This window comes from Peromyscus californicus, unplaced genomic scaffold (genome assembly GCF_007827085.1).
Source record: "Peromyscus californicus insignis strain IS unplaced genomic scaffold, ASM782708v3 Scaffold_4__1_contigs__length_199733344, whole genome shotgun sequence".
Lineage (NCBI taxonomy): Eukaryota > Metazoa > Chordata > Mammalia > Rodentia > Cricetidae > Peromyscus > Peromyscus californicus.
In genome coordinates this window covers 35895414-36039592 of record NW_026294562.1, presented here as the reverse complement: position 1 = coordinate 36039592, position 144179 = coordinate 35895414, and the positions used below count along the sequence as shown (strand labels likewise).

General features: G+C 42.2%; 1 long non-coding RNA gene across 5 annotated transcripts; it reads right to left on the bottom strand.

Moving 5' to 3' along the window:
- Positions 1 to 77600: 77600 nt before the first annotated feature.
- Positions 77601 to 139614, bottom strand: LOC128094486 (uncharacterized). Of its 5 annotated transcripts, none has more exons than XR_008212972.1 (7): positions 139408 to 139614; positions 132224 to 132290; positions 130573 to 131776; positions 123684 to 123843; positions 119576 to 119684; positions 78765 to 78935; positions 77601 to 78152 (listed from the first exon to the last, which is right to left on the bottom strand). It is a non-coding gene; the product is annotated as an uncharacterized LOC128094486 (long non-coding RNA). The 5 variants fall into 5 exon arrangements; XR_008212973.1 differs by lacking the exon at positions 123684 to 123843 and having other exon boundaries at positions 130573 to 130744; positions 131567 to 131776; positions 139408 to 139606; XR_008212971.1 differs by lacking the exon at positions 123684 to 123843.
- Between the last annotated feature and the right edge of the window lie 4565 nt (positions 139615 to 144179).

Here is a 144179-nt window from a genome sequence, read left to right as displayed (position 1 = left end):
AGATCCTTTCATCTGAAGTCATGTGACCAGAGAATTTGAGTGTCAAAGCCAGTTGGTCAAGGGTTGTCACTGCTGCTCAGTGACCATGTGACTTTTACTAGATGCTTAACCTTCTTCATCTGTGAAGTGAGGTTAGAGTTCTCATAACAGTTTTTGAGGATTAAATTGTATATAAAACCATCAGAAAAGTGTGTGGGACACTGTAACAAACAGACGTGCATGTATTCCCATCAGTCTCTTTATCTGGAGCATTTCTGTTTATGCTTTAAGTGATTACCATGCCAGGCCCTTCACCAGCACTGGGACATACACCTGAGATAAGTTAATTTAGAAACTTGTTTGGGCCCCTGTTCTCAGTAATTGCCTGAAGGAAGATGGTGGTGAAAAGAGATTGAGCAAACTAGCAAAACCATTCTTTCTTGCTTAGCAATCCCCCCACCCCACCCTCATCCCCAATCCCTTCTCTGGTAATAGAGAAAGGGAGAGGAAAAAAAACATTAAAGACATCTAACTCTTTCTAATCTATAATTGGCTGTAGAATTTCCAAATTTTAAAAATCACCCAAATCAGTTGCCTGGAATCTTTTACTATTAACCTTCCCAAATGTGTAGAATGATGTGAGCTATAGAAAAGTTGGCTCAATGTTAGACTTCTCGAAAACATGGCATGGAATCTGTGTTTATGAAATGAGCCAAGTATATGATCTGCATGTGCACATAATTCCTTTCAGCTAAATGTGCACAACTTTAAAGTATCATTTTTCACTCATATCTATCAGGCTAAGTGTCCAAAGAAATGAGTGTATTGGATGCCCTTGATATTTTTCTTGTTCTATCAAAGCAGTTGGCTTACCACTGCCCCATGCACTGAAGTATTAGGACACTCAAAGAAGAGAATAAAGTAACTGGGAATAATCAATGGGGTTTTCTGAACCTAGAAAGGCTGGCTGACTAGAAGACAGCCACATCATGTGGATCGTCTTTATCACAACTTTTCTCAGCAGTCCTTTTCTTGGCACATTTCCTAAAAACCACATCATTATCCTGTATCACACCCTGGATAAAGAATGAAGACAACAGTGGTGTTTCTGCAGTAACGCACTAGAACTTTCTTCTTGTTGCCCTCCTGTCCTCAGCTTCTGTCCCCCAGGCTTATCTTCTTTGTCACCCCACCCCTGAGTCCCTGGTGCTGTTTGGTCTTCCCACCTTGCTGTTCTGCTGTTAGAACCCTGTCGGAAGTCTGGCACAGATCTTCCCTGAGACTTGCCTTGCAAGGAGGTACCTAACCTCTCCTTGAATTCCCCCCACTCTCTTCCATATAGAGCCCTACATAACCTTGTACCATCCACAGAAGGGGAGCATTGGACCCTTCTTTTGAAATTAATAACATCACAAAATAACCCCTTTTTACAAAATATCCATGGTCATAAATGTCTACATTAGTGTTTTCCTGGTGTTTCTGATAAGGGGACAATTTGGCAGCACGGTTCATTCATCTAGCTTTGAACAATCAACATAAATAGGAAATAAAAATAAACAGCAAATACACAAGCAAAACTCTCAAACAAAAGGACAGGTCCTGATGTGACAAGGAAGTAATTCCGGTGAATAAAATTATTTCCTGGTAGGTTAGAGCCTGAGCCAAGGGGAGCAAATCAAATGTGTGCTTGACTCTGTTTTAGCTTGTGTGTTATCTATGGCTGTGAAATGAATTGACTCCAAATTTAATAGCTTAATATAGTACACATTGCCCCACAGCATCTAAAATTTGAGCATCTAGGGGCAGCTAAGCTAGATGGCTGTGGGTAAACTACCCATTGGACTTGCAGCCATCTCTCAGCTCAATTTCAGTTCATGTAGATGCTGGTCAGTTTTCCATCCCTTACTGGATGCCTCCCATCTCTCTAGGTTGGCCTCTCTCACGGACCACCTGATTGTCCCTGCAGCAGGACAGTGGCTCCCTTCAAAACAAGACCCAAGAAAGACAGCAAAGCAGTAACTAGTACCTCTTATGATCCAGCCTCTGGTCACATCTGATCACTTCTTTATGCGAGGCAAACAGACCAGAGCTGGGATAGTGTAGAAGTGGATTATGCAACACTGTGAATGCTGTTGGCCAAGGGACATCTGAAACAATCTTGAAGACCAGACACTACAGCTTTAGAAACATCAAAATGACTCAAATTTTGGCTCTACAACTGTGATACAGGAAAATGAACCACAAATCCTGGTGCCTTCACCCCTCCAGCTCGACTCTTTTGCAATTTGTATTCTTTTGCAAACTCTGTGATTACCTGTCTGACCCCCAGGAAAGCACCTACCTTCCTGTTCAGTATTCTCTTCAGGCTGGGAACTCACTTGCAAGTTCCTATGCTTCTGCCTCTTAGATCCTGGTAAGCAAATTGCTTATGTGTTTGACTCTGAGATGCAGCTGGTAAGTTGAGTACCGTATGTTAGGGGTCTGAGAGGCAGAGTTGAAATTAGAATTAGCAGTCTGCAGGTAACTGTGACTCAGATTCTAAGAGTCTGTTCAGCAAACATAAGGGACAGGTTATGTAACAGATTCTATGGATCTGATGATTTAGAAATAATTTAACACCACGAGAAATAAGGAACCAACAACTTCAATAGTTACATTGAAGGGTGGAGAATCAGACAGGAAGTATAGCATTGCATAGGAACATTGAAAAGCCACTAGAGAAGTCCAGTGAACACTCCTCTGTAGTGATAAAGAGGAGAATGTAGAAAGTAGAGAGTTGAGATATAGCATTAATACTAAAGAATGTTCCCTGACTGTCCATGTTGGCTTTCTCTAGGAAGTTCTGCCAGTCCCTCGTTGTCACTGGTTCTAAGTGGAAAGGGGAGTAAGGTAGGAGCTTCAGTTGAGTTCATGTGATAATTGACAACTGCAGGTGAGAACGGGCACTAGGGATTCAATCTCACTCTCGGGCATTGTTTTCTGGAGATAAAAAGTTTGTATCCAGAGTTCTCAAACCCAACTACAGCAATTTTGGGGACCAAGGGTCCAAGAAACACATGCTCCAAGGCTACTTGAAGAATATAAGTCAGGATATTTGAGGAATAATTGGAAAAAAAAAAGTGTTCTTAAATGGACTGTACCAAGCTATATATTCTGATTTTACAGACCATCAAACTTTATGCTAGCCTTCTGAGACTAGGAGGGTTTGGGTATATGAAATGGTGGCTCCTATAAATGCAAGAACTCTTGGATTCACTATTATGTAAAGGGCAGTGACAGCTGGTAATTGCCTCTGATCAGTACTGTCAGAATCATTGTTGGGTACTGCCTCCATCCTTTCTAGTTCACTGCTTCTATTTGTTCCTTGGGAATGTGGATGACCCAGAGTCTAAGAACCCAAGAATTCATCTTATGGATGAAGTGCATTTGACATGAACTTCACTCTGTCTACTTAGGTTATTTTCAGGAGTCTTCCCTTACTCATAAACAGTTTCTATGTCCAGGTTGGTGACTGTATCCTTCTGGGCATGGAGATAGGAAGAGAATAGCTACAAGGAGATAGAGGCTTGAACAGGGATTGGAACAGCTAGGGAGGACAAATCAGAAAGTCCCTTCAGGGGAGATCAGGGAGTTTAACGGTCACAGGGAAGTGCCATTGGTGACATCAACACCATCAACCAGAATCAGTTCTGTTGATCTCAGATGACGGACACACTCTGGGGAGAGTCTCAGACGACTCTCGGGAACCTATGGAAATCAATGGCCTTACCTTTCCTGTTTTCACATTTTTCACCTTGCTTCCAACCTACACTGTATCCCAGAACCATATAATGAAAGGAGTGCTGAAAAACACAATGCCAGACTTTATCTCGGCGGTGCCCAGGGCAGTAAAAACAGGATTAAGAGTGCTCACTAGTTGACAATAAAATGCTTGCCAGTCCTACCCTTTGTCTACCTGGTGACCATACACACCCCTTTGCCCATACTTAACTTTTCAAATAGCCCGTCATGTTGATGTCTAAAACTCTCAATTGTGGCTTGCATAACAAAATATATGCTTACTCTATTTCCTAAATGGAAAATAAAGTCTTAAATCTTGATAATTTACTAAGGTCCAGGCAAGAAAGCTATAGACTACCATGTATATAAGGCCAAATTAGAGTTTGTTATTAACTGATGATCAAAATCAGGCTCTTATTCCAAAGAGCACTGGGTGCCAAAGCTCATGGGTACAGTGTTTACAAAGGAACGCAATCATAAAGACATCATTTTCAGGTATAGGGAACATATTTTCTTGGGGGTATACATTCAGCAGATAGTTTGGCTAGGCATCTAGGCCATAGTTAGATTCATGGAAAGCCAGAATGTGTTGCTGAAGTCGACATGACTGTTTGAGGGCTTGGGGCTGGAAAGTGCCTGAGGAGACACAAGTGGAGTGGAGGTCAGATCAGGACAAGATGGCAGTACCTCAGGCACATCTAGTTACTTTGTTTCCTTGGAGTAATTTTCAATCCCTTCTCTGTAAGTACGCTTTTAACATTCTGTAACTTAACCAAAGAGGAATAAAGTATTTATTAATATATGAAAACGTACATAACGAAGGTGTGAACCAAAGCATATCTAGGACAGTCAGCTGGTCATGAAGTCATGTTGGCGATTTTCTTCTTCAGTGCATTGTTCCGTGTTCAGTTTATCTCGGTTCAGATCGTGATATTCTTGACCAATTCATCTCAGTCTGTTAAAGCTGCTATAATAAAATACTCTAGACTGGACCATTACAAATAAAAATTTATGGAAATTTATTTCACAATTCTAGAAGCTGGAAAGCCCAAGGCCAAAGGGCACTCTATTGAGTATTTGGTGAAGGCCCCTCCCACACTCGGTGTCCAATATGATATGTTGGTGTCAGAAAGGCAGAGGAAGACAAAGGGGCCCAGATTCCTGTAAGACCTTTAAGAAAGGCAGTAAACTAATCCATGATGCGTAATCCTCATGACCTAGTTGCCTCTTTGAGGCCTAACCTCTCAGTACAATTGCATTAAGTTTCAACGTAATTTGGATTATGTCTCTATATAAAATTTGGGAACAAGCACTCAGATATCAGCACAGACTTGTGTGTCTAAAGCCCAGCTTCTTGAACTGTAGGTTATGACCTGACATGACATATAACTGAATGCAGCAATTGTGGAAAAGTTGGCAGCAGTACAAAGTTTCTAATTACACACAACAGCCTAAGCTTAATTTGAAATCAAAATGGAGGCACATGCCGATAATACTAGCTAACACCAGGGAGGTGGGAGCAGCAAAGGCTTGGGGTCATCCTCAGCTTCATAATTTCAGGCCAGCCTGGGCTAAATGAGACTCTTTCTTGAAAATTCAGATCAGAACAAAAATCAAATGCACGGTGAATCTGAGGCACTTCTGGTAGCACTCAGCCGTCTTGTATCCTGTGCCTTCACTGTGTATTGTACAAGCCATCACATTACACAACACCCAGGAAGGCTGCCTGAAACAACGCAGCTGAGATAGGCCCTCCTCTATATTATGGATATAGATCTGGTATATGGATATAATATCTGATATTATATTATCACAGGGTTTTATCTATACCTACAGAGTGCTCTCCTCTTAGAAAGCATATGGTATAGTCATGAATAACAAGGACTTTTAATCTTTACCTTCGTTCCTCGGCATGTAAATATCATATTTGTACTTCTTTGGACTATACTGTACTGTGGTTTGATTTTTGAGTGACTGGGAGAGATGACTCAGTCAGTAAAGTGCTTGTCCACAAGCACACAGACGTGAGCTTGACCCACGGTACCCACATAAGAGCCGGCATGATGGGGTGCACCTGCAAATCCAGTGCAGGAGACGGGGAGTCAGGAGTGTGCTGGGGGATCGCTGGCCAATCGAGCTAACCAATTTGGCAAGCTCCACGTTCAGTAAGAGATCCTGTCTAAAATAACAACAATGATAAACAGGCATGGTGGCTCATGTCTCCAATTCCAGTTTTCCCCAACACACACACACACACACACACACACACACACACACACACACACACACACACACACACGGAACAAAGAAATGTGAAAGATACCTGATATCAACCCCTGACTTCCACATCCAGGTATACACACATCTGTACATGAACACACATGCCCAAATTGCTCTTAAACAATTTTCTTCATGGATACAGCCCCTGGGAGACTGGTTGCATGTGCTCCAGCACATTGTCCTACACCTATGCACATACAGGAAGCAATAAATAGAATTGAGTTTTAAAAGAAGAACTCATGAAAAGAAAAGGCCAGGCAGTGGTGACACATGCCTTTAACCCCACTACTTGGGAGGCAGAGGCAGGTGGATCTCTTGAGTTCAAGGCCAGCCTGGTCTATAAATGTGTTCCAGGACAGCCAGGTCTACACAGAGAATCCCTGTCTTGAAAAACAAAACAAAAAGAGCTTATGAACTTAGGAGGGGAGGGGAGAAGTTAGAGGGGAGGAAGTGGGGGTGGATTTGATAATAATACATTATATGTACATATGAACTCCTAACAATTGAATGAATAATAAAGGGAGAAAATCATTAACTGAGGACCACTGAGATGGATCAGCATATAAAGGCACTTTGTCACCAAGCCTGTTGGCCTGAGTTCCATCCCAGAGCTCATGTTGAAGAAGGGGAGAACCCACAAGTTGTCCTCTAACCAATACATGCACACAGAGAGAGAGAGAGAGAGAGAGAGAGAGAGAGAGAGAGAGAGGCTCAATAAATAAATAAAGTTAAAAATCATTGACTATTATATATATATTTTATAATATATATATATATATATATATATATAATTTCTAACAATTTCTGAAATGGCCCCAAAACATACTTCTGCTATTTTGTACTACATTATTATTCAAAGCAGTATTCTCAGCATTGATGGTTATAAAATTAAAATATCAATTGTCTCTGGAAAACATTGAAGTCCTGCAGTATCAAATATTCAGCCAAGATTGAATTCTTTTTTTTAATTTTTTTGTTCATTTTACATACCAACCCCCGATCCCCCTCTCATTCCTCCTCCCACTCCCCCCCACCTCCTTCCCTCCCCTGCTTCTGCCTCCTACCCCCACCCTTCCTCCCATCCTCCAACAGGGTAAAATCTCCCATGGGGGGACAACTAAGCCTGGTACACACAGTTGAGGCAGGACCAAGCCCCTCCCCACTTTATCAGGGGTGAGCAAGGTGTCAGACCATAGGTAATGGGATCCAGAAAGCCAGCTCATGCACCAGGGATAGATCCTGATTCCACTGCCAGGGGCCCCTCAAACAGACCCAGCTACACAACTATTTCCCGTATGCAGAGGGTCTAGTCCGGTCCCTTGCAGGTTCCACGGCTGTCTGTCTAAAATTTGTGAGTTACTACGAGCTTCGTTCAGTTGTCTCTGTAGATTTCCCCATCATGTTCTTGACCACCCCACCCACCCCACCCCCACCTCACCTCCTGCTCATATAATCCCTTTTCCCTGTCTTCAACTGGACTCTCAGAGCTCGGTCTGGTGCGTGGTTGTGGATCTCTGCATCTGCTTCCATCAGTTTCTGGATGAAGGCTCTATGATGACAGTTAGGGTATTCACCAATCTGATTACCAGGGTAGGCCAGTTTAGGCACCCTCACCACTGTTGCTAGTAGTCTAATCTGAGGTCATCCTTGTGGATTCCTGGGAATTTCCCTAGCACCCACTTTCTCCCTTACCCCATAATGAACTCTTTATAGAAAGATGAGCAAACATATCTATCTCATCACTATGAATTTTAGTCATAGCCAATAAATGACAAAATTATATAGGGTACAGAATTATTTTGAAATAAATCTCTTTATGATTTGCTATCAGTAAATATTTGATTTGCACACCTATTTTATATGGAGTCAATAAAAATTTATCAGGTGAAAAATGGTCCCAAGTGGAAAAAGTTGATGTGCTGCTCCAGCGCTCTTGGAGAGTCTCTTAGCCCTGCACCACTGCAGTCTTCAAGTAATTTTATTGCACACACATGTGCCCTAACAGTCTCACAAGAGAATACTCTAGTTTTCTGCATACTTCTTTCAGCCCAGTTATTTAGCATTATTTATTTGCCCCCTTTGTATTTATTTGCCCCTCTTGACCCCAGGTAATGTTGTCATCAAGAACGACATTTCCAGCTGGGCTTTTTGGAAATCTGGCTGGTGCCTAAGCCACACCAACACCCAGTGGATTGCAAGCATTATTATGCCCAGACCAGAAGCACCTTTTCCTTGAAAATCAATATTTTTAGGCCAGAGACTCTTGGGTTGTATGAACAGAAGGTACAAGATTTGGGATAGATGATCAGAGGACAACTGGAAAACATTTCCTCTATGTCTTCACACCTAGAAGTGGATAAAATTAGAATGAGATAAAGTGTCAATATTGGTAGGCAGTCAGAAAACACACAAAGCCATATTACACCTTTTCAAATCCACAGCCAGAGCTGAATCTTCATCAGGCTGTTTCACCATTCTGGTAAGCCAATTACTTTGGCACCACGCAGGAAACACCAGCAACTACTGCAGTTGTGTTTACACTTAGTTATAAAGTGAATTTCTTGGTTAAAGCAATGCTGATTATAATGTCTTGCTAGCACAGGAGGGATAAAGTGATTTTCCAGGTGAAGTTGGGGGCAGGGTGAGCAAATGCTATGAAGATTGCAGACACCTTCAGGAGAGTATTCCACGGTGATGATTTTTCAGCAAAGGCTAACTAGTCTTCCATATTAAGTATTCATGCTGTCTCTACTATTGGTAGGCTAGGTGCTAAACAGTGATTGTTACCCTCCTTGTTAAATCTACACAACAGTGATTATTACCCTTCTTGTTAAATCTACACAACAGTGATTGTTACCCTTCTTGTTAAATCTACACAACAGTGATTGTTACCCTTCTTGTTAAATCTACACAACAGTGATTGTTACCCTTCTTGTTAAATCTACACATTAGCTTTCCTTCCTATGTCCTCCTGTCATAGCTGCTGGGTTCATAAACAAAGGCTGACTGAAATCCATTGCAGTACTTTATCTACCTGATAAACAATCCCCACCCCCCAGCCCCGTGTGTGTGTGTGTGTGTGTGTGTGTGTGTGTGTGTGTGTGTGTGTGTGTGTGTGTGTAGAAACAAACCCAGGACCTTGTGCATGCTTAACAAGCTCTTGACTACTTATACTAATGAACTTCCTGTTTGTACTAATGAGATTCCTATTTACACTCATGAGTGTACTCATGAACTTTCTGCTTGTACTCAAGAGTTTCTTACTCTACACCCTGATTAAGGGGATTACAGATGTGGACCACCACACCCATTGAGAGATCCCTTTTTAAATTTTTATTTATTTATTTATTTATTTATTTATTTATTTATTTATTTATTTATTTATTTATTTATTTAAATTCTGTGTGGATGGGTTCTTTGTTTACATGTATGTCTGTGCATCACATATATGCCTGGTGACCACAGAGACCAAAAGAGGGCATCAGATCCCCTGGGGCTGGAGTTAGAGAAGTAGAAAGCCACCATGTGGATGCAGAGAATTGGGCTCAGTTCCCCTAGAAGAGCAGCCAACGCAGTGCTCTTAACTTCCGAGCCATCTCTTCAGCCATGGAAGAGACTCATTTTAATGGAAATATTTTTTATTACAAATATGCTCATTCCCATTCTAAGCTCGATTAAATCATAAACTTCTTTGTCATTCTTGTAATGGTTCTTCAAATCTTTTCTCACAGGAGGGACCAGGAGCGTCAACTACTGGCACATAAGCTTTGGTCATGCCTGTCAGTCATGTGGTGTGTCTATTTGGTGGTAGAGTTCTGTTCCACATTCTGGAATTCATGTCTTGGTAGAGCACACAAAACTTAATCCATTAACTCAAAAGGCATAGACACTTGGTATTTTATGTTTGATTACAGTCTGTGCTAGAGCCAAGCAATGAGCCAGGCACTGTTTTCAAAGTGAGAATATTTCTCATCCCAAACAAGGCATGTCTTTGTACACAAACTCTGTGGTCACATTCCTTAATTCTATTATTAGGACTGCCAAAGATGGTATGTTAAGACCATGTGAATTACAGCTGATTATACTACAATTGTTTCTATGGCTGACATTGAAAATAAGCTTTACATGGCAGGCTGGACCTGCTGTAAAATTCTTTCTTGCTCTGGGGTTAGTCACAGCTGCCAGAACTAGTGCTCTGGGAGTACTCAGTAAGTGAGGCCAATAGCACCTTTCCAAGTTGTCTGTGTGCCCTGTCAAAGCAAAGTTCTTCACCAAATGGTTGAGACTCCATTATAGTAGTAAATGGTACAGGGTACATGAATATTTTTTCCTTCTTCAGTAGTACTGGGAATTGAACCTAGAGACTCACATATGCTAACAAAGTGCTCTACCACTGAGTTACATGCACCCCATCTTTCTTCCTCTTCAAATAGTTTTTCTCAATGTCCTTCAGATCAGGCATCTAAAAATATTACTGAGGTAGCAGGTACCAGAATATTCATAGACTTAGTTTCCGCTGTTGAAATCATGTATTTCATAATTTTACTTTGAGTATTTATGATTTCCAGGTCCAACCACCTCTGTTGTCTATACAGTGAACTAGTGTGATCCTGTGAGACAGGCATTGTGATCTAAGTTGTTCTAGACAAGATCAGTTCCTTTCAAAGTCTTAATGTGCATGCCAATCACCTGAGGGTCTACTGTAAATCTTGTTCAGTGGCAGGTTTTGATTCCAGTAGATCTAGAATGGGAGCTCAGTTTTTTTCATTCTTCCCTCTCGCAGGAGATGGTAACATTGCCACTCTGCAGTTCAGACTCTGGGCAGAGAGACAAACATGGTATGTACTCACTCATAAGTGGATACTAGATGCTGTGGGATGGTCTGTATGTCAAGTGTGTTGCTGATTGGTCGATAAATAAATCACTGATTGGCCAGTGGCTAGGCAGGAAGTATAGGCGGGACAAGGAGGAGAATAAAGCTGGGAAGTGGAAGGCTGAGTCAGAGAGACACTGCCAGCTGCCACGATGAGAAACAGCATGTGAAGATGCCGGTAAGCCACGAGCCATGTGGCAAGGTATAGATTAATGGAAATAGATTAATTTAAGCTATAAGAACAGTTAGCAAGAAGCCTGCCACGGCCATACAGTTTGTAAGCAATATAAGTCTCTGTGTTTACTTGGTCAGGTCTGAGAGGCTGTGGGACTGGCAGGTGACAGAGATTTGTCCTGACTGTGGGCTAGGCAGGAAAACTCTAGCTACAACTAGAAGTAAAGGAAAGGATAACCAGACTACAACCCACAGCTCCAGAGAAGCTAGCTAACAAGGAGGACCCCAAGAAGGACATATGGAATGCCCTGGAAAGGGGAAATAGATGAGATCTCCTGAGTAAACTAGGAGTCGGGGGGCAATGGAGGGTAGGAGATGGGGGATGGGAGCATGGGGGAATGGGATGGCTGAGCTGGAACAGGGGCGGAGTGCAAGAGCAATGAGGGAGATATCTTGATAGAGGAAGACATCATGGGGATAGGGAGACACCTGATGCAAGGGAAGTTCCCAGGAATCCACAGGGAGGACCCCAGCTTAGACTACTAGTAGTGGTGGAGAGGGTGCCTGAGCTGGCCTACCCCAGTGATCAGATTGGTAAATACCCTTCACTGTTCTTTAAGCAAGAAAAGGCTAACAGTCTCTGTGACTTCTTGGTTGTGAGGGCAAAAATCACAAATGCATTCATGGAAGAGGGAGAGGGTCAATCAGTGTGATTCATCCTGGGGCCTCAGGCAAACAAGCCTTAGTTTCCTACAAAAATGACATTGAGTTTAGCTGCAGTACAGCTAAGATTTACACACTTTAAAAAGAGTATTTAAATACTGTATCTCCATTTAGTTCTAAGTATTAGTAACATTGGTCATTGAATTCACTAGTAATCTTTAATTATTAATATCTAATAGTTGTGTATCCTAAAGCAAAGAGAAATCTGTACTAATCACTTACTTGGATTTATTTTGCTCTTAAATTTGTTTCACTTAATAGCTAGCATTATAGTCATATTGGTGGGATTTTTATTTAAATGGTACATATCCTTTCAAAGAAATTACTCTAAAAAGGATGTGATATTGTTTTCTTACTCTAATTCCAGGTCTTGGCTCAGTTGTAGAGAACAGACCTGGTTTGCTTCTAACCTACATCAGAAGCTAAGCTTCATGTATCTTGACCAACTAGTGAAGAAATGCTGTAATGTATATGGTGTGTGTGTGTGTGTGTGTGTGTGTGTGTGTGTGTGTGTGTGTGTGTGTGTGTTATTTGTTCTGCAACAGTTGCCACAGTGTACATGTGAAAACCAGAAGGCAACATTGGGTGTCAGTCTTGGCTATCTGCCTTGTTTGAGACAAGACAAGATTGTTTACTATGGCATACTCCAAGCTCCTTGGCTTCTAAGTCCCAGGAAATTGTCTTGTGTCCTATTTTGCCATAGCTGGGATTACAGATGTGTACTACTGAGTCCAACTTTATGTAGGTTCTAGGGGTCTGAACTATGGTCCTCACACACTTGCACAGCAAGCTCTTTATCCATCAAGCCATCTCTTCAGTCCCTGTAGTTCATTCTTAAATATTCTAACAAATTATTTTAAATAGTTTATTGTGGGAGCCCACAGAAGCTCCCTAGTAAGACCTTACTCAAGGTCAGAGAATCTGAGCTTGCTTTACCCAGGAGGGATACATGGGTATGATTTGGCCAAAGGTGTGGGTACCAGGTGTTTTGAAGGGTTTACACTTGTGCTTTGATCTTGGAAGGGGAGGTCTTTTGCCTCTCCCCTTAGCAGTGTATTAAAAAGCCCATTGGAGTAAACCTCCTGGCCGCTGGGTATTGACCCATGGCCCTCCAGAAGCTATCCGTGTCTCTGTCTTTCTTATCGTCTCCTTCTATCTTTCTATCTAGTACTTCCTCATTCTTCTCTCCTCCCCCCAAGAACCCTTCGATGGGTCAGAGCTGGACTCCGACAGACTCCGACAGTTTATTAAGAAATAATAAATCATGCCAGCATCTTTGAGGTTATGTCACCACATGGAGTCATACTTTGACCAGGATCTTTCTGAGGAGATGCAAAGAGTCATCATTTAACCCTCCATGTAAATTGCTTTAAGATTAACTTCTAAACAGAACAACATTAAAATGCATACTCCTCACCTGCATAATATTGCTTTGGTAATCGATGTTTCCATTTAAGAAGTACTTCTATTTAGCCAAGATAAAACACATGCCAGTGTTTAATTCTCCAGACAAGCACCATCCAATCTAGATACATATCCCAAATAAGATGGCAACTTCATTGAAGCCAGTGGTTTGGTTTGTACAGAGTTTATAATGGAATGATAATTCTCTTGACATTAATGCATGTTTATTTATAAGCAACCAGAAATGATTGAAAATAAGAAGTGTCAAGTAATAAATTACATGAAATAGACATATTGAAAAAATGAAGTGATATAAAACTGCATACAAAAAAATAATCACAGCATTTTTTTCTAAATGGATGCCTGATTGCTTTTCTATCCCCCCTGAAGGCTTCCTTCGGCTTCAAAAGATAAATTACACAAAAAGGACAAGTTTCCATTAATCTGCAGGTTGACATTCTTATAATAAAAAGAGAAGAATGTTTAAATAATGCTAAGGGTTGGTCTGAGTATCAAAAGCAGGAAGCCAGGCAGAGAAGGTGAATGTGCTGTCCTTAATTTGTGCAGGCAGGGACTTGGAAATTTAACATTAAAACCTACATCCAGCTAGTGAGCAGTTGTTTGTCGAAAAAATAATCAGTCCTTTAGGACAAATTTATTCTTTCTGAAAACCATGTACATTGAGTTGATTAATTAACTGCTTGATTTATTAATAACCTCTGTGCATAAACTTCAGCTTGAGATTCAGAAATTTGGGGAAGGGCATTAGCCTGTGTGCAGGTCTAGCTCTTTGTAGACATCAATTATGATTCAATGACTGGAGGAATTGATATCTAAATCACACAGAGTGTGAAAATGCGTGTGTGATAGCCACTCAGGTGTCTGAACCCCTGCTTGTGAGCAGGAGTCCTATGTACCCATAAATACAATAAATCAGCAAAGCCCACTCTGCCACTCCATGCATCTCCCATGTCAGCTCCATCCTCCAAGTTGCACAGGACAAAGGCTTTAGAAACATCCTTGATTCTGTTCCTTCTGTCACATCTGCAGCTCCAATCTGTCAGGACATTCTGTCAACTACATGTTCAGAATAGTTTCTGACTCCAATCACTTCTCACCTACTTAACACTAATGTCTTGAGCTATTCAAAAGCCTTAATGGTTTCCCTGGTTCCACCTTTGCTTCTTGGTTCTCCATAAAGTAATCAGTGTGCCAGATAAGAGCTTCATTTGCACAGAATTCCGCAGTGATTACTGCTATGGACAGGATATTGGTTTGATTTTTTTTGTCTCCTAGAGATTCTTGAGTGGAAAGCTTGTTCCCCAAAATGTTATTGATGTAGTGGAACATAATGGGTGGGCAGTTAGATCACTGAAAAGATTAAGGTAGGTTGAGCAGGATCCTAGTCAATTCCTATGAGAGTAGATGGTTTTATATATGTATAAAAGTGACCCTAGCTCTTGAATTGCCCTGTCTTACCACGTGACCTTTCCCTTTCCCTCTCAGTACCGCTCCAGGGATATCTGCTATGTTTTGACGTAGCTAGAACAATTTCACTAGAGCCACACAGATGTCAGTACCACACTCTTAGACCTCCAATGCAGGAGCTAAGGAAACTGCTCCATACATTCTGCAGCATCAGGTGTTTCGGCATGGCAGCAAAGACTGCTCTTGTCTTAGAAACAGAACTTAAGAGGAAGGCTTTCGGTCAAAAGTTGATTAAGGAGCTAAGGAGGCAGGGAGAATGGGACAGGGGTAGGTGTGCAAACAGTCAAGTAGGGGTGTAGCCTTAGACCGTGTGCCCCCCTTAGCCCTATCTTAATGATACTTCAAGAGCTAGAGTATAAAATCATTGACTTCGTCTTCTGTAAAGTATGGAGCCAGTACCTGTGTGTTCCTATGCCAGGTGTTTATTTTTGTCCACTCTCTTTGCCCTTCCTCTAACAAAGCAAGCAAGTTACTTAATTATTTCACTCTCCCTCTTTCTAGATAGTTCTATGTACTACCATGTTCTCTCTTATTGCCTGCTTGTCTCCATAGAATAGTCTATGAGAAAGGTAGGGGTTTCCCTGGCTTACTTCACGCCCCCTTCTAATTTTACCTATCGTATGATATAAACACATCTTGTTGACTTTCCCTATTCAAATGTAAGCTACTCCAAGATAGGAGCTCTGCACCACTCACTACAATACCTCAGAAGCTTTTGCAGTGCTTAGAACTGTTACATGAATAAGCATGAATGAAGGTACCACATAGCATCAGGGGAAGATTAGTCTTTAGGAGTACCTGGAATCTCTCCTGTTTTTATCTATATTACCAAAAGTAAAATATGGTACCGGCAGACCTATGAATTAGCTTACTCAGTGGGTTGGTGAAAGTTTCCTTGCCCCTTGGCATTTGGGAGTGGGATGCTCTTTCCTTCATGTGTCCCTTTAAACTACAGATCCTGTCACTTCAAAACTTAATCTATGGAGTCAGCTATGGTGTCTGTCAATAAATAACTGCATAAAGAAAACATGGTGTATATAAAAAACGGAATTGTATTTAGTCATAGAGAAGAACAAATTTATGGCATTTGTAAGAAAATGGGAAAAACCGGGGCTTTCAAGTTAAATGAAATTTCAGACTGAGAAAGATGATTCTCACACCTTTTCTCTCACTCGTGGATTTTATAGAGAGACAAAGTCATTCATATATACACATACATGTATGACATGAATGTACAAGTGAGACTGTCTGCAGAAATGAATGGAAGTGAGAGAGAGAGAAAGAGAAAGAGGACAGTGGGAAAATATGGAAAAAGTACATGAAATACTCATATGCAAATGTCTTCATGAATCCAACCACAAATACAATAAATATATCACAACAAAAATTTATAATAGGCTTCCTTCACTGTGCACCAGCTCTGCAGAAACCAGACAATATCAGTACCAGACCCAGAACCATACCCATGATACTGAATTACCAGGACATCTGTGGGGTATGCCATGCCATTTGCCTACTCCTGGAATGCAGAGATTCAAGCAAGAAAGAGAAGATATACTAAATGGGGAATGCTCCCAGCTATGACAGGAGCCAGTGACTAAATTCAACCTGGGCCTGGACTGTCCCAGTCTCTTACTTAATTGACATATCACACAAGATCACAAGATGGCTGCCATCCTGAACTACATTGCCTACAAGTATAACCTATGTGGAAAGACAGAGTAGGAGATGATTCATGTGGGCATTTTGGAAAAGCAGGTTATGAATTCATAGATGAGTGTTATCATGGTCTACTACAAAGCTGAGTTGGAGAAGCCACCAGAGAACCTAGAGGACCTCCCTGAGAAGACGAAGTCCTATTTCAAGTTCCTGGAAAAGCAGCCACCATGGTTTGCAAGGGATGAGACAAAATTTGTGGATTTCCTCAATTATGATAGTTTTGACCAGTAACACATGGTTGAACTCAAGTGCCTGGACATGTTCCCATCCCTGAAGTACTTAATGGCCTGCTTTGAGGGTGTATAGAAGATCTCTACCCACATGAAATCTAACTGCTTCCTTTCAGGATTTCTGTACTCGAAGACAATCCTATGGGGTAAGCAGTAGGACCTTGTAGCCAACCAAGAGGAGAGCTCCATGGTGATGCTTACGAGCTCTTGACTAGGGCACAGTTGGGTCCCTGCATCCCTGTGTCAGCCTTCTTATTCCTTTCTCCCTTCCATCCCTTTCTCTGAAAGATCCCCTTTCTGCTCAAACTCTCCAGCCCAGCTTCTGTTCACATCAGGACCCCATTCTTTCAGCAAAGTTCCCTTCTCTTCTTCCTTTTCCCCATCCTGATTCCAGACAACCTAGGCTTTGGAGGGGAACTCTAAGGAAAAGGATGCTCATGGCTATATGATGAGTTTACATCCTGTTAAGTCTACTGCAAGTCTATCCAGTACATGCAGTCTCCCAGATACCCTAATTTAGGAACAGTGTCCTCAGGGTCATATGGCTGGCAGGGAGCTGCAGTTCACTGGTATTGGAACAGCCACCAATACCAGTGCTGAATTACAGTACTCCAAGAGATTCTCACACTGTGTGTCACTAGTCCAGGAAAAAAGTAAGACTTCAAAAATTTGAGGTTTAGGTTCTACTGAATATTTTTCACTTTACATCATCTTAAGTCAAAAAGTCCTAAGTTGAACTGTTATAAATCAGACATATTCTGAATTAGTTTCGTAAGACTGCTATTAAAAAAATATTAGTCGGGCAGCAGTGGCACATGCCTTTAATCCCAGCATTTGGGAGGCAGAGCCAGGTGAATCTCTGTGAGTTCGAGGCCAGCCTGGTCTACAGAGCGAGATCCAGGACAGGCACCAAAACAACATATGGAAACCCTGTCTCAAAAAAAAACCCAAAATATTAGACATTATGTGACTTCAACAATAATATATTTTAGGAATTCTGCCAGCTTCTAAGTATATCTACCCCAATCGTATATTCTAAAACTGGGGGATAACTAAAGGATGAGTTTGGGGACCCACTGGACCTACTGTAAATCTGACTTCAGCCAAAACTCCATTAATCACATGACCTCCACAAACTCCTTCTGGTGGATCACAGTACATCTTGGGGTCTCCCAGAATCAGTGTCAATTCTGAACCAGTACTGATGAATTTTTCCTTTCTCCCAGTGTACAGTTGCCCTTGTAAAAGGCTTTAGGTCCCTCTGGGGAAGGACCCTCTGGCTAACATTATAGCTCATAGGTGTTTCATCAAGGTCCTTCCTCAGGGGAACCTGCTGTCCCTTCATTCAAGGGGTTCTGAATTTGCAAGCTAGTTCAAGTCTGGTTCATGGGCCAAGACTCTTTTGCCACAATCCAGTGTAGCTTTTCTTTCATTTGTTTGAGAAGTTTTCTACTTATTCAAATCAAACAAAAATTCAGTAGGCTTCTTATCTATTTCATGCCTGGAAACATCATGATTAATTAGCTAGTACCAAAGGTCCAAAAAGTCATGCCACCATAAAAATCACTTTGCCTTGCTGCCCATTATGGGCCAGGCCATCATGGACATTGCTTTGCCTAAGCTGCCCATTATGATAACTGTGCTCACCATGCCTTTGACATTCAGTGCTTCCTTCCACCTGGCCCCTGCTACTTAGGGACCCAGTTAAACCCACAGCATTTAATCCATCCAAGTGAGAAGCAGCATCTCCAACCCTAGGTCTGGCACAGGAAAAAGGGAGAGAACAAAGCTCTTCAAATGTGCTGGTGCCCTCTCACCATTTTGTGTCTTATAGGATCAGTGAAGGACATGTCTTCTGGGCCTTCCCATTGTGAAGGATTCAGTTTTACATGTAATACCCACTCTATCCTTGCAATTGCCTTAAAATCCCTTCATTAACACTAAACCAAGGGATATCTGGCATCTCCAACTCTTTTTCAGTAGACCATCTTTTGACAAATGCTTCAGCCAACCATTCAAACAAACTTTTAATACTTTTTTTTAACTGTGTGAGCTTCTACATTAAACCTAGAATCACCACTCAGTGGGTCCATATCAATAAATTCAACCTGATCCAGTCTATGTTCTTTCCACCATTATCCTCCCCCTTAAAATCCATTCCCACACATATTCCCAGACTTCTGCTTGAATGAATTAGCAAACTCATTAAGCTCTTTATAGTGTAGTGTACCTCCTCGTGGACTACACTGTTTACCTCCCCTCTAGGAACCTGCTTAGCTGTATGCCTAGTTATGGGACTATAGGCAACTACTGGTGGGCTCTGAGTGGCATCAATATTGTCTTGCCGGGCATCTCCTTCTGAGAAACTTACTGCTGGTTTAGCAGATAATGAAGTATTAATTTCCTCAGTCAAGAGCAGAAAAGGCAGTATTTCGTGGAGTAGTGGTAGGAGCAAATCTTCTACTGAGGGTGGAGAGACTACTTCCTCAGGTGAGATAAACCCTTGAGAATCTGAGGGTTCAAAGTTCTCAGTCTCAATGGGGTCCTCCCACACAACCCCATCCCAAGTTACAGGATCCCATTCTTACCAATGAATGCCCTCACTCTAACCACCAACACCCTCTGAGGCTGGGATTGAATTTTCACTGTAACTCAGTCAGCCTTATAACGAGGGCTTTGGGCTGATCTTCTGAAACTTGAGCTCTGTGGCTGAAGCAGAGAGATGATTCTTTTCCAGGGCACACTTAAAAACATTCAGCAGTTGATGCACATCTGGAGCCTGCCAATTTTATCCCTGAGTTCATTATTGTCCTTCACCGTATTCTGAGAAGCTAGATGTTGGTTAATTTTATCACCGAGTTCATTCTTTTCCCTTGTCGCTTAATCCAGAGATGCTAGGAGCAACCAACTAACACCATAATTTTCCTTATTTTTTCATAAATTGTCAAAAGTTTTATATATGGGGTCACCAAATCTGTTGTCTCTCACAATTGGTGGAATAATCAAATGTATTTGTCTCCATAAGTTTGTAAAGTAGTTCACACCATGGGTTTTCAGTATATTCGAGCTTCTAGGAGAGGTCTCGGGAGCTGGAAAGGCTTCAGTAACTGTAGGTGTCAGCACATTGGAAAGCCTATTCCTGGTACTTAAAAAAAAAAAAGTCATCCTTATATTTCTGTTGCTCCACTCCAGAACCATTTCTGGTACAAAAAAAATCTGTATTAGTCAGAGTTCTCTAGGGGAACTGAGCTGGTGGGGTGAAAAAGAAAGGGGATTTATTAAAATGGCTTACAGGCTTTGGTCCAGCTAGTCCAACAATCTTGTCTACCAGCAGAAAGTCTGAGGACCCAGCAGTTGTTCAGTCTACAAGGCTGAAGATTTTGGATGGTCTTCGGTATATGTTGGCAACCTAAAAAAGTAGACTCTAATACCAATGATGGAATGGACTTGCCAGCGGAGATCAAGCTTCCTTCTTCCATGTCCTTATATAGGCTGCCATGAGAAGGTGTGGCCCAGATTAAAGGTGGATTTTCCCACCTTACACGATCTAGACTAAAGGTGCATCTTCCCACCTCAAAGATCTAGATTAAAAGTGAGTCATCCCACTTCAAATGATTTAAGAAAAAAAAATCTTCCCAGGTGTGTTTTTAGTTAATTTCAGATGTAGTCAAGTTTACAACCAAGAATAGCCATCACATATTAATATGTGGGAGGGGCACACACTTATGTGCACAAAACCCTACCCACACATAGTTTTCTCTCTATATTTTCTCTGCCTCTGGATCCAAATTCCCCACTTATAAGGAAACTATCAGACTGGGTCATGGCCCGATTGAGATTGAATGAGTTCCTTGTACATGATCATGAGTAAAAGACTGCATTTTCAAACAAGGTCCCATTCCCAAGGAACACATCGCATCATAAATGACTCCAGGATCCTTGGAAAGGTATGAAAAATTGACCTGGGAACTTCCCTCATCCTGCTGCCCTTTACCACAATCTCCTATCTCAGCTTCATCTAGATGGCTATGAAGTTACGGAGGATAGGGGGTTATTCCACTCAAAGACCTTTTGGTGGGCTCTGAAAGTGGAACATTCCAACTGACCTGGATGAAATGTGAAGGGCTGATACACAGAATCTATTCAACTTCATAGAAAATCTAGGAAATAGGAACAGAAACAGTAAGGCATGCTGAAAGACCTTCAAACAGGGATCGGCATGGCCTGACAGCATTCTAAAGAAAAGCATCATTGTGTCAAAATTATAATAGTGTATGTAGGCAGGTATCCAGGTTTAAATAATTCAGTTTTAAGCTCTTTATAATAGACAAAAAAATCTCATGCAATTTTCAATATCTTATGTCTAAAAGTAACTTGGAATTTCCTGACACTGAGGTCTTAACAATCCCAGCTAAAGGAGTGTGTGGGCAATTGGGAAGAAACAGACAAAAACCCAACTGAGCAATGTACAGAGCTAGAGAAGTGGAGTTTTAGCATTGATTAGATTTAAAGGACACAATGATTTAAGTGAGTCCTTCTGAAATGGCCCCAGCTTGCCTGTCCTGGACAGTGAAGAGCTGTGGTCTGTAAGCATCTAGCAGGGTGCTCCCAGCCTGCTTGCATGTAGGTGTTCAGATGGAGGTGGGATCGGGGTCTAACTTTTAGTGCTTGGCCTTAAAGGAAGCCAACATCATTCCTTATGTCGGTCCTAAGCTTTACCAGCTCTGATCCCTGGACAGGCTATCTTTCCTTCCTGATTCTGTCTCCTCATCTCAGAAATGGGACTTTTGGGTGCCCCGCTTTGAGGATCCTGGCAAGGAGAAGTGAGATGATGAGCGTCCTACTATAAAAGGCCAGGACTGTGCTCAGCATCCTGAGAGCTCAGTAAATAGTATCAGTGAGAAGCACCTAGGAGCACAGCTCCTTTAGCTCCCTCAGCCGTATGTTATGAATTAACTCCTGAAGTGGCACGTCTTTTACATTGTCATTTGTGCCTCTAATGAAAGGACATGCCTTGAAAAGAAATGCCAAAAAAAAAAAAAAAATCCACAAAGGAAATCACTGAAAATCATATACTCACACCACTGTCACCACCTCCCAACCCCAAATAAAGAGGTAACAGCTATTCATTTATAACCACCAGGCATCTTAATCCAAAAAGAATCCTCATCGTATTATAGGTGGATGCCTTCTGAACAAAGCTTATTACAAATCAATACCACAGTGCATCTTGCCCAGTTTCCCAAATTTCAAAGGGCTGGATTACCCTGCTGTGCATTTCTTCTTCCATTTCAAAGCTTGTAAGAAGCCGACAAGAGAAACTGGCCCATATAGTTCAACCGACTTCAGCGAGAAACAGCATGCTCCCTGTGTAAATATAAAAATGAGACTCAGACCTCCTAAGGCCCAGGATTTCCATGCTAGTTGACCTGTCAGGAAATAAGTACCCAAATAAATAAATAATAAAACCTGCATTTTAAGAAATGTATGCAGACCATTCTTCACAGAACCCAGAGAGAACCCTGGCATCCAAAATTAAAGCGGCTCAAAGGGCAAACAATTTTAAATAAATCGTTAGGAAGCAAACATCAAAGTCCCATGTTATATGCATTTAAAGCCAGTGTGCCGTCTCTCTTTTATGCCTTGCATCTGTTCTGATTCTTCAGTTTAGTTTCAAATATAACAGCTCCATTCTGACTCTTACCAGCTCATGGATTTTCAACAGAAGGTTACCAGAAAGTCAGAACTCTTTATTGAGCTAATTTGGTTTACATTGTAACACAACACATTTCTCTATCAGCTAAATGGGAAGGTTTATGGTTCCAGCATTAGGAATGTGGTTTCTTGAGGTAGCTTTGGATTGAATGGGTTACTGGAAGAATTTTGTTTCTGAAGACTCACAAGACAGGAGCTGCCTTTTGATGAAGCAATTCATAAATACTGATATGTATATGTCCTGGGCACTGTGGTTCATGCAAGGGGTGACAGGACATACTGTTTGTTCTTAGAGAGACACTGTGAGTGGGCTGAGAGATTCTGAGAATGTACTGACAAAGGCAGTACTGGGAAGCAGTATATGTGTGTTCCAGGTAGCACACCTTCCATGTGTACAGGGGAGGGAGGACAGTATCCCAGATGGGCAAGGAGTTTTGTTGAGGGGTTGAAGGAAGACTGAAGGTTGTTAAAAGTTTAGCATTAAGAGAGTGTCTGTCATGACAAAAAGCTGTCTTGAGGAGCTGTGAACCAGATGTTCTGAACAGGAGGCGAAGTGCTAGCTTTGGCTGACTTAGACACCACTAAGGTTCAACCTCCTATGCCCCGGGCTCATGACAGTTCATCTACAGTGATGGGGGACAGTTCCTTGCACACACTCAGCTTCCCACAAGTTTCTCTTACCTGTACCCTGAGACTAAGGACAGAGCTGGGTGCTCAGAAGAAAATGATAGATGTGTCTTGTAAGACAAATTGCTAAACGGTCTTATTAATAAAAAAAAAAAAAAAAGCTCAAAGCCCGATATTGGGGTGAAAACTGAGAGATCAGAGGAACAGGACAAGCCACAGCCAACCTCACCTCACCAACTCCTCAGCCTCCAGAGAGACCTACTTCCTGTATACTCACACCTATATCCTTTTTGTGCCCTGCCATCTTACTTCCTCTCTCTGCCCAGCTACATCACTTTCCTCTTTCCACCCAGCTCTATCTCTTCCTGTCTGTCTGTACAGACCTCCAGACCTCTATGGTTAACTAGTGCTGAGATTAAACGTGTGTGCCACTACACCTGGCTCTGTTCCCAGTGTGGCCTTGAACTCACAGAGATCCAGATGAATCTCTGGCTCCAGAATGCTAGGATTAAGGGCGTGTGCTACCACTGCCTGACCTCTATGTTTAATATAGTGGCTGGTTTTTCCTCTGATCTCCATGCAAGCTTTATTTATTACAGCACAAATAAAATATCACCATATGTAAAAATATATATTTATGTGTGATAGAGAGGAAAGGCCAACTTCCTACCCCTGAGAAAGCCTTGTCTCACCCCGCCCCCCAGGAAACACAAGTTGATGCTTAAATGCCCTGTCAGCCTAGTAGCACACATCTTCCTTTCATTGACTTAGCCTCTCTTGACTTCTCTTCCTTTCCTTGTCTGTGTTCCAAACATTTCCAGACTCAAGGCTTGACCTCAGTGTTCTTGAGAGAATACTTGAACTCAGATAGGCTGGATGAGGAACGACATGAGTGACATTCCATGATCTCTCCCTTCAGACATCTCCAGGAAGAGCTCCTGTCTCATCCAATTCCACAGCAGACCCTCAGTCACTACCGAATGCTGGTATTTCCTCCACATGTGTATGCCTCAGGTCCTTTGCTTGTGCTCTGCACACAGGGATGCACAGTCCTTCCAGACACTCTCTTCCCAGTCTACAGAAAAACTGGTATTCCTCGGGGGTCAACCCAGGTGTACTTCCTCTACAAATACCTACCTCCACCTGACTTTCCCTACCTCTGGCACAACTGGATCTACCTTTCTCTTTATCCCTACCATTGACCACACGATTCAGAAAGAGTTGTTCTACCTGTCTCTCTCTGAGACTTAACAACTCATCAAGGGTACATAAGCATACATTTCCTGCCTTTCTATGAACTACTAGGAATTGGCCTGGTAAATAAACCAACAAATGTGTAGTTCCCTGACCCCAGAATAACAGTATGGTAGGGGAGGCATACACCTGTGGACTCTGGCAACCACCAACACCAGAGCCCTTTGTTGGCTCTTATTCTTGGCTAAAACTTTCCAAGGCTGTACAGTACAGAATCGGGTTAGCCTGAAAGCAAATGGGACTGATTTATTAGCTGAGACCCAAGTTCACACTCACCCTTACCCTCCCCCCATGATCCAAATGCTTTAAAAAAAAAAAACAACAAATGCAGGTTATGTTTTCATGCCCACTGTGACAGGAAATCCTGTGGGGACATATTTTCCTTCTCATACACAGTTTGTCACGACAGCCTCATTCAAGTTCCCAGCTGCTTTCCTCCATATTTTAATGCCATTCACTCTGCCTCATCTCATCAGTCTAATTCTTGTAGATTTTGTTTTTTTGCTCATCTTGCCTAATTTCCAGAGTCAGAGCTTTTGTCTGACTCAAGTTCTTGAATTGTCCACTCACTGCCTATGAAAACTAAGAAATCCAACAGCGGAGGAAGCCTCAAGTGGCAAAATCCACACAGAGCCTCTGGCTGGCTTCAGTGAGACCTGCTTCCTAGTCCAATTAAGTCTGTCCTGACTGGATTCCCCACCTTTATTTTAGAGTGGGTCTTCACCCTTCCCTCTCACTCTTTTTCTCTGTCTGCTCTTACACAGCGGAGGTCCAGCATTCCCACCCCTTCCTGGCACCTGATGTCCTTTGTTGCTTCTCCACAGCAGTTCCATCTACTCAAGGTTTTTACTAATCTTACCCAGCAGAGCCCCCTTCATCTCTGGTGCTGAGCTCGCTGGTGGAGTCTGAGTCCCATCAGAGGAGATGCCACCTAGGTGTCTATGTTATGTACCCTGCTACTCCTCCGGATTTAGTCCAGGTGTGGCCACTCAGTAAATGCCTACCTATAGAGAAGACAAGATTCCTGTGAAGTTTTAAACTCATCTTCCTTTCCCATTTCTGACTTCTTCTAGGCTTCTTGATCACCACCATCTTCCTCCTCCTCATCTTCCCCAGCTGTGATCAGTCAGATACCAGTTGTGGATATTTCACCTCCCAAAGTTCTGCTGTGCCCATCTCTGCTGCTGGAGCTTTGCTGCCACCGCAGGCTTTTGAAGCCTGCCTCATCTTTGATTTCATTATAGTCTTTCATAACTGATATTCCCACTCATGTCTCTCCTTCAGTCCTTACCTGCTCTAGTAAAGCATGAACCAAAGTGGATTATGTATTAGGAAGAACCCTTGATTAGAGGACTGGAAACCTTAACACTAAACAACTGGATAGTAACCGTCAGTCCCCAGGACCTAAGCATCATCTCTAGACTTTAAAAACATGGGCCAGTGATTTCTGTATCTCCTTCCAGTTTTCTTTCTAACACCTTTATTGGGATATAATTGGCATCATGAAATTTAACAGTCTAAAGAATGCATTTCAATATTTTTGTATGTGTTCTACGGGAATCATCATAATCTAATTTTAGAGTGTTTTTTATCACCCCCAAAAGAAATCTAACAGCAATTGCTGTTCATTTCTCATGATCTCATGCTCCATCCCTAGACAATCAGTAACAGCTACAGATTTGCCTATTTTGGAAACTTCATGTGAGTGGTTCTTGCAATATGAGAGCTTTCATGTGAAACTTCTTTCATCCTGCGCATGGTTTTCACCATTTATCCATGTTGAGATTTGTAGCCACACTTCCATTTTGATGTCTGGATAATATGCCATGCATGGGTATATCACAGTGGCTTGTCTACCCTTCAGCTGATAACCCCTCCCTTGGTTCTTCTTATAATAATGAATATTGCAGCTCTTGAGTTGCAGATGTTATTTTTTAACATCATATTCCTTACAGAAAAATTAGGTTGTTCTTTACAAGGGGACCCTCAAAAGAAGAGCTTGTTGACAAAATCCAAGGAGGCGTCCCACCAGGAAGGGCAAGCAAGAGAAAGAGAGAAGTTGAAGTTTCTGTTACTGCTTTCAACTGTGTAACCATGTCTATTAAAAGCCCCTTGTAAATAGCTAACTTCAGCTCTGGCATGCCATAGATTAGGCATATTTGTTTTCCAGGGAAGATTATAAATAGAGGGGGGAGGGAAACAGAATGTATTTTGCAAATGAGCCCAGATGGAAAACTAACAGATGGCCGTGCACTGTATTTTGTGTGTTCAGACCTACATTTAAATTAAAAATTTTCATAATTATGATTAACGTCTGTAGCAACACTAGTTTTCCTGTGGTGGCATCGTATATCACGTATCGGAGGTATTGAATAGAGCATTTCCATGAAAAGGTTTCAGATTGTATACAAATTTTGGTACTTGCCTGCCCTACACTTAGGAATGAAACAAAACAAAACCTCACTCAGCAAGGCACAGAGTGCTGAGAAAACTTCAGTACAAGTGGACTTTCTATAATAAGCCCGTCTGCCGCCATCTGGCTTCTCCCATGCTAAAACTCAAAGCCAGTCATTTCATGCAGAGGGGAAATAATGGGCCCTTATTTGCATGACGGTTTTTTTAGGTTCTGTTGAGGTTTTTTCCTCTTACACCGCACCCACTTCTTCACCGCCATGACTGTAATCAATCTATTTGTTTTATAAGGGTAGATGTCGCATCTTGCATGCGATCCTGTCTCCTTGGCTTAGCTCCCAATCCTCTCCCCTTTGTGGCGTGTTGTGCTATGTTATTTTACCAGTCTTCAGAGAGTTGGGCCAGTGTTGGTGAGAGTCTGGGAAATGACTGTTCGTCTAGAATCATGACTTGGAGATCTGAATAGAGGGTAGTACCAAATTCAATCTTCCTAGGGCCTTTGGTCAGTCTGGTGGGCTCTGTGCAGTGGACTGGACCTCCTCTGCCAACTCAGATTCTAGATGGGGACTGGCTTCTCTGCCTCACTCTGCCACGGTGCCTCCTCTGAGACACATAAGGGAGCAGCTAATTTGGGGCTGCCTTATCCATGCCTCCTGCTCCTGACATATTCTTCTCTTCAGTTTGGACTTTCACTCCATCACAACTGTGGCTGGTTTGGACTTGCCACTCTAGCTCAGCACTGGCCTTTTGCTTTCATCTTCCAACACAATTTCTGTGACTAGAATAAATTTCAAACAAAAGTCTGCAATTTGTCCTACTCAAGACATTCCTCCTGGTGACCCTTAGGACACTCCTCCCAGGGCTCCAACCAGGTTCCCCTCAACGGGAAAAGCCCTGGTGTGGAGCAACCTCAGAGTGGTGCCATAGTCCTTGATGAGCCTGACTCAGTGGAAATGCTACTTTCCTCAGATCTTAGCTGCTACTGCTTTGGGGTCAAAGTGATGAACACCGTGAACCCACATTCTGAATGCCCCCATTGGTGAGGCAGGGTCTTCTTTGGATCAATAAAAGCCATTGAGTCTAGAAAGTGGGCTGAAGAAATTTTTTTCTAGGTATTCCCCACTTTTCTAGAAGTTGGAATAAGAGAGGGTGTTCAATCACTTTAATTTTCCTTTCAGGTCTGATGTTAGAACTGTCACACACACACACACAGAGAGAGAGAGAGAGAGAGAGAGAGAGAGAGAGAGAGAGAGAGAGAGAGAGAGAGAGAGAGAGAGAGAAATGTAAAAACACCAGAGAGATGGCGGCAATGACCATGAGGATGTGAACAAAATTACAGGTTGCTTCATGATACCGAGTTCATAGAATTGGGGCTTTTCCAAAAGATTCAGACATCATTTTTTCAGGTTCTCAGATAAATGGTAAGAAGAATAAAAGTGTAGCAATGTGTTATATAAGAGAAGCCAGCAACTACGTCCTATGAGTACTGTAAAGCATCATAGTTTTCCATACACTGAAGAATGAGCAGATTTCATGCCAATGACAGAAGTCCTGGAGGACCCGCCAAGCACTTCACGACATCACTAATTATTTGTGTAACATTTGGCAAATACTCAAAACCAGAAACTTTCTCCTGGTAAACATATTTTTACACATTTGTCTTCCCTACAGAAATAACCAGTTGAGATGCATATATTTTCACTTGTACATGTTTGCATTGCCAAGGCATAAACCACTCCTTCCTTAAAGGTTTGTTTCAAAGTTATTAGCTAATTCTTAAGGCGGGCGAACCGGGATCTGCAAGCTTATGCTTTGCATTGAAACAGCAGCTTGGTAATCAAACGAGAGCAATCTAATATGAGCTTTCAAGGGAGGTGAATTTGACTGTAAATCATGGTTCTGCACATAGGTTTGTATTTTCTATTCTTAATTACATCTGTGTGAATCTCCATTTGTTTGTGGTTGCCTAATCCATTGAGTGGGCAATTTGCATTCCCAGAGGCACATTTTCATGGTGTGCACTTCTCTGAGGGAAAGAAAAAAAACTGGTTAATTCAAATATTAAGTACAAAAAGAGACCCAGGAATGAGTGTGCTTCAACCGTAAATACATTACGGAGTACCTGTGCAAAGTGCTCCAGGGGATACATGAAAAACATTTCACCTAAAGTCTTTGATCCTCAATTTCCTCATCTATAAAATGGGAGTAATAGAGAAAAAAGTAATATTCATTTGAAGTGATCTATAAATATGAACAAGCAATAATAGTTGTAAGGATAAAGTCCAATATCATACTGTTATTACTAGCATCATTTAATTTCAGATTTTTAAGAAATATTTTGCAAATGTTACTGAAACAAAAGCAAAAGATAAGTGTATTTTACTGAAATTGGCTTTTTTTAAAGTTTCCTTTTGCCTGTCCCAAACAGGTTGAATATTCCTTAACCAAAATACCTCACCTACAGGCCTACAGGTTTTAGAGACTGGCCTTTTCAGATGTTAGAATAGTTGCCTATCTGAGATATCTTGGGGAGGAGACCCAAGGAAAATCATTCCTATTTCATATACACTATTGTACATATAGCCCAGTAGTAATTTTTTGGATTGTTTTAGTGTTACCTATGTTTTCCTCAAGATGTGTCTCATGAGAACAGACATCATGCTTGCAAGTTTCAGGTTCTAGAAACATTTTCAGTTTTAGATTTTCATTTTACAAATGCTATGCCTCTGTTATTGAAGGAGAATTATGAGAGTTGGTACCATTCAAAAGTGTATGTGATGTCCAATGGCCAAGCAACATGCCTTTTATATGGGAGATGTTATTTCCTCTATGTTAGAAGAAGAAGAAGGGCTAGGATGCGCTATGTGGGTGTGAGAGGTAGAAAATAAGAGACCTTCAGATTTCTTCTACATGACTTGGTGGATCTCCTTAGATGGATAGGAAATATGAGCAGATGATTCATTTAAGGTTAAAAATGATACATCTGGCGCAAAGCTACACAGAGAAACCCTGTCTCGAAAAACCAAAAAAAAAAAAAAAAAAAATGATACATCTGGCCGGGCGGTGGTGGCGCACGCCTTTAATCCCAGCACTCGGGAGGCAGAGGCAGGCGGATCTTTGTGAGTTCGAGGCCAGCCTGGACTACAAAGCGAGTTCCAGGAAAGGCACAAAGCTACACGGAGAAACCCTGTCTCGAAAAACAAAAAAAAACCCAAAAAACAAAACAAAACAAAAAAACAAGATACATCTGACTGCGGGCCACTCCTATAGGACTATCTGTCTACAAAACAGATATCTACTTGTCCAATACAACCCTCCATGTGAGGATGCAAATCCACAGTCCATGTGAAAGCACTCTGAAATTACCAGAGACTAGGTCTTCATTATTGTCTTCTTAATCTGGCTTGAGAGGAAGAGGGAGGATTTGTTGAAGAATCTCGGTGAGTCTTTCTGGAAAGGAATAAGAATAAACAAATATACCAAAAGACACATTAGTCCTTCCCTTTGACAGTTACATCTCAACTAGATACCATGTCATTTTTCTGCAGTGACCTGAGAGGTGAGTGTTGGGCACAGTGGTGAGCTTGAAGCTGGCTTCAGCCTGGCAGCCACAGAACAAGGAGGCAAAAGGCTTATGAAAAATATCCTCCCCCTCTTCAAGTCTCCAGGTCCTCATCTATAACCTGAATGAGTCAGGCCAGATACTCTTCTTAGCTCTTTGCTGACACTGATCCCTAAGTCAAAATAAATGAGCTCTCATCCGCTCTTAGGTCAGGCTGTGAGTGATGATTGGGCAGCAGCATTGTATCATAAGGCACTAGCAACAGAAGGGTCTGCCAATACGAGAAGGCTGTGATACAACCTAAGCTGGCTTCGTCAGGTGGTCACGGAAGCCCAAAGGAATGTGTTCCAAAACAGCCAGAACCATTTCCCTCGCTGATTGTCTAAGAAACTGCCATTCACTCATGCCCTACTCATTTCTCTAGTTTCCTTCATATAGACTGCAAAGGTGTGATTTCCCCCAGGTAACCCCAGCCACAGTGTGACAGAGGATCCTGTTTTCAATGACCTTTCAAGAAAGTTTGATATTACAAGTGGCCACAATTTATAGCCTCAGAAGCCACAGGCAATTGAGCCTTTTCATTTGAGAATCTTACTTGAGGAGAGTTAGGGAATGCTGAAGCTTTTACTGTCTTTTGTGCCTTCCCTCAGCCATCCATATCCCTCATGCCTTTGTTCCTATGCTCATTAATTTGTTAAGTAATTGCTTCTTTAATGTTCTTCCAGCAATTTGCTGTCCAAACAGTGTCCAGTTTAATAATTGCTGACTGGCTGTGTCATTTGGGGGGAATGTCCCTCAAAATGTCTTACTCTTGCCAGGATATAAAGTCTTAAGATATGAACCAGCTGAAAATAAAAATATGGGTAAGAAATCTAACAATTTTAAGAACCAAGACATCAAATAATTGATTCAAGGTCCCAGTAGGTGACCAAATTGGGATCCAAATCCCAGCCTTCTGGACGCCAAAGCCTCTATTTTTCCATGGCTTCTATACCACTGAGAGGAAAATTATCCAGAAAAGATGAGCAGGCATTTACTAAAAGCTTCTCTCCTGGCTCCAGGGTCTCCCAAAGGCACCACATACTCATGCATTTCAGCCCAGTGATGTTCTTTGTGACCCAGTCAGTCTGGCACTACTGAATTTTACATCTTAATCTGCTGGCCTCAGCATCTTTGTGTGCCTAGTTCTATAGTAATGCTATAATGTGGCCTTGGTTTGGTGGGGTTTTTTTCCTAAATTTCCTAAGAAAGCATGTCACTCTGAATATAAACTCCCTATCTATCTATCTATCTATCTATCTATCTATCTATCTATCTATCTATCTATCTATCATCTACCTACCTACCTATTTATCATCTATTATCTACCTATCCATTCTATTTTTCACAAGACTCCTAACTGATACAAGGGAATACCTCTTCTCTGCTGTGGGCCTCTTTACATCTCTCTTCTCATTACAAATCTTCCATCTGTCACATTTTTGGCCAAGACAATTGAGTATGTATTAGTGGCCTCTGTGTCCATTTCAAAGAACTACAACAAAATTCCACAAGCTGGGCATAGAAGCAATAAAATTTTCTTCTCTCTTTATATGGAAGCTTAAGGTACAAACTGAGGTTTTAGCAAAGCCAAACTCTTTCTAATAGCTTTAGGGGAAGATTTGTTCTTGCTTGGTCCCACATTTAGTGGTCTCCAAACCCCTTGGTTTTCTGACTTATAGCCTCATTTCTCCAGTTTCTGCCTTTACCTTCACATGGCTGTCTTTCCTCTCTGTGTGTCTTTATGTCTCTGGTTTCTCTTCTAAGGATACTTACTAGTCTTTGAACTTATTCAAGTATGAACTCTTCTTAGCAAGTTACATCTGCAAAAGCCTTGTTTCCCAATGAAACCACATAGTGAGGTTCTGGATTAACACTGGTTTTAGTGGGCAGACATTAATCAACTCAGTGAAGCTTTTCTTCTAGGACTCAGCTATCCATAGACAAAATCAAACAACTCTTCCTGGTCATTTCTATTCCATAACAGACCTATCATTCATACATATACACATATATGCACACAAATCACAGCACAGAAAATCAATTGTATACATGCTTGAACACAGAGGAAGAGGAACAGGATAAAATGAAGAGAAATGGTAAATGCTAATGCTTCAAACTATTTTTCAACTAATATTTGTAAGAAATTTCTACTATTAGAAACCATCACTCAATAAAGCACTTACATTGATTTGCCACAGTAAGAGTTGCCCATGGTGGAAAGGAATCACACCAGGCTACCTTTGGTCCTGAAAACACATTCCAGGCTATAGAGCAATATGAGCTAGTGTGGTGCTGTGGGATGGTCTGTATGTCAAGTGTGTTGCTGATTGGTCAATAAATAAATCACTGATTGGCCAGTGGCCAGGCAGGAAGTATAGGCGGAACAAGGAGGAGAATAAAGCTGGGAAGTGGAAGGCTGAGTCAGAGAGACACTGCCAGCCGCTACCAGGACAAGCAGCATGTGAAGATGCCGGTAAGCCACGAACCATGTGGCAAGGTATAGATTAATGGAAATGGATTAATTTAAGCTGTAAGAACAGTTAGCAAGAAGCCTGCCACGGCCATACAGTTTGTAACCAATATAAGTCTCTGTGTTTACTTGGTTGGGTCTGAGCGGCTGTGGGACTGGCAGGTGAGAGAGATTTGTCCTGACTATGGCCCAGGCAGGAAAACTCCATCTACAGTGTGGAAGTTGCAGGAAATGCCTATTAGATTGCTTCTAGCCCACCCTTCATTCAATCTGCCATAGCTCCTGTGGTTCAGACTTTGCCAATAAGAAATTCTGAGTGAGAAATGTCAACTTTCCTCAGAGGGCACAAAATACTTACTTGCCAATAAAATTCACTTCCAGTTTTTCTTCTATTCATAATTATGGTTTGTGGTGAATACCAAAAAAAAAAAATGTTTCATATGATTTTTTTACAGTCGTGTGGGTACTTTAAGGAGGTAGAGGGTTGTATCAACATGACAAGCTCACCTCTTGGTGTAGGTCTGTAGGTGAAAGATGCAGAATTATTCCCATCCTCAAACTCTATCTTCCCCAGCCATCAAAACTGAAAAAGATAAATCTAAACATAAAACAATAACCTCACTTATATGAGAAAAAGTAGTATCATGATGACACCAGTACTCTTAAGTCCTGGTATTACCCCCACACCTGCTAAGCTCATAGGATCAGACCTTCAGGCCCAGAGGGCACTTACAATATATGATAAAAGGAATCTGTAGAAGAATAGAGCAAGGAAAATCCTAAGGAAACTGTCACAGCCAAAAGAAGCCCAAGGAGTCATGGCAGATAAATAGAACACAGTAAACTGAATGGCATACTGTAATAGAAAAAGGACCTTAGGTAAAAATTAATTAATAAAATATAAATAAATTGTGACATTCAGTACTGGTGTTCCAATGCTGGTTCACCAATTGTTACAAATATACTATAATCATGTCAGATGTTAATAATAGGGGAAGCAACACCTGGGTTCCTGGGAATTCTGTTCTTCATTTGCAAGCTTCTGCTAGATCAATTACTATTGTAAAAAACATTAACTCCTTTGATGTGGACTAATGCTCTTGTACACTGTAACGATCTGTCACTCGAACTAGTTTAATAAAATGCCGATTGGCCAGTAGCCAGGCAGGAAGTATAGGTGGGGTGACCAAACTGAGAATGCTGGGAAGGAGAAGGGCAGAGTCTGGAGTCACCAGCCAAACACAGAGGAAGCAAGATGAGAATGTCATACTGAGAAAAGGTACCAAGCCACATGACTAAATATAGATAGGAATTATGGGTTAATTTAAGTGTAAGAGCTAGTTAGTAATAAGACTGAGCTACTGGCTGAGCATTTATAATTAATATAAGCCTCTATGTGGTAATTTGTGAAGTGGCTGCTGGGTATTTGGGAGTTGCTGGCAGGACAGAAACTTCCACCTACACTACTTTAATAAAACTTAGTATTTATTTTCTAAATGTGTGTGTGTGTGTGTGTGTGTGTGTGTGTGTGTGTGTGTGTGTGTGTGTGTGTATCATCTGTAGGTATGCGTTTATGTGTGAGGGTATGTGTGTATCAGAGCACACTTGTGGAGGTTGGAGTTCTTAGCTTCCATTTTGTTTTGAGGCAGAGTCTCTCTTGTTGCTTGCTGGTGTGGCATGTACTGTAAGATATCTGCCTCTTACCTTATTATAGGAATGCTGCATTACAAACATATGCCACAGCCAGCTTCTGCATGGATTCTAGGGATCCAAATTCAAGTCATTCAGCATGCACACAGCAAGCTCTCTTACCTGTGGAGCAGTATTGCCTGTCCTATACTTATGTTCTTTTTCTTTTTCTTTTCCCCTTTTATTAAACATGGATTCTTTTCTAGTACAATATATTCTAATTACAATTTCCCCTCCCTCCACTCCTCCCAGCTCCTCCCCCACCTCCCCTCCCCTCCCCTCTGGATCTACTCCCTGTCTCTTGTTAAAAAAAGTACAGGCTTCTAAGAGATAACAACCAATCATGACAAAGTAAAATATAATAAGATAAAACAAAAGCCATCTTATCGAAGTTGGACAAGACAAATCAACAGACAGAAAAAAAGAGAGAGAGAGAGAGAAGGCACAAGAATCAGAGACCCATTTGTTCACACCATGAGGAGTTCCATAAGAGGAGTAAACTGAAATCTATAGTGTATGTGCGGAGGATCTGGTGCAGACTCCTGTGGGCCCAGTACTTGCTGCTCTCTGTAAGTTCATACAAGTTTTGCTCAGTTGATTTGCAGAGCCTTGTTCTCCATCCCCTCTAGTTTCAACACTCCTTCTGCGAGGTTCCTTTAACCCTGGAGGTGGGGGTGGGGGAATTTCATGGAGACATCCCATTTAGACCTGTGTGTTAGAGTTCCCTCTCTCTCTCTCTCTCTCTCTCTCTCTCTCTCTCTCTCTCTCTCTCTCTCTCTAATGTCTGGCTGTTGGTCTCTGTATCCTATTCATAAGTATGGTTTGCAGTGAATACCAAAAAAAAAAAAAAAAGGTATTCTGCTGCAGCAGGAAGCCTCCTTGATGGCTGAATAAGGTACTGATCTATGAGTATAGCAGAATATCATTAGTGTTACTTTTGGGGTTTTTAGACCAATAGTATTTGGTTTTATCCTAGGTCACTGGCCTATCTAGTTTCTGGTTCTTGGTTACCCAAGTGTATATGGGTTTCTTCTCCTAGAGTTGGCCTTAAGTCAAATCACACATTGGTTGTCTACTCCCACAAGTTTGGTTTCATGACTGCGTTGGTGTCCACATTTCTTTTTTGGTAGCTTGCAGAATACCTTCTTGAACCAAAGAAACTGAAGTTTAGGGATGAAGGCTCCATGTAAACACCAGTTCTCCATGTTCAATGAATTGTGTGGATGTAGTCCTTGGCAATGGAGGCCAGCTGTCAGTTTATGGAGAGCAACCCTTTGACCTACTAGCAACCTGGGTTGTTTGGGAATTTCCATGGGACCCCTCAGCCAACAGTTCAATTAAGTGCAACCAAGTCCCACCACTGGAAGCCTTACCTGGCTATAAGAGATGTCCAGGTGAGACTCTACATCCCCCATTGCTAGGAGTCCTCATTAGGATCACCTTAATAGAGTCCAGGAAGTTTCCACTACACTAGGTTTCCACACCACCCTTCAACTATCCCCAATCCCAGCCATCTTTCTGCACACTCTTTCCCTCTATCCCACCCATCCCCCAGGCCTGATCCTTCTTGCTCCTGTCCCCACCTTCCCCCAGTCTACCCCTAGACTCTATTCTATTTCCTCTTTCCAGGGAGATCTTTGCATCCTCCCTAACTCCTTCCTCTATATCTAACCTCTCTGGGTCCACAGATTGTAGATTAGTAATAATTATTTAATGGCTAATATCCACATGTAAATGAATACATATTATTTTTATCATTCTGAGTCTGAGTTACCTCACTCAGAATGATTTTCTTTCTAGTTCCATCCATTTGCCTACAAATTTCATGATGTCATTTTTTTGTTATAAACAGCTGAGTAATACTCCATTGTGTAAATTTACCACATTTTTTAAAATCCATTCTTCATTTTAGGGATGTCTAGGTTATTTTCATTTTCTGGCTACTATGAATAAAGCTGCTATTAACACAGTTAAGAAACTGTCCTTATGGTATGGTAGAGTGTCCTTTGGATAATATGCCCAGGAAAGATATAGATGGGTCTTGAGGTAGATCAATTTCCAATTTTCTTAAAAACTACCTTATGGATTTCCAAAGTGGCTGTATAAGTTTTGTATTCCTACTAGCAGTGGAGGAGTATTCCCCTTGCTCCATACCCTCATCAGCATGAGCTGTCACATGTGTTTTTGATCTTACACATTCTGACAAGTGTAAAATGGAATCTCAACGCTGTTTTGATTTGCATTTCCCTGAGGCTAAGGATGTTAAACATTCCTTGAAATGTTTCTTGGCCATTTGAGATTTCTCTGTTGAAAAATCTGTTTAGAACTGTAGCCCATTTTTAATTGGATTATTTAGTTTGTTGATGTCTAGTTTCTTGAGTTCTTTATATATTTTGAATATTAGCCCTCTGTCAGATGTGGAGTTGGTGGAAATCTTTTTCTCATTCTGTGGGCTGCCTTTTTTGTCCTATTGACAATGTCCTTTGCCTTATAGAAGCTTTTCTGTTTCACAAGGTCCCATTTATTAATTGTTGACCTTAGTGCCTATGCTATTGGTGTTCTGTTCAGAAAGTTGTCTCCTTTGCCAATGTGTTCAAGGCTATTCTTCACTTTCTCTTCTATCAGGTTTAGTATATCTGGACTTTTGTTGAGGACTTGAATTTGTGCAAGGTGATAGATATGGATCTACTTGCATTCTTCTACATACCAACATCCAACTAGATTGGTACCATTTGTTAAAAATGCTTTCCTTTTCCACTCTGTATTTCTGGCTTCTTTATCAAAAATTGGTTTTGATAAGTGTGTGGATTTATGTCTGGGTCTTCAGTTCAATTCCATTGATCAACATGTCTGTTTTTATGCCAATATCATGCTGTCTTTATTACTATAGCTCTGTAGTACAACTTGAAATCAGAAATGGTGAGACCTCCTGCAGTTCTTTTACTGTTCAGGATTGTTTTATCTATCCTGTTTTTTTTTTTTTTTCATCTGAAGCTAACAACTGTCCTTTAGACATCTGTGAAGAATTGCGTTGGAATTTTAATGGGAATTGCATCTATAGATTGATTTTGGATAGACCATTTTTACTGTTAACACTTCCAATCAATAAGCATGGGAAATCTTTCCATCTTTTGATGCTTCTTCAATTTCTTTCTACAAAGACTTGAAGTTTTCATCATACAAGTTTTTTACTTGTTTGGTTATACTTACCCCAAGATAGTTTATATTATTTGAGACTATTGTGAAAGGTGTTGTTTCCCTGGTTTCTTCCTCAGTCTCTTTGTCATTTACATATAAGAGGGCTACTAATTTTTGTGACTTAATTTTTTATTCAGCTACTTTGCTCAAAGCGTTTATCAGCTGTAGGAGTCACCCAGTGGAATTTTTAGGACCACTTATATATACTACCATATAAATAAAGATACTTTGACTTCTTTCTTTCCAATTTGTATCCTCTTGATATTCATCAGTTGTCTTACTGTTCTAGCTAAAACTTCTAGTACTATATTGAATAGATGTGGAGAAAGTAGAAAACCTTGTCTTGTTCCTGATTTTAGTGGAATTGCTTTTAGTTTCTCTCCATTTAAGTTGATGTTGGCTATGGGCTTGTACCACTGCTGTGAGGACCAACCTCCAGCAGCTCAAGGTTTAAGGGACCCATCAGAGTCTATGAACTATCACTCAACTAGACATTTATATCTAAGGGAATAAAACTTAACTCTCTGGAGCCAGTTTAAAAAAAAAAAAGAGGAGGACACACACATCCTTAGGGTCTTTTTATCATCTTCTCTTTCTGTTCTTTCTTTTTTTACCTCTATCTAGATATGTCTCTTCTGTCTCTCTTGATGTCTTCCTTCTAATTTTCCTTCTATATCTTTTCAAGTTCTTTTTGTTCTCTCATGTCTATTTTTTCTTTACAGCTTATATATCCCAGAAGAATCCTTCAAACAATTTAAAAATTACAATGTGGTTACATTCTATTTTTCAATGATTACAATGAATACAAGTAAAAAACAGTATGTTTTCCATATCCCTTACATGATTAAACATTTCATGTATTACAGGTGAAAAACAAGTTGTCCAAAGAACCCACATACATTCATACCCAAACAACTTGTTATAGATTAACAGAGTGTAAGCAAGCAAGGTGTTTTTCTCAGCCAGCTCTTTTACTGGCAGACTGCATTTTCTGGTTGCAAAGGAAGGATCAATTATTTTATTATTTATCTTAAAAAGTAATCTTATAAAAAATCTTAGAAGAATCATAAATCTAAGTTTTTATATATGAAAAACAATCAGTCAGCTCTATTTTAAATCCTCAGGGTACATACCCACTCACCAACAGTTTTTATTTCAGGAAGCTGAGGGCAGAAATGGATACAAGGAATTAATCATCACCTTTGTTCACCAACTCATCCTAAAGAGAAAGGTACATCAGCCACCAATAGTCAGGCTACAATTGTTCTTGTTCTCTGACCTCAATGAGTCCCTCATTCAGCTATTACAAGTATGCCTTTCTAAACCCTAAATTGTTTTCCAAGAGTTTCTACCTCAAAGCCATCAACAAAAATATCTTAACCTAACCTCAAGTCATATATTAAAGCTTTGTTTTAGCTATGATGCACACTGAAACCTGTGAACACATCTCTCAACATTAAAATTAAAAGAACTTGAGCTCACTTACCTCCTAGGACACAATTTTTTTCACTTTACGTACCAACCACAGATCCCCCCTTCCCTCTTCCCACCCCCCAGCATTCCCCTGCAACCCATCCTCATCCCCACATTTCCCAAGTTAAGGTCTCCCATGGGGAATCAGCAGAACCTGGCACACTCAGCTGAGGCGGGTCCAAACCCCTCCCCAAAGTACCAAGGCTGCACAAGGTGTCACACCCTAGGCACTGGGCTCCAAAAAGCCCACCCATGCACCAGGATTAGATCCCGATCCCCCTGCCTGGGGCCCAAACAGTTCAAGCTAAACAACTGTCTCCCTTATCCAAAGGGCCTAGTCCAGTCTTATGGGTGTTCCACAACTATTAGTCCACAGTTCATGGGTTTCCACTACTGTGGCTGGTCATCTCTGCACATTTTCCCATCATGATCTCGATGTCTCCTGCCCACAGAATACCTCCTCTTTCTCATTGATTGGATTCCCAGAGCTCGGCCTGGTATCCGGCCGTGGATCTCTGCATCAGCTTCCATCAGTAACTGAATGAAGGCTCTATGATGACAGTTAGGGTATTTACTAATCCAATCACCAGAGTAGACAAGTCCAGGCACCCTCTCAAACATTGCCAGTAATCCAAGGTGGGGTCATCCTTGTGGATTACTGGAAACTTCCCCAGCACCCTGCCTATTCCTATTCCCATGATGTCTTCGTTTATCATGGTATCTCTTTTCTTGCTCTCCCACTCTGTCCCTGATCCAGCTCAAACCTCCCATTTCCTTATGTTCTCATCCCCCATTATTCGCCCTCCATTATCACCCCCTCATTCCCAGTTTGCTCATGTAGATTTCATCTATTTCTCCTTATTAATAAAAAAAACTCAGAGCCATGTAGACAAATTTCTAAGTGGTCTTATTAAATAGAAAACACAGAGCCAGAAATAGGGGTGAAAATCTGACAGAGATCAGAGGAATCAGAACAGCCACCAGCTAACCTTACCTCACCACGCTGCAACTTCCAAAGTACGAGCTACTTCCTGTCTTACACATGCCTTTATTACCTTGCTGTTCTGCTCTCTCATTGGCTATCTTAGCCCATCTACCTCACTTCCTTGAAATTGCCTATCTGTACAGACCTCCAGGTCTCTATGGTTGGTACTGGGATTAAAGGCATGTATCACCACACTTGGCTCTGTTCCTTAGTATGGCCTTGAACACACAGAGACCCTGCCTGCAAAGTGATCGGATTAAGGGCATGTGCTACCACTACCTGACTTTTGTGTTTACTTATTCAGCCACATGATCACCAGAGTAGGCCAGCTCAGGTAACCTCTCGACTATTGCCAGTAGTCTATGGTGGAGTCATCCTTGCGGATTCCTGGGAACCTCCCTAGCACTCTGCTTCTCTCTATTCCCATGGTTTCTTCATTAATCATGGTATCTCTTTCCTTGCTCTCCCTCTGTTCTCATTCTAGCTCAAACCTCCTGTTCCTCTAAGCTCTCCCACCCCCGCCCCATCCCTTGCCCTCCATTAACCTCCCTCACTCCCAGTTTGCTCATGTAGATCTCATCCATTTCTCCATCGCTGGGTGATCCATGCACTCTTCCTAGGGTCCTCCTTACTAACTAGCCTCCCTGGAGCTGTGGGTTGCAGTCTGGTTATCCTTTACTTTGCATCTAGTATCCACTTATGAGTGAGTACATACCATGTTTGTTATTCTGAGTCTGGGTTACCTCACTCAGGATGATATTTTCTAGTTTCATCCATTTGCCTGCAAACCTCATGATGTCATTGCTTCTCTCTGCTGAGTAGTACTCTATTGTGTATATGTACCACATTTTCTTTATCCATTCTTCAGGGGCATCTAGGTTGTTTCCAGGTTCTGGCTATTACAAATAATGCTGCTATGAACATAGTTGAGCATGTGTCCTTGTGGTATGATTGAGCATTCCTTGGTTATATGCCCAAGAGTGGTATAGCTGGGTCTTGAGGAAGATTGACTCCCAATTTTCTGAGAAACTGCCATACTGATTTCCAAAATGGCTGTACAAGTTTGCATTCCCACCAACCATGGAGGAGTGTTCCCCTTGCTCCACATCCTCTCCAACATAAGCTGTCTTCAGTGTTTTTGATCTTAGCCATTCTGATAGGTGTAAGATGGTATCTCAGAGTCATTTTGATTTGCATTTCCCTGATGACTAAGGATGTTGAGCAATTCCTTAAGTGTCTTTTGGCCATTTGAGCTTCTTCTGTTGAGAATTTTCTGTTTAACTCTATAGCCCATTTCTCAATTGGACTGTTAGGTATTTTGATGTCTAGTTTCTTGAGTTCTTTGTATATTCTGGAGATCAGCCCTCTGTCAGATGTGGGGTTAGTGAAGATATTTTCCCATTCTGTAGGCTGTTGTTTTGTCTCATTGACTGTGTCCTTTGCCCTACAAAAACTTCTCAGTTTCAAGAGGTCCCATTTATTAATTGTTTCTCTCAGTGTCTGTGCTACTGGTGTTATAGTTAGGAAGTGATCTCCAGTCCCAATGCATTCAAGACAACTTCCTACCTTCTCTTTTATCAGGTTCAGAGTAACTGGATTTATGTTGAGGTCTTTGATCCACTTGGACTTAAGTTTTGTGCATGGTGACAGATATGGATCTATTTGCAATCTTCTACATGTTGACATCCAGTTATGCCAGCATCATTTGTTGAAGATGCTTTCTTTTTTCCAATGTACAGTTTTGGCTTCTTCATCAAAAATTAGTTATTCATATGTGTGCGAATTAATGTCAGGGTCTTCAATTCAATTCCATTGGTCCACATGTCAATTTTTATGCCAATACCAAGCTGTTTTTATTACTGTAACTCTATAGTAGAGCTTGAAGTCAGGGATAGTGATGCCTCCAGAGGTTGCTTTATTGTACAGGATTCTTTTAGCTATCCTGGGTTTTTTGTTTTTCCAAATGAAGTTAAGTATTGTTCTTTCCAGGTCTGTGAAGAATTGTGTTGGGATTTTGATGGGGACTGCATTGAATCTGTAGATTACTTTTGGTAAGATTGCCATTTTTATTATGTTAATCCTACCTATCCATGAGCATGGGAGATCTTTCCATTTTCTGATATCTTCTTCAATTTCTTTCTTCAGAGACTTAAAGTTCTTGTCATACAGGTTCTTCACTTGCTTAGTTAGAATTATCTAAAGGTATTTTATATTATTTGTGGCTACTATAAAGGGTGATGTTTCTCTGATTTCTTTCTCAGTCCTTTTATCATTTGTATAGAGAAGGGCTACTGATTTTTTTGAGTTAATCTTGTATCCTGCCACATTACAGTTTATCAGCTATAAAAGTTCCCTGGTAGAATTTTTGGGGTCACTTATATACACTATCATATCAACTGCAAATAGTGAAAGTTGACTTCTTCCTTTCCAATTTCTATCCCTTTGATCTCCTTTTGTTGTCTTATTGCTCTAGCTAGAACTTCAAGTACTATATTGAATAAATACTGGGGAGAGTGGACAGCCTTGTCTTGTTCCTGATTTTAGTGGAATTGCTTTGAGTCTCTCTCCATTTATTTTGATGCTGGCTGTTGGCTTGCTGTGAATTGCCTTTATTATTTTTAGGTAAGTTCCCTGTGTTCCTGATCTCATGATAAAGACCTTTATCATGAGTGGGTGTTGGATTTTGTCAAAGGCCTTTTCAGCAGCTAATGAAACGATCATATGGTTTTTTTCTTTCAGTTTGTCTATATGGTGTATTACATTGACAGACTTTCATATGTTGAACCAACCTTGCATCTCTGGGATGAAGCCTACTTGATCATGGTGGATAATTTTTTGATATGTTCTTGGATTTGGTTTGCCAATATTTTATTGAGTATTTTTCATCAATGTTCATGAGAGAGATTGGTCTGTAATTCTCTTTCTTTGTTGCATCTTTGTGTGGATTGGGTATCAGGATAACTGTAGCCTCATAAAATGAGTTTGGTAACATTCCTTCTGTTTCTATTGTGTGGAACAATTTGAAGAGTATTGGAATTAGCTCTTTTATTAATTTCTTGTAGAATTGTGCCCTGAAACCATCTGGCCCTGGGTTTTTTTTTTTTTTTTTGGTTGGGAGACTGATATCTGGTTTAGTCTTTGTTCAGTGGGTGTTTTGTTCCTAGGTTTCTATTTTCTCTCTGGATCTTAGGAGAGTGTAATGGCTGTTTGCTGCCTGGTAGGAAATTTTCTGTGGACCCATTTCCCTGACCTGCTCAGCTGGTGTGTCCCAGGGCATGCCTGCTGGTGTTAGAGGCTCAAGAAATGGAATGAGTTGGGGTGAGGAATGTTGGAGAAGATCTTTGTGACACCTTGGGGATGGGGTCAGAGAGGAAGGAGAGATCATAGCAGGTGTTCCGTTGAGCAGTTTATCTCCACCAGCCCCAAAATATTCCAGAAAGTACTTTGTTGCCTACACCTCCCAATTAGTTTGCTCATGCATATGCTATTTTCCCACATCTGACACTGCAGCAATCAGTCCCTTCCGAATTCATTGAGCCCGTTACAATAATAGAGAACACTGACAGATTGCCTTAGTATACTCCCAAATCAAACAACAAAAATAATTTAAAATCTATTTTAATAAAGCAGTGCCTTTACATCTATGCTTCTTCCTATTAAAAATAAAAAATTTATATTGCAGAAAAGGAGGAAAAAAAATATTTTATATTAATATTGAATCTAAATCAAAGCAATAAAAGTGTTTAAACTCCTTTAAGATATTCTTGAGAATTAGGCAACAATTTATTAAGAAGCTATTAATTAAAATCTTGGAACTATTCTTCTCTGAATGACAAGGTACAATAGGAAAATAAAACCCATTATCATTTCAGCGGGGTAAGTTTTTCTAAATAACACAATAAAATTATAACTACAATTTCTCCATCATTTAATAAAAAGGAAACACTCACTGAACACTAATTATGTAAAAGTGAACACATTTCTAGTGTCATTATCGAAGGGATCTCATGTTTCTTTCTTTCTCTGTAAAGTGGATGCTCATTGTGAAAAGACCTTGTGAGAGTCAAGGGCTCAGAGGAGGAGACAGGCCTGGAGGCAGATGGAGTAGCCTTCTCCCTAGAGGTGACAATTATAGTAATGGAAGCAGGAGATTTCTTTTCCTACAACCCCTAGAAATGAAAAGGGAGAGAATGAGAAGGGACAGGAAGATGTCACAACAGTGTTACATAACAAGGCATCTCAAAAGTCAGTGGCATCTAATAATAAGGATTCATCACCATGCTTAGGTTGTCTGGGCTGACATGTGGGTTTTGTTGTGTAGCCCAAGCTGACAGAACAGAAACTACAGAGGAGACTGTCTTCTGAAGGCACCAACATACATGTAAGAACAAACCAACTACATAACCGTATTTAAGCATCACTTCAGCCTAAGTTCATTAGCATCACATGGACCCCAGCTTGAGCCTGTTGTTTAAAGAGCTGCTGGGACCACTCACGGGCAGTCTTTGTGTGGACACCTATTGTTACCTCTGTTTGATAAATACCTGGGAGTGCGATTGCAGCCTGGTGTGGATAATGTGCCTGCTTTATAAAGAAAGCCTCATTTGTTTTCCAAAGTGGCTCTAATCTTTTGCATTTTTACCCACAGTGAGAGTTCATGGCATTCTAAACATTTGCCAATGTGCCGTGTGTCATCTTTTTAGTTGTAGTCACAATGACAGGTGTGCAGAGCTACCTTACTGTGGTTTTTATTTGCACTTCCCTAATAAGTAAGTGCAAAAATACTTCCTGTGCTTATCTGCCCTCTAAGTATCTTCTTTAGTAAGATTTCTGTTCAGCTACTGTGATCATTTTGAATGGACTGTGGCTCTCCTTGATATTGAATAGCAGGTGTATATTGAGTCTGGAGACACAGTAGATAAATGTTTCTGTGGTGGTTTGGATGAAAGTGGTCTTCACAGGCTCATAGGAAGTGGCACTCTTAGGAGGTGTGGCCTTGTTGGAGTAGATGTGATGTTCTTGGAGTCACTGGGGGCAGGCTTTGAGGTTTCAGAAGCTCAAGCCAGGCCCAGTGTGGTTCTCTCTTCCTGCTGCCTGCCAAACCAGATGTAGAACTCTTGGCTCCTTCTCCAGCACCATGTCTGCCTGCATGTTGGCAAGCTTCCTGTCATGACAATAATGGACTAAACCTCTGAACTGTAAGCAAAACCCAATTAAATGTTTTTTTTATAAGAATTGGCATAGTCATGGTGTCTCTTCATAGCAATAAAAACCCAAAGTAAGAGTTTCCATATATTTTCTTCAAGATGGTGGTTTGTCTTTTAACTTTCCTTTAGAACTTACTTTTATATGTATGTGTGTGTGCACTTGTGTGGGTTTATGTGTACTACAAGTGTCCTGGATCCAAAGGAGTCCAGACTTGCTTGGACTGGAGTTACAGATAGCTATGAGCTGTCATTTGGATACTGGGAACTGAACCCAAGTCCTCTACACAAGCAGCAAGTGCTCTTAAGCCCTGAGCCATGCCTTCATCTTATCTTTTGACTTTCTTAACAATATTTCTCAAATAACAAAATGTTTTAAGTTTGAGGATAAAATCAATTCATTAAATTTTTAAAACTACAAGTTGTGTGCCCCACTTAAGAATTCTTTGTACATTAAAAGCTCAAAGATTTTGTCTGTGTTTTCAGTTTATTATCAATCTATTTCTTACATATAGGTTTATTAGTGAATTTTTATATGTGTTTAGAGGTAAGGTTGAGGTTCATATTAATAAACATATGAATTTTAATTGAAACAAACTATCCTTTGCCCTTGGTATACTTGGGGGAAAAATTGGTCCAATATGAATGGGTCTATATTGGGGTTCTTTCTTTTATTAAATTGTCCTGTGTGTCCATTCTTATGACAATAGTAACCATTGCCTTGGTTATGATGAATTTGTAGTAGACTATGGAATCAGTTGAAATCCTCCACCTTGATTATTCTATTCTGTTTTGCCTATTCCAAATACACACAAACACACACACACACACACACACACACACACACACACACACACACACACACACACTTAAGACTACAATCATTGCGGAGAGAATTAAATCTTGGCAATGCTAGTTTCCAGTTGATGGACATGGTAAATCTCTCTACTGGTCAAGGATTATCTTTTAAAAATTCTATCAGTTGCCAGGTGGTGGTGGCACATGTCTTTAATCCCAGCACTTGGGAGGCAGAGACAGGCGGATCTTTGTGAGTTTGAGGCCAGCCTGGACTACAGAGCTAGATCCAGGACAGGCACCAAAACTATGCAGAGAAACCCTGTCTTGAAAAAAAAATTCTATCAGTAATGTCATTTTTGATGTACATGTCTTATACTTATTTTATTAATTTTATTCCCCTTATTTTGTGTTCTAGATATTATTGTGTATTTTCTAAATATCCTCTCTAGATTTTTAGTTTTTATATACAGACATACAACTGAATTTTCTGTTGACTATATATTTATAGATGAATTATATTCATTCCAAAACTTACTTAGTTTTAAAAGCTTTGGGGTAGAATTCTCTAATTTTTCCCAACAGACAATCATTTTGTGTTTGCATTAGCAGAGTAAGTTTTACTTTTTTTTAATTTATATGTTTCTTCTTCCTCTCTTTTGCTGCACTAAACTATCAGAGAGTCTAGATAAGCAACATTGAACGTAAGTAGTGAGAATGAATATTCTTGCCTGGTTCTCCATTAGGGAGATGGCATTTCAGGCCCTCACCATTAAATACAATTTTAGCTATGTTTGCAGTTTCCCTGTGTCAGTTGATAAAATTATCTTAATGTTTTAGTTACTTTTCTGTTGCTGTGATGAAACACCATGACCAAGGCAACTTACAGAAGAAAGAATTTAATTGGGGGCTTGCTTACAGGTTCACAGGGTGAGTCCATGACCATCATGGTGGAGAGCATGGCAACAGACAGGTAGACATATCACTGCTGAAGTAGCTGACACCTGACATCTGATCCACAAGCATGAGGCAGTTTTAAAACATCAAAGTCCATCCTGAGTAACACACCTCTTCCAACAAGGCCACACCTCCTAATCCTTCCCAAAGTGTTGAACCAACTGGGGACCAGGCATCCAAACATAGGAGCCTATTGGGGATGGGGGGAACACATTCTCATTCAAACTACCACACTTATATTCATGGGTTTATGTACGAATAGATGATGAGATAATCAGATGGGCATATAGATGGATATTTGTTTCAGTTTGTTTCCATTTTTAAGCTTTTTTTTTTTCTTTTTTTCTGTGTATTGTGTGCATGTCTGTTATTTGTGTGTGTATGTGTATGTGCATTTACTTGTGTGGGGACACAAATGTATATGTATAAGCATGTGTGTAGATATGTATGTGGAAGTCAGGAGTTAATATCAGTATCTTCTTCAATTGCTCCAACCTTATATGTTGAGGCATTTAGCCTGCTTTTTTCTGAGGAACCTCTGTCTCCACTTCCCAGGGATGGAATTACAGCCAGGTTGCCATGCACAGCTGTTTTGTTACATGGATGCTCCAGTCTGCACACTTGTGCATCGAGCACTTGACCCACGCAGCCTTCTCCATAGGCAGATATTTTAGTAATATGATGGATTGTATTGATTGCTCTTTCATTATTACATCAAAATTGAATTACCCTTTTTATATTTCATTTGATTTGACTTTCTAAAAAACTTACTAAGGCTTTTGCATCTGTGTTCATGGAAGATATTGGTCTTAAGTTTTATTTTTCTAATTTTTATTTGAAGTAATTCTGGCATCATAAAATGAGTTGGGAAGCATTATACTCTGGAGGACTTTGTGTGCAACTGGTATTATTTCTTCATGAAATATTTAATATAATTTACTATTTAAATCATCTGTGCTTGAGTTTTCATGAAAAGATTGTTTCCCTACAAATTCAATTTCCTTAATAGATATAAGGCAGTCATATTGTCTATGTCTTCTTAAGTTTGTTTTGATGTTCTTTTTCTTTTAAGTTTTGTTGGCATACATCTTACGTAGTGATTGCTTTCATAAACACATTTTCATTTGAGTGTAACATGTACTTTGACCATCTCTAAGCCACTCCATCCCCCATCTTACCCCTCCTTCCTCCTCTTTGTCCTTCTCCTTCCCCTAGATGGTCTCACTTCTAGTTTTCAACATTGGTGTCAGATATATACACACAAGGTTTTAAGTATTCACACATAATTTGAAGTCATTTTTAATTTCATCTATAGTGTCAAATTTATTCTCTAAAATTATCTATAATATTTCATCTTTAATATGTTGACATCAATATACTTATGAAATAGCGTATACTTTTACTCATGATTCAGATAATCCCAGTGTCCTTTGTTTCTATCACTAATATGACTACAAACTTCCAATTCAGTATTTTAGAAGAACTACTGCTGACATGCAGATATGTGTCCTCTGCCTCATCACTTACATATTATAGAGTTATACTTCTATGATTCATTTTCTTCATTGCCCAAAACCTTAAAAGTTCTTTATGTAATCCTAATAGTTGTGGCTGATATATTGTGCACCCCAGTAAACTTATCTAGGGATCAGAGATAGAACAGCCACTATATTAAACATAGGTTTAGGCAGCATGCCTTTAATCCTAGCACTCAGGAGGCAGAGATCCATCTGGATCTCTGTGAGTTCAAAGCCAAACTGGAAACAGCCAGGCATGGTGACACACGCCTTTAATCCCAAGAAGTAATGGCAAGAAGCAGAAAGGTATATAAGGTGTGAGGACCATGAACTAGAGCCTTTGTTAAACTTTTAGGCTTTTAGCAGCAATTCAGCTGAGATCCATTCAGATGAGGACAGAGAGGCTTCCAGTTTGAGGAAAAAAGATCAGCTGAGGAATTGGCGAGGTGAGGTTAGCTGCAGCTTGTTCTGTTTCTTTGATCTTTCAGCGTTCACCCCAATACCTGGTTCCGGGTTCGTTTTCATTAATAAGACCTTTTAAGATTTGTGCTACAAATAGTACTGCTGGAGATTCTAACATCCTTGCCATCAGTACAGACCTTATGTTGTTACATGGTCAACAGAGCGTCTGCACAAATATGAAGGATCAGGTCCAGTGAACTACAAAAGAGGGACCCTGAGCAGTTGTAGGTTTGTAGAAGTTTTACATGGAAAATGGATTCCAGGGACTGGGGTGTGGCTTCATAGGTAGAGGGTTTGTGCTTGTAGGCAGCCTTGAATTCTGTCTCCAGTGTACGCATGCCTATAATCTCAGCACTCAGGAGGTGGAGGCAAAAGGGTTGAAAGTTCAAGTTCATTCTCAACTACATAGTGAATTTGAGGCCAGACTTGGCTACATGAGACACTATCTCAAAATAAAATAAGTACAGGAGTTTGAACCATAGTTCACTGGTATAGAATTTACTTAGAATGAATGAGCCCCTGGGTTCAATCCCCAGTACTGTCAAAAATAAAACTAAGCAATAAAAATGATCCTCTTTTCAAATAAAGTACATGTAAATACAATGCTGCTTATTTGAAAATTGATTTTCACTGGATTGGCAATCTGGTTTTTCTTAGTCTTTATTTCATTGTTCTAATTCTTCCTAAGAGGGACATGAAACTTTTAGAATTTCTTGTCACTTTTCAGTAGCACAATGTTTAAATCTCCACCATGACCATTTCCCGATGTCCTTTTGTCCGGTTCGGGCCATGTTTCCGTCGTAATGATGAAATTGTCCTTCACCCGTGTATGTGCTGCCACTCTCCTACAGCGGAGCTTATGCTGTCCAAGCCTTCCCGTGAGGCACCACGGAGTTCTCAGGAGCTGTCAGCCTCACAAATGGGAGAAGCTTGGTTTCTCAAGGGGCTGATTTTGTGTGCACTCTTTTTTTCTCTCCATCCCTCACCTAACGTTCTTGAGACTTCAACACCTTCTCCAACACCAGTCTCTTCCTTGAGAGCTTCTGCAATGCAACGGAGTTGTCCAACCTGATGTTCCCAAAGAGAACTTGGCAAAACCACTCAGATCCCTTCATCAGCCAAACCTGTCCCACTCGCAAACTGCTGCCAGGGAAGCACAGCGGCAGCCCTAATAAACCAGCTGACCTTTTCCTAGCACAAACCCAAATGGATGCCTGTCCACTACCAAAGAAAGAGATCAAATCAAATGTATTCAGAGTTAAACAAAGTGCAAAGAAGCATAATTTAAATCATTGCAAAAGAAATCTAAAACCCATCACAAAGTTAAAAGTAGTGTGGACAGCAAGAAAACAAAGTATATTGATTATCTATTGCAATGGAATAAATTACCAGACAAGCTAGCAGCTTAAGACGATGTATATTATCCCATCATTTTTATGGGTCAGGATTTAGGAGGAGCTTATCTGGCTGGATCTCCTCAGGGACTAATAAAGCTTCAGGCAATATGTCTGCCAGGGCTGTAGTCACCTGAAGGCTTGACTGGAGCTAGAAGATCTATTTCTCAGATGTCACAGGCACAAGCTGACAGAAAATCTCCCTTTTTGGCTTGCTGGAAGAACCCAGTTCCTTGACGGAAACCTGCCCATCTGTCTATTTGAGGTCCTCACAAAATGGTAGCAAGATTCTAGGCAATAAGTGATGGGCGTATGGAGAGAGCCATCAATCTTTCTATGACCTAGGCTCAGCCTCATACCATTCTTGCCCTATTGATATGTTACAAGTAAGCCACCAAATAGTGTTCCTACTCAAGGGGATGAGAATTAAAAGTGACTCTGAAGAAAACAGGTATCAAGAAATCTGTGGACATGTTTCAAAACTACTATTGGTCAAAATCTATCAAAAATATAACATCTTTACCACATTGCATAGGGTTATAATGCATTAGAAACTAACCAATATCAAATAAACAATATCATGTGTACTGTTTAACATTTGTTGAAACTCTGTGTGGTCTAAGATTGGGTGAGAATATACCATGTCATAGTTGTAGAGTGCCGAACGCTGTTCTACTTTATCATTTGCAGGTGTACAAAGGAAAGACGTCACTGTACAAAAGCAGTTTGCTCCTAAACACCTATTCCCAAAGTGCTTTGCTCAAAGAGAATGGTCATCCACATTGCTTGCTGTTTCCTCCAGTTCTTGGGGAAATGGTGATGTTTTAAATAAAACCAAATTCCAGTCTTTTCCATTGTTTTTGTTTCTTCTTGTTGTTGTTCCTTCTCCCCCTCCTCCTCCTCGTCCTCCTCCTCCTCTTCCTCCCTTCTTTCTTCTCCTTCTTCTTCTGGCAAAGGAAAGAACAGCTGTGTAAAAATGTTGCCTTCTTACATACAAGAGCTCCAGCTATGAAGTGACTCTTCCATGTGTTTTTATTCAATGATGAGTGAGAATGGAGCTAACCTATCTTATTGGAGTTGTTCAAAATCATTTCTGTGAGTGGCTTTACCAAATGCAGTTCAGATAGAAATCATAGCAGTGAGGTCTAAAGGCTCTGAAGTCAGTGGCCTGAGTCAAGCCCCATAATCTCTATGACTCAATTTCACTGTCAGCAAAACTACTATAAATAACAATTACCTCTAAGAATTGTCATTATAACATCACTGGATAATCTATAGAAAATGCCAATGCTCCAGATATTTATCAAGAAATAAGTATTCAATATTTGAACAATTATAATATCTAAATTTCAGTCTAGCATATTAATTACTGAGGAAGTGAAAACAAATCATCATGATTTGTACCAACATTGTTTTGTATCCATTCATCAACAAAAAAAACACAAAATATTTTTTAATATATATCTAAATCTATAGCCATAACACTGCCATAGAATTTGGTGAGAAAATTAACTCACCCAGATACAAGCAAATAATGAATTAATGTGGTGATATTTTATTTGTGCAACCCAATAAAGTTTATCTGAGGATCAGAGGAAAAAGCCAGCCACTATATTAAACATAGAAGTCAGGCAATGGTAGCACATGCCGTTAATCCTATCATTCGGGAGGCAGGGATCTGTCTGGATCTCTGTGAGTTCAAGGCCACACTGGGAACAGAGCCAGGCATGGTGGCTCATGCCTTAAATTCCAACACTAGTTAACCATAAAGGTCTGGAAGTCTGTACAGACAGACAGGAAGTGATGTAGCTGGACAGAGAGAGCAAATGAGATAGCAGAACAGAAAGGCATATAGGTGGAGGTATACAGGAAGTAGCTCTTTTTGGAAGGTGAGGGTCAGTAAGGTGAGGTTGGCTGTGGCTTTTCCTATTCCTCTGATCTCTCGGGTTTTAACCCCAATATCTGGATCCAGGTTTTTTACTTAATAAGACCGTCTAGCAATTCATCTACAGATTAGTAATCCTTCATCTTTCTCCCGAGGAAACTCACACAAGTTTCCCAGTTGGCAGCAGGTATTCTCAACAATTACGAGCAGCAAGGTATGCTCTGTGTCATCTTCAGTGGGAAACCCAGCCCAAAGTTTGGCTCTTGTTCAAATCTAATGTGTAACTGTCTACTCAACCATTTACTGTGAACCAGTTTCCTACTTTTGCAGAAATAGAGACTTAGAAGAATGAGTGGATAAGAAACTGACTTGTGGACTGACCTATCCATCACTGACTTGGGGGTGGGTCTTTTGATGAGCTATTGTATCACCTCTCATGGATCAAATAGCTATTGCTTCCAGTTTTTTATATATTAGGCTTTTAAATTAAACTGTAGTGAATCTACTTTGACTCCTTTTTAAATTGTTGGTTTGATGAAATGCCTAATGGATATGTTTCCACAAAGGCTGAGAGTTTTATTATCATGCAAGTTCATAAGATAGAAACAGTCTACATACAAAAAGTGTAAGACAGCAGACCACTCAAGTGATGGAAAGTTAAGAGGAGAGGGAGATGCTACACAAGCCAGAAGTCACAGCAGACGTGATAGGAGGGGGTGAGACTGAAGGGAGCCTTAGAGCGGGAGCACACATTTTTTTATTATATATATATGTAACCTGCTCAGTCTGTATAATGTTACTTGTAAGTGTGTTTTCAGGGCTGACCATTTGGTATTGGAAAACCAGTTGGTGTATCCTCCCTTATGACTGTTTCTACACTTTAGGCATTCCTTAGTTGCTTGTAGTTCTTTGTTAGGGTTGAGGCCTCATGATCTTTTCTCTGTCCACGTTGGCAAGTCCATTAGTGTCATCCTTATTCCACTCACATTTGGGCAGTTATGTCGGTGAGATTTTATGGATGTAGCTTCTGTCTTTACTAGGAGACAGTGCTCATAGAAAACTCCCTGATCCTCTGGCTCTTACAATTTTTCTATGCCCTCTTCTGTAGTTTTCTCTGAGTCTTAGGTACAGGAGTTGTTTTGTAGGTTATATCCACTGGGGCTGGGCTCTACAACTCTGCATTTTGATTGGTTGTGGTTTACTGTAATGGTCTCTGTCTATTGCAAAGAAAATTTTTCGGACAGCTTTTGAAGGAAAATCATATATCACAGCACGACACTGGGAAGGTTCAGGGCTTGCCCAAGAGACCCAAAATAGAGTTTGACTAGAAGAAGGGGTGATTTTAGAGCCACCCTATAAGGTCCACAAGATATGTGGCACCAGAGCTCATGTTTAATGTCTGCTTACAAACTGTGTTTAAAAAGCAGGTGGCAAATTGAGAGAGTGGGGGAAGGACAGTGGTCACAATGCATTGAGGACAGGGCTTGTCTCTTTGGCTTCTATGCATCATCAGATATTCTGTAGCACCAAAACACACATCTTCGCCCTTCTGAAAAACAACCTATGAAGGGTATCTTTCTCTGTCAAAAAAGAGAAAGCTTTCTTTGGATAAGAAAAGCAGTATTAGGAGATCATTACTTAGATTGTCATGGCAAAGGTTTTGCTGTGAATTGGCAGATTTACAAGTCTTCACTCCACATATTTATGACTGGTGGGGAAGACAACCAAAGTGGATATATAGTTCTGTGACTTTGAGTCAAATTCAAAAGTCATTTGCCTTAGCGTTCTACTGTGCTTTTCAAGAAACATAAACCAAGCCTTTGCTCAGTCGCCTCTTCATTAAAAGCTGTGTCCATTACTTAATGTTTTGGCTAGAGGAAAAGTGCCTAATCTTATAAAAGGCCATCCTCATGCTCTATCTTCCCATGCTCCATCTATTATGCCCAGCTACCTGGCCTTATTTTTCTTAAATGAAAAATCTCCACTTCATTGTTTCATTTCTGCAAGGAAATTCATATTTTTTTAGTTTTGATGGATTAACACCCATTGAAACAGTGATTAGAAGCCTTCTTCACACCCATCCCACACAAGGTTCAGATTCTGACTGGGAATGCTTATGCTTCCCTGTCTCCTGTGCTGTCACAAGAGGAAAATATTCTTGAGAGAAAAGTCCAATCTGATGAAAATCGTTGTTCCCCAAGTGTGTCTGCAGGTGGGTAGAAGGTGGGAGGAGGCAGGGGACACATGATGATGTAGGTGCAGCCTGAGGAAGAAGGACATTGAGTCAGAGCAGTATTAACAAAAGAGTTGATTTTTCAGACTAGATTCTCGAGGCTCCCCTAAAATTACCACAATGTTGGATAATAAGAGCAGTTAGGGGATTTCTTCAGAGTCTCTGTGACTTCCGTTTCGTGATGGCTTACTCTTGTGACTCACTCACATCCCCTCTCTTCCAGCATCACACAGAAAATAGAATGATGAATATGTTCAGATAAACACATATGTTAGAAGGAATAAGGGACCATCATCAGACAATTTATGTTGATGAATTTCTCCAAAATAAGGAACAAGTAGAAAATGTCCCCAATTTAAAGAAACAGAGAAAACTTCAACCCAAGAGTTTTACAAGGGAACAAAACATAGAGCTAAATTTTTCTTCTCAGAACAATCTCCCTAAGGCTGCAGACACAGCTGTAGGAGCTTGGGTGGGGAATAAGAAAGGACCAAGAATGCCTAAAAAAATGGCTTGACCTAAGGGCCTGAATAGCAATCAGCTCCCTCTCTTCTCCATAGACAGAACCTATAACTAACTGAGAATCTACTCTGAACAAAATCACCACAAAAATAATGTGAGAATACCTGCTTTGAAAGAAATTGAATAGACTATAGCCCAACTAGTGAAGAACTAGGAAAAGTGGTACATTTGATACAATACAAAATAAAGACAATTTAGATTCTGTGGATCCACCTTCCCTACCCCAAATTCAGTGCTTGGCTCATAATTGTAAAACAGTGACAGCAAGTGTTGCCAGTCAGGAAACCTCACTCCTACATCTAAAGAGTCACAGTCATCATTTCTCCCATAGTATAGACTGACAACAAGGTCTATCAGATATATCATCAAAACCTCCAGCATAGACGGCACCACACTTTCAATCATAGAACTTGGAGAACTCAAGCTGGTACTGATCTGAAAGCCTCCACACTGATGGTTAGTTCTTGTGGTGTCAGAAGGGTTTATGCAAGCTGCCAAGGGGGGAAAGTTATCAGTAGTCTCACCCTGATATAAATCCTACAGATCACTGCTGTGAGATGGTCTTTATGTATGCTGTGGATATGTGTTACTACTACTGGTTAATAAAGAAGTTGTTTTGGCCTATGGTAAGGCAGGATAAGAGCCAGGCAGGAAATCCAAGAGAGATAAAGGAAGAAGAGGGTGGAATCAGGGCAGACGCCATACAGCCCTTCAAGGAACAAGATGCCAGCAGACTGGTAATACCACAGTCACATGGCAAAACATAGATTAATAGAAATGGGTTAACTTAAGATGTAATAGCTAGCTAGCAATAAGCCTGAACCATAGACCAAACAGTTTGTAATTAATATTAAGCCTATGAATGATTATTTTATAAGCTGCTGTGGGCAGGGTGAGACACAGGAAAACTTCAGTCTACAAATCACAGTAACTACTAGCCTGGCAAGATATGGCTGATGGTGTGATAGTGGCATTAATATCTTGGGGGTAACTGACTGTGGTCTGATTGAACTTAAGGCTCACCAAATTGGGGGGCAGGACTCATGCTTAGTACTGTAAACCTATCCTTGAACCAGTGCTGGAAAGCTTATAGACTCCAGAGAAGAACCAACTACCACCATTTTGCTAAACTGATAGCCTTCTAAATACTTATCCTTATACCCACAGATAAATAAAGCTCTCACCGTTCATCCAAGAACCTTCTTTTTGCAGCTGTAGAGGCTATGATGGAGAACCACAACTTGTTAAAGTGCCATGTGCAAGTAGTTGACCCAGTTCCAAATGGGACATCTCTAACACAGCTCCTACAGCCAACGATCAGGAAACATTCTGGGAGAGGGAGCAGAAAGTTTGTAAGAGCCAGAAGATTGCTGTGAAAGAGTGTCATTAGGCCATGGCAGGATGCTGCACCCGAACCTCAACAGCTGTGGTTGCCTGCACAAGACCTGCAGAGAGCACACCAGTCAACATTCCAGCACTAGTCAACATTCTTGGGAAAGGACTCGCAAGGTTCGACTCGTAGGTGAAGAGCTCTGGGAAGTCCATAGCTTCTGGGGGAGTGAGAGTCAATTTTCTCCAGGGACAAGCCCCCTAATAGATTCCTCATGTCCATATGGTCAGCCCTGCACCCAAGTCCATCCAGCAACACTAACTGAACCCACATAATTAAAGAAGAGGGCATGATTTTGAGAGAGCGATGGGGGAAGCATTGGAAGGGGAAGGAAGAGGGATATGATGAAAATACATTGTACTCATGTATGAAATTCCTTCAAAAATTCAAAAGTAATGTTAAAAATCTTCAACCATGAATGAAAAGAGAAAATTAAACAAATATAAAAATGGAGAGGGGAATCAGAGATAGTATAGTAATAAAATATAACAATATTTTCCTAGGGAAGATTTGAGGAAATACTACTACCTTCATAAACAATAAACCAAAAATGATAAAAATAGCAGTCACAGAATGACAAATGGTTCTTATAAATATAAATATGTATCATTACCAAAAAATAAAAATAAGGAGCTAAAGAGGTGGCCCAGTGGTTAAGAGCACTGTCTGTTCTTCCAGAGGACCCCAGTTGGGACCCTTGCACCCACATGAGGGTCTCACAACTCTCTGTAACTCCAGTTCCAGGGGATGAAAAACCCTTTTCTGGCATCTTCAGTACCAGGCCACACATGGAACACAGATATGCATACAAGCAAAACACCTATGCAATAAAAATAAAACATTTAGAGTTTTTCAAAGAAGGGAGATAAAGACATGTCATTGGGCAATAATTAATTATAAAAAGAGAATTAGAAAGAAATTATAAGTGTTTCTAGAAGGAAAGAGGACTAAGAAAAAGAAAAAAGAGGACATGTACAGACCTAGCAAGATAAAGCATTTCAGACATGACTCTGGTCTGCTGGCATAGTTCTGAAATTACAGGGGGTTGAAACAGGAGTGTGTGTTCAAGGCCAACCCGAACCATCTAGTGAAAGCTCGCCTCAAAATATATTGTTGGTAAAAGGGCCAGGAACATAGCTCAGTGGCCTAGTAATGGCCTGGCATGTGCAAGCCCCTGCTTCAGTCTCCAGTATGAAGGAGAAACATGAGCTTTAAGTCTCTAACAAAAACAGGTTGATCTCAGTCCTCGGGGGAGGCTTTGTCCTGGAGGAGGTGGGACTGGGGGGTGGGATGGGGGGAAGGTGAGGGGGGCCGGAGGGGGGAGAACAAGGGAATCCATGGCTGATATGTAGAACTGAATTGTATTGCAAAATAAAAATTAAAAAAAAAACAGTTACACTGTCTCTCACATTCCCCCACGCTCCACCATGTAGATGATATAAATTGTGTCCTACGATAGGTGAACACTCACAAAATATCCTAAAGTGGGGAAATAATCCAGTTAAATCAGTTGTATTTCCTCTTGGAAAGGAGGTGTTTAGTGTTGTGTTGTGCTGTTTTAACTCAATGTGATTAGCTGATGGACAGGGGCTTTGCCTTCTGTTATACCACTGTGCTATTCCAGATAGCATTTTCCCTGGTTCCTTTTAATTAAGTATCATTGATTATATACTCACTAAGACATTAAAATTGCAAAGTAGTTAAAGAATAATCTATGCTCCCACAGCATCTTGTTCTCAATTCTTTCCCACAACTTCTGATGTTGACTTGTTTTCATTCCCACTTTCTGCAGGCAGGCATGCAGGGCCTCACTGTCCTCTGATGCCAAGACCCATTTAATCCTCTCACATAAGACTTTCCACAACCTTAGGGCAATAGAAAAGGAACGGGAAACCACGTTTGCTGAGCCTAAGTTAGACTACCATATTGTTGTACTTTAGATTGGAAATGCCCCTGAGGGTCCATGTACTAATGGCTAATCTCCACCTTAGTACTGTTGGGAGGAGGTGGAAATCTTGACAGGCAGGGCCTAGTGAGAGGATTTAGGTCAATGAGGGTATATCCTTGAAGGAGATGCTGAGAGACAGGTCTCTTCCCTCTCTCTTCACATCCCAGACTTGAGGTAAGCCACGTGGCTCACTGCTCTGCCATGACCGGCTGCCGTGACACAGCCTCAAAAGCAAAGGAACCCTGATTATGAATGGATACCTCCACCACTGTGACCCCCAAAGTAAATCCTTTCTCTTTATAAGCCAGTCAGCTAAGGTGTTTGGCTAACATTCATACTTATTGTTTAATTTTTCCAATACTCCTATGAGGCCCATGTTATTTTCACTTTGATGAGCTGTCATGTCAGCATTCAAACTGCCATTGTCTGTTTTGAAGACCTAGTTTATCTGGATCTCTCCTTTGTTCATTTCATTATCATGTAGTTACTTTTCCCACTAGGGAGAATATGAAAGCGTGTCGTAAGGAAATCCTATGATTTGCTGTAATGATTTGCATAGCAAGATTGAGGACCTTTCTGCTTGCCCCTGTGTCCCATGGGATTAAATCACAATGATGGGAGAACTCTAAATTCCAACATCTGGAAGACCTGCAGGCCAACAGTTCAAAAGCAGCTGGCCCTCCTGATTTCATTATAAAGTCGGTCTGTGCTCACACGCCAAAAAACTGGAGGAAAGAAGTGAAAAGGTTTGAAAAAAGCTTAACACATTGAGTACATAGACTTCAAAAAAATTGAAAATTTAGATTCAAGACTTCTGATTTTTAGCATGAAACACAGTTAAAATAAAGATGCAAAGAATGAAGGAAGAACATTGCCAAAGGTGCCTGCAATCTGAGCAGGGCCCACTTAACAAACACAGCGTCAACTGCCCTAGATACAGGGCTGGACATCTGACCCTTTGTATTCACCGTAGCTTAACTCTGGACTGCAGAATCCTAGCTTGGTTTGTTTGTTTGTTTGTTTGTTTGTTTGTTTGTTTGTTTTTGTCTTGCTTTAGCTTGTTTGTTTTACCACACTTGTTCTTTAAGAAATTCTGAGAGGAATCAGTCTGATGACCTGGAAAATTACTATTAAAATCCCCAAACATGTGGCCAGAAGAACAGTGGGAAACTTTTAACTTCTAAACCCTAAGTTTATCACCATTGATACGTGTTCCTCCTCCCTCCGGCAAAACAAACTCATCCGTAGTCAATGTTAGGAAAACATTTTTAAGATGATAAAGGTGTGAGAAAAGGCTTATCCTGTAGGTACTGAAGCTTTTGGAAGACCTGAGTCAGAATGTGGAAATCTGTCACTTGGCGGGTAAAATCAATCTGTCTGACCTGTAAACTTAGGCAATTAGGCATAAATTTAAAACCTGTCTTACCTCCCATACTTAGCCAAGAAAACTCTTGTCTACAATTTCTTATAGGCAATCCTTCTGAATTTTAATGCTTCCCAGGGCAGGAAGCTTATCACTTCATAAAAAACTTTTAGATTGAGAAGAAAGGGCCTCACTGGTAGGTGTATGTCCACAGAGTGTGCTTTTGAAGGTTGTACCCAGTCCCTTGTCCCTTCCATCCTCCTTTGCATCCTGTCCTGTGCCCACTGCCCTGATGTTTGCCTCACTAAAGTCCTAGCATCTACAGAACCAAGAACTATGGACCGAAAGGTCCAAAGCTATGAGGTAAAAAAGGAAAAAAGAAAAAAAATCAATCTTCGCTTCTTAAGTTGCTTGTTGGGTATTTGGGCACAGCCACACAAAGTCTGATTAGCACAATTAGTATGAGTATTTTTTTCCACACACCTTTTATATGTCTACTTTTGAGAAATGTCTCCAAGGCTATGTCTTCTATTTTAATTGTGATGTTATTATGAACTTTTGTTATTGAGTTGTTTAAGTTCCTCACACAGTCTAGATATTACCTCCTCGTCATAAGCATAACTGCAAATATTTTCACCCATTTTGTAGATTGCCTCCTCACCCTGTTTCCTTCACAACATAGACACTCCTTTAGCTTGATGAAGTCATAGTTCTATTTCTTTGTTTCTTGTGCATTTGAAATCTTACGCCCTCAAGCCTTGCCTCATACAATGCCATGATGATTTTGATTTCCCATGATCCTTCTCTTCTTGTAGTTTCATGGTTTCAAATATTATATTTAAACTCATGCATCTATTTTGAATTGGTTTCTATGTATGATGAGAGACAGAGGTCTGGTTTCATTTTTCTGCATGTGGATATCCAAATTCCCCAGTACCCTTGATCAAAAACACTAATTAGCCTTTCTCCACCCTTATTCTTGGGAGTGTTGCCAAAGATCAGTGTGGTTTATGTGCTACTGGTCATCGTGTCTGCGTTTATGGTTATGGTAACTGTGTGGTGTGTTTTAATATCAGGTAGTGTAATGATTTCTGATCTGTTTTTGTTTTTTGTTTTATTTTTCAATATTTCTTTAGCTACTCAAATATTTTTGTTGTTTTTTAATTTTACAATGCTTTCTTAGTTCTATAAAGAATGTAATTGGTGTTTTTCTAGGAATTATATTGAATCTAAAGATTGCTTTGAGTAGTATGAATTGATAACACTGTGAATTCTTCAAATACACAGACATATGATATTTTGTGTGTGTGTGTGTGTGTGTGTGTGTGTGTGTGTGTGTGTGTATGTGTGTGTCTGTCTGTGTCTGTTTTCTGTGTTACTGCCAATATGAAAAAGCACTCTCTCACTGGATTGTATCAACAGCTTTGTGTTTAGATGGAGTCTCACAACATTGCCCAGGCTAGACTAAAATAACCTAAGCTTATGGACACTGAATTTGCAATCCTCCTGCCTTAACTTTCTGAGTAGCTGGGATTAGAGGCATATACCACCAACCCCAGTTTTCAATTTCTTTCATAAATATTTTGTAGTTTTGATATTGTGGGTTTTCTCCCTCTTTGATGAAGCTCACACCTAAGTGTTCATGTGTAACTAGTAGAATTAGGGTTGAATTCTATTTTCGGATGATGCTTTCTCTTCAGATAGTTCATTATTGTTGTACAAAAAATGTTGTGAATCTCTATATGTTGATGTTGTATCGTAACAGTATCTAATGATCCTTTGTATTTCTGTAATGTCAGTTAAAATGTCTTTTTATTTGGTCTCTGACTTTATTTGAGTCTTTTTTTCTAGACAAAGTATTTGTCAATTATGTTCGTCTCTTTTTTTCTTGTGTGAGTGTGTGTGCATGAATACATGAGTTTATTGGTTTGAAAACCCAGCTCTTTATTTTGTGATCTTTGGTTTTTAGTATCTTTTATTTATTTCTCCTCTGAGGTTTGTTATTTCTTTCTTTCTATTTATCTTTAATTTAATTTATTATTACGTTTTTCCTCTTAAGTTCAAGCTATATTATAATTTTATAAAGCTACTATCTTCTATGTGGTTCATCCTTAGTCAAATGTAAATAAATGTATATATTTATATAGTTGAATGGGTGTGCATCCATTTGGTTTGGGGATATATATATATATATATATATATATATAGAGAGAGAGAGAGAGAGAGAGAGAGAGAGAGAGAGATAAAGAGAGAGAGAGGTGTATATGTGTATACTAAGACACAAGCATATGAGCAGCACTAACTGAACTTAGTTTCATATTTTTTTATAAAGATATAAAGTTGGGAGGGGACATTTTGAGGGAGGAAATAGGGGAGGGTAAATATGATCATATACATGTACAAAACTCTCAAATAATAAAAAAATTTAAGAGAACTCTATGATTACCTCAGGTCCTGGATAATTAAGAATATTTAACGTCAACTGGTTGCCAAACTTCATTCCACCTACAGCACCAGCCCCTTTACTGTGGGACACGGCAAGTTCACATGTGACGGGGATGAGGACAGTGGCACTTTCAGTTTCCTGTTCAGCACTGAAATCATCAGAGTCCTTCTCTGAAATCTAATGACCCTTTCTAGAACATAAGACTTGTTCCACCGTATTGCTTTGTTTGATGCTCATTCAGCCCTTTGTGCTAGAAAAGGCAGCTGTCCCTGGGTCTATTTAGAGAAGACAGAGAAAGACCCATTTGAGAGATGGGGATCTAGAACCAAGAGAGAGACTGCATCCTCTCTTTGGATAAAACTTACTAAGTGACACCCAGGTCTTTTATTCCTAGCCAAGTTCTCCAGCTGTTAATCCACCTCATTTTTATCATCTAATAGTTCCCATGTTGGCCACAAGAACATCATGAAACATATTGCCAGACACATACTTCTCTAGGTCAAGTAATCAAAAGTGGTCTTGAAGATAAATTATTCAAACATCTCCTTGGGAGAGGCATGCTGACAGATGTTTTTCTTTCCTTTTTTAAGAATCTAAAAATTACTTAAATGCTAGTCTACCTTGTGAGAGCTTAACAATCATTTTACTGGCCTGTAGATTTCTGCGACACACCTTTATGCATTTGTATAATATTCTCATCAACTTTCATCAACTCACCCTAGTTGAATCCTGCTTCCATTATCCAACACAGGAGCCAAGATGCGGCTGTTTTAGGTGGTTGAGAATGACCAAGATTCAAGTCTAACATGAGAAATCTCTTTTCTTTGAGAAATCTCTTTTCTTTGGGGTCACTGTCATGTCACTGTTTGTCACATATCAACTTGTTGATACCAACTCTATAGCCCTCTGCCTCTTGAAAACCTCCCCTTTCCTGACGTCTTTGCTATGTTAGGTCTTCTAACATATCCTAGAAATCTCCAGCCTATTTAATAGGCAGGAGCAGGTACTTAATGTGCGTTCTCACCTCATCAAGAAAAGACACCAGACTGCATTCACAGCAAGCAAAATTGTGTGCTCAGGAGCCCCAGGTAGGAAGCCACAGTTGTGACAACACAGTAGTGCTGTCATCGAGTATTGAGGGCACTGGCCTCAATACATGGTCCCCATTTTGTTGAGTTTTCCGTCATTACATCATTCACAACTCCCCGGTCCCCAGTGCTTGTCTGGTTGAACTCTCTCTGAATCTGTATTCTGTGGCTCTTTTCTTCTGTTTCTCTGTGTTCACTGCCTCTGAACATGAGCACCTCCCAAAGTCCTGCCTTTTTTCTTTGTGTGTTCTGTCTCCAAGGTCTTGTCTTTTCTCACTTCAAATCTATTTCATATGCAGATAATTCCCAATCTATGTATCACAGCCCAGCCTTCCTCCTTTGATCTGGTCCTCAGACATCAGACTCCCCAGACCTTCTCCTGTTCTGTAAATCTTCACGTACCCAAGACAGATGACTTCACTAACCCGGAATTCCTTCTCTCACAACTTAGCATCTTTGTCTCTCCCTCCTCCCCCGCCCTGTAATAATTGCTCCCTGAATGGTATGGCTGTCACTTCCTCTTTACCTCCACGGTTCCTGCTCCATTCTGTCATTTCCCCTGCTATCATCCTAGCTCAAAAACTTATTATATGCTGCACGATTGCAATAATCTAACTCAGTGATTCCCAGCCCTGGCTGCACATTAGAATCACCTGGGGGAGCTTTAAAGAAATCCTATACCTGGTCTTAACCTCAGAGATTCTGATTAAATGGAACTGAGGTGGGGCCCTGACTCTGCCATTTAAAAAGCAAAAAACAAACGAAAGAGCTCCTCTAGTGATTCTGTACACTGCTGTGCTTGAGAACTGCGAGGTGCGGTTCACTTTCAATTTTCCTCTCATCTCTAATCTGTTTTTCCAATTAGGTTATGATTTTAAAGGATTCCTTCTTCATACACTCACCCATGCAAAATTTAATTTGTTAATGCCTCTGTGGTAATTTTCAAGCTCATTAGCTTACTTCTGCCAGTCCTCATAATCTGACCCCAACCCATCCTATCAACATGAATCAGTGATCCCCTAGCATTTCACCTAGCGACTCTGCCTTGCCATCTCCTACCTAACTCCTGACGTCTTCACACTCCTTTCTGAACCCATTTCTGTGCACTTAGAGTTTGGGCAATGTGTCCATGCTCCAAGGCCCAAACTTCTCTTCATTTAGTTACCTCCTCACACCTTTCCCTCAAAGCCAGAGCATTCGGTTTGTGCCAGAGTCTGCACATAGCCCCATAAGGGATCAGAGTTTGTAGTTGCTGAACAGGTTCAAATCCTGCTTTCTCTGCTTCTTGCTGTGGTTTTGAGGAGTTGAGGGGGTCCCCCTGAGCTGTGTTTCTACAACATCTGTTCAAAGCCTGTGGTAATACCAACCTCCTAGAGCTGAGGAGACACCTGAGTAAATTTCTATGTGGAAAATGTCTAGTCCACAGGAAGTGATGGGAAAATGTTAGCTACGTGGTTACTTTTATGATCATTGCTGTACACATGTGCTGTCACCCCAAATGCATTGTGTGACATTGGAGTACATTCTTCCTAAAGTTCTTGTCTTGACAGTATCCTGAGTTGTTCCACAGAAAGTACTTAACCTAACTATTAAATGGGTAATTTGATAAGTAATTCTAAATACACCAAATAAAATGTAAGTAACTGTGATCTTAGCCTGGCTGGACCACCCATTGGGAATGAAAGAGTTTAGAGAATTTGTTGGTTACAAGCTACTGTATAGCCTCAGAAAGAGATGGAGAAAAGCACCTTGCAACCTTTTAAAATGTTTGTGATTTTCTGGATACAGTTCAAGTATTCATTTTTAAGGGTCCACAAATCTCTGGGGATTCTGCTAAATGTGTTTGTATGTCCTCTCACAAAAGAATGTTCCTAAGATCCTAACACATCCAGATCAGCCATACAATATGGAATGAATACTTTTGAGGCCCATTTCCTGGTTTTTTTGCATTCTGGAGCACAAACAATGTTGGTGAGTGGTTCCTGTCTTGTTTGAATGCATCTCTGTTTAAGCTTCATGCAGACACATCCTGGTGGGATCACATGAAGGGTGTCCAGGCTATGGCACTTCACTCATTCTGGAGATTAGCATGTCAACTTTTTCCTGGGGTTCTAGGCTAAAGATGCTCCTCTTTTCTTGCTTATTCTTTTTAAGGTTTTTTTCTTACACTTTTTTCTCCTAATCTACAAAAGAAGAGACGCTCTCATTCAATAGAATAGATATCCATATGTCTCAGTAAGGGTTACTATTGCTTCAGTGAAACACCATGACCAAAAACAAACTGGGGAGGACAGGGTTTGTTTGACTTTCACTTCCACATCACAGTTCATCATCAAAGGAGGTCAAGGACAGGAACTCAAACAGGCAGGAACCTGGAGGCAGGAGCTGATGCAGAGGCGTGCTGCTTACTGGCTTGTTCCTAGTGGTTTGCTCAGCCTGTTTTCTTATCAAACCCAAGCCCAAGCCCAGGGTGGCCCTACTCACAATGGGCTGGGCCATCCCACACCAATCACTAATTAAGAAAATGCTCTATAGGCTTGCCTACAGCCTAATCTTAAGGAGGCTTTTTCCCAGTTGAGGCTCCCTCCTCTCAGGTAACTCTAGCTTATGTCAAGTGTGCATAAAACTAGCCAGCACATCATATAAGTAAGGAGGAGGCAAGAAGTCTTTTCTTCCCTGTTCTTCTCCTCGTCACCCACTGCTATTGATGTTCTCTTGACCACCATGATGCTGTCCCTGCTAGCCTAAGACTTTACTGTTAAAACTTCCCCAGTCCCCTCTATGAAATTCCCTCTGAAACCCAGAGAGTCAGGACACAGCTATCCACCATCTGTCTGAATCATATTTCCCAGATAACTCATTCCTTACTCCTTATCATCCCTGAGGGAATTATTCATTTAAAAACTTTAAAAAATATATTTATTTTTATTATTGTGGGCGCATACTTGCCATTGTGTAAGTATGGAGGTCGGAGAATGACTTGGTAAAGCCCATTCTTGCCGCCCACCTTTACATGGCTCCTTAGGGTCAAACTCACTGCATCTGGCTTGTGGGGCAAGTGCCTTTCCCCACTAATCCATCTCATCAGAGCCACAGAAAAACTTTCCTCAAGTTGTTTTTTTTTTAATGTATGCATGTAAATGCTGTGGGTAAATGCTAATGTGAATTGTATAATTTCTTGAAAAGGAAACAATAGTACTACTTTCATGTCATCTGTATATTATCTCTTCTTCACCCTTTCAATGTTGTGTTGAGATTGAGAGGAAAGATGCATATAGAAGTTGACATTGGTATCTTAATAGTAAGTCCTCATATGGCCATTTCATAGTGTTAGTGATCGTCATAATCACTCACATACCCTGGCACACTCAATCCTCAGAAGCACATATATTAAGTAGATCCATTGTCCTGACTGCTCAAACAAGGACACTGAAATGCAGAGAAGCCCAGAGGCCTTAAAATAGGGCTGAGCTACACCCCACACATGTGGCCACCATCCCCTCTCAGACTCTGCTGAAGACTGAGCTGTGAAAGCCCAGGACCAATGCCAGCCACAGCCCTGGTTTGGTTTCTTGATAACTTCTTCGAGGTCAGTTGTTTAGGTGGCTGATTCTTTTTCATAAACACCACACAAAGCTCATGCACAGCCTGAAATTCATGGTAGAATACAGTGAGGACTCTACAAAAGTCTCGATCACATCACAAGCTCCCTACTCCCAAGTAGACACTACAGCCTCATCAATAAAGCTGTCTTCTGATTGTTTTAGGTTATGTGTATGTGTGTGTTGGTGCTGGTATGTGCACATGCGTGCAAGTGACCTCTGAGGCCAGAGATGTCAGATCTGCTGGAGCCAGAGTTACAAGAAGTTGTAAGACAGTTGTAGATGCTGGGAATAGAACACGTGTCCTCTGCAAGAGTACTTTGTATAGCCACTGAGCTGTCTCTTCAGTTCTGTCTTCTGAATGTCTACATGGACCCTTCCATCTGTCAGGACAATTCCAATCATTTTCATTAGTCACAGCCTCCCTCAGATGCTGGTCATACTGATATAGATAGGCCACCAAGAAGTCAGCTCAGAACTTGGAAATAATCAATGTGTCACAGTTAGATCTTGGTTTCTAATACCATTCTCCAATGAAAACAACTGGAGTTCTTTAGAAAAATGACAAGGCTCAGGACTGGAAATGGACAAATACAAGCTAAGCCTGGAGCATCTTGGGTACCAAAAAGCTATACTCAAATTGTTTTCTCAAAAGCCACAATGATGTAGAGACATCAAAAAGACAAAGCCAACTAAAAATAACTCCCAGAAGTTACATCTGCAATGATTGGAGCAACAAAATAAAGTTTACAAACAAAAGAACAGTTTTATGTGTGTATATGTATGTATGTATGCATGTATGTATGTATGTATGTATGTGTATATATGAGGCTATGCTAATCTAAATAAATGACAAAATTAATAAATACGCAGGAGAAAAGAAAGATTTCCTAGACATGTAAATTCCAAGTAAATCCTGTCAACACTCCACTCTGAAATAGGGAAAACCGAACTTCCCAGACTTAAATAGAGACTGTGTGTAGTGTCCTACTTCCAAAGGGTACAGTCATAGAAAAGGGAGAAAATAAAAGCAGTAACTTTACATTGAAACACCTGGCAAACACTGCTGCAGCAAGGTGGCCAATGCCAATAGTAACACTGGTAAGAGGCACTGATGGTACCCACTGTTGATATGATGTGTTGAGAATAGTTCTTGTGGTCTTCCTCCCTCCAAACACATGTCAGTTATCTGAACTTAATCATGACAGAACTATCAGACAGATCTTACTATGGGATGTTCAACAAAGCATCTGAGGAAGAATCATCACAACTGTGAAGGCCATCAGAAAAAATGAGAGCCGGGAAAACTGTTGCAGCCGAGAGGAGCCTAAGTAGACAGGATAAGAGAATATATCAATCGTGGAGGAGAAAAGTGGGTAGTGTTAAAAGCTACAGAAATCTGAAGTGTGGGTTTTGAATAATCTTTGTGTATCGCAGTAAGTTAAGCAACAAATACTCTATTTTTAATATAAGATTCCATCAAATAGAAGTTAAATTTATGCTCTCAGTGAACTCTATACTATCTGCATTTTTTTTCTACAGATCTTGGGTTATTCTCTAATTGGACTTAAGGCCACGCTCAGCAAGAGGGAAATCATGACTTGTATTGGAAATCTAGCCAATTACCTGGGGCTAATGAAGTTCTGGATCTTAGAGGATAGCCCACTACTGCTGCTTTTTCTAGACCAGCATAATTCCCAACTACATTCTAAATAGTTACCTTTATACCCCATATGAATACAGCTTTCACCCCTCATTAAAGAAACTTCTCTTTGCAACAGACAGAGACTGTTACTGAAAACCACAACTGATCACAATGCAGAGAACAAGTGACCCTGTGTTGTCCAGTCCCAAGTGATATATTTATAATGGGACCGTTGTTCCTAAAACTCAGGAAATCATGGGAGACGGGATAGAAAGACTTTAAAAGCCAGAGGACCAGGAGGTCTGCTGACAGATTATATCACCTGGAAATGTCAGGGAAGCTATATCCATGAAGTCTCAACAACATGGCTGTCTACACAAGACCTGAACGAGGATGACACCAATAGGGGAGAAACCTCAAGAGGCTTCGACCCTAGACAAAGAACTGCAGGCAGCTATAGAATAGTGAGAGTGAGAGAAATAGTACCCCGGCCCCAGAGAGAGTCAGCCAGTTGGTTAGCCAATACCAAGTGGTCAGCCCTGGAATTATAGACATACAAAGAACAGCACAACACCACCAAAGAAAAGGAGGTCATGAATTGGAGAAAGAGCAAGGGGAATACACGGAAGGGGTTGGAAGGAGGAAAGGGAAGGGGAAATTGTGTTATTATATTTTAATTTCAAAACCGTTTATTTAAAAAAGTAATTGCAGGACATTTCCTGCCCAAAGTTGTCTAGAGCTGCAGTTACGTGGTAACCTGTACCTCAGCTAGCAACTGCCTAGCTTTTGCACATTCCTCTAAGCTCATTTCAGCATGCTCTGGCCTGGGTATACCCTCCTTCAAAGTTCCTAGAAAGCTTGCTTCATCCTTTGTATGTTAATAGCTTGTTTATCTTTGATATTAATCATGACATTAGCTACTTAGACACAACAAAAATCCATATTTATTATAAACATCCCCACTGTTTTAATTAGCATTATGTCTCATTTACTAGTATGGGGGGGGGTGGTTACACAGGTGCCACAGTATAATGTAGAAGTTAGAGGAGGACTTTGGGAATCTGTACTTTCTCTCCAATGTGGAATCCAGAGGTAAAACTTACATGGTCACACTTGTGTGACAAGTGTCTTTGCCTTCTGTGCCATCTCACTGGCCCCCAGTGCATTTTTAGAGTTTTTTTCAGTTATTTGTATGTGTATGAGGCTATGTGTATGTACGAGCAAGTGCCTGAGGAGTCCAGCAGCCTTGGATCACCCGTGGAATGGAGTTACAGGTGTCTGTGAACCAACCAACATAGGTATTGGGGGTCAAATTCAGTTCCTCTGCAGGAACTCCCTTAATCCCTGGCCCTCTCTCCACCCTCACCACACATGATGTGCTTCTAATACTATGCCTTTCCTGCTCAAACAAGATAACTCACAGACGAATTCCTTCCAACTTCACTTAAACCATATGCTTGATTGCTGTATTTCTCCAAAATAGAGGGTTAAAACGGATGAAGTACCTAAGGGTTTCCTAAAGTAAAAGTAAGCATGAGGAGGTCAGAAGTTTGGTGTCCCGTCAGACCATTGCACAAATCGGACCCTGCTGAAGAAGAAAGGGAAGGCAGGATAAAAGCATCCTAGGTAATTGTTCAGTATAAGGGAGGCTGGTGTATTTGAAGATGACCTCAAAGCAAAGCTCATTGTCAAAAATATATCATCTCTCAGATTAGACCTGTCTTGGAATCCCTTCTGTGCTCACCTGCTGGCCAGAGCAACCTCTGCACACGGCAGCTGGACTCATTTATGAAGTTTGCTTTCTATAGGGGGACATTCTGGAAGCTTTTCCTTGTAACATGGGTCATGTCAGCAGGGGGCACGAAGCACATGGCTTCATCTACAGTCTCCATCAAACGGTCTTACTCTTTGACATAAGAGAATTTGGGGTAACCCCACATGGAACGTTGCACATCTGAGAGTGAAATTTAAAGTGCATGTGATCTGTATTTTCATCAAAAAAAAAAAAAAAAAAGTCTTCATTCTGAATCATGCCTTGGTTCCCAGGTAAATCCAAGAAGGTGGTAAGCTACAGTGCAATGAAGTTAGCAATGCCCTTGTTATTCACAGGAAAGTTTATGCTGTCTTCAAAAGGTATTCAAATAATCATATATTTGGGGGGTTACAATATTTTTCAACACATGTACCTATTCTATAATAAAAATCCTGCTAATTAAATTATCCATTATCTGAAACATTTATCATGACTGTACTGAAAACACTCAAAATTCTCTTTATTTTATTTTAAAGTTTGTAATGTATTAACTGTAATCACTGTATGGTATAACAGAACATTAGAACCTATTCCTCCCATCTAGTTAGAACTTAGGACCCGCTGTCCAACTTCTTCCTATCCCTCTATATATTTATTCCCCAGTCTCTAATAACCATTATTTTATTTTCTACTTTTTAAAAGATTTTCACTTTTTAAATTATTTGTGTGTGGACATGCATGTTTGTGCAGGGGTGTGTGTGTGTGTGTGTGAGTGTGTGTGTGTGTGTGTGTGAGTGTGTGTGTGTGTAAGAGAAAGAGAGAGAGGGGGAGAAAGAAAGAGAGACTGTGAACATGAGACCAGTTGCCTGAGGAGGCCAGAGAGGGTTTTTAGATCTCCCTGGAAGTGGAGTTACAGACCGTTGGGTCCTGGGAACCATATTTAGGTCTTCTGCAAGAGCAGCAAATATTCTGAATGGGTGAGCCAACTGATACTTCTTGCTTTTGTGAAAACAACATCTTTTGACTCCATATCACATGATATGTGTCTTTCTGTGCTTGTTTTTTTCACTGAATATGTTAAAGTTCTATTATTTACACTGTTTTTACAGATATCTAGTTTCCCCTTGTTATAGACACACTGTACATATCTTCTTCCACACTTGTGGCTGGATACTTAGACTGATTTTAATCCTTACCTATTATAAAAAAAATCTATAGTAAGCATGGGATGCACTTAGCACATCTACATACTGGCATCAATTCTTTCAAAAATATACCCAGTGCTAGGGTTTCTAAATCATATGACTGTTTTATTTTTTCATTATTTGAGGAACTACTATACTAATTTCCATTGTGGCTGCACTAATTTACCTTCTCTCCAACCCTGTTCAAAAGTCCCCTTTGTCCCACATGCTCAATAACATGTGTTTCCTTTGGAATCCTTCTAACTGGACCAGGGTGATTCCTGGTATTGGTTTTGATATGCATTTCTCTTATGATTAGTGGCATTCAGCCTTTCTTCTGTTCTTCCTAGGCACTCTTCTGTCCTCTTTGGAGAAACGTCTATCTATATAGAACAGACTTCCTTTCTACCACTAAGCAGTTAGAGACTCATATATTCTGGACAGTAACCCTTTGCCAGTCATATGGTTCCCAAATATGTTCACTCATTCTGTAAGTTTTCTCCTCACTTTTTGATTATTTCCTTCACCATGTAGAAATTTCTTACATTGATATAATCTCATAAAAATAAACTTTTGCTTTGGCTATGGGTAATTTGGGAGTTAGATCTTAAAATATTCGTGGTTATCCCAATGTCATGAAGCATATTTCCTACATTTTCATCTAATAATTTTATAATTTAGGTCTTTTTTTTCTTCTTTTTTTTTGAGACAGGGTTTCTCTGTGTAGCTTTGCACCTTTCCTGGAACTCGCTTTGTAGACCAGGCTGGCCTCGAACTCACTGAGATCCGCCTGCCTCTGCCTCCCGAGTGCTGGGATTAAAGGCGTATGCCACCACCACTCGGTTAATTTAGGTCTTATATTACCCATTTTAAGCTAATTTTATATATGGTGAGAGATAAACCCTCACTTAATTTCATTGCATATGTGTAGCCAGGATTGCCAGCATCTTTTATTAGAGAAACTATTTTCCCTCATGTGTGTTTTTGGCACCTTTCGGTTTCTCTAAACTGTGCAAGACTATCCACTTTCACCACTTCTATTCAACGTAGTATCCCCAGCCAGAGCAAGGCAAGAAAAAGAAATTCAGCACCTACCCATGGAAAGGAAGGAGCCAAACTGTCTCTGTTTGAAGATCAGGTGAGTATAGAGATTAAAAGTCAAACAGTAACGTGATTAGAGCTAGTCAGTAAATTCGGGACAGTTGCAAGATATTACATTTACATACAGCAGCATTCGGAATTCAGCAGCATTTCTACCTGCTGATAGTGGGCTCTCTGAAGAAGAAATTGAGAAAAGTCTCCCCAACAGTACATCAGCCTGGGACTCAAAGTTGTAAACAGTTGATAAAACCAGTGTTTATTTCAGTTAGTCCAGTAAATTTTAACTTAAAATCTATGTGTTACCTATAGTGATAAAACGTTGATTTCCCATGACTTTGATTTATATGAATTGCAAACATTTGTAGGTGTCAGAAGGGTCAATGTGTTATTATTCAATAATTAATATTATTTAATATTACATGTATTAAACTATAGGTGGCTTTAGGCAAGCTCCTTAGCTATGATGAGGTCTATCCTGATAAGCCCATCATAAGTTGAAAATATCCTAAGTCAAAAATGCATCTAATACCCTTAACCCACTGAACCTCAGAGCTTAGTACCCCAGCATGTTGCAGGATATCTGTTGCTTCCTCCTGTAATGGTTTGGCTGACTATAACTGCAGTTTACCACTGCCCAACATCCTAAGGCAGTATCATACTATACAGCACTATGCTAGGAGAAGAGAAAGAGTCAAAAGTGAAAGTACACTTGCCATGGAATACAGACCATAAAGCTACATTGTTCACACAATCATGAAATTGAAAATTTTTAAGTCAAATCACAAGTCAGAAACCATCTGTACTTGTTAGCACCTAACTAGAGCATGGAGCTGGCAGAGCCAAGTCAATCAGCGGACAACTAACTGGTCAGCAGCTCATTAATGCTGAGAAAGGCATTGCATAAAGTAAAAATTAGAATTTACTAAAATTCTAAGTTCCGTCCAACTCTCTGGTCTCCCTCTGAGATCCAAGATCAACTTTTCAAAAATTAAATAAGCGTGGTTCATTCCAAAAGCCCCGGGCCAAGAATAAGGGAGTGGGGCAAGGTCCAGAAAGCTATAAGTTGTGTTGTGTTGTGTTATGCTGTGTTGTATTGTGTTTTCCTTTCTCCTCTGAGGACCACACACTACAGAGTCAGCACTCCAATTTGGGTATGTTCACAAAGACATGTCACTCTACCATTTTCCATGGCACAGAATCCACAAAAAGCAATTTCAGTATCTGATCATTCTCTTTCCTCAGCCCTAACAGCATTCAAAGCAAATTCATCCACCTTGACCCACCCAGCTCTGAAATGTGATGCACTGAAAAAGGTAGGCACCAAGTTGTAAAATGGATCACAGGGAGTGGATCAACAAAACAACACTTGTACATATCATTTATTTTTTAAGTCAGTGGGTATATTTGAGATCACGCCTGTATAATCTAGGCTTGGGCCCATCTCACTGGAAGGTGCAATGGTAGAGTGTGTCTACAAGCAAACCCCTGTTTGCAAACAAGCACAGCCTGACCACTTTATAAAAGTCCCTGTCTCCAACTCTATATCATATCTCCACTTCATGGGGAGTTCACAGGGCTTTGTCCCTGCTCACCTTCTTGATAGGACAAGATGCTGTGTTGCATCTTGTGAGCATCCCTATGAGGCCACTGCTGCCGTAGTCATGACAGAACAAAATTTCATGGGGATAACCATGGCCCCCAAAGCACTCAGGAAATTGTTTCTCTTCTCTCTCCCCTAAACCAGAATGGATCATCAGACACTCCATTGTGCCTACCTTCACTCAAAGTGTGTGAGATGGAGGCCAGGTGCATAGTAGACCAAATGATTACATGCAGCAGAATTTCTGCATACTCAATGAGCCTCCTCTATGCTGTGTTCAACACTGTAGAACTTCATGCTGGCTTTCTGTTGCTCATGGTCATGGTAAGTGTTGTCCCCAAAAAAGAACCTTGGACATTAGCATTTCTTGGCATTTTGAGGAGGTGGGGAGTGGCAGGGTCCAGTTGCCTGGGAAAAACATCTGTCATGTGTCTCACAGAAAGCTGAAGAACTCAGCTCGAGTCCCCAATAGTGCAATGTAAACGGGCCTTCTTTACACACACTGGGAAACAGGTCTGTGATCTGAAGGGCTCCACTATTAGCCTAGAGATGCTTCACTCTTTTCTCTGTACACAACTTGTTAATCTTTTCTTCATCACTGGCTCTTGCTTCTATATGGAGAGAGAGCACTCTTTCTTCAGACTATTCTTGTCTGCATCTGACTTCAGTGCAACTTTGGCCCTCACTGACCCTATCAGTGTTGCTGCTGATTTCTTTTGCAGACATTTTCTGGCTTCACCTTTGTCCCATCTATGATTTTTACAATGCCACACAGTCAGAGCACTCCTCTGCTGTGGGATGGTCTGTATGCTGTGAATATGTAGCTCTGAATGGTTGATAAATAAAATGCTGATTGGCTAGTAGCCAGGCAGGAAGTATAGGTGGTATAAGCAGACAAGGAGAATTCTAGGAAGAGGAAGGCTGAGTCAGGAGTCACCAGCCAGACACAGAGGAAGCAAGATGTGAAGGCAGAACCAAGAAAAGGTACCAAGCCATGTGGCTAAACATAAATAAGAATTATGGGTTAATTTAAGTTTAAGAGCTAGCTAGTAATAAGCTTGAGCTAATGGTCATGCAGTTTGTAAATAATATAAGCCTCTGTGTGTTTATTTGGGTCTGAGTGGCTGTGGGACCAGTAGGTGAGAGAGATTTGTCCTGACCACAGTCCAGGTGGGACACGGGAGAAAACTTTCAGCTACACTCCTCCATTCTGAATGGTTACTTGAACCATTGGTAGTGTTCTTAGATCTCTTGTCTTTTCTGGATTTTTCATTTTTCTCCTGAAAAAAAAAATTGGTTGATTATTGTTTTTGGCCACCCAAAACATTTTCCTTTAAGATGCTTCTGTGTTTAGAGAAATTCCAAGGTTTTAGGGTTGTATTCTTCTCTTTTTTCCCATATCTGCCAATTTTCAAATTTATAAACATTATTTCAGCACTGAACACAGGCATAATATTGATATCAGAGGCAAGAGTCTGAAGTCTTCATCAGTCCCTGTCATATCTTAGAGAAGTGCAGGCTCCATCCTAAGGCAAGAGCAAAGTAGAGGGAGTAAGAGCAGGTCAGGGAAGATTTCAGAAAGGAGAAAGGCTGTAGCTAGAGTTTTCCTGCCTGGCCCACAGTCAGGACAAATCTCTCTCACCCGCCAGTCCCACAGCCGCTCAGACCCAACCAAGTAAACACAGAGACTTATATTGGTTACAAACTGTATGGCCATGACAGACTTCTTGCTAACTGTTCTTACAGCTTAAATTAATCCATTTCTATAAATCTATACCTTGCCACGTGGCTCGTGGCTTACCGGCATCTTCACATGCTGTTTGTCATTTTGGCGGTTGGAAGTGTCTCTCTGACTCAGCCTTCCACTTCCCAGCTTTATTCTCCTCCTTGTCCCGCCTACACTTCCTGCCTAGCCAATGGCCAATCAGTGTTTTATTTATTGACTAATCAGCAACACATTTGCCATACAGAACATCCCACAGCACTTCCCCCCCTTTTTTTTTTTTCAGAAAGGAAGGTTTTAACCTTAACAAAGTAAAATTACACACAATTTGGGAATTTGGGCGTAGCTTCTCTTACTACTTCTTGCTGGAGGGGGGCGCTGTATCTTATGGGGACACAAAGAAAATTTTAGAATTATGGAATAGTCCATGAGGGTGTATCGTCTGAGCCAGTTGCCTTCAAATCGTTCTGGATGTTGGATCATCTGGGCCATGGTGTCATCGGAGACCTTTCAGGGGGTCTTGGCTGGTCAAACCTGATGTATCTTAATCTGGAACAAATCCATAGCCTCTGGCTTTCTGTGGAAACAAAAGCAGAGTCTCCTTTCCAAAGCAACATATCCTTATATTCAAATTTTGAAGTCAAGGTACCTTTAAAATACACATTTTGGCATAACTCAACAGCTTTTACAATCAAATGTTTTTCTGCAGTTAAAAGTCCCAAAGACAACACAATGCAGATTCTCTGTGTAATATCCATTTTTACGTGGCTTATTTTTTATACTACCTTTACTGTCTCTTTAAAGACTTTATTTTTTAAAACTATGTATTTGTTTCTATAACTCTATATATCACCTTTTTTGTCTCTTTCAAGCCTACATATCTTTTACACACATTGTAAACTGTTACATCTGAATCTGTCTTATTGTGAATCTATTGCCTTAAACTGCAGCAGCTGTGGCTGCTGGCTCCACCCACCTCAGCTTCCCAACATGGTGGTGTTACCTTTTCCACCAGCTCTGGGAGCTATCATGGGTCTATGCTTTTAGCCAAGCAGTGTGTAGTCCAGAAACCTCTTTTTTTTTTGTTTTGTACTAGCAAAGGCTAAATCCACTACGCAGCTTATTGTGCCACTTGCAGAGGTCTCATTCCTGCCATACTGCAGGTCGAGCTCGCACGCTAGGAACCCACCTAGCTCAAACCGGCAGCTGCCGCTCATTTGAGAGAGACAATTAGGAAGCTGTTTTTAGCTCCGTTTTAGAATTTTTTTCTCAGGTTTTTAGGTGGAAACTCTTGCCACCACGTTGGACGCCATTTGTAGCTAGAGTTTTCCTGCCTGGCCCACAGTCAGGACAAATCTCTCTCACCTGCTAGTCCCACAGCCGCTCAGACCCGACCAAGTAAACACAGAGACTTATATTGGTTACAAACTGTATGGCCGTGGCAGGCTTCTTGCTAACTGTTCTTACAGCTTAAATTAATCCATCTCCATTAATCTATACCTTGCCACGTGGCTCGTGGCTTACCGGCATCTTCACATGCTGTTTGTCATTGTGGTGGTTGGAAGTGTCTCTCTGACTCAGCCTTCCACTTCCCAGCTTTATTCTCCTCCTTGTCCCGCCTACACTTCCTGCCTAGCCAATGGCCAATCAGTGTTTTATTTATTGACTAATCAGCAACACACTTGACATGCAGACCATCCCACAGCAAAAGGCAGCCATCAGTGCTCAAAAATATACTACTGAAATCAAGTTTGGGAAGTTCTTCAGAGTCATATGAAATTGACTAAGAATTATAATGACCATCTAGTTTGCAAAGTACTAATTGGCCCCAGGTCCCTCTGTGCAGAGACTACAAACACAACTCCAAAGAGCCATAACTGAAGTCCCCTGGACATAGAACAAACCACATTTTGAATAATAGATCACATTGTCTAGTAATGGCATGCCTCGAAGGCTGACCAGATCATACAGCAGGCAGGCTAAGATCAAATTCCAGGTAAGCTGTATGTCTGTTTTTCCATCTATCTCTGTATCTCCCAGGTTTCCTTTTTCATGCACTTCAGAAATGACCTCTGAACTCCCTTCATATTTTAAGAGGTGGTGATCCTAGGAGACATTTTATTAGGGATGCTTGAAAGCAAAAAGGATCATTAGTTGTTCACTAATACAAGAGTCAACATCTTGGAGTTTAACCTTTCCTCTTGGTCCCTGATCAGCTGTCCATAAAAGTGTTGAGGGATAATGAATGACCAAAAGGAAGTCCCTGGGAAGAGAAGACATAAAGCAGACATTTATCAACAGTGGGATTGTGTTTACCTGTAACATTGCAGGACCTAGGAGAGGCTGGAACGGAAATAAAACTGCATAGCTCAACCCCACTTTTCTTCCTGCCGGCTTCACTGTGGTGTGTCTGGAACTGCACACCCTCCCTTCCACCGTCTGCCCGGCCTATGTGTGTGTTGACAGCCTGCCCTGCCGAGGTCTGTCTGCCTTCACCCCCTCCACCCACGTGTCACTTCTCATACCTCGGCTTGCACTTGCCTGCAGCTTTGCCCACCCTAAGGAGGAGAACCTGGAAGAAAATTCTTACGAAGAGGCCTTCGTTCAAATTCTAGACCCACCTTGGCATGGGAGTCCAAGGTCTAGAATCTATGGGGGGTTATGGTCTAAAACCCAAGAGACATCATTTATTTCTTTTTCCCCCCTGTGGATGGTGTGGGGGTGGGCAATGTATGTATGTGGGGCCCCAGGCCCCAGTGCATGTGTAGAGGTCAGAGAACAATTCTGTGGAGTTAGTTCTCTCTTTCTACCTTTTAGTGAGTGCCAGGGAGTGAACACAGGTCTTCAGGCTTACTTACACAGCAAGAGTTTTTACCTACTGAGCCATCTTGCTGTCCCAGGAGGCTTTTCTTCTTAACCCTCACACTCTTAGCCCAGGGTGAAAAGTTCAGCTCCAGGAAGGCTGAAGAAGACTCTCCAATATACAGAGGTGGGGACAGGGTACCTTCTTGCGCAGGGCTTAGGGTGAGTTGGCTATATTCTTTCCCTAATAGAAAAATAGAAATATGATTATCCAGACATTAACCTGGTCACATTGTACATAAAGAAACATAACAAGGGTAACAAACATATAAAAATATGAAAGGTCCTAATGGTGGATATATGGAATTGTTTTTTTTCACAAAGCCAATGGGAACAACTGTAACCTTTATACATGGGCTTCCATATATCTTTAGGTGTCTCTATGTAGTTATATTTGATTGTTATGTCCAAACATGCCACCACCTTCCTTGACATTGTGTCATACAGTCAAAGAATCAAATACCACTTTGGAGGAACATGGTGGCATCACAATCTGCCACTGTATGTTCCTCAGCTGGAATTTCTTATGACTTTCAACTCTATTTCTGAGAAATAACAGACCAAAATCTCTCATAATTCCTTCCTAATGCCATGGTCCTCAGAGTCAAATCCAAATACCATTCAAGCACGATTTGTTAGGTGCATCGCTGGCTATTCATGCATGCCATTTAATACACACCCTGTCAGTTCTACCATACCTGTGACATATTGTTAGTCCCACTGAACCCTGAGGAAACCAAGACTTGGGTTTATGAGCAGACTCTGACAATTCCATAGCAGTGATCAGATGAGCTTCTTGGTCACAGACCTCAGTCTCCAGGTCAGAGTCCTCCCACCTCTGGAAAGCAGTCTCAGAGGTCACCCTTGAGAACAGGACAAGAGCAACAGGGCCTGCATACTATTGATGCCCCGAGCCACCCCTGCTTGTAGTGGTTTGAATGAGACTGCCCCCCGCATAGGCTCATATATTTAAATGCTTGGTTCCCAGTTTCGTGGACAGTTGGGAAGGATTAGGAGGTGTGACCTTGTTGGAGTAGGTATGTGTGTGGCCTGGGGTGGGATTTGAGGCTTCTAAAGCCCACACCAGGCCCAGTGTCACTTTCTGCCTGTGGATCAGGAGGTAGCTGTCAGCTACTTCTCCAGCACCATGCCTGCCTCCCTGCCTGCTCTCATGCTTCCCACCATGATGACAACAGACTAACCCTCTGAAACTGTAGGCAAGCTCCCAGTTAAATGCTTTCTTTTATAAAAGTTGCCTTGCTCATGGTGTCTCTTCATAGCAATAGAACAGTGACTAAAACACTACTTATGTGATGAATGTCTATTCTAGGAAACAATAAATATGAATGCTAGTTTGTAGAATAAGTTCTGCTTTAAGGATCTGAGGACTTTTCCATCAACGTTTTTTATTTTTATTTGTGATATTATAATATAATTACATTATTTCCACATTTCTTCCCTCCAAACTCTCCCATATACCCCTCCTTGCTCTCTTTCAAATTAATGGCCTCTATTTTCATTAATTGCTATTACATGCATATATGTTAGTATGTACATATATATTCCCTAATATAACCTGCTCAGTCTGTATAATGTTACTTGTATATATGTTTTCAGGGATGATCATTTGGTATTGGAAAACATTTGATGTGCTCTTTCCTGGAGAAGCCTGTTTCTCCAACTCCTGGCTTTCCTCAGTGGCCTGTAGTTCTCTCTGTGGACTTTTCCCCACCCACTTTGGCATGTCTACTCTTGTCCTTGTTCAGCTCATGTTTAGGCAACCATGTTGCTGAGACTTCATGGGTGTAGCTTCTGACATTCCTAGGAGATAAAATCTCATAGCAAACTCCCTGATCTGCTGGCTTTTACAATGGATCTGAATTTTAAGCTAATATTTTGTTAATGAAGTATTATTGAGGTTTTCATTGGATTGCATTAAATTCATAAGTTAATTTGGAAATGTGCATTCATACATAAAGAAAGGGGTGAGCATATACATTTCTTTCCATCTCCTCTGTCTAACTGTAGAACTTTTTCCCCTTTAAGTTAGTATTTTTAAATTGTTTTTCTCTTCTAATGTTTCTCTAGCAATATTTGATAGTCTTTTTCTTTCTTTTTGTGTGAAAGTCTCATGTAGCCCAGGATGACCTTGAACTTTCTATATAGCCAAGAATGACACTGAAGTCTTGATCATTATCATCCTTCTGCCTCCATTCAGAAGTTCTGGGGCCCTAGGTGTACACCTCCTCACCTGGCTTTGGTGATGCTTTTGATGGTCTTTTCTGAGTTAGCAGAAGCCAGCACTAATGCAGCTACCTAGCTGGTAGGGAAAGTACTACTAATCTTTTTTTTCTGCTGGAGTGCAAACCCAGAATTCATCAAAACCATCAGCTTATCTTCTGTTTCCTTTATCACTTCTTTTAAATTCTCTTCATGGTCTCATAACTATTTAAGAATCAACCAGCTTGGTGATGGTGGCACATGCCTTTAATCCCAGCACTCCAGAGGCAGAGGCAGGCAGATCTCTATGAGGTCGAGGCCAGCCTGGAGTACAGAGTGAGTTCCAGGACAGCCAAGACTACACAGAGAAAGCCTATCTCAAAAAAGAATTATCAATCAAGAAAATCGAGTCTACCTTTAGGCGACATACAAACAAAGCATATTTGTCCTTTAGTGAGCTACATGTGTGTACGCATGCGTACGCTCACGTGTGTGTGTGTGTGTGTGTGTGTGTGTGTGTGTGTGTGTATGAAACTGTAATGTTATGGATATTATTGTGTAAATCAAGATGCGGTACTCATTTACATGTAAAAGCCTTGCTAACATAAATGAATTTTAAAATATTGTGAATAATGTTAGAATAGATGATTCTTAGATATAGCAAAAATCATGAAAGGGATGACTGAAGTTTGGAAAACACATTTCTCACCCAACTGCATCATTTTGGGCTAAGGCACAGGGAGGTGAAATGACTTGCCCAGGGCCTCAGGGTTAATTAGTGAAAAAATGAGGACCAGACTCTCAGTCTCCAGGTTCCAGGCAATTTGCTCACATCAGTAATGCCCCACTTTTGGATTCCAAGCATCATTAACCTGCTCTTATATGATTCATATTACGAATAAATTTTTATCTACCTCTGACAAATGCAGAAGATTCTAACTTTTATAATTGAAGTTTCAAAGACAGAAAAGGCCTCTGGCTCCCTCTGAGTAAAAAGCATACTCAGGTATAATTACAATTTGTGTTTATAATGTGCCTTTCATTAGGGGCCTGGAATGAACTCTAGAAAATTGATCTGATGACTGGTATTGTCCTTATTTCATACACTGGGAAGCAATCACCCAGACAGGTTAAGTGAATCAGCTAGGGTCGGCTAGAATGTCAATCACTGAAAGAGACAGAATTAAATGTCTAATCCTAGCCTCGTCTCTGTGGGTTTCACTTCTTCCTGTTCAAGCTCCAATCCCTTCCCAGATTGGGAATCATGGGGACCCCTGTTCAATGAGACTTTGTCTAAGAGTTCAACTTTGTACCTTTCCAAAGAGCAAATGATTGCTGTCCAGCTTTCCCATTTTCAGGGCCTTGTTTGGTCACATTAATCAGGCATAGAACCACACTTAAATCTGTCATGCATTGCTCTCTTTAGCCTCTTTAAAACTAGTCTTGTACTTCTTGAGATCTCTATCTTGCCTGTTCCAACACTGTGGAGAAACAGTAACTAACTACCTCCAGGTAAAGCAGGATCCATGCTGAGATGTCTACACTCTACACATTCATCACCCTGGCTCCACCAACCTGAGTTGCCGCTAGATAAAAGAAAACCAGTGAGTAAATTCATTCTCTGGCGTCATCTACTTCCCACCATCTTGGCACAGTGGGGCATACAGAATGTGTGGCCTATACTTGACCACAAGAGGTCAGCACCTATTGATCTAATGTCCTTCAAATGCCCCCTAGTGGTTGAAGGCCATAGAAGAGAGAAAAACCTGTAAAGACCTTGCATCTGAACTTAGCCATCTCCTTTGCTGTAGTGACATCTCCTCCACAACAGATGGTGTAACTGGAGCCTTTTCTCTGTCCCACCTTGTCCTGCAGCTGCTTGTAAGTAATCATCCAGAGCCTTAATAATTTTTTATAAATGCTTAGCCTATTGTTCAGGCTTATTACTAACTAGCTCTTTACAACTTAAATTAACCCATTTCTATTCTATATTTTTCCACATGGCCATGGCATTACCAGTTTGCTTCTTGGGCAGCTAAATGGTGTCTGCTCTGACTCTGCCCTTTCTCATCTCCATCTTCAGTTTGAATGTACCGCCTAACCTAATTCTGTTTCACCATTGGCCAAACAGCTTTATTTTTTTGTTTTGTTTTGTTTTTGTTTTTTTTTTCGAGACAGGGTTTCTCTGTGTAGCTTTGCGCCTTTTCCTGGAACTCACTTGGTAGCCCAGGCTGGCCTCGAACTCACAGAGATCCGCCTGGCTCTGCCTCCCGAGTGCTGGGATTAAAGGCGTGCGCCACCACCACCCGGCCAGCTTTATTTATTAACCAATGAGAGCAACACATATTCACAGCATACAGAAAGACATCTCACAGCAAGATGGAGGCCTTTGAAATGGCTGCAGTAACTAACACACTGCTATAGGGTACTGTGTACATCATCTCTTTATCAGTTTCCCGGGGGTGACATACCAAAGCACTCCAGCCCAAAAAGCTTAACAACAACAAAAATATATTCTTAGAGTTTTAAAAGGTGAAAGTCACAACTCAAAATGTTGTCAAAGCCAATGCAGTTTCTCATGGCTTCAGAGAACGCTCTTTTCTTGTGTTTCTGTGGCTTCTGGCATCTTCACACAGCCTTCCTCCTTCTAGGTCAGTCTTCACATGGTTGTGTCCAAACCTCCCTCCTCCCTTAAAAATACCAGTCTAACTGGAACAGGGCCCACTCTAGTGATCCTGTCTTAACTTGATTCTATCACCAGAGACTTGATACCCAAATCAAGTCACATGTACTCTGATGGGGAGTTAGTATTTCAACCTATCTTCCATGAGGCGCAATTACTTTGGGGTATGTAGTCAGAGCTTTTCTGTGTCCCGGCCTGCCAGCAGTTGGGACAAATCTCTCCCACTCGCATCCCCCAAGTAAACACACAGAGGCTTATATTAATTATAACTGCATGGCCATGGCTCAAGCCTTTTGCTAGCTAGCTTTCATATCTTAAATTAGCCCAAAACTATTACTCTATATATCGTCACATGTTCTGTGACTTTACCTGCATCCCATCACGTGCTGCTCCTTGGGCGGCTGGCTGGTGTCTCTCTCAGCTTTCTTCCTTTCCCTCTCTTTGAATTTCCCACCTGCCTCTAAGCTGCCTTGCCATAGGCCAAACAGCTTTAGTTATCAACCAATCAGAGCAACACGTATTCGCAGCATATGGAAAGACATTCCCCACACACACACACACCAGAGGCTCTATACCCAAGTCAAGTCATGTGGACTCTGACTGGGAGTTAGTATTTCAACCCAATCACTTTGGGGTAGGCACCATTGTTCCTTTTTCACGTGCAGAAGCTGAAGCATGGGTAGGCTAACATTCCACCCCACAGTAAGAGAGCTGGAAAGTGGTATGTAGCACAGTACTGTGGTCCAAAGGCCAGATCCACTCCATCCCTTTGAAGCTAAGAATGGTTCAGAAGCCTGGGAACTACAGGTGAGGCTTGTCATTACAAGAACCTACAAAGGAAATCTCTGAGGCTAGAAGGAACATTCATGATCTATGACATAAGAAATGCTAGCTCTAACACACACTGAGTTCTCACCAAGTGTCCTGCATTGTTCCTACCTCTCTGCATGCTTGGAGTCTTTGAACTTCAGCAGTGACACTGACAAAGGTCTCATACCCATCTCAAAAATGAAAGAATTGAATCTGAGTGGCTAGGTATGCTGCCCTGGGTCACACTGCTGGAAAGTGGCTGAGCAGAGATTCAAACTCTGGATGGAGCCCTGAAGTGAGAATTTAGCCATTTATCTATATGCCTGAATTGGAGGTTTCTGGCGGTCTCCTTGGTCTGTCATCCAAAATAGCTACTTTGTTCTTTCGAAAGCATTGGCTCGTTATCCTAACATAACCATACACTTAAACCATAGCCTCAGTGGACAGCAGAACCCACACCTTATACTAACACGTATAGCTTGGGATTCACTGCTGTTTATACCTGAAGCTTCTGGAAAAATCATTTTTGGGATGCAATCATGGCCAACCCAGTAGTGCTGTGAGTATGAACAAGGCTGCTGGGGCTCTTCCCATCTCACAATCCACACAGAAACGTTCTCCACATCTTAGAAAAAGGTGCAAACCCAAGAGTGAAGACAATCTGGTCAACAGGACACATCAGCACAGGTCTTCCCGGGAGTCCCTGTCCTTGATTATCTCAAAAGAAGATCAGCTGCTCGGCTCCATGGTTTGGGTATTGAAGACACAGGAAACTCCCTTATTGAAAACCATCTCTTGCACAGATCAGTCCTAGATATGGCGTTACAACTAACTCTGACAAGGGTCCTAAAACACATGCGGCAAGGATGCCAAAGGAGGCGAGATGCTGCAGACGGCCCTTGCCTCTTCCCTGTGAACATTCTAAAATAACCTCACAAGGAATTCTGCCAGTCTCATTTGGAGGTCTTAGAAATCACACCATTCAAGTCTTCCACTGGGCTGCTTCAGGCCTTGGAAAATAGCCAGCTTCTCTCCAGGCTGGAGTATGTATGCAACTTCAACCCTGGGTTCCCGTGGAAGAGGAGAATGCCCTGCTCGGTGCTATATGTGGATGTGTAAATTACAGCAGATGATGCACTTAGCAATTATGTCCTTTGCATACATAAGCAGGAACAACAGCTCCCAAACTGCCAATATCCTTCTCAATTCTCACAGAATGACTGTGTGTCACACGGTCACGCAGCAGGGGGCCTGGAAATGAGATGAAGGAATGGCACAGTATGAAGTTTCAATTTTGGAGAAGCACCCCTCCTGCGGCCATGAACAAGCAAACAAGAAAGCCTTGGAAGGTTAGATGGCCTGGCTGAGCTCCCCCATTGTTCTCTGTAGGGACTCTGTGCAGAGGAAGTCAGATGAGGGGCCGAAGGTGTGAGGAACCCTCACACTTGGCACAGCTTTATCACTCCCTGCTGGATGACCCAAGGAATGACACTAAGTAGTTGGGAAATGGTCAGAAGGCTTTGACGAAAACAAGGAGGCAATATCCAAAGTTCAAATGCCTTGGTGAGGCAGGCAGGGAGTTTACATGAGGACTGTGGGGCTGATAGGGACACCAAGAACCTCAGAAGTTACACTTACCTCATGGCCCCAACTAAAGGGTAGCTCTATCTCTTGTTGACAAGTAGAGTAAATTGTAAGTCTTCTGGAAAATCTGAAAATGCTTGTGTGAGAAGAGGAATATATGAGTGACTGAGTGTGTATGTGTGTGTGCATAGGAGTGTGCATGTTTATGCTCTCTGTAGCTATTAGCAACAAGTTTAAGTTATTTTAAAACAGTTGAAGTTTATATCAGTTATCTATGCTGCATAACAAATGAGCCCATCTGATGTTTTTAAAACAACCATTTTTTCCTGAACTTGTGGTCCAGTGATATGAGGGTCAGTCTGAGTTCTTCACTGTTGGTACCCTCTAGCATCAGCTGGGCCAGCTGGGGATCATGGATCCCTTTCTTTCTAAAATAGGTCTTCCCTTCCTGTCTGGCACCTCTCTGTGCTCCTTTGGTTTGGTTTTGGTTTTTTTTTTTTTTTTTTTGGTTTGCTTTTTGGGTTTGGGGGGTTTGTTTGTTTGTTTGTTTGTTTCCCTCCCTTCTTGTAGCATCTCTCTAAGGCCTCTCCGTGTTTGGAGCCTTCTCATACCATTGTAGTCTTAGTAGTTGAGTTTTGTACAGCAACTGGCTGACAGAGACAGTAAGCAATAGCTCCTGAGCCCGTTCAGGACCATGCACGGACCAATCATAGCATCATTTCCCGTGGTCCATTAATCAAAGCAGTCATAGTTCATATCACGTCTCACGAAGACAGAGAAATTGACTCAAACTTTGGATTGGGAGGGGCAAGGTCATGCCCACAAGAACATGTGGGATTAGATGAGGAACCACAGGCTCAGGCACCTTTAGGAAATACATTTCCCCCCAAGATCTGCCAGAACACATGTGGAGGGACGATGACCCTGGCCCACTAGTTTGCAGGGTTTTTGTTAAAGGTATTGTCAACATACCATGGTTGAGTGTATATTCTCAGCAACAGGCCTGGTCTCAAAATCTTTCTGTCACTTACTATCTGAACCTTCTCTGGCAATTTTCTTAACTTCTGTGGATAAATAATATTATTTTACCCATCATAGGGATTTTCTCAGATGAACAGAACTAAAAATTTTAAAGTAATTAGAACAGAATGTCATACAGAATAAGCATTCTATAGCAATAGGCAGTGTGTTTCCATCAGAAAATATCATCAGCCAGGGGTCTTGAAAAGCACAAAACATTGTCTCACTGGTCTAGAGACTGGAAGACCGAAATCAAGGTACCAATAAGTTGATTCTTTCTGAAGACTGTGAGGGAAAGATCTCTCTAGGCTTCCCTGTGTCTCCTCACATCATCTTCACCCTACATGTAGGTCTGCCTATATCAAAATTTGCCTTTCTATAATAGCACCAGTATATTGGATTAAAAACAGCCATTTTTACTTGATTATCCCTATAGAGACCCCACCCACAAGTGAAGTCACTGGACATTCAGACTGCAATATATGCTTTTTGTTTGGACATAGACTAACCCATCAGAGGCATGACTGTTGTGATTCATTCATTTCAGAGACATCTCTGGTGGAGATGTCAGATATAGACAACACAAACTGTGTGCACTAGAGAGATTGTATATATCATTCTCAAAGAATTTGGACCAATCCTGCAGAATACAAAGGCATCTGATCAAATACTCTATGAACAAATCTGTGAGTAATGATGTATACTGGTAACATTTGGAATAGTCAGGATCTGAGGTCTCCTTGCTGGGATCTGTAATGGGGCACAGAAGAATACCTCTGGAGTCAGCTTCTCTTGCCCACTTGGCATGTGATCCTCTGGCTCTAACATAGCTATCCCTTGACCTAACCAGAACTTGGACTGTGCTATGCAACATCCCTCTGAGCCATCTAAATCAGCTAGAGTCATTAGTTTTGCAGCTGAACCTAGACACTGCCTTCAGGGCCACATACAAATCTTTGTGCCTAACATGCATCCCCAGATATGAGACCTGAACCTTATCTGCCAGCTTCCTCCATTCATGAACTATTTGCGGGAGAAGTGCTTGGGCAAGACTGCAGGTGCATGTTATGGAAGATTACCTCAGAAGCAGAAGATAAGAAAGAGAGCTCTAGTTTGAGGGGCATGTGAGAGAGTGCTCAGAAGTGAGGCAGTTGCACCCTTCGAGTGTGTGGAGAAACAAATCCTGAAGACCAAATTCTGATTTTTCAAATATTTCAAACTAATTACCTGTCCCCTGCCTTCTTTGTCTACGTATTCCTCACACAGACCCCCAACAAAGCTACTTTTGAGACACACATTGCGCATGAACAGCCCTTAATAAAGAACTATAGCCCAAGAGACTATGTCAGTCAGTCTAAGGCCTCAACGTTGGTTTTGCCACCAAATTCACTACTTGTAGACAGACTCCAAGTATCGAGAGATGTGGGCATTGGAGGGTGATGTTGTCATAAGTTTGGAGGCATCCCATGATGAAGAGAGCTTTCTTCCTCTCTCTGCCCTTGGCTATATCAAGATGGAACAAGGGTACAGGCAGCTGCAAGCCAGGAACTGGGTCCTCACCAGAACCTGGCCATGCCAACCTCAGACTTCCAATCCCAGAACTGAGGTATGTAAAGATACACAAATGATGTAAATAATGACAAAAGAAGGAAGTGAGAGACACAAAATTCCATCACTTAACTCACTTGTATATGATAACTTGTTTTAGAACTCAAGAAACAAAGCAACATCACTTGAAGACAAGCGCTCTACAGATGACTCACCATGGACCTCTGGGTAACCACAAGTGTAGGCCGAGTATTTCCTGTTCTCATGTTATACATTATCATATCTATATCACCAAAGACTAGGATGAGATTACCCCCGCTCCCATGGTGACTGAGCCATCAACCAGGAGGAGAGAGGGGGAAAAATGACAGCTATATCCCTGATGTTGCCTTTTCTCCAAGTCCGAAGCATCTCATTCAGTAAGTATCTGGGGGATGGCTGTATCTAGGGACCACATTGGCCTCTACTGTGGAAGATAAGACTGCAGCACACTGGCAGAGTGACTAGACCTTCAGTTCCCAAACTGGAATACCAGAGTCCAAATTCCACTTCCACATCTTCCCAGCTCTGGTACCTTGGGTGATTCACTTGCCTTTCTTCGTCTCTTTTCACACCTGTAAAGGGAAGACAATGATCACACATACCTGTGAATTAACCACTGGAAAGCACACCAACATGTAGGCACATGAAACAGCCCGGGAATGAAAGGGATATGAATTCGTGGACTACATAGTTTAGTGTAAGTCTGGAAAGCCAAAAAATCTGAGAAGCAGTCTCCAGCCAGGACTGAGAATACATGGTAACCATTCGTGTGGTCTCCTTGAAAGGATCTACTGGCAGATATCACAGAGACAGAATAGTATCTGCTCTCTTTTCCTAGAAAGAAAAGAATCTCCGCTTTGGCAAGGGCATAATCAAGATAAGGGCCATCTCGTTGAGAGCGGTAAGCTTGCAAGTGTAATCAGAACTGAAAGCTCCTCTAGTCATCACACCCCCTCCCTTCCCTCCCATCTGCTTCTGAGCCAACCCCAGTCTTTTAAAAAAAAACAGCATCACCAGGCTCATAGAAGAGGAGTTCCGGGAATGAAGCTGTGAAGACTTGTGTCACCTGAACTCTGCCTTCCTAGTGCTGTCTTTCCATCCTGAGTTAGCACATAACTATAGATATAAAGTGTTTGCATACCCATTGTCTATTCTGCTTGGACATATGAAAGTACAGTGCCACAGACGCATACATGCCCTGTGCTGGGTGTGTTCCTAATAACCCCAGTATTTGTCCAGACTACAGCAGTGATTTTTGGAAAACTTGGTGATTCTATAGAGAATTTGACATAGCCAAACTTAGATATTAAAATAAACCATGGAAAGAAGAGATTGGGGTCATATCCATTGTGATCAACACAGAACAAATAAATAAGAACTTAGCAATAATATGTTGTTTGAGAATGGGAGAGTGGGTACTTTAGAAACTGCCATCCAAACACAGGCCATCAGAACTGGTCTGGGGAGTCCAGTGACTGACACCACAGAGCTTATGGAAAGGTGATTCACTTTGGCCTCCCATCCTACTTGTGGGCACTTAGTGTCCAATTTCTTTTCAATGCTACTACAGACCTGAAAAAAATGGTGTTGGCTTAAGTTGCATGTGAAAATGAAATTTTAGGTCTCAACCCAGCTCTTGTGGCTGAATGTAGCACTGCATAATTTGACATGATTCAACTTGATTGGCAGTGGGAAGCTGACAGCAAGCCCTCACAGGTCATGACAGAAGAGGGGGGGTGGCAGAAAGGCCCAAGAGCATACTGGGTAGCCAACTGCACTCAACTATGCCCTCTCTACAGATGAAAGGAAGCAAGGCCCCAATAAGCATGTCTAAGAGGATGGGAAATGTCTACAGAGCAACCATGAGAAAAAGAGGTGTTTTATGCCTGATCAAACTTGAACACAGAGACAACTCCCCAGGGAGAGAAAAATCCCAGATTTAAGGGACCCTCACCTGCTGTCTGTTAGCAGGTGGAAACCATAAGCATTCTGACAGCCCCCAAGGTCCTGTTTGCCAAAAACCTTTTACCGCCAACCAATCTTCATTCTGATTATAGCCATCTGGGCACCACCATGTGAACTTTCTCCAGTTCTGTTATTCACCTCCAAAAGATTAATGATTCTGAGGGTACATTGAATTTATTGGCAAGAATCCTTGAGTTTGATATTTCCAAAGTCATTATTGTTTGATAGATACTGCATGCTCAAATAGCATATGTCACTGGGTACCTGTCTTCTGAATTTGGTCATACATCACCTTTCTCTCCCATGTCCATGAGCTCTGAGAGATGACCTTACCCTTAGTTAATAATAAACATAGATTTGTCTGTGGCAGCCCTTGATTAGTGATATTTCAGGGTGATACTCTGAGTATAAGTATTCTAGGGTCACAGGAAGGGGGTCTCCAGACTCAGAAATTGAGAGTCTTCTTGCTCCATTAATGTTTTCCTGCCCAGATAACTGGATGCTAAGGTAAGATTGCCCTTCTCTCAAATGAAATGTAAGGTAATACCCAGCAGCCACAGGGAGCTGAAGGTCTTTCACACACTTTCAAAGGACCTTGGGGAAATAGGGTTCCATAGCCAGGAGGTTAGGGTATACAGGGAAAGGGGATGAAGGGAATGTTTTAAGAGTTTTTCCTAGGCTGTGGGGCTTCTGCCCTCCAGAAGATGTGGAGAAGAACATCAGCTGATTCCCTTTAGCCTGCCCCCAGCCATGCTGCGATGCTGGCTTTACCATTTCCAGAGGATGTGAGAGGAGCCAGCAACTCCAGTGTAATGAGGGGCATGGTTTTGGACCAGTCTGCATGCCGGAGTTAATGGAGTGTGATATTTGATTCCTAAGTCCTAAGGTACTGTGGGATAGGCGAAGATTAGCTATCTGGGGGTCATCTTAACTTGAAACTCAGAGAGAATCAAATAGCAATACCCTAGAAGCGAACTGCAGTCTTGAAGGGTGCAGGAAAGTGCTGTCATCACTGTCCACCCCAAACAGATATGAATCAAACCCTGTTAAGAAAACTGCAGGTAAATAGCCCCATTAGCAAAACATTTCCTTTAAGCCTACAAAAGTGCCCAAGTGAGTGAGTCAGTTTCTAAAAATACCAAGAGCCAGCCATGGCAAGGCACATTTGTAGTCTCAGAATTCAGAAGGCAGGAAGATTGCCAAAAGTTCAAGACCAGCTCGGTCAACTTAGCAAGTTCCAGACTAGTCAGGGATTAAAGCAACTCTATTTCCAAAAAGCTTGGGGGTGACTAAAAAATAAAGCAACAGAAATGATCAATTACATAAATAAAAGTGATATACTTCCTATTGCCCAACCTATCTCCCGTCCTTGGTAACTTGTGTCTCAGGGCAGCAAGTTTGTAGGGTGGTGATGATATCGTTTTCTCAGTGTCTCCAGACAGGGCACAGGAGTGGGTAAAGAATCCATCACCATGGGGAAATTTCAGAGCCAGAATAGCACTGCCTGAAAGTCTGATTCCCCCCATCTCTGTGTATTGACAGTTCTGAGCAATGCCTGTGGTCAGCGACTCTTCTCATGGTCCAGACTCTTGCCACTCCTGTAAAGAGTTCCAGCTCACAGATGCCATCTGATGGGAGGAAGGGAGAAGAGCCTGACATTAAGTCCAGTGGAGACTCTTGGATACCATTTATCTTCTTTCTGCCCCACTCTACTCAGTATCTTTACTAACAGATCAAGATCATGTGTGTAGCTGGATGTGATTATAAGCGTATCTATTAACTAGGAGTAGGTAGAAGATTGTGCACCTACTGGAAGATTCATATAGAAACTGTCTAAGAATTGCACATACTGAGTAAGACACAATGGGCAGAGAGGTGAAGCAAAAGTGGTTGCACAGCATTGGGCCCTGTGAAAGTACAGAACTGTCCTGCACAAACAAGGGCCTTGGCCTAAGGATGACTTGACATGCAGGAACAGTTGAAGAGCAAGCAGTATGGCACACATTCAAGATCTCAGCACTTGGACAATTGAGGCAGGAAGACTACTAACTTGAGGGCAGCCTGGGCTACATATGAAAAGATGGAAAGAGGGAGAGAGGGAGGGAGGGAGAGGGGGAGGAAGGGAGGGGGAGAGGGAGAAAGAGAGACAGAGAGAGACAGAGAGAGACAGAGAGAGAGAGAGAGAGACAGAGAGAGAGAGAGAGAGAGAGAGAGAGAGAGAGAGAGAGAGAGAGAGAGAGAGAGAGAAATAGCACAAAGACAGAAGAACTTAAGAACTTGAGTCCTGGATAATGCTGAGCTGCCAAATATATTGATCCCCAAGCTTCCATAGTATAGGAAGCTTACTGAGATAATACATGACCCTTTTCTTTAAGCCATTTGGAGTTGTTTTTCTGTTACTTAAAGAAAAGAAAAAGAAAAACACTGATATAAATCAAATTAAGTTTTTTTGCCATAAGAAGTTTAGAATTGAATACACATAGGCAGAGGGGTTACCTGGAGTGTAACTCACACTTAAATATTGATACCAACCAATTATTTATTCATTTATTGTAAACTAAAAGAAAGGCACACTGTTTTGGAGAGGGCTTGAAAGTCTCTGCCCCATGCATAAGCATATTGTGCTTGTTTACCCTGGCTGCCTAGGAGAAACAAACAAAAACCCAAAGTTCCAAATTAATATGGTCTTCCGGGCCACATTCAGTCAGTCAAAAAACAAAACAAATGCAGAAGATGTATGGTTTAAGTGTAAACTTCCCCATAGGTTAATGCGTTTGAACACTTGGTCACCAGCCGGTGGAACTGCTGTGAGAGGCTGTGAAGCCACAGAACCAGGAGGTAAGGCTGTGGCTAGTCCCTGGAGGCAGGCCTCTGGGCGCGAGAGGCTGCCGTGGTTCTGGCCCCGACTTGCCGCTTCTTGGCTAGTGCCATGTGAGAAGCTGCTGCTGTGAGCTCCCTGCCACCATGGATCAAGCCATTTTGGTTGTCATGGCTTCCCCACTAGGATGGACTCCATTGTAGCTAGAGTTTTCCTGGTCCTGCCTGGCCCATGGTCAGGACAAATCTCTCTCACTCGCCAGTCCTGCTCAGATCCAACCAAGTAAACACACAGAGACTTCATATTATTTGTAAACTGTATGGCCGTGGCAGGCTTCTTGCTAACTGCTCTTACATCTTAAATTAACCCATTTCTACTAATCTATACCTTGCCACGTGGCTCGTGGATAACCGGTATCTTAACATCTGCTTCTCATCGTGGCAGCTGGCAGCGTCTCTCTGCCTCAGCCTTCCACTTCCCAGAATTCTCCTCTCTCCTTGTCCTGCCTATACTTCCTGCCTGGCTACTGGCCAATCAGCACTTTATCAATCAATCATCCACAGCTCTCCATTCTCTGACACTGTGAGCCAAATCAATCTCTCCTTTCTGATGCTGCTCTCGGGTTTTCTTTCACAATGACCGAGTTAACCAACACAGAGAAGCTGGCACCAAGAAGTGGAGTTGCTGCTGTTATCAACCTGACCATGTGTTTCAGAACGGGTTCGAGGCAGACCTGTGGAAGAGTTTGGCGTCCTAGGGTGCCGTCGGCAGAGTTTAACAGGCCTTTTTGGCGGAGCTGGGAAGACAAGGATGCAGGCAGAAATATGGACAGTGAAGGCCAAGCTCATGGGATTTCAGAGTAGAACAAGAGGTCTACCAGGAGCTAGGCTGGAGGCCGTTCATGCTCCATTCTGGCAGAAAAGCTGGCTGTGCTCTGAAGTGCAAAAGTAGTGGACATTTGTTTGTTGGAAGAAATTTCAAGAGAGCTTAGCATTTACACTATAGCATGACTGCTGCTCACTACATTTAGCCATAAGAACTCAGAGGAAAAGCAAAGAGAAATGATATGGAAAATGTACATTTGGGGAGGAAAGGGGAAGACTGTGTGAAGTTTCAGGGATGGCAATGGGGACAAGGCATTTAAGTCTGGATATCCCTTTACTTAAGATAGTTGATTCCCATCCCCAAAAGCCCACTGTAAGTTAAAAATAGCCTAAGTATATATAAATACATATATGTGTGTGTGTGTGTGTGTGTGTGTGTGTGTACATATATATACATATGCTTAATACACTTGACTGTATTAGCAGCTTACCTCATTACTGTGATAAAATGCCCGACAAAGGCAACTTAAGAAAGGGAGCCCTTGACGGCTGCACAGTTGGAGGTGCAGCACATCAAGTTTGGCTGCTGTAGGCACGTGAGCTAACACACTGCATCTGTCTTCAGAAAGCAGAGAGAGACTATAGCTTAGTGCACAGTCTCCTTTTCCTTCAGCCCACAACTCTCGCCCGTGAGATGGTATTGTGTATATTCCTGGTGGGTCCTCCCTCTTCAGTTAAAGGTTTCTGGAAACACCCCCATAGACACCCCCGGAGTTGAGTTCCCATGGTGATTCTGGATCTCATCAAGTTGACCGTGTGGATTAGCCATAGCACCAACTTGCCAAAAGAGGAACACAGAACACTGTAGAATTCCAGTCTCTGTCTGCATGATCCTGTGCCTGACCGGACACTGTGATTTGATGCCACTGGCCAGATGTTAGTCACCCAGGTGAAGAACAAATTAAAAAACACAAAGTATAGATGTCGCTGAATAGTTCCACTTTTCACTATTATAAAACTCAGTATCTCTAGGTTGAACCATTTTAAGTAGTGTACTGTCTGTATCTAATACAGGGTTGTCAATTACAGACACATTTTACTAATACATAGATCTCTAGGATACGCTCATCCTGCATCCTCTTTTCCTTGTCTGGGAACATCTATTCTAAGAAAAAAAAATGTCGGGACTTTGAAGTTCTTTCATTTCAATCAATCAATCAATCAATCAATCAATCAATCGATATATACATCTTAAAGAAGGCATTTTCTATTATTTAGGATACTCGTTTAAATATTTGCATGATGTATATGTTCAAGGGTTAGTTATGTTTAGAATCATCATTCCCCATTCTACTCAAAAGAAAGATCCGTGATGCCCTTCACAGAATCAAAGCCTCTTGAGTTGAGAAACAGCATAGATTTTTCTAGCCTCTAAATACATACCTAGATATATTGTACACACACACCAAAAAAAACCTGTCAATCTGTTTAAAAATTTTTACTTATTCTGTTTAAGTAATCTTTTCAGGGGTTGGGAAGGAAGAATTACTCTGATACTGTAATGAGACAGAAGGAAGTCTGTTTGCTTTGCGGTTGCTCTCTGTTTCCATGACAGAGCTTCAGACACAGCCGTGCTTTAACACCCTGGATGCCTTTAGAGAAACTTAGTCAATGTGAACATGGTAGCACAGTTATCCATGATGGTGCAGACCTAGCCAACAGTGCAGTCACCACTGTTGTATAGGAAACGTGATCATGAGCCGCAAGACTGAGCTTAATGGAATTTCTTCTCTTGAGTCTTCTCAAGATAACCATATTCCATTAGAAGACCTACCCTCTCCCTCTGCTGTGCTTCTGTTCTAGCTTGTAAAGTAGGAATGGGTTGCCTCTACATGCAGGGAAACAAGGAAAAAATGCTAACTTGTTTCTGGCCTTCAGGGGTCATTCCTCCCAAGGGTTGAGGAGCACCACATCAAATTGCTGACATCAATAAAAGAGCAAACAAACAAAAAACCTGAGTATTCACAGCCAAGCCCCTGACCCGTCACCTCTTTTGCTAACACGCTGGAGAAATGAATGTGTTCACCCAGCTAGGTGAGACTGGTGAGGGCCCAGTGTCTCCCTCTAGAGGCAGGCTAGAGAACCTTCTCTGTCCTTACAGTTGATCTGGTCAAGGCAGGCAACAGATGCTCCTTGATATGGGCCAGAACAGCATCTGTCTTATAGGTTCTATCCTTGTAAGCAGAGCTCCCCAAATCTAGATGCTGCTGTAGCATCCTCTAACCCAATTTGGCCACCAGCAGAAATTATAGTTCAGGTCTTTCTTTCTATGTCCCAAATGCTTCTTAACTTGACTGGGAAAAGACATAATGCCAAGAGGAATGGAGAACCAACTTATTGTAGCCAGAGGTTTCTCCGGTCCTGCCCAGCCCCACGGTCCCTCGGCCACTTATAAAATAATCATTCAGAGGCTTAATATTATTTACAAACTATATGGCCTATAGCAGGCCTCTTGCTAGCTAGATCTTATATCTTAAATTAACCCATTTCTATTAATCTATGTTTTGCCATGTAATCCGTGGCTTTACAGGTTTGTTGGCATTCTGCTCCTTGGGCTGCAGGCTGGTGTCTCTCCAGACTCTGCCTTTCTCTTTCCTGTCTCTCTCCTTGGATTTCCTGCCTGCCTCTAAACTGCCTTGCCATAGGCCAAGGCAGTTTATTTATTAACCAATGGGAACAAGATATTTTCACAGCGTATAGAAAGACATCCCCCCAGCAACTTATATTGCTTCAGTTTCAATATTTAGATATTCTTTAGTGTGTCAAAGTCCTGTCCAAGTGTGGTTCTTAAAATCAAGCAAAATAATGGAATATGCTCCCTGTGTTCTGGACCCTAAATCTTAGCATTGAAAAATCCGAGTTATAGACACCATCACTGCACAAAGTCCGGGCACTTCATAAAGATGCCATGCTTTACTTGATGGGAGTCTCCCACTGGTAAGTTGCTCAATGACTCCAGTCAGTGGCCCCACCCCGCCCCTACTGCCCCACCTCTTTCATCAGGACCTCTTCTCCTGGGAGCCAGATGCTGACAGGACTTTAGAAACCTACGCCCAGAAGAACCATGAGTAAGATAACTCCCAAACAAAGACAAGGCAGAAGAAGCATGCCGTGATACCCTGTCATTTCCGTTGCTCACAGCTGGCTCTGGAGCTCTTTCCAGTTCTAGAGGGAGGGGGCATTTCATTTAGTTTCCAAACTGGGGGAAGCAGATGCTTGGGGAAGGTCCTACTTTCTGTCCTGTGTTCTAGCAATCTCATCTTCCTGTCCTCTGGGCTCACAGTGCCATGAGGCAAGGGCAGACACCTATCCTCAGGAAGCTGGACTTTCTCCTCATTCACCTGATAAAAACAGCCTCCATGGAATGTCTCAGCCTCAGAATAGATTCCTTTAATAAAACCAAAAGAAAGGTGTGCGAGTCGGTCAAAGGAAAGAACTACCTCCCTTACATAAAGGAAAACTGATTCTAACATCCCCAGGGGCGAGATGGAGAGTTCTCAGGTGCACAGGGGGTTCCCTCTGACTCAGTCTTCTCTCCGAGTTTTTATATTCCTAGGTGACCTTTGATATTGAGTTTCCCCACTTCCACCACTGTCAGCTCTGGAGGTACATGTGCCCCCTTTTCCAAGATGCCCTAACTTGGTTTCACTCAAAGCAAGACCTGGGGGGTAAGACCTTGGGTGCAATTAGTTTCCTTGAGAGACAGTTCCAGAGCACACAGATAAGGGGTTAGGGAGTGAAACAGGAAAAGGGGAAAAGCAATAAAGGGTGAGTTACACTGCTGTGGTAACCCTGGTCTCAAAGTGCCCGGAGACTGTTGCTAGAGTTTTCCTTCCTGGCCCACAGTCAGGACAAATCTCTCTCACCCGCCAGTCCCAAGCCGCTCAAACCCGATCAAGTAAACACAGAGACTTATATTGGTTATAAACTGTATGGCCGTGGCAGGCTTCTTGCTAACTGTTCTTACAGCTTAAATTAATCCATTTCTATTAATCTATACCTTGCCACATGGCTTGTGGCTTACCGGGGTACTTTACATCTTCCTTGTCCTGATGGCGGCTGGCAGTCTCTCCCCCCAGTTTCCTGTTCTCTCAATTTTCCTCTCTGTTAGTCCCGCCTATACTTCCTGCCTGGCCACTGCCAATCAGTGATTTATTCATTGACCAATCAGCAACACATTTGACATACAGACCATCCCACAGTAGGAGACCTTCTAGAAAGCCATGAGACGCGGCTTCCAGATTTGGGGAGGCTGGGCCATTGTCTAAAGGTTCCCATAGGGGAACTGAATTCTTGAGTCCAGGGTTTAATTAACTGAGTGGGTAAGCTCTCCTGATTTTGTGGAAAGGACCCATGGGAGAAGAAGGAGGAGGAACAGGTATTGTGGTGACAATACAGGCACACTACAGACTACTCACATCACGTGACTCAAGTGACAGCAGCGGATGCATGAGGCACAGATAGGCGTGAACAGCATTCTTCTTGCTTGCTATTAGCCTAAATCAATATTTAAGAACTCGGTCATTCAAAACAATAAACAAATACCACAAAGAAACCTAGCAGATTAGGTCCTCAAATTCAAGTTGTTGATCTGCAGTAACTACAAACTCTTCAGGGATGGCCCCTTCTTAGAGACTGTCACCATAGTTTCTTCTCTCAAAGCAACTGTGCCTACCTCCCCTTGGCCAACATATCCTTTCTCTCTTTTTTTTTTCCAGAGCTGAGGACCGAACCCAGGGCCTTGCGCTTACTAGGCAAGTGCTCTACCACTGAGCTAAATCCCCAACCCCCATACCCTTCCTCTTAATGAACAGACTACCAGATCATTGCCAAGGTCAAAAGGAGTGGCTCAGCCTCCAAGGAAAGCTGCTTTCCTTGTCTGAAAATAACTTGTGCACATTTGCCCCTATAACAGCTTTAAATGGCATGCTCACGGGCACCACACTCCTCAGCTTGCCCGACTCTACTCTCCTGGAATCCCAGCCCTTCACATGTTGTGTGATCTTGGGCAAGTTACTGAGTCACTTGGTGACTTGGCTCCTTTGCTTCATCTCTAAAGTATTTTTAAAAAAAAAAAAAAAATCCAATCCACGTGATTTTTAGGATTTAATGAGTTCATAAAGATACAGTGCCTGGCACATGGAAGCACTGTGCAAACACTGGCTCAGTAGTAGTAACTGGGTCCACACACAAGCAATTATCTTTCTCTCTCTCAGCTGAGCATGACGAAGTGGCCTTCTGTTGTTTCAAAGTCATTCCACAATGGCACCGCTACTTGGTAGTCACAACCTGCCATAATAATCAGCCCATAATGTTGTTCTGAGATGGCCTTCTTACCCAGAAGGCAATGAGATGCTAGAGTCCCATAGCCTTCGTTAATGTATGTATAATTAGCCAAACCTAGTAGACTCATGTATGACCTTTTCTAATACCCTAAAACTGCAAGACAGATTGGTCAAGCTGGAACTAGAGTTACTCTCTCATGCAGATAGAAATTTCATCTTTAAATGTGATGTACTTCTCCAGAGTTCCAGGTAGACGAAACTAGAATTTTCTCTCGAAGCTTCCCAAAGAGTGTGCTAGCAGTATTTACTACACAGCTGTGTGGTTGGACTATATTTTCTGTTGTTCTGTCCACTAGATGAGAGTTCAGGAGTCCCCACTTCAGGAAAAGCCAGCTTCGTCAGTCTGGCTACTTGCTGTCACAGAAGTCTGCTTTGCCCTCTTTCTGACTGCTTCTGGGTTCCTCGCTGTGGCCAGCAGGATGTACAGCGTATCTATGAACAGGAAGCTATCCTGCTCTTATCCCCTCCTCTCTGGACGTCTACTTCTGAAAAATTACCACAGAGGTGGAAGGTTGCTTCTGCTCACAGTGAAAACTCAAGGCTTTGGTTGTTCTATAGGGAAGCCACCAGTATAAAAGCCACCATAGGCCAGCCTGGGCTACCAAGCGAGTCCCAGGAAAGGCGCAAAGCTACACAGAGAAACCCTGTCTCGAAAAACCAAAAAAAAAAAAAAAAAAAAAAAAAAGCCACCATAGAACACCTCAGATTTGCATTGGCCGTAGCCTTCCCTCTCCTTAATTACAAAACACAAATCACTCCACCTCCTCCTCCAGTACAGAACAAATTGACCTCTACTCCCCCCTGGTGGACCATTAGAGTATGCTGGGTGAGTCACTTCTGAAATTGCCATGGGGCCCCTCAAGACTTATTAAATCAAGCTCCTTCTTAGGAACCTACCCTGCTCTAATTCAACACGCTGATCATTTAAAGCTAGAAGATAGTTTACCCCCATATGGCCTAGTATTTTTGGTCCTTTTCTTCCAGGTTTTTTCCCCTATTATCCAAAGGTAGCATTCGTTATCATAATTGCCTGGCGGCTTGTCTGTCTCCTTAAATAGACTAGGCCCAGCCGAAACCCGGTGATGTTGAGTGATTTTCTGGAGGCCACATAATCGGGAGAGACTCCCAGTATAGAAACCAGGTTTCCCGCTATACGGTCTGTTATGCTGTTCATTAGCAGCAGCGTCCCGTGTTCTGAAATCTCTTTCCAAGCAGGAACATTGAGATGGCAAACAAGGGGTGCAGAGAATGGGGGTTCTGCTCTCAGCTCAGTCACATCTTGCCCGTGCATCTCATCTGAACAATAATGGCAGTTTCTGTAGATGAGTGCTAACATCTGGTCTAACTCTACATGTTCAAGATTCAAATTGAAAGGATGGTGATTCACTCACGAGGAGGGGGACTCAATCATTCATTCAACAACTATGTCTTCGGTTCACAGTTGTTTATTCAGCATCTACTACTATGTGGCAGATTGGCTGCCAAGCACACTGGTGAAAAGAATTACAATGACCCTGCCAACGGAGAAACCATGTGGCCATCCTTGTGGTACCACTGGGCCATATCCCACATCAATTATCCCAGTAAATAGAGTGACAAGGATTTCCTAAGTACTATTATTGGTGGATTCTCTCTAGGACAAGTATGTACGTGCTTGCTTCTATGATGCTAGAATACTGACGAAAATTGCCACACTCAAACGTAGCGTCTCTCAAGTTCTTAAAGCAAGCAAAAACAAACAAACACCAGCATGACCATGTCCAGCCCGGGTTCCCCTTCCTGTTAATGCATAACCTCCCACATCAAGCCAGTGATGCTGTCGCCTGCCAAGATGCCAACAGGAGTGTCCAATTAGTGCCAATTTGTTTCTTGTAACCTGGGCACCTGTCACCAAAGAGCCTGAGTAAAATAACCCACACAGTCACCGTGGCTCCAAACAGCACTCAAACTCATCATCCAGAGGTAAATAGGAAGAATTCAAATCCCACTGCAGAGCTTCCAAGGGACCCAGTCCCTCCACCTGTGGTCACAGTTATGCTTTATTTCCAAATGATGGCAAGACACCGACAGGCAATTGATTTTTTTTTTCTTCAAATGCGAGTTATCAGCCCTTCCTTCCAACCAGCTGCGGGCTTCCCCCTGGCAGTTCAGGACTCATAGTGATAATGGATTATCTTTCCTTTTAATAGCAAACCACTTTCCACTGAGATGGAATGAAAGTTGCGGAGGAGAACTGAATCCACCGAGAACTCTTTCAACTCTCTTCTGGAAGCTCCTCCAGTTTATGTATTTGGGGAAAAAACAAAACAAAACATAACCTTTAAAAACTAACCAGGTTTCTGCTGCGTGGTTGAGCCAGCCACCAGGCTTGTGCTGGTTACATCTGAATTAGCACTGCTTGACAATCACTTTCAGACTCTGCTCTACTTCATGCGAGCCGTTTTGCTCCCTGGGTGTGCAGGGGTAAGGGGCAGATGCCTTCGAAGGAGCTATCCGATGGAGATTAGGAACGCATAATAGACAATAAGCAAATGAGCAGGCAGGACATTTTTACAAAATCACCCAGGCAAGAAAATCAGCACGTCTTACTCTTCAATAGTGGGTCCATCTAGCCTGCTGCTTTTATGGGAGCAGAAATGCCTAGAATCTAAATCTGCCACAGGAGGGGGTTTTTTGCCTCCTCACAGTGCTGTGAGCTGAATGGTAGATTGCATCACCTCCATTGTAAGGCCGCTCTCATTATGAGAAACCAAACACAGAGTCTGGCTCCTAACTGGAGTATTAATAATGAAAATGGATTATGTGCATCCTGTTTGCTAAGCAATTATCCCAAGGCAGGGATTGAGTCCAGATTTTTTGCCTCACTGCTTGAGTGGCAGGCGTGAAGAGATAGACAGGTATTTGCATGCAGTGTCTCTGACCTGGAGAAAATGTCATCAGCTTGGGAAACGACAGGAAAGCTGCAGGTGCCTGGGTTTGGCAGCCTATTCTTGGAAAAGGCAAACAAAGGGGGAAACGTTGGGATTGGCCTTGATGGTCTAAAGACAGCTGTCAGAGGCAAGGTGTGACCGTCTTCTCCGGTGCCCACCTTCAGTTTTTTCAGTAGCTGGAAGTGAGTCCAGTTCCTGCTTTCTCAAGGAGATGAAGTGCGTTTTATGTGCTTAATGGAGAGCCGTGTGTTTGCCGGCCCTTCTGTTGGCCTGGATCTGAGCTGTTTGACCTGGGTGCTCTTCGGTACGATGAGATGTTTCTCCAAGGCCTTGGGTCTAAGTTCTTTGCTTTGTCTCCTACCCTCTGTTTTTACAAGGTGCTCACCGCCTCTACTTCCGGGTAGCCCTGCACTGTCCCAGGGCTCTACTTCCAGGCTGACATGGTGCCTGCTTAAAGTGGTTCAAGACATTCAGAATAAGTCCCTGAGTTTCTTTTCTGTTGCTGTGATAAAAAAAACATTGGCAAAAGGCAACCTGGTGAGGAAAGGGTTTATTTATTTCGTCATGCAACTTTCCCAAAATCCACCACTGAAGGAAGTCAAGGCAGGAACTGAAGCAAAGGCCACAGAGGAATGCTGCTTCCTGGCTTGCTTAGCTATCTTTCTTATACAGCCAAGGCCCACCTGCCTAGGGATGGTACTGCTCACAATGGGCTAGGCCCTGCCACATCAATAAGCAATCAAACATTTGCCCCACAGGCCAATCAGATGGAGGCAATTCATCAACTAAGACTCCCTCTTCCCAGGTGACTCTAGTTTGTGTCAAGTTGACAAAAACTACCCAGCATAGCTACCCGCAGCCAACAACTGTGTGGCCTCCAATCTCCCCCATCCGACATCCTTGTTTGTCATACACTTTCATATATGATGCCACACTAAGAGATAGCAGCAGAAGTTCATATGCACAAGGTGCGTTATCCACAGGACCAGAGAGAATGGTGTTCGAATAGAGGCAGATACCGTGCATATGAAAGTTACTCACAAGCTAATGGCACCTTCCACAATGAATAAAAATTGCCTTGGGTGATGTGGATGTGATGCTTATGTATGACGATCTCAAAATAAAGGACTAAAAATACATAAACAAAAGTTGTTAAAATGAAATTCGATTTTTTTTTCAAGTCTGCAGAGGTAATGGATAAACAGGCTGGCACACCCATGTAGGAGAATTCTACTGACCAATTCTACTTACACAACACTGTCAATGAGTCTTGTTATTCCAAATGAAAGCAATCAGACTGAAAAGCCAATATATTAATGGTTCCGTCCTGGGAAATGAGACTTTAGTAAGCACCCCAAACTGATCAGTGTGAGAGCTCACATGGGAGGCGGGCTTAAAAGGATGAGCAACCAACCACAGTGTTTGTATCATCACAGTTGTAGCCCAGGAAGTCTCCATTCCTGGAAATCTATCATTCTCAAGCAACAGGGAGACATCATCACCTGGCGATCTCCCCACAAAGGGTTAACGGGAGCTTTCACAGGCGTGGCACTGTCTTTTACTGAACCACACACTTTACTTAACATAAATTTTAACGTAAACAATTAGAAAGGCTTCCACTGGAAGGTGGGTTCTCTGTGGACAGGGATTCTCTGTGCCCCATGTCATCACCGCTGTCACTAGCTGTGGATGGCATGGCATAATTTACCAACAGGCTACACGGAGCTGTCTTCCTCAGGTGCTACCTATCATGTCACCTCCAACAGACTCATTAAACCATCCGGTTGTTGCTAGCATAGAATTTTTCTCCTTGAACATTATCAAATGACTTTTTTTTTCTCTCTATTTTTTTTTCAGGTTGCTAGTTGACAAGCATACTCTCTAACTTGTGTGTTTTAAAAACTGAACACAAGAAGTTTCTAAAGACTTAGTAGTTCCTAGAACTCTACCCAGATCAACCAAACCAGCGTTGCAAGAAGATGCCTTGTGAGTCTGTGTATTTCAGAGTGTTTTATGTACTTCTTATAAAAAACAATCAAAAGTGTCTAGAACAGCAGTTCTCAACCTGTGGGTTGTGACCCCTTTGTGGGTCGCATATCAGACATCCTGCTTATCAGGTATTCATAACAGTAGCAAAATTACAGTTATGAAGTAGCAACGAGAATAATTTTATGGTTGTTGAGGAACTGTATTAAAGGGTCAGAGCATTAGGAATGTTGAGAATTGGTCTAAAAGGGAACCCTGGTGCTGGAGAAACCACAACACCATCCTCAGGCTGGGTCAGACTTGGTTACATCCTCATTCCCACACCTCCAGTGTGGTTTGACCTAACCCATTAATCGAATCCAAGCACCCACTCTGCAGGGCTCCAGGAGGGAAAACAAACAAGTGGACAGAGGAAGTTCAGCCTCTGGCAAGTGGCATGAAGTACCCCATCCATGCGTAAGTCCAGGGACTGCCCTTCCTGGGGAATGAGGATAGGCACACAGAAAAGCTGGGAGAGGTGCTTTCAGCACTTCCATAGAGAAGCCACAGCACCCGGGAAGCTCAGCGTGTTTATTCTATAGAGCCCATCAGAGAGGCGGGTATAACATACAGATGAACAAGGAGGTGGCATTATTACAGACAAACAAGAAGGCAGCCTTTATGGGATACAGCTGGGCTAAACAGACAGGTTTAGCTAATCTTGGTAGCAGCCGTCTAGAATAGCAGTCTTCAGGCCATAAATATCCAGGGGGAGAAAGCTGTGGTGGACCTTTTCTGCACACTGTCAGCACCTATACACTGACCTCCAAGGAAGGCTTTGCCATTTCTCTGAGCCTCACCCTAGGGTGGCGAGGTAGGGCAGAGAGGCAGAGTACCATTCCTTCACAGGTCTGAGGCTCTGCCCAGACATGGGAAGTGCCCATGTCAAAAGCATGCTTGCTCAGGGCTTCCTCCAGGCCCATCGTAACGAAGGACCTACATCAAGGTGTTATGGTAGTGTTGGGCTTGCCTACATAAATAGAGCAGTCAGGAAGGACATGGTCCTCGTGGGTTTCTGGTTTTAACCTCATCTTCATTTCCCATGGGTGTTTAGTTGCAAATCCACAACTCTCTTTTCCAGGCCCAGCATTACCATCAGCAGCTGCCACAGGCTAGTGTCAATGTCTGCCTCTGGAAAGCGAAGGGGTGGCCCCAAACATTGATCTCCAAGGTCTTCTTCGATGCCTGACATTGGATGTTTCTGGAGTTTATTATTGTAATCAAATAAAACTAATCTGATACATATTTAATGATATACATAATTGTTATTGTGCTGCATGGTAATTAGCTATCAGTGGTAAGCTGCTCACATAAATGACTGTAATTAGTGTTTCTTATACACAGTCAACCCCAAGTTTGGAGGTTTCCTTTCATCTCACTGGGTGATTCGACAGTGAGCTTCGGGGTCCTTACATATCTTCCATGATAATCTATGTCCCTCTCTCACACCTCATTAAGTGCGACTGACATTTTAACAAATCAGGATCCATTATTTTCTCTTCTCGGGCTGATCAGCCCCCACAGGGCTGCATCTCTGCACTGCTAGGTCCTCCCATGCTGCCCACTCTTAGCTCCTTCATCTGTTGTCTTCGGTGGCCAGAAGGACCTACAGGGACTGCAAAGAGTGTAGAGCCCTGGAATTTTGTGTAAGCGCAGAAAAACGACAAGGGGGACAGTATGTGAGGAGAGGTGAGATGTTTAGGATTCTGACAGCAGAAGGGGGCGTGTACTCACTGGCTAGGACCAAAGTAACAAAAGGTCACAGCCTGTGTGGTTTAAACTGCAGACTTCTGTTCTTACAGCTTTGAAAATTGGACGTCCAAGCTCGGTTTGCAGGTAGTCATCTTCCGGATTCCTACAGGGATTTAGTGTGAGTGTGTGTTGGTGAGGGGATGCACAGATGGAGGTCAGGGGTCAACCTGGGGTGTTGTCTCAAGTGCTATCACCTTTCTTTCTTTTCTTTTGAGACAGGGTCTCTCACTGGTTTGAACCACCGAGCAGTCTAGGCTGCTGGCCATTGAGTCCCACGGATCTGCCCCCACCTTCCCAGCAATGGGATTACAAGCACACACCACCATGCTTAACATTTTACATGGGTTCTGGGAATTGAATTCAGGTCCTCTTGCTTACAGAGCAAGCCCCTTAGTGACTAAGTTCTCTCTCCAGCCTGCAATACCCTTAATAATCCAAATGGATCTCCCCGGTTCTGATTAGTCCTTTACACTACATGACCAACAGAGTACACTTTGTCTAGGACACTAGTTTCTATATCCTTAAATTGAAGCCATTAGAGATCAAAATCATGGCTGATGTCTTGTTCAGATATTTGCTTCTGAAAATATGTTTTGACAAAAAGAGTTGCTCCAATAGTTAGCAGGGCAGGACTTACTTCTTCAGGCCAGGTAGGTGCCTCAGCTAACTTCAATGTTGCAAAGTCTCATATTTTGCTTCTGATGAAGCCACAATTACTCATCTGCAGCTTGGAATGTGTATCCCACTGAGATGCAAATTAGAAGGTGGCTATTACATGATCACTGCTTGTTTTATGAGATCTTGCCCAGCTTGATTGGCATGCAATAATATTTGACAGCACCCAAACACACAGACCCAGACTTCTGTGAACTTAAATCTTTAGTGTCGTATTGTTGCCATGAACTGGTGAACCACAATGAGACAGACTGGCCTGAGTGGGTGTCATACAGCACTGTGCCCTGAGCCAATCTGCAGCTGTCTTTGTGAGTCCTGCAGCCCCAAATCTTTCCATCTGGGTCTGTTGACTGTTGATGATCTGCACTCAGGGTTGAGGAGGGGAGGATCACTGGCCCCCACCAGAGTATCCAGCCACTTCCTCCAGCTAGATGGAAATTCTGCCCTAATTGCCTCACGGGCTCAGGAAGGAGCCAGAATAGATAGACTAGGGAGGACTTGAAGGGAGTGGGTAGGGTTCTATCTGTACTTCATGGGAAAGGCATCATCCATGCTGGGTAAAGACCTGGCCTTGTAGCTGCTTTGGATTCACCCGTGGTCTTTTCCATGCTATGCAAATAAGCCTCCCAAAACTCACTGGTTCCCCAGAGTGAAGTTTGGTAGAATCAAACTTGGATTTCTTATTGAGACTTTAAGAATGGGCAGACATTACTTAGCCTCCTCTCCCAGGGGGTGGAAATTCTCACCACAGTGGGGCAAGAACAGCTGGCCCAGGTAATTATCAATAATACCACGTATGCAACCCTAGTAGGGAACTGGGTAGTGTGACAGTGCTGGCGACAGCAGCTATATAATTTCATTGAGGCCTCAGGCTTTACCAGTAATATTTAATCTGATGATCACAATTCTTAGAAGTGGTATTGGTAGTCCCATTGATTCAGATAAAAGAATTTGGCTCTGGGGATATAGGAATCTTAACCAAGCACTGAATGGAAGGTTCTAGATTAAAGGCACAAGCCCTTTCCTCTAAAGTCCTTATTTGCTAGTCTTCAGTGATGGACATTCCAGGAGTAAGCAGTCTTCAAAATTACAGAATTGCATTAGGGACATTTGTCAGGTGGCTTCATCTGCATTAAGGACTAATCTAGGGACAAGGCTAACATCCAGGCTGAGGTGAATGTCCCTGACAGCTTACTAAGGTGACATCTTAGGGATAGAAAGCAGGCAAGGCCAGTGAATATGGAATGGAGCACCAGGAGATCTGGAGAGAAGGCAGAAACTTTTATGTAAGAATTAAGATTGAAAGTTGGGCCTGATATCACAGGACCTGCAGCAGCAGCTACTCAGGAAGGAGAGGCAGGAAGATCCCAAGTTCAAGGCCTATCTGAGCCACACACACAAATTCAGATAAAACAGAAAGAGAAGCTTCATGTTTTCTGGCTGCCTAAGACTATTTTATCCCAGAACTTAGAAAAGGATGGAGGTCAAGTGATCCCTGACAGAAAGAGAAATGTTCTGAAATAATCCAGTCTGGTCACTGGAAGTTTAGGTGATGAGACAGCACATGCCTCCCAGAGGATTTGGAAGACCAGCTCTGTGGTTGTTTGTGGTCATCTGTCTTCTCCACAAGACACAGAAGGTTCATGCATGTGGTGGGCATCCCCCAAACAAAGACTGGCTCTCATTTCTTAAATAAAAAGGGCAGTCTAAATGGTCTTATAGAACCCTTTTTTCCTGGTACTAAATCTCACTGAAACAGATTTCTCAAAGCTCCTCTCAGCAAAGTAGCCTACAAAAAGATGAAAATTGATGTTCCAATAAACATTTAAAAGCAATTTAAATATTTACTCAAGTCTCTCTGAGGTATGGAGGAAGTATATATTATATTTTCACACACACACACACACACACACACACACACACACACACACACACACCAATTCCTACCTATTTTTCATCCTGAAGTATCTCTCATTATTTACCCTCTGTGCATTTCTGCCTTTAAGGGGTATCTCACTGGTGATGATTGGGGCAAACTCTGAAACCAGGAAACGTTGGAATATCACTCCAGACTGGAAGAGAAAGAATATACTAGAAAGGAAAGCATAGTTTTTATACAATAAAAACAATAAGACGACGGGCATCCTAGAAGCAACAGTCAAGAGCCTTCCAGATTTGTGTGCTCTCAGTAGATCCTGATCATCACTTTCTCCCCTCCTACAGTCTGGGATTCAAACCCACAGAGTAGTATCGCCCGAAGTGTGTGGGTCTTCTACCTCAGTGAACATTATCAAGACAATCCCCACAAGCCAAGCCAATCTAGGCAGGCCTTCATTGAGATTCTCTTCCCAGGAGATTCTAGGTGGGTTAAGTTGACAATAAAAACTAACTATAACAAACCGGGTGGTGGTGCCTTTAATCCCAGCAGTGGGAAGGCAGAGGAGGGTGGATCTCTCTGAGTTCAAGGACAGCCTGGTCTACAGAGTGAGATCTAGGACAGCCAGGGCTACACGACACAGTGAAACCCTGTCTTGAAAGACTCCCCCCACAAAAACTAACTATAGCACCTCATTAACTCATCTTGGAATAAATGCCAACCCACCCCAACTATGTATCTCACCATTCTTCCATAGTGGCCTGCACATTCTTTGCCTCCATCTTGCTTAGCCATTTGCAGTGTGGGTAACCCTGTGTCCCGGGCCTACCCCCTCTGTGTCTTTATTACGTTGCTCTGTTATTGTATTTTCCGGACTTACTCATCTAGTAAGCCTCATGCAAACATGAACCAGTTCTTCCATACTCATCACTGTGTTCCCCAGAGCCTGTGTCAGTGCGGGGACAATAGTAGATATTTATTGAGTGTTGCTTGAATGGGTGTAACTGAAAACAAAAGGAAATCATTGCCTTGCTTGGGTTCTGTGAAAATGTCTTCTGGGATGGAACTTTGCGGGCAACACTTTTGTGGGGAATAATGAAGTGAAAGTAGGTCAGTAAGGACAGAGCAGGAATGGCGGGACGAAGTCTAGCCTGGGAGGTTAACCCTTCAGTATTGTCCCTAACTGAGGTACAAGGCCAGACCTTTACACGACTGGATTAATTATCAAATGCTATTGTTCCTAAGAAAGAAGTGACATGTTGAGTGATTCAGCTGCCTTTGAGGAAGGGCAACTCCTTGAATAGATCAAGCTCTGAATCCTCCATATCCCACCCGACCAGCGGCCAGCAGCCAGAGGAAGGAGTGCCTGGACCAGAGAGGGATTTTAAACACTGTGATTAGTTAGTCTCTGGTCAGTTTCCCTTTGACCGGCAGCACTTAGCAGCTGGGAACCAGTTTTCTAACTCCAGAAGTATTCCTCTATTCTAAATTTCATCTGCTAGCAACCTCCTGGCCACCCTCACATTTGAATGTCTGCACCAGCACTCATTGTATGAGTACTTAAGGAGCACCCACTGTGTTCTGGGTATTAGTCTGGTCCTAGGAATGCATGAGACAGACTGAAGATCCTCTCTCCACTGAGACTTAAGTGGAGAATTCTTCAGATTTTCTAGAAAGAAAACAATTAGAAAGCTTAAAAAAAAAAAGAAAGAAAGGAAAAGGAAGGAAGGAAGGAAGGAAGGAAGGAAGGAAGGAAGGAAGGAAGGAAGGAAGAAAGGAAGGAAGAAAGAAAGAAAGAAAGAAAGAAAGAAAGAAAGAAAGAAGAAAGAAAGAAAGAAAGAAAGAAAGAAAGAAAGAGAAAAGAAAAAAGAGGGTGGGGTGGAGAGTGCTAATTAGCATGAACCAAGCGGAAAAAGATTCAGGAATGGGGACTGGCAGAATTTTGAGAAGGACAGATGCAGTAAACCAAACAGTCAGGCCTGAGATCGCCTGTACAGACGGCATTTGGACAAAGTCATTTAAATGTATGGAGTTGGCTCTTTCATAGTAGATAGGACAGTTGCAGAGGGTGGAAGCAAGCTTGAGCATTAGAAGGGAGTCTTGAGATCAATGCCTGCAAAGAAGTGAGAGAGGGAGAGCTGAGTGGAGATGAGGTCAGAAAGATGGGAGGGGAGGTTACAGACAGTACCATGACTTTATTCTGCACTCTCAATGAGCTAGAAGCCTTGAGGAATTTGAGTAGAACCTTAACAAGGTCCAGGTCTAGTTACATTCTCTATGACCTCTCTGGTTACTGTAGAAATGGGTATGTGAGCAAAGCACAGATGCAGGAAGTCTGGCTAAGACGATGTTGATATAGTCCAGGCACCAAGTGATGGATATTTGGACTAAGGTAATAGGGATTGAGCTCTTAAGAAGTGATTAGGTTTCAGAAATAGTTTCAAGTTAGAGCTGCCAGAGTTTGCTATTGGAACAGCTCTGGGTCATGAGAAGAGAGGAGTTGACTGAAAGGCTGTGGTGACCACTCTCTGATGGGAGGAAAGGCATCTCAGTGAGGTATGCAGTGTTTACAGAAGAGAGTTAGGAATACAGAAGAAAGTTAGGGCTACCTGTTGGACATTCCAATAGAAATGAATGTATGCAAAGTACAGGGTCACACCTCAGGCTGGAATATGATTGACTAGAGCTGTCTACGCAGAGATGACAAGCGAAGCCATGGAACCAAAGGAAATGACCAGGAGAGTGAGTTTGAGGGGAGAGGAGAGGCGGGTTATGGACTAAGCCCCAACACACTATACATGTGACTTCCAGTATGTCCACAACCTCCAACCGCACTCTCTGTGACCCAAGAGAACCTCAGGTAGAGGTGTCTCCTGTGCCATGTTCTACACGGCTAAAGAACTTGGTCTTGAAAATGAGATATACTAATGCTGCAATATCATCTTCATTATTCATTGTGGGAATTAGATGATTGATATCAAGTCTTTACTGACCTGTTTCATCCTCAAGTAGCTGTAACCTTTCGGTGGGTGGCATGTACTTCCCCACTCTCTCATGGCCCTGTGCCTTGACCTGTCCAACCATAACTGAGTGGCTGGAACGCAAGGAGGGACTTCAAATATGCTCTGGCATGATACATCTGCCATCAACATGGTAAGAAAGAGTTTGGGTAGCAGGCACCTCTAACCTGGGACTCAGAATGTAACACGTGGAACAAAGCCACTTCAGTCTTCTCGGGGTAAGCAAGAGAGAAACAAATGCTTACTGTTGCATGACACTGTGATTCTATAGCTGTGGGCTATGTGGAAATAGCTTACCAAGGCAAGACTGACTTATTAATTATATAGCTTTGTAGACTTCGTTACTTCATCTACCGAAAGGGGATTGAGTATGCCCTCTCTCTGGGTGTCTCTCTGTCTCTGAGTAGTAATGAAGATTAAGTAACATAATAAATGCAAAAATCCTGATGTAGCACCTGGCCCAACACAGACGCATGTTAAAAGTTAATTAACATCTTCTGATCCCTCTCTTCCGCCACTGATGGTCAATCTGGACTTTCTATACTAGCATCGGTTCTAAGTCAGCCCTGCCAAAGAGAAGGATTGGGTCCCTGTGTTGTTTGGGCAGTTGCCCTCGTAATTTAGAATTTCTACATAAGCCACAGCAATGTAATTTCTTGGATTTCTTGAAAAACAACTGGAGTCAGAAAAGCCAGCAGATCTTCTGCCATTGTTTCTCCGTGGGCCCCACTATCTTTAGAAATATAAGCCTATTTCAGCAGTGCACTCCAGGCACTCTGGGTCCCTTGAGAAATAACTGCCTTTTGTTTATGACGAGCCAGAGTGCTTGCACACGTGCGCACGGCACACCGTACATACTGCCCTTCATCATCCCAGGCTTTTGTTCATCAAAATAATAGCAAGTGGTGGCGTAAAGCCATTCACTGAGAAATAATTCATTACAAACAAAATCATCCAAATGCCAGTTCTTCAGCCCAGAATGACCTTCAAAGCAATGGCCCCCAAGACCCACCTGAAGCAGTCAGTGGCGGTAACACAGCATCAACTCCAACAATGCTCACTGCCTGACTGGGCTGTCACCGACTCTGGCGGATCCTTTTTGTGCCTTTACTTTCTTCAGCTGACCTTTAGTCCTTACAAGCAGGAGGTGGACAGTTCAACCAGTCAAGCGACTTCATTTGAGGCTCTGCTGATGGGGTAGATGACACCCTGCTAAATGCCCGCACCTCTTTAGACAAAGCAAGAAGTCTGAGCAAGGCCATGATGTGCTTTTGTATAGATCTAGGGCAACTAGTCCATGTCAACATTTAATCAAGTATTAAAAGTTTTATTACAGACTTGAATCCCTGTCTGCAGAAATAAGACAATATGTATGTCCATTTTCTTTATTTTCTTAGCTCCACACAGAACATCAAGAAATGGACTCATCTTATTTTTGGAATTTACCCAGGGGTTCTTGGTCTTTCTCCCTAAAATCTTTCATTAAGGCCAAGATACCAAGAAGACTATCCCTGGTTTGGCTCCATGTGGGATGCCACCAGAATAGCCATTGTCCTTGGTGCATTCCACAGAAGCATTTGGTCTCAGCTAGGAAATGCAGAGGACATGCTGTCCCCAGTGCCTGAAGACCAGACTGCACAGGAGTTTCATATGACTACCATCTGAGAGACAACAGCTTATACTGAGGTTGATGAACACAGAGAGGACTGGAGTCCTAGATCTTCCCATGATCCTCAATGGCTTCTGGGCTTTACCTCTACCTAGTATCTCTGCCCAAATTTACCTCTCTCCTTAATTATGTTCTCTGTTCTCAATGTCCTAAAAGGGTGCTGGATCTCCTCAAAACATTTTTAAATGAAGAACAGAAAATGAAACATCCTTATCTTCCACTTTTTGTGGAAAAGTTTGGATTGGGGCAAGGCAAGGAGAAAAATGCAAATTCATATCTCCAAATAGTGCCCTGCCACAAGTGAATTATTTTAAAGTTTCTGGAACACTCAAATCCATTAAAGGAAGGATAAAGCAGGTAACTGAGAAAAGAAAAACTGGAGACAGAACCTGCCTCTTTCATGGAGCACAAGGAATTGCCTTAGACTGTTTTCCAAAACCTGAGAGCCTGAGGTAAAAATTTGTGTGCATAATTTAGTAGGAAGTCTACTCTCAGAGAGCCAGAACAAGGGGCAAGAAAGAAGAAGCAAGGGTCTGGAGAGCCAATGTGAGACAATACTGAGCTGACTACCTCAATATTGTGGGCTGTGCTCTGAAGGCTGAATAAACTCCATCACAGGATAACACATCTTAAATGTTAGAGGGATACCTCCCCCCATTCTCCATCCCTCACTGCTCAGACTCACCTTGTAGAGTCTGAATGAATTCTCCTGAAATTTGTAAATTGAAACCCTAATCACCAGCGGGATGGAATTATGAGGTAGGGCCTTTGGTCCGGGGGTGGAGGGTGATTAAGTCGGAAGTCAAAGTCTTTCCAAATGGGATTAGTGTCTTTAAGAAAGGCCTTGGAGAGTTGCTTTTCTTTCTCCTGTGGGAACACAGCAAGGAGGTGCCATCATCAAGTCAGATATGGGCCATCACTGGATAGTGGATCCACAGGCACCTTGAGCTTGAGTTTCTCAGCCTCCAGAATTGTAAGAAATGAGTTGCTGTTGTTTCTAAGCTATCCAGTCTATGGCACTCTGCTTCAGCAGCCCACTCTAGATTACAATGGGTAGTTGCTGCTTGTGTGTGCTGGGTGCAAATTGCAGAACTGCCCTCATCTATGACTCAGTGTCAACTGAGAAGCCACGGGCTGGGACCCAGAAGCTCTTGGCATCACCTGTGTGAGGATAGTTGGAGCACACTGAACTGATCATCGCAGAAACATCTGGAATGACACACAAATGGAGCTAGAAGCAACTCAAGCCTCGCTGATATGCTGAGCAAATCTGTGTGAGGTACACTGGAAGGAACAGGCAGTGGCAGACATTCTAGGGGAGCTGGCATGTGTGCAGTGTAGGTTATGCATAAAACATATAACATACACAATAATACAGAAACATAAAATGTACCATATAAAGTAAAAACACATATAACTTACAGCTATATTGTCATCTTTAATTTTAAACTATAATGGCCTCTGTCAAAACTGCTACTTATTGAGTCATGAGGATTTACTGAGTTCCCCAATCTGGCAGTGAGCAAAACACTTGATGCCCCCATCCAAGATGATACCATCTATTATTTAATTTAAATGTAATTACATCATCTCCTCCTGTCCCTCTCCTCCCTCTAATCCCATGTCCTCCCACCCCAGTCCCTCTCAAATTAATGGCTTCTTTTTCTTTCATTGTTATTGCTACACACACACACATACACACACACACACACACACACACACACACACACACACACACACACACAGAGACATATACTCACATATACACACATATATAAAACCTACTGAGTGTTGCCTGAATGTATATGATTTTAGAGCTGATGACCAAGTAATGGATAATCAATTAGGAGCTTATCCCTGGGGAAGACTAATATTCTCTCTCTCTCTCTCTCTCTCTCTCTCTCTCTCTCTCTCTCTCTCTCTCTCCAGTTATTAATTGCCTATAGCTCTTCATCTAGCAGTGGGGTCTTGGAAGATTTCCCTCCATCCCCTTGGGATGTCAACTGCTCTTACATGTTTGGGTCTTGTTTAGGCCGCCAGCTTGATGAGATTTCTTGAGTATAGCTTCCCTGTCATATCTAGAAGAAAAACACAATCGTCACCACAGACTTCCTGATCCTCTGGCTCTCACGATCTTTCCTCCCCCTTTTCTTCAAGGTCTACCGAATCTTAGATGTAGGAATTGTGTTGTAGCTATATAAACTGGGGCTGACCACCCCACAGCTAGTATTTTTAAAATACTCATGAAGCTTGTAAAATTCTTTGAAAGTTGGTGTTGAACTTTTTAATCTTTAATCATCTCAACTCTTTATGTGGATTTAACTGTTTATATCTAAACAAAAACATTCACCTCAAAAAGAGGTAGGTAGTCAGCTCAGGCTGATTGAGTTATCAGGCCAAACAGAGCTGCCAGTATAAAAAGGAAGGAAATGGCTCTCCTTGAAAGATGCAGAAATTACTAAGTGGATGCAAACATTTTCAATGTGGAGTTTGCTGGCATTTTCTGAGTCTCCCGCTCTTTAATGAGTGAGGTGTATTCTTCTGGAATAGACAACAGGGGACCAGCCCAGCTACTCAGGCGTAATCATCACTCTTCCCCAGAAATAAACGGGATTCTCCTTGCTCAAAAAAGTATACAAGCAGCTTTGTGGTCTCTTTCTAAATGGAGATTTGCTCCCACTGGTAAGTTCAGGGGACAACTGATTGTCTTTAAGAAAGTTTAACAAAGATGACTGACAAAACTCTAAAATTTGAACTGAAAAATTGTATCAGGTTTTTAAGTTATGCTCCAATCAATCCAGTGGTTTTATTTTTGTTTCAACCAAAATCGGCATATACGTCAAACAGCATACCTGTAAAATTTAACGTTCCCATTCTATGTATGAGGAAACTGAATCTTAGCTGAGGTCACACTTAGTGAATTAGTGACTGTAGATGGTTTATAAAGCCAGGGTTTTTTCCTGTGTACAACCTTTCCCAGAAGAGACATTAAGATAATTTGAACAATTTTTGACCATTTCCTCCTTGGTTATACAGGGTAAGCTCTCTCTATATATATAGCAAACCAGTTCTGCCTTGAAGTCTACTTACACAAATTATTTCCTTGCTCACCAAGCCAAAAAGAAATTGTTCTGTCAAAAACTATTGCTCATCAATATTTATTCAGGCACCCTAATTCAGAACCCCAGCTCAGACTTGATTCCACCTCCACTCGAACAGCTGCACTGAGACTCAAGTCTGTTTGAACAGGGATTCTTTTTTCCTCTTTCATGTAGAACTCCATTCCATAGACTGGGTTACTCCTTAGTTGGAGATTAGCATTAGTCCAAGTACAGTCCTCTTTTATTTTAATAGGAAAATCAGTGCCTATAACGCTTTACGCCAATGCAGAATTATAATTCAACATTAGTGTTACAGTTGGAATTGTGCCCCCTAAATTCCATGTGTTATTGTCTTAACATCTAGTCCCTCAGTATGTGACCATACTTAAAAACCAGATCATTATGAATAAAATTAGTTAAGGTAAGATCTAATCTTTAGGGTGTGTCATAGCCTAATAATTACCTTATAGTCTACCTTGGTTGCTTTTCTATTACTATGAAGAGATACCATGACCAAGGCAAATTATAAAAGAAAGCATCTAATTGAGGGCTTGCTTACAGTTCCAGAGGGTGAGTCCATGACCATCATGACAAGGAGACCACATGGCAGCAGGTAGGCATGGTACTTGGAGTAGTAGCTGAGAGCTTACATCTGACCCACAAGCAGAAGCAGAGAAAGCTAGTGAGACTGGGCCTGCTGTGAGCTTTGGAAACATCAAAGCCCACCCCCAGCAACACACCCTCTTCAACAAGGCCACGCCTCCTAATCCTTTCCCAAACAGTTGCATCTACCAGGGGCCAAGCAATCAAACGGAGGGTGGTTTCTCATTCAAACCACCACAGGGTCTGACATAGCCTCATAGGAATAGGGTCCTGATAGCAAGGGGTAATGAACATAAAGGGAGTCAAACATAGACAGAAGATGAGGTAAAAAGACACAAGGAAAGCTGATAGCTGACCCCTTCTGATAGCCTCGGAGGAACCAATCTTGATTTAAAACTTCCAGTCTTCCAAACTGTGAGACAATAGAGCTCTGTTGTTTAAGCCACTGAGTCATGATGCTTTTTTGGCAGCCCTACAAAACTAATACCAGATGTAGACTATTTCCCAGCAGTCTCCTTCCTGGTCCATCCTCCTGACTTCCCTTCCAAAGTAACATGTCCCAAACTCTCATTTACCACTGCCCTGTTTTATCACTACTAAGAAGTATTTTGCCACACACATACACACACACACACACACACACACACACACACACACACACACACATACACACACACACACACATGACATGTTATTCAAATTTGTTTGGGTTTGAGTTGGATCAAAAGATCTATAAGGGCATTGCAGGCTATGTTGTCTTGCTTTGTAGATTCAAAATTGTTGGCTGATCCCTTTGTGTGGAGCTGTAGCTTGTTTCTTTGCCTGCTAGCTGGCATTCCATGAAATGACTGACACATTTCTCCTAGGCGGCCTCAAAGTGGTGTAGAGAGTGCAAGCCCCACTCTCACGCTCCTCCAAAACGCTGCTCCATGGCCCAGAACCCAAGGCATTCTCCTCTAATAACTGTGCCACTTTCCGCCTTTGGAGATTTGGTTCTGTGGTTTGGACACTTTATTTAAACTCATAAAGGCCAATGACAGAGCAGCGAATCCTGGGAAGGGTAGATGGGAAGGATAAAGGAAAGTGTGGTAGACACTGGAGAGGATACTAAAGTCCCTTGCCTCTCTCTGGCTTGCCTCCTCAGCAAAGTTGAACTCTGTGGAGTAGAATCCCATAGTACCACACAGCAAACCACATAACCACAACTGGAGGATGACCCCCAGCTCCGTCCAGCACTATTTGTGGACTGATCTCATCAGGACAGGAGTGTTTGCCTACGAAGGGACTTGGGAATTTGTGCTAAACAGGCAATAAACTGAGAATTATCTACCGAACTGAAAGTTAGATTGAGAGTAAGACAACAGTCTATTTCCCCCCCTTGGCCCCATTTTAAAAGATGGTTCTTGTCTGAAAAATTTCACAGAACAGTACAAAGCAATTGGAAAATATGACTTTTCTTAATCCTAAAACAAAGCAGCCTGGCCTTCTATGCAGGCATGCGGACTTCACTAATCTTCTGGACTTCACTAACAATGGTGACTAAGCTTTTCGGTGTTCCCTTTTGGATGAACCTAGGCTTGGTCACGTGACATCATTCTAACCAATGAGAGCTGAGTTTGAGTCTAATGGTGAGGTTAGGAGAGAGCTTTAGTTCATCTAAAGAAGGAGAACACAGAGCTCTGTTGCCTCAGGCTCCTCAGCCCTTTCACAGCAACCCTCCCTTATGCTTGCTCCTAGCTGTGGTGGCCGGATCTCTGACAAAATGGAGCAGATAAGAAACTGGGAGGCAACGGGCCTGATTCACCAACCCACTGAACTTCAGAAGCCTGCAGATGCCTCTCCTTAGAATTCACATTATGCAAGAATGACTGACATTTCTTTGTTTCCATCAGTTTTCCTCAAGGTTCCTGTTACTTGCAGCCAGAAACATTGTTGAGTGATGGAGCTGGACTCGACTTCCTGAGAAGTAGGTGGAAATGAGTCTGAGGACTATGTGTTGGAAGTCTGCGTGTGGAGGAGGAAGGCTCTGAATATTCAGATCTCTAAATACAAAGTGGAGCATCTTAACTCTTTAGATAGGTAAACTGAGGCACAGAGAAGCAAAGTGTTTTGTCTGTGGCTTCCTAACTCTGGTAGGAAGCAGCCTCCTGGCAAGCGTTAATCTGTGCGCGCGTTTTTAAAGAGAGAAGAGGCTGGAAAGGGTGAATAAAGCCTGCAGTCGCCAACTCCCTTCCTCCCCTCATTTCCAGCTCACCTGCCAGTCCACTGGATCTTCTGATCATGATTTGACTCTCCCTCAGGCAAAAGCATCTTCCATGCCAAAAGTTACATACTGCCTCCATGTATGGAATCCATCGCTCTTTCTGCCATGAAACAACAGTGACATTCTTAAGGAATCCTATAGAATAACTTTGAAGTAAATGCTTCTTAGGTATTGGGAGAAAACCCTAAATGTTGGTGATGGTGCAACCCAGGATGAAACATCCCTATGCCTGCTCTTTCTTTCTTTCACAAACACCCTTTACCCTACAAACAAGCTCACACTCTTTGGGAAAGTATATTCTTGGAATGTAATCTGCTGGGAAAGATGACCAAGAAATGACATATGGTACAAAATGATCTAATCACTAAGGGAACAAATATGGAGTGTTCGGCTTTATCAGCAGGAGGGGGTAGCAGCATCCCGTTCTCACTGCATAGGGTATGGATGCATGTTTTTCTAGTTCAGTGCCCATCAAGCAGTCTCAACAAAGCTTCATTCCAGTGTCTCTGTGCTTGGTTCCCAAAATGCTGGGGAAAACTTCCCACTAGTAAATTGCTATAGCAAAAGTGATAGAGATCATGAATGCTTATAAAGTCCATATTAAGTGTACATTACTGGGATATTGTTTCCCATAAATATCTATCCTGAAGCCATCAATTGTATCACAAAGAACATATTTCTACTTGTGGACCCTGTTGTTAGTAGCTGTATTTGAAGATGGAGTTCACAATAATGAGCTATGCTTCAAGAATTTGGAAGTGCTGAAATTGGAAAGGGCAGAGTACAGAGTCCACACTGATGGACTAAACCTACTACATATAAAGATACCTTAAACATAGGATGTCTGGAGCCCAGGTTTCCCAGAAGTCTTTTACAAATATCCCCCATGGTAACTATATGATCATCTTGCCTGACCATGATTAAAACATGGCATTTTGAAAGGCTCTTCCTGAGTGTGAGCCTAGGGGAGAACAGAGATGGAGGAACATGCTGCCCTTCACAGACACTCAGCATTCTACATCAGAGACCTCAAAGTATCTGATCCAAGTAATTCTTTCTACCGAAATGAGGAAATTGGCCTGTGAGGTTTTCACACAGGAACATTATCAGGTTCTCTTCAGTCCCTGATGCAGCATAGCCTTTGAAAAACTCCTTTTATCAAAGTAGTGTCTGAACATGAAAATGGCATATGAGGGTAATCTATAAATAACAAAGGTTGTTTTGATTTCAGAAAGTATTCATTGACCCCCTCACTGAGGAAATTAAGAATTTTGTTTACTTCAAATATCTATTTTCTTCATCAAATTTTCTGTTATTTTACTTCCTATATACTTTTTCTTAGGCTACTTTATTTTATTATTTTGTGAAGGGTACGGGTGTGCATGCCATGGCACACATATGGAGATCAGAGGTGACTCGCATGAGCTGGTTCTCTCTTTCCACCACGTGGGTCTCAGAGATGGAACTCAGGTCATCAGGCTTAGATGAGAATGCTCTACCCAGAGTCCACCCTGCCATCCATATCTCAACTCCTATTCTCAGCTCCATGTTTGCGTTAGGTTCTGAAATGGTCATTGGAGAGAGGTTTCCCTCACTTTTAATTAATTGGCTATCAGAGGTGAGATGAATGAGTAAAGTTGCTTCTTTGTTCATGCAGAGCCAAGTGTGCTAGGGTTACATTTGTTTTCCAGGAATGACGCAAAGAAATGACTACTCTACCATACAAAATAAAACAGGCCTAGAATCTAGGTCAAGTGTAATCTCTGACACTTCATCAAGGTCTTCACATCATGCCACAATTTAGTTTATTTCATACTTTGGCTGTTAGTCCTATATATTTTGATGTTTCCCTGGCAGTATAGACATAGTTTCTCCCTCAGAGAAGAACTGTGTGATTCCTTGTTATATTCGCTAGAGTCCTCTTCCTAATACTTAGGAATTGCTCCATTCTTCCTCTGGAAGATGTTCTTGGAACTCATTGACTTTCCATATAAAGTAGACCAATGGCTTTCAAGGCAGACTGAAACATTTCTCAGCCCTTGATTCCATTTCATCACTCAAGAAAACAGAAACCACTCTAGGTAGTTAAAGCAGAGAGGGAACCATTCAAGTCATTCATTACAAAGTATCAGAGGGACCTAATGAACACAAGATAACTAGGTGATATGACCCAGGGACAGTACATGCAGAGACACACTTCTGCTCTTGCATAACCTCCTGAACTCCAACTCCTCTTTTCTGACAAGAAGCCTTTAAGTCTCCATTCCCCCTGATGTTGTAGGAAGGGTAATTCACACAGATACGATGGGAAGTTCTGGCACTGTGACTTGTCAGTTGCGCTAAAGCCACAGAAGCCGCTGCTAGGTCAGGCCATCTACCCTCTACCTACTTCTAGTTTCATTCACAATCCTCTCGTTGTGTGAACCAAATCAGAATCCAGCTGAGTGTAAAGTCTCGGAAAGGTGATTTTAGGCTTCAAGTCCCCAAAGTAAGAGGAGTGAATACAAGGTCAGTATGAAACTGAGCCCCATCAAAAATACATCACAAGCAGAGCTGAAGAGATGGCGCCATGGTTAAAAGCAAGAATTGACTATTTGGAGCACCCAGATTTGGTTCCCAGGACCTATTTGGGGCAGTTCCCAATTGCCTGTAACTCCGGCATCAGGACATCTGGCGCCCTCTCCTGGCCTCCACAGGCACCTGTATTCATGTTCAAATACTTAAACACAGGTGCATACATATGCATGTGATTAAAAATGGAATTTTATTTTAACAATCTGAACAGATTTAGATTGTGTGATGGTTATATTTAATTGCTAATTTGACAAAAATCTAGAACTACCCAGGTAATGGGTCTCCGGGCATTCTTGGGAATTATCTTGATCACATTGGTTGTCCACCAACTGTGGTGGCACGATTCCCTAGGCAAGGGACACTGGGATGGACTGTAGAAGAGCGAGGAAAGTAAGCTGAACACTAGCAAGCATGCATTCACTTTTCTTTTCTTCTGAATGCAGAAATAATGGGACAATTTTTCACATTCCTGATGCCTTGACTTCCCCACCATGAAGGACTCTAATCTAGAAATGTGAGCCAAATACACCTTCTACCTCAAGTTGCTTTCATTGTTTGTTTGTTTGTTTTTTTTTTCATTTTTGGGGGTGAGATTTTTTTGTTTGTTTGTTTGTTTGTTGATTGGTTGGTTGGTTGGTTGGTTTTTCAAGATAGAGATTCTCTGTGTAGCCCTGGTTGTCTTGGAACTCACTCTGTAGACTAGCCTGGCCTCAAACTCAGAGATCCACCTGCCTCTGCTTGGATTAAAGGCATGTTCCATCACTGCCATGCTCATTAGCTTATTTTTTTTTTTTTTTTTTTTTTTTTTTTTTGGTTTTTCAAGACAGGGTCTCTCTGTGTAGCTTTGCGCCTTTCCTGGAACTCACTTGGTAGTCCAGGCTGGCCTCGAACTCACAGAGATCCGCCTGGCTCTGCCTCCCGAGTGCTGGGATTAAAGGCGTGCGCCACCACCGCCCGGCTTCATTAGCTTATTTTAATACAGCAACAGGTAAAGAAATTAAGACAGATTGCATCTACCATTTTTACAGCTTATTTGCTTGTTTGTTTGTTTGGTGGGGGATTGTTTAGGAACTTTTTGTTTTTCATTAATTCCTCAGAAATTGTACCTGGAAAGTAAAATATTCTGAGCCTTTCCATATTGCAAAATGTCTATATTTTCCCTTACATTCTATCATTTGTTTGGCTAAGTACATTGTTACTTTAAATTAGGAGATATCACTCTGTTGTCTTCCAGAAACAAGATAAAAATCTTGAAGAAAAAAGTTAACTAGTAAACAACCTTCTAAATGAGAACGACTGATTGCTTCTGGGCCGATTCGCTTTGCTCCATAACAAATCACCTCCACTCACTGACCTGAAGCAACTGCTTCTCATCATTTGTGCCTCAGTGGGAAGTGCTTTAGAACTGGCCAGGCTTACTGGACTGCATGGTCTAAGGTGGTCCTGGGTGTCTGGTCTCAAGAGAAGGGATGTGCCTAATTTGAAGGGGCTTGTCATTGCACGAGGTGGCATTGCATCATCTTACAGGCTAGCAGATCTTCCCAGGACAGTCTTAGGAAGAGCAAGCCTCAGTGAGCGAATTCTCTTCTGCTTGCCTGGCGACACTCTACTGTCCTGTCGGCTAAATCAAATCCACTGTAGTTTTACTGGCTGAAGAAATGCATAGCTGTGAAATGCATGGAGCCCTGAAGAATGAAATAGAAGTAGAAAGCCAATGTAATACAGTAATCTCTAGACAGACTGCCTTTACTACAAGTGTTTGTGGACAATTCTAGTGTTCCCTCTTTTCCAAAGCCCCATCATTGTCCATCTGCTGTGTGCTAAAGATACAGACCTTACTAAGACATAGTTTCTGAACGAAGGAGGTCACTGGGGTGAGGCAGTCTCACCCCAGTGACCTTTAATTAAGATAACTGCAGGAACCCACCTCAGTTGAGATTGACACGGTGAGTAAATTAAAAGAGCTCACGGCATGTCATTTGATGAGAACCAGCAAACCCAGGCCTGGGCAACTGGCAACCTTTTTGAATTCCAAATTCAAGGGAAGAAAACGCTGGAAGCGCGGGGAAAATTAAAAACAGGAATCATCAAAACAAAAGGTTATCAGGTTGACCTCGCATTGTACTACAATATTCTGTGTAAAACTCAGGGAACTAAATTCTGGTGTTTTACAGAAGGAGCAGTTTAAGAATTTTTTTTTCCCCAAAGGGTCCATTTCTTTATAGAGAAAATATTTTCAGATTACTAAGCACGCTCCATTGGAAAAAAAAAATGAGTCTGCATTCTAGTTAATGGAAAAATTAATTTATAATAGGAATTCTAGAAAGGAGATTCAAGTTATAAACAGGCTTGAAGGTCATACTTTCTCGTTTGACATACAAACCCAAGGACCCACTGTGGTGGTATTGTGTTCCCCAAAATATTGTGCAAGCTAATAAACTTATCTGGGGTCAGAGAAGAGAACAGCCACGATATTAAACATAGAGGATAGGCAGTGGTAGCACACGCCTTTAATCCCAAGAAGCGAGCCTTTAATCCCAGGGAGTGATGGCAGATAGCAGAAAGGTATATAAGGCATGAGGACCAAGAACTAGAAGCATTTGGCTGGTTAAGCTTTCAGGCTTTGGAGCAGCAGTTCAGCTGAGACCCATTCTGGAAGAGGACTCAGAGGCTTCCAGTCTGAGGAAACAGGATCAGCTGAGGAACTGGCGAGGTGAGGTAGCTGTGGCTCGTTCTGCTTCTCTGATCTTCCAGCATTCACCCTAATACCTGGCCTCAGGTTTGATTTTATTAATAAGACCTTCTAAGATTCCTGCTACAACCCACTGGACTATGTTTACCTCAGGTGAATGCTCCAGCGTGGGGCGAATGTTTGGCCCTGTATCCAGCTCTCCTCGTCTGTCTTTTCTTACTTCTGTTCCTATTCTTTCCCAGGGAACAGAAACATGTCTTGAAGTCATGCTCTTCCCTCTGCTCTGAGAGGACCTATATTTGCATATTTATGCCTGTGCTTTACTTCCTGCTGCCCAGACCCCCCAAAAAGATAGAACTGTTCACAGGTTTCAGACATTCCTGCTATGTTCGATTAAAGCTTCCTCTCCGGTTGCACTCAGGTAGATTTGTCTATTTCATTCACCCATCCATTTTTTTTTTCAGAGAACAATTTGTTCAGTGGGTGGTTCTTACACTTTTTTTGTTTGTTAAATGTCATATTACAAAGTTAGGATTAAATAATAAATAATTCCTTGCTTCACAAGATTTGTGAACATAAATAGGATTAGAAAATGATCTTAAAGTCCACTTTACTGCTAATGTTAATAGTCTCAACTAGATAGAATTTCTGTGCAGGCTTTTATTATTTTTTTAGTTGTGTGTATGAGGGGTTGTACATGTGAGTTCAGCTTCCCTGGCAGCCAGATGTGTCTGATCCCCTCTAGCTGGAGTTACAGGTGATCTATCCAACATGGATGCTGGGAACCAAAATCAGAACCTCTATATGAGTAGTACATGTAATTATCGCTAAATCATCTCTCCTGCCCCAGAATTTATACTTTTAAAATTATAAATAGATAGATTGAGAGTTAGGGATATAGCTCACTGGTTAGAGTGCTTGTCTGACATGCTTAAGGCCCTCAAGGCCCTGATTTTGATCCCAGTATGCAAGTAGGCAAACAAACAAACACAGAGACAGGCATCGTGCTGTCTACTTGGAATCCCGGGCCCCCGGAGACAGATGTGGGAAGAGCACAGAATGTGTGAGGCCAGTCTGGACTAGAGCATGAGATTCATCTTGAAAAAAAAAGGGGGCGGGGGGAATGCACTGTAAAGTACATCATGAATGACCTAAGCAATTAGAGATTTTGATTGTAAAACATTTTCTATCACCAAACTCTCTTCCTATTATCATCATTGCATGGCCTGTGATGCTCTTATGCAAAAATAAGTGGGAGTGAAAAAAGAACCGCTACAATAGTAAGAGCTGTTATCTCCGGGCAGTGGAAAAACAGTTTCCCCCTTCACTTCCCTTTCAGAATTTATCAAATCATCTACAATCAGCACATATTTTATATAATACAATAGCATATCAAGGGAGGCAACTACAGCCCCTGGTGCCTTATCATGGCAGACATTGTTCTTGCTTCTGTCAGTTTGCACAGATTGTCCCTGATTGGTACCCTTCCTTCAGGTATAATTCCGGAACCCAAGCCCTCTCTGTTTCATGATTGTGTGGCTCTCCACAAATGACCCCCGAGTTTCTCTCAGATCCTGTGTCTCTTCCTTAATTCTGGATTAAAATGGCGTCCTGTGGAAGGAATGTGTGAGACCTGCCTGGAAGTCACATCACCACTTTGTCTATGTCTCCACTGGCCAAATCTCAATCTCTTAGCCACTGTTAGCTTTATGGAAAGCTGAGAAATGTAGTCTACCTGTGTGCCCCGGGAATAAAATCAAGCACTGCTGAGCACACCATAACATACTCTTCCGATCACTAAACAGTCCTTTATCCATGTTGCCATATGTAAAACACATTTGCCCTTTTCCAAGTTTCCAGAAAACTTGGAGAACATTCCTCAGTCTTTTATTCTCTTCACCTAGGTCAATTATGCATCTCTGCATTAACTACTACATATACTCTACTGCAATTAGAAGCTTCTCTGATAAGAATTTAGAGATGCATTTATCTATGGGTATAACAACTCATTAGGAGTTGTTTTTTTTTTGTTTTTTTGTTGTTTTTTTTTTTTTTTCGAGACAGGGTTTCTCTGTGTAGCTTTGCGCCTCTCCTGGAACTCACTTGGTAGCCCAGGCTGGCCTCGAACTCACAGAGATCCGCCTGGATCTGCCTCCCGAGTGCTGGGATTAAAGGCGTGCACCACCACCGCCCGGCTAGGAGTTGTTTTAAAACTACCTCTTAACTACATAATAGTAGTAGGTTCTCTCCTGCCTATCCATAGGTTCTTAGCCCAATAATGAGTTTTTAGCTTGTGTAACAGAGCTTAAATATAATCAGAAAGTAGTTGGTTACTCCCATGATGTCCATGCCATTACTGTACCAGTGGGCATTCCTTGCCAGACTAGTTATTATTATAGTTCACAGGGTCCACAGCCAGGTGAGATCAACGATTACATTTCTCCTCTGGTATTGTGCATATAGTACCTTTTAGAGCTATGAAATCAGCCAGTAGTACTGAGGTTCAGGTCAGTTCCAGTCTGAGTGCCTCATGTTGTATGATTCAAGTATGTGGTGTCTTCAGGAACAGGGTATTAGTGTCAGGTTCTAGAGGGTAGCCAAGAATATGGGCAATAGCCTGTAACGTTTGTAGAGGTCTATGGAACCTCACTGACCAACAGCTCAAAAAGAACTAACCCATTCTGTGGGATTCTCATCCATAAACGGAACATCTGTAATACAACCACTCCTCTCAAAGCTCACGGATCATGGTGGAAGAAGAGGCAGAAAGAATGTAAAAGCCAGAGGCAGTGAATGACTACAGGAGCACAGTGTCTTAGATACAACAGAGCAGGTGTGTGCATGAATTCACAGTGGTTGTAATAGAGACACAAAGCCTGTGTAAACTGAAGCCAGACCAACTCCCCGCACGGAAGAGAAGTTATGCATGAAGTTCCATGCATAACCAGGCAGCTATTGGCAATTGATAGCTACTAGGAGAGTGGAAGTCCGTTTTCTTCAAGAGTGTAGTCCCTGGTAGTGGAAAGCAAAACATCCAAGAATATTTGGGAAGCACAAACTGAACTAGCCTAGGATTTTGTTGTTGTTTTTATGAGGGAGAAGTTGAATGAGTGGTGAGCACATACAAAACTCTCAGAACTAATAAAAATATCTGTAAAAGGGAAAATTTGGAGAGATTTTCACATCCCTCCCCACAAACACTGTGCCCAGTTCAAAGTCCAGAAGATGTACAATCTTTCCACACTCCAAATGTGGCTTCTGTGATCTAGTGTCTTTCTTAAAGATTTATTTTATTTTTATTGTATGTATGGTCTGTGTATGTGCACACATGTGCATATTTGCGGGTGCCCACAGAGGCCAAAAGAAGGTGCTGGATCCCATGGACCTGGACTTACAGGCAGCTGTGAGGCAACCGATATCGGTGCCAGAAACCAAACTCAGGTCCTCCGCAGAAGAAGTAAGTGCTCTTTACTACCGGCCGTCTCTCCAGCCCCACATCCAGCATCTTTTGACTTAGGAAGTCCAGTCTTATTCCTCTACCTGTCATTCATCCCAGCTCATCCACTCAAAAAGCCAAAGAGCTGGAACTAGAACAAATATTCCCATGTAGAACATGGGTAAATGGAGACTGTGCAAACAGCATCACATCACCATCATCCATAGAACTCTTCCAAAGCCCAAACTAAAACCCCATGCTTACTAAATACTAACTTCCCATCTGCCCTACCTCCAGGACCCTACCAAGCTCCACCATATTTCCTGTGTCTGTGGTTTTGATCACTGTCGGTAATACGGAATCCATATTACCAACAGTGATTTAGTAATTATTTCATGGTTTATTTCATTTTGCATAATTTCTTCAAGATTCAGTGGGCAAAGGTGCTTGTCACAAAACCACAGTGACTTTGGCCATCATCATCATGGGGTCTATTCTGAGTGCCATAGGGTAGAAGAAACAATTTTGGTGGACATAAAGTAGTTCCCACCACAGATGTTAAGATTTAAAAAAAAAAAAAACATATTTTTTACATTTCAGGAGTGAAAGGCACGTGTCACACAACTCAGAGTGAAACTCAGAGCATGGCCTGAAGGAGTCAGTTCTCTCCATATGGGTCCACCATATGGGTCACAGGGTTCACTATCAGGTCTACAGTAAGTGCCTTTACTCACTGAGCCTTCTTCCCAGCCCCCAAAATTAAACATTTTAAGCTTGTTCACACCCTTTGACCAAAAACTGCTACTTCTAGAAGTTCTTCCCTTGGGGTATCCCTCAGATACGGTGTCCACCCTTTCTTCTCCCTGCATCCTGGGCTTCTTGGGTTCCTGACCTCTTAGATTGGACCAGAAGAACTAGAATTAATGCACCCTGGCTCCCTCGGGAGGACACACATTTGAAGCACCTGAATTACTCCAGCATACACAGGGCTTCTATCTGGAGGCAGGTCCTGTAGCCACCACGGCTTCCCTTCTGAGTCCCCTGAGTTCCAGCTACCTTATCATTTGGTTCACTGTCTCATTTAATGCAGCCCACACTTCTAAAATCATTTGTGTTACTCCATTTGAGTGTGCCCTCTGTTTCCTACTATACCTTCCTAGAGAAATAGATAGAGATCTGAAAAACATACAAAGATGTTCAGGATGTGAAGAGCTAGCTCTGAGGTTAAGAGTACCGACTCCTCTCTCAGGAGTCTGTGATGTCAATTCCCAGCAACCACACAGCTAACTATCTTCTGTAACTCCCTTTCCAAGGGGATCCAACACTCTCTTCTGGCCTCTGGGCCACTGCATGTACATGGTGAGTCAATGTACATGCAGGCAAAACACCCATACACATACCCAAAAAATTAAAAAATATCTAAATGAAATCTAAAAAACAGTATGTTCAAGATATCAAGATTCACACTGAAGCAGCTCTGGAACCAGTGATCTAATAATTAGAAGCCAGGAAATATGTTTCTGTGGGTCAAGACCTTAGAGAATGCACACGGTAGTATTGGGGGACTTCTTCTCTGACACTTTTCTAGATAATCTCGATTCTGGAAAACTCTGGGCAAGCTGCTCCCTTGACTTTCCCATGCCCTATCCCATCTTCAAATGTTTCCCTCAGGAAAAAATGAACTGACTAGGGATGAGATGTTTGTGTCTAAAGGAGCAGAAGACCTAGATTGCCTTACATTGAACAAAGGTAAGAGCACCTGGAAAATAAAAGCACACAGCAACAAGGGCAACCTGGAGACTAAAATGAAGTGGGGCAGATGTGAGGAGATGAGCCAAGAGCTTTTCCAGAGAGGTGCCTTTTTCCACACATGAACCCTTAGCACCTCCTTTGAGAATGCTTCACTCTTCCGGCCATTACTCACTGGGATATCTTTGAAGTTTCTCCATCTTTAGGAAAGCCGAGCTGGCCCACCACCCCAAATGCACGTTCCCATGGTAAAGTGTTATACAGAATATAAAAACCGTGTGTGGTGATACATGCTTGCAATCCCAGCACTCAAGAAGAGAGGGGACTCAGGCAGGAAGACTCCAAGCTTGAGGCCAGCCTGGGCTATGGCGTGAGAGCCCAGCTTCAAAACACCAAACAACAATAACAGAATTGTAAAAGTCTGAGGACTTGGCAGTTTGTGTCTTTATTGAAACCTTCTTAAATTGCATTTATTTACTGTGTGAATAGGGGTGTCACATGCCACAGCGCACGTGAGGTGGTCAAAGGACAACTTACAGAAGCTGACTCTCTCCTTCCACCGTGTGCGTCCTAGGGGAATCAAACTCGGGTCATAGGGCTTGGTGGCGGGTGCCTCTACCCACCGAGCCATCTATCTCCCCAGCTTAGTTTTCATCTGTTAAAGTTACATTTTATTTTCTTCTTATAACATTACAATATCTTTGAAAATCTAAAAGCCCGTGTGGAGGAAAGAAAAAAGAAAAAAGAATTAAAAGGGATAAAAGGAATAGTTACAGCATTTATTCAACACATGTTGATTGCGCTAGGGATATATAGCAGTAAATGAAACAAAATCCTTGCACTTGTACATCCAACATTCCAATGGGAGAAGGCTGCAGCAGGCCATGAGTGACATTGTAAATTAGCAATAGCGTGGCATCCCTGAAGTGCAGAGCCAGTGGGTGAAGGGCACTGTTTGGGTGGACGCTCGGGGGTGGCATCTCTGTGGAGCAACATTTGAATCGAACAAAAGCCACAGCTGAGAGATGAATGTGGCAAGGAAGCCAGCCACGAGGTTGTTCTGGGAAACAGCAAGTCATCGTGAAAACAGCAAGTACGTGACCCAAAGACAAGAGCGTGTGGGACAGACTTGATTAGCAGCAGGGGGTGCAGGAGGAGACCCCTGTGAGTGGGAGAAAGAGCAGCACCCTGTGGGCAAGGGGAAGCACCTTAGCCTGGGAGGCCACAGCAAGAATTTTAGCTGATATTCCAAATGAGACAAGACATCATTGGATGGTTGAATAAGGGAGTAACATAGTCTGCTTGACATTTCAAATAGCTTACTCCACTGATTCTGTGGGAAATATTACTAAACTCCTGTTCACAGATTTTGAGGTAGTTTTTTTCTTTGTTTTTCTGTCTTAACAATAGGCATATTTTAGTTTTACAAGCGGAAAATAAAACATAAAGTGACAGAGGGCAACAGTATTAATTCTTTACTGCTCTGTCACAAACTCTCAAAACTCAGTGACTGAAAACAAGTATCTGTTACCTTGTAGCTGGGGTTAGAGATCCAAGGGAAGACTGGCTAGGTGGCCCCAGCTCACCTGCAAACACGTGCCAGGCAGGCGGCAGGCATCTCGGGACTCAACAGGGGAAAGATCTGCTGCCAGAGCTCTCTCGGGTGACTATGGGCCAACCTCAGGGGCAAGAAACCCTGCGTCCTTTGCCAGATGGGCAGCTTCACCCCGAGTGAGGGTATCTGAGAGGGAGAAGAGTGTCTTTTTAAATCACCCAATTTCAGAGGCAACATATACAGATGATCACATTCTACATACACAGGGCAGTTCATCAGAACCAGCAGGCCGGGGACCTCGGGTCCATCTTGGAGGATCCAGCCACAGCAGCCATTTCCTCCCGACAACTCGACTCACTGAAGCAGGAGTGTGTCTGACTGCAAACCCGCTTTCTAACACATGCCTCTGACAGAATTTCAAGCACTGCCCAGCACAGCCAACTGTTGGCTTTTCTCCTCTCATTGACTCATTCCCTTGGCATCCATGCCAGATCCACATTATGTTCTTCTTCACTCCCCACATTAATTATTTTTTATACATTGGTTAGACGTGTGATCTCTTCCCTCACCCCCCCTCCCTCCCTTCTTCCCTCCCTCTCGTCAAAATCTTATATAATCAGAATAGAAACCTACAGTGAGGAGGAAGCACAGTCTTCAAGATTCAGGATGAACTTTCTAGCTGCTTCCTTCCGAAGAGGTCCTGATGACAGGATCGCAGAACACCCGCAAACCCAGCAGCCACAAGGTCAAGCAGGCATATGTGAGGGGAGGACAAGGACCAGAAGGGAGGAGCAAGTTACACGAGTTTGCTACTGCCTTGTGTAGTTACCCAAGTTTGATGGTAAAATGATGGAGGCAGACATCAGATGATTCTCTGCACTCTGTACTCAGACTCCACTACTAAGTAATCCTCTCTATAAGGTGCTCCTGTACCTTGCTTTTAAGCAACTTGGATTTTTAAAAATAGTAGCAATAGGGGCTAGAGAGACGACTCAGGAGCTAAATGCACATACTGACCCTGCAAAGGAGCCTGATTTGTTTCTGAGTACTCCCTACACACATTGATCAGCTCATCTATAACTCTCCAGCTCTGGGTGATCTGGCACCCTCTTCTGGCCTCCAGAGACACTGCACTCATATGCACATACCTACACACAGAATTAAAGATAAAAAATTTTAAATATTAAAATAGCAGCAAGAAAAAGGACCTGAAGTTCAATCTTGTTTAAATGCTATCATTCTTCTCAACACAAAAATATATCGTTAGAACATGGCCTCTCTTTTGGGATGTACACACCTTTGCTCAGCAGTTTTCTCAACCTTCATTCTTCCCTTTGTATCCCTGGTTGCCCTTTCTAGACCCTCTTCCCACCCCCAAGTGACTCCGTCTCTAGCGTACAAGTTGCATATGCCTTATCCTAAAAGGTTGGGATGAGTGTTTCTGACTTGGAGCCGTGTGTGTACACATAAGGAGCTATCTTAGAGGAATAGGACCCAAGTCTAAACACGGAGTTCCTTTTAGTTCCGTAAGCACCTTATTCACATAGCCTGAAAGCGATTTTACAAAACGCTTCAGGAGCCCGTGGTTTGACTGCACCCTGTCATGTAATACTAACTACAGAATTCCCACTTGGGGCATCATGTCTGTGCTCAAAACACTGACTTAGGGTCGGATTTCTGATTTTGAATTTTCACATTGGGGATGCTCAGCTTATGTCACTCTGCTCTGATTTTAGGCTTTACCTGATCTCCCTCAGAACAGAAATTCACCCAGACCCTTCATACTACCTTAGCCAAGCAGGTTTACAGATAATGTTTCTCCGCAAACCAAATTGTGGTCTAGAAGATTTGTTCTCCACTTGGACGAATTCTTAGATAGCCAGCAGGTGGCCATTGGGAGTGTAGAAGATTAGGGAGTCCCAAAAATCTCAGTAGGTACGTTTATAAGAATCTAAAATTAAGCAAGAATCAGTTTCTTTAGGGTAGATGAATTAAAAGAGAAGTGTCAGAATGGACTGCCCATTATCTGAATCACTTATGAATACATTAGCATTAATTAATACATGCATGCGTCTGTTTTACATTCATTTGTGCTGTTGAAATATATGTGGGCCGACCATCTGCCTAAGGGCATGGGAGAAGTGTTCCCAGAATTTGCTCAGCAGCCATGAACGAAAAGGTTCACCTTTGTGTTCTCTGTCCATGTTTGGACAAGAGATGCTTCAGCTACTCAAACAATTAGGAAAAGACTTGTTTACAGGGGAAAGCGCTAAGACAAGAAAACGATGGTGTCAGCAGCTCTTCTATGCAAAGCACATTAGAATGATGTTGTGTTTAATGTCCAGGGCCTATTCTGCACCAGGCACTTTACAACTCTATCTGCATGTGTCGAAGCTGGAAGGGAAAAGAGGCTCTAGCACATCTGTCCAGGTGGCCCCAGGCACGTGGCACAGGTGACGAACGCAGTCCACCTCAGTGACCCTGAAGGTCACTATGCAATTACGTAAATGAATGTAACTCCATGGAGGCGGAAAGCAACACAGAAGGATTAGTGTGTCCAAAGTCACGGAACCAGGATACGTGCTCACCCCAGCGTCCCTTAGAAACAACTGCTTTTTGAGAACATGCGTCAGCTGTCACAAGACAGGAACCCTGGGACTGAAAAGCTCCAGTCCTTCCAAGTCCTTTCTAAAAACCAAGAGGGAAACACAGGAATAGAAGACAGCTGGAGGAGAAACCAGAAACGGCAAACAGAGTTCTGGAAAAGTGTGTGAAGGTAGGGAGCCAAAAGAAAGGAGAAAAAAGGAAGCTATGGAAAGGAGTGAGGAAAAGACGCGACCGGCGAGTCCTGGAGAAATACGGTGCCCTCTAAGAGGAAAGTCATCAAAATTAATAACATGCTTGAAAGCTTCTGTCACCAAACAACCAAAAAATAGTGTATTTTAATCTTTTGAGCACCCCAAGAATCATAATTCTAGGAGAACTTGCTTGTGCTTTCTATCAGGGTCTGGGGTGGTGTGGTACTCAGTCCTCTTCACTACCTCAGCTGGAGAATGACCCTGAGATGGATGTGCTGCTGGGTAGCAGGGACTTAACCAACATGGTTACATTGTGATTACACAATTAGGACAGTTAGTCCACTGAACTAACGACCCGGGAGGGAGCAGAATGGGCTTCCCGGTCTATGTGGTCAGAGTGCATCGATGTCCCCATAATTATTTCTTCTCCGTCCTTTGGATGCCAGTCTCATCCTGACCCATCACATACACCTCAGCAACTGCAAAGGGAAATCTATATGCCATGCCACTCAGAGCATCCGCTGGTTGCCCAAGCTCATTTCCCAGGTCCCACTTGCAAGAGTCTCCCCTGTTCTCAATGGGAGCCATGTTTGACACGTGCAGGAGTCAACTTGACGGGATTGAGAAATACCTAGGTGCCTGAGGAAGAATACTGTTTTTTCAGGTGTGACTATGGCTACATGCACAGGAGGGTAGCATGTGAGTCTGAAAGATCTAGGGAAGGAAGTTGGGTCCCTAGTGTGAGTGGGCTGGGGGCTCAGACAGAATGAAAAGAAGGCAGATCGGTGTCTCTCACTGGGGTGTGGGGTTTCCTGGTGTCTTGAACTCAGAACTCCAGGCTTGCCGGCCTTTGGACTTCAGGACGCTGTCACAGGCTCCTTCCCAGGTACTCAACCCTTTAGTCTCAAGCTGAGTTACCCACGTGGTCTTCCTGGCTCAGAGCTTTAGAACTTCGATGGCACTATGGGATGCACGTCCCAGGGCCTTCAGCCTGTATGTGGTCTCCAGGGTGGTTCTCAGCCACCATAATTGCAGGAGCTAATTCCTATAATAAATCTCTCATATATCCTGCTGGTTTTGTGTCTCTGGAGAACACTGAATAATAGGGTGCTTTTATCTTTTAACCAGTAATTGTAAACAGAGGGTTGATGTCTTGGTTACTATTTTGTCAACCTGACATAAGCCAGAGTCTTTTGGGAAGAGGGACTCTCAATTGATAAAATGCCTCTATGAGATTGGCCTGAAGACAAGTCTGTTGAGCATTTTCTTTTTTTTATTAAATTTTTTTATATAATATTTTGGATTGTGTTTTTCCCCTCCCCTAGCTCCTCCCAGATCTTCTCCACCTCTCTACCCACCCAACTGTTTTCTCTCTCCCTCTTACACTCTGTTCTGAAAAAAAAAAAACTCATAAAAACACAAAATCAAAATCAAAATAAACAAACAAAACCAATATAACAAAAAAAAAAAAATTATGCCAAAACAAAGCAAACCCCTCTACACACACACACATACAACCATAGAGCTGTCTTGTGTTGGCCAACTACTCCTAGAAAGGAGATCTGCCCTGGAGTGTGGTTAATATACCCAGTGACACTCCATTAGAGAACATGGATTTTACCTCTGCCAACAGGCATCAATCTCAAATAGCTTCTTGGTTAGGAGTGGGACCCCATGTCCATTTCACCCTCTCAGTGCTGGGACTCCATCTGACTTGAGCCTGGGCAGGCCTTGTGACTGCTACCACAGTTTCTGTTATGTAATACGTGCATCAGTCCTGTTACATTTGAAAGACAGTTTCCTAGGAGTCATCTATCACCTCTGATTCTTACAGTCTTTCCACCTTCTCTTCCACATAGACCCCTGATCCTTGAGGGGAAGAGTTTGAGAAAGACATCCCGTTTAGGACTGAGTGCTCCAAAGTTGCTCACTCTCTGTACACTATCCAGTTGTGAGTCTCTGTGTTAATTCCTATCCACATGCACTGTGGGTATAGTGATATGTCATTAGGAGTCATTTCTCTGCTATGTTCCTTTTAGCAGAATAGCAGTAGTATGTTTTCTACTAGGCACATGACCTATTTAGTGTCAAGTTTTTACCACTATATCAGTGTCAGGTATGAGTTATAGCTCATAGAGCAGGCCTTAAATCTAATATAAAAAAAAAGCGGTAGGTTATTCCAGTAACATTTGTGCCGTTACTATACCAGTGTATCCTGTGGGCAGGTTGCTGTGGAAGGCTGCAGGATTTGTAGCTAGATGATATTGATGATAACCTTTCTCCTCTGATATTGTGCAGAAAACCTTCCAGTATCAGGAACACTAGTCAGCAGGGATGCAACTCTTCTTGAGCACCAGCTTGTTGAGCATTTTCTTGATTAATGATTGATGTGAGTGTTGCTATCCCTGGGCTGGTCCTGGGTTGTATAAGAAAGCAGGCTGAGCAAGCCATGAGGAGCCATCCAGTAAGCAGTGTTCCTCTATGGCTTCTGCTTCAGTTTCTGCCTCCACATTCTTGTCTGGAGTTCCTTCCCTGACTTCCTTCAATGATGGACTAAGGTGTGGAATCAGAAGCTGAAATAAATGCTTTCCTCCCCAAGTTGCTTTTAGTCATGTGTTCTACACAGCAATAGAAACCCTAACTAATGCAGAAATTGTACTAGGCAGTGGAATATTGCTGTGACAGACTTGACCATGTGTTTTGGGAGGATTATGGAAAGACTTTGGAACTTGGCACAAGAAAAATCATTGAGTGTTCCAAGTTTGGTGAGATGTTGCAGGAACTGAACTGAGAGCAATTCAGACATTGGAAGCCTGGCTTGTGAAGTTTCAGAGGAAAGCAGACTAAACCAGGGCCATTTGTGTGACATCACCTGTTAAAAATCTATGGTGTCTGGTCAGCTAAAGCTTAAGAGTTGGCTGTGAGACCAGCACAACACAGGTTACCTGAAGTTGAGAAATTAGTTGTGATTAAGAAGAGGCAAGCATCCTTGAGGTAAAATCTTTTTGTTTGTTTTTTTTTTTTCTTTTTTCCAGAGCTGAGGACCGAACCCAGGGCCTTGTGCTTGCTAGGCAAGCACTCTACCACTGAGCTAAATCCCCAACCCCGAGGTAAAATCTTTTGAGAAATGCTTCCTCAGTCAGCACACAGAAGCTGTGGTCCAGAGGGGCCAGACTTGATAATATGTAAGAGTCTCTCAGGTAGCACTGGTTTTGAAAACATGAAGCAGTTACAGAGAGCAGTTGAGGCTTAGCACTCTGCGAGGCCTGGAGAGGCCATTGGTAAAAGGTACAGCCTCAGTCCTGAGTTGTCTAGGAAAGCAGGCTGAGCGAGCCGTGAGGAGCAAGCCAGTAAGCAGCACCCTTCCATGGCTTCTGCTTCAGTTCCTGCCTTCAGGTTCCACCTTGTGTTCCTGTCCTGACCTCCCTCAATGATGGACTGTGATGTGGAATTGTAAGCTGAAATAAACCTTTTCCTCCCTAAATTGTTTTTGGTCATGGTGTTTTGTCACAGCAGTAGAATTCATAAATAAGACAGCTGGCTTATATTAGTAACTTAAACCTAATCTCCATGGCCTAGAGTATGGTAGATCATTGATTTCCTAAAACAGTGCTATGTAACTATGGTGCCAGATAAAAATCAAGATAATTAATTAAAAAGTGGGTAGACATTTAGGTAGGTATCATCTGTCTGCCATAGCAACTATGGTGGGATTTATGATATAAATTTAATTATCTTTACTTCCTCTCTATCCATGAGAATAGTGTACCTTTTAACCTATACTGAAATTGAGGTTAAACTGGTGATGTAACTGTCTCCACCTTTGGCTTTGAACTTGGTCGTATGACTTGGTTTGGCCAATGGAATGCTAGCATATAGAACACAAACCCAGTTGGGTTAACTGTCTCCCATTTCTGCCATCACTCAAAAAGCACAAGCCAGCTAGTCTACCTGTCCAAAAGGCTGAGAGACATGTGAAGTGGACCTGGACTTAATCTACAGCGTGGAGGCCTGCGAGCCCAGAAGCCCTGCCGTCTGTCAGCCAGCCCCCACGACCCACGGACTTCTGAGCAACACCGAGTCACAGCTGTATTAAGCTGACAGAGCTGAGTGTTTTGACACACAGCATTAATGTGACCAGGATTGGCTGGGAGAACAACTAATTCCATTCAAAGTGGCTGTTTTCTTCCCCAACAGCACGGCATCGCTCTGTCCCTATATTCTCCAGCTGCAATTCTAGTATGGGTCTCAGCTGAAAATGAAAGCAGTGGCATTATTCTCCATTTTCAATCTCGAAGAAAGATGTAATACAGTCAACAGCTGCTTTTAGAGGTCCTTCAAGAGGGCTAGCGCCACCACCCCCCCCCCCACACACACACACATACACCAGCACCACCACCCCTCCCCGTGTGGTCTGGTCAGCTTCATCCAGCAGAGCCTACAGCCCTTGCTCCCAAACCCTGCCAAAAGCTTGCGATATTGAAATGGCTGTACCTCGAACTGTCATGTGATTTCTGTATCCTAGGAATTTTGGAAACAGATGGTGAGCACAGAAGACAGGGATGGCTGTACTCTGCAGATGGGGCAAAGGGGAATGAGTGAACAAGGAGGTGAGAAGTGAGCAGATCCTGGAGGAACGCTGGAAGAGAAGAGAAGTGCCAAGAGTTTGCCTTCTGTCTGAAAATGCTCCCACAGGTTGCAGGAAGATGGAAAAGCAAAGCACCTGACAGGTAGTTGGGGGTGGAGAAGAGACAAGGAAAAAAAAAAGGCTGTTATGCTACAAAAGCGAAGAGGATTATATGGTTAAGCAGCTTTTTTTTTTTAGTTCACACTAGGAAAATAGCAAAATTCATCAGTTCACCTGAGTTTGACCTTTGGGTGGATGACGTCGTTGCTTGAGGCTATAGGCAGTGTGACAGTTGAAGATGGAGCTCATAGCCATAAACCAGATTCAGATAAATGACCTGGGACACCCCACATTCAATATGCCACCAGCGCTCAGCTCCCCAGAAATCTTACCTTCTGGGAAGGGGGCTGGTTTCTGTGGCCGTCTCAGATGGCTGCTCTCCTAATTCTATCATGAAATGTATTTCCCCTAGAGCTGGTATTTATCGCTGCGCTCTGGCACAGCTCCCACAAGGCTGCATCTGCACCACTAAGCTGGGGTTACGTGTAGTTCATTAATATGCAAGAGGGGCCGTGAAATCATTCCTGCTTCCGACAGGAGCTCCTGCCTGCCTTTCTGGAATGCTTGTTTCTGAAGTGGTCTGGCACACCGACTTTCCTGGTCTTCTTTTAATCAGCTCCATCTTGTCATATTCTTATAAGGAGTTTTAAAAAAAAAAAAGGGAAAAGGAAAAGAAAAAGCTGCTTTCTGAAAACCTCAAGGAAGGTGTTGTGCTGTCTTTCTTTTCCTCTCTCTCTCTCTCTCTCTCTCTCTCTCTCTCTCTCTCTCTCTCTGCATCCCCCCACCCCCTCCATGAACACATCAAAGTAAGAAGTGACATGCAGTGCCCCGGAGCTCTTAGCAACATGCTTTTAGGTTTGGAAAATTTCATTTTCTACCTTATGATGATTACACGAGGAAAGATGAAATGTTCGCTTTGAGGTTTATTTGAGAAAGAGATGTAATAAATGTTGTGGCTTCCCACTGAATGGAACAAATCCAGTCTGGCCCTATGAGGATATTAAAAATTACATATGTGTGTGCATGGACACAGCCTGTGTGGCTTAGGTGGCATTGGTGGTCCCAGATGCTGAGAAAGGAGACCTGCGGTGGCTCCTTTCGGAAAATGCTGAATAAAGTTTTTCATTTTATCCAGCCTTGAATGCATTTGATTCCAAACGAAAATGAGTTCCTGCCCTGTCTGAGCCACAGCAATCTCCTTTAAGCCAGTCCCCCATCCCCACAAACACACTCATTAATGCACATGTGCTTTTGCACACACACGCACATACAAGGAGACAGACTGAGTCACACAGACCTTCCGAGCATACAGGATCCCCTGAAACTCACAAGCATGCCAGCCTGTTGAAGAATTAACCATGTCCTTTCTCCAACAAGTTCACTTTTCAGAATACCACAGCAAAGCAGAATATCTTTGTATTTCATTCTGGCTATGAGGAGTTTTTTGTTGTTGGTATTGTTGCTCCTGTGTTTGGTTTTAGCCTGGGGAACTTTCTTCTTGGCTAGGAGCTAACTGGAAAATGATCAGCTCACCTATCCCAGGAAATAGAACCAGCAAGGTAGGGCACTAGCCTCATGACTTCAGCCCTGTGTGTATCCTTTAATGAGAATGAATGCTAGGAGAGAAATCAAGTATTCACCAAGTTAACCATTTTCCCACACGCGGAAACATGCAATCTCGGGCTCTCCCGATCTCCAACATCACATACACTGTTCTTTGTTTGGCCCACAGCTGGACAGTGCAGGTTGTAAGTGGTAGGGTCTTCCAAAGCATGGCCATCAGCTCCACTCAGAAAGGCCGCCCTCCATAGACAGTCAATCATCACCCACCCTCAGGGTCAGTCCCTCAGCCTCTTGTGAGGATGCTGACCATTCGAGTATGGGGCAGAGCTATGAGGTTTTCACTTTGGCTGCAGACAGGAAGGGCGATCTTGATCTTTTTTCACAAATAACCTCCAACTCCAGCTTTTCGGTGATGAGTAATCTTTGTTTCCTCTCCTTCTTCAGGCAATAAGAAACAGCTTTGGTCGAATGCTTACTGTGTCCTCTCACACAGACTCCCTGCCCTGATCCTGCTGGGCTCTGTATTTAAAGAGAGATGGCTGGCTACCTCTAAACATTTTTATAGATTGAATGTTTTCAATATTTTTACATCAAGCCCCACACTTCCACTGAGGCAGATACAGTTATGATCCCTCCATGTTGGGTGAAGAAACCAGAGAAGCAGAGATCCCAGGGTCTACACAATTGTCCCACATTGAAGGACCGAGAGGCCGACCCTTGAACCCAGAGATTGCATCTGACTCCCGAGCCTATGCTGTCAACCACCAGGCTATGCTGCCTCCTACTGGTAGGAGGTTCCTGGTGCACCCTGGTCTTCAGTTGCCCTTGTGTGTATAAGGTGCTGTGATCTGTGTTCACAAGTTCATTTCTTCTGTACAAAGTGAGGTCCTGGAATAACCTTAAGCATTCATTTTCCTGTGTTTGATATCCTCAGAAGTGCTACGTGAATTTAAAAAAAAAGTTATCCACAGTATGTCAAACCATTTAAGGGATGGGAAATGATGAGTGAAATTCAAGAAAGAAAAGCATTAAGCCTAAGGTGTGTCAGAAGAGCAAGACCTATGCAGCGCTGGACTCAAATCATATGAGGAAAGTAAGTGGCATTTTTATGCTGCTCTGACCCCATATCAACACACTCTGTCACTGTTTTAGAGAAAGAGATGGCAAAGAAGAACTTGGACACCAAGCTGCCATGTGTATTCCTAACTGAATAGAAAAGACCACAGGATAGATACTGAGAAACCATGTTATAGGTCCATGTTTGCTACTCGCTAGTTATCTAATTCAGGACAAGGGCTGATTTTGTTGTTTTTATTCTCTCTGGGCTTTAAGTACTTAGGCTATGTAGAGAAAAACCTGCATTAAAAGATCCTGTAACATGGAAGGAAAGTGGAGGTACAGCGTTACAAGCATTTTACAAGTAGAGGAATACAAATAACTATTATTATCACCCAAACTGTGCATCATTAAGGGCCTTCATAAACCAAGCCGTTTAGTACTGTTGCTGTCCAGTAAGGCATTATAATCCCCACTTTATGAAGGCAGAGACTATGGGTCAAAGAAACTACATAATGTACTCGAGTTTACAGAGCTAGCAAGTGGCTAGACTGGGACAGAAATCCAGGTCATTCTGTCTCTGTAGTCCACACTCAGGATCATGAGAGGCCCATTGCCACGACACTTCTTAGCTAATATCCCTCCTAGGAAGCTGTGTCATTTTTTTTTTTTTTTTTTTTTTTGGTTTTTCGAGACAGGGTTTCTTTGTGTAGCTTTGCGCCTTTCCTGGAACTCACTTTGGAGACCAGGCTGGCCTCGAACTCACAGAGATCCGCCTGGCTCTGCCTCCCGAGTGCTGGGATTAAAGGCGTGCGCCACCACCGCCCGGCTAGCTGTGTCATTTTTATTCAACTAGCCCCCAGTGACTGTCTGACTCCCATAAGCACCTCTAGCCTGCCCTGCGGTGACAGCCACTGGAGAGAGCTCTCCTGGGGCCCCTCTGCACCATCAAGAACTGCTTGGCAGTGCTGGTTCCACGACGCTTCCCCGGCACTTCGCCGGCAGCAGCAGCAGCAGCTGCTGTTGCAAGACCAGAAACACACTGAGTCCGGACTGACAAACTGTTCCCTAGAAACCAGCCCTTTCTGCATCTCTCCCCGTAGACCTTGAAGCAAAATCCCCTTGTTAATACAGGGGGATGCATCATGTGACTCCGTTGTCTCAGGGGCTGTCACTAGCCCATTCAATCAGTGCTTATTTGCAAAAAAAAAAACAAAAAAAAATTCTTCTGTCTGGATGCCATCAAATCTTTTTTCTTCAATGTCTCTATCAACTCCTCTTCCAAATTTAAAAATGTGCTTCCTTTATTCTGTCAAAGACATCAATAGAAGGTCGATACAAAGCATACGAACTTCTAAATGAATCATTCTTTGGGTGTGATCATTATATGCTGAATGTCTTTAATAAACTCTTTAAAGTCTACTAATAAAACCCAGAGTCTTAAAAATAATTAAATTCCCCACATTTATGAATTTGTGCTCTAAATAAGTCCCCCTCCCTAGACAGCTTTGAGATGGGTAAAGCTAGACAATGACTAGAATGCATGGGTAAAGATTGCTCCTGGGTGGCTGGTGCCCAGACACAGTCTGATGATTGCTACACTCAGAGATGTTACCAGAAGCAGAGAGAGAGGAGGGAGAAATACCCAGAATGCTCCCTTCCTCACATCCTCCAACCATTTGCCAGAGCTTACCATCAGTCAGTCAATCAATCAATCAATCAATAAATAAATATTGAGGAAGCCCAAGGAACATACTTGGCAAGGGTCAGTGATCTGGAATAGAATACAAGGCAGGGTTGGCAAGCTTAGGGAACATAGTCAGGAATGGAAAATGACTGGGCCTGATTTCATCCTGCAAACACTAGTTAAGACTTTTCTTAGTAACTGATTCCTGTCTAGATGAAGATACCACTGTGTGTGGTGCGTAAGTACACAGACCATCTGCACACAGTAGTTTGTCCATATATATGACTTACATCACCACCCTGGCAGTGGCATTTTGAACTAAAAATTGGTGTGTGGCTTGCTTTCTGCAGTGAAATACAAGTGGCATGGATGCATGCTGTCTGAATCTCAGCCACACCGTGGCTCCGCCATCTTCTCCCTCCTTCTGCCGTGAGATCTGGGATACCTCACATTAGACCACGTGACTATGTGACTTATTATTCAACTGTGACGTTGCATTTGCTGTCTTTTTTTTTTTTTTTTTTTTTTTTTTTAACCTATTCACAATGGAACCCATTATCATAAATGTAGAGATGCTTCCCTGGAAGAGATGCCTAGCATCTGAAGGAAAAATAATGTGTATGTTATTTGAAACTAACATGTTACTTAAAAAATAAGCTTATTATATGTTTCCCAATTTTCAGATACCTGCTATTCATAGGGAATAGAATGATGACACTCAACTTTACACTGAATTCAAAACAATTAATGCCTGAGAACAGAATCCCTGTGCTCACCCGATGAGCCCCCAGCTCTGAG